Source organism: Corvus moneduloides, chromosome 5 (genome assembly GCF_009650955.1).
Source record: "Corvus moneduloides isolate bCorMon1 chromosome 5, bCorMon1.pri, whole genome shotgun sequence".
Classification (NCBI taxonomy): Eukaryota; Metazoa; Chordata; class Aves; order Passeriformes; family Corvidae; genus Corvus; species Corvus moneduloides.
This window is the reverse complement of record NC_045480.1, coordinates 73,711,120-73,839,069: the sequence shown is the minus strand read 5'-3', so window position 1 is coordinate 73,839,069 and position 127,950 is coordinate 73,711,120. Positions and strand designations below refer to the sequence as shown.

The following is a 127,950-nucleotide window of genomic DNA, read 5'->3' as shown; positions in this document are numbered from 1 at the left end:
TAAAACCACTCCTGGAACTAGTCACAGGAACTGGACTAGCACAGTCAGTAAACAGAAGGGCTCTGTCAGGCTTTTATGCTTTCACTATGGTCTCTGAAGCAACTAAAGGTCATACAATCATAGCCTCTGTGGAGCACTGCATGGCATCCAGCTCCACCTCACTAGGAATTGGTAATTCAAACCGTGTTTGGTTAAAAAAAATACTTTTCAAGATAATTAAGTTCCTGAAAGATCTGCTGAAATATGGCCAGATAGAGAACTGAAACCAAACAGAAATTCATGAGGCTCATTATAAGATTACAGCATAAGCACCTGTACTGACGTCATTCATAAAAACCCCCAAACAAATAAGACAAGACCAAGCAGGTCCTTCATCTACTGGCTGAGAGAAATTTCCAGCCATTAGGAGAAGCGTGAGGTACACACCTGGCTTTCACTTCTCTGCTTCTTTCTTGGCAGAGCTACGCTGAAAGACGGCAGGGAAGTGTGCGTGGAACCCACTGCGCCCTGGGTCCGGCTCATTCTAAAAGCTCTGCTGGCCAGGTAAGCTGTTTCCTTTACTAGAACACCTGCACTTAAAAACTCATTTTAGAAGGCTACTTAAATTCTTGGCATGCAAATGTTCACCCTCTTCAGGCATTAGTAATTCTTTCCATCAGTTCTCTCTAAAGCGAGATTTCTACATGCCTGGAGAGTGAAATAGTTTCCTTTGATACCTTCCTGGTGTGTTAAACCACCCAAAAGGCTATGGCTATGATGCCCCTACACCTCTGCTGAGAGACAGCACATTCTGTGTGTCTGACACTTCCAAAAATCAAGGTCTCAAAAACTCACTTCCTCTTTCTGGGTATAATTCAGACATGCAGCTGGCATTTTCAAGAGCTTTCACTGCTGTAGACTGGGACAGTCAAATCCCTACTTTGCACACAGGCAGACGGAAGTCCTTTTTATTGGAGCAGTTCATGCAGGAGCAAAGACAAAAAAAAAATTTTTTGTCTTTGCACAAATGTCAGTTGGTTGGTACAGTAAAAATAATTCATTAACAATTCGTGAGCACTTATTACTCTCCCTGTAGCTTGTATTAATAGTAACTGTTTCTTTAATGAATTTCTGAATTCACTTTATACTTAATCTAATTACAGGGCCAGGGACAATGTTGAGTCACCAGTCAAAGAAAAGTCCAGGAAAAATAAACCTTGGATTTCTGCAAGCATATGAAATGAGAGAAAACATTGCTGCTGAGAATGCCATCATTTCTGCTGAGAATGCCCCCTCTGCTACATTACTACAGCTGATTATTTTTCTTTCCCTGAGATGGTTGCTGATTCATTTTATTTCCTTTGCTGTCTCTCTCTCTAAACTTCTGTGTGAGATACATCACGGAGTTCAAGCTTAATCGAAGTGTTTTAGTGCTGTAAGGATGAGAATAAACAAGATGAAATTAGATAACCCTTAATGGCCTTACTTAAAGCAGAAACAGAATGGATACGATTAGCAAACACATGAATAAACACATAATAAGGAAGCATCTGTGTAGCTTTGAAGGAAGTTGTCTCTCACACACTTGTTGCAGTTGTTTGAAGGTGACAAGACGACAATGGATGTGGCAGGTGTCATAGGTAGAGTCAAATCGTCTTTCTGAAATCCTTTCACAGCCCTCACTAAACATTGGAAATAGTGAGGCTGAGAAACATGCCTTGGAAATGGATAATTAACAGGTGAATACATAGAGATGAAGGGCAGAATGAAAAGATCAACTTTTACTGATAAAGGGATGTCACCTATGGATTCTTACACCACCTTGTGTAGTGTCCTGTCTGGTTTCGCAGTCCCACAAGGGGTTTGGGAACATTGTTTGCCATGAGTTGAAGAACTCTGATGACGCTAAATGATGATGTGAAAACAAGGCTCATCTATAAAGAACTGCAGAAAGACCTTAGGAGATTCACTGATTAAGCAACAAACTACCAGGTGAAATTCCCTGTAGGAAGTAGCCTAAGTGATTGACATAGTCAAAAATTAACAAAGCTCCTATAAAAGTAAGTTATTCTAGGCTGACCATCAGTACATAGGAGAGATGCTAGGTGTACGATGCTAGATGTATGATCGGAATATCAGATCAGGGAATGAAGAGTGTTTATAAGTGACTTTAGCTAAATGGTATTTGGCTGGGTGTAAGGAAGATGCAGGCAAGCACAGGCTGATACCTAAACTGCCTCCTGTCTCATCAACAGTTCTAAGTCACTGCCAGCCTCGGGGTAAAGACTGGGAGCTCATGGCTTTCATAAGGGAGCAGCTAAAAATAGAGATGCTACATCACCTGTGTTACTTCTATTTGTTGTGCTGCGGTTTCCATTCACAGATAGGAAGATGAAGGCAGAGAGACATATATATACATATATACTAAAAGAAGTTTAGAAGTAATATTTCTGAAGAAAAGACATTATTTATTTCGATATAACAGAAAATACTTGCTCAATTTTTTCTCTCATGTTAGGTCACAGATTAGTCTGAGTTGGAAGGGACCCAGAAGAATCATTGAGTCCAACTCTTAAGTGAAAGGCCAATATGGGGATTGAACCTGTGACCTTGGTGTTATTAGCACCGTGTTCTACCTGACACCCTAATAGATCACATTTTTCATTTTACAAAAGGATTTTACAGCTTACATTTTTGTTCTGTGTTGTTTCTCCTGGGTCCAAGGGAATGCTTATATGACTAAACATTAATGTTAATGTGTCAATTCCCGTAGATTTATTGTTGATTTCTTTCTACAGTTGAAAAGATGTTTTGTCTTAGTGATTTGCTTCCCACTTTATGGCTGGCCATATGAATCTAATTTCTGAGGTAGAAAGCACTGAAGTGCAGATTCTAGCAGCAATCATCAGACTAGACATACATGGTGAGAGTGGTGGAGAACTCAAAAATGCTGTAAGTGCCCTGTGGGGTTCAATCTTGTTTGGGTTCTGAGGTTTGACCCCCAGCAGTCCCCTCACCAAACCAGCTCTGGACTCAGATCTGAATCCATGAGCTGACTGAACACATCCACTCTTCCTTCCTGCTGCTGCACCACCAGGTTTTGGTGAGCAGTAAGATTTGACCTGTCCAGCAGCTTGAAATCCATTGGGTCATCAAGTTTACATATTACAGCTTTTATGCCAAACAGATCTCACTTATAAGAGTCAGAGATGAAGGTGTGACGTGTTATGGCCACCGACTGCTTCTAATTTAATCAAAAGTTCCTGGCACAAACTTCTTAAAAATTACTATGTGCTTCCTCCTGCCATTTCCAGGTCTTATTTGCATAGTGAGAAAATGCTTCCGGCCGAGCTGATGAGAGGCAAATGCAAGTAAGCAATAAATGAAGCCTTATAGGGCAGGTAAAGCCCAGGTGCTGGTGCCCAAAAATTCTCTAGGTGGACTTAGTATCTCTTCTGTTCCAACCAGGTAGACAAATTTTATTTGTAGTATGTATATTTGTTAATATCTTCTAGTATTTTATGTTAACACTACAAGTAATAGTAATGTATCCTTTTCTAATATTACTAGATACCTTGTATTAATATTTTCAATACATTTTCATATTGAGTTGGAGCAAATGAAACATTTCATTTAATCCACAACAAATTTTTAAGTGAAAGCTACAATACAGAATTGACTTTTTTTCAAACAGAACTGAAATATATATCAAAAATAAACATGCAGTAACATACTACTGTTTTTGTAAATACATTACAAAATACACAATAAAATACATTATGAATACATAATAAATACATTAAAAGGCAAATTAACTTGAAAGCTGTACTGCTACTTTGTGATTCCAGAGGTATCCAGGAAAGTCCAGCACTTGCCGTGATCTGACTAAGGCTACATAACCGTCTATATTTAAACACTGAAGTTTGAAAAACCCCACGAGCTGACCTAAGCCTTTCTCCTTCCCTTGCAGTCACTTCCTCCTACAGCAATTCTCAAACCTAGCAGATATTTTGCTTTTTACGCATATCTTCCCCAAGCTCTGCCTCATTGCAGACTTCCACAAGTGTTTGCTCAACACTGGGCACAGCTTCCGAGCAGCGGAAGCGATTATTTCTCAGCTTCTGTATTTGTGCCTTCAGCTCCCTGCAGCTCAAGTAGAACGGCAGGTGAATGCCAAGACCTTTGTGGGAAAAAGGAGGTGGTTTCAGAAGACAGAGTCAGATTTTCCCTGGGAACAAGACTAGCTGGAGCAGAGGACACACAGGAGGTAGAAGTTGACAAACAGGCTGAACCCTCATTACAGCAAAAGCTTTACTTTCTGGGCGTCTGAGTCTTGTGTGCACAACTTCTCAAGGGAGAGGCTGGAATTTGTCTAAAACAAGACAGATGCTTAATTTGCTCAGAGTAATTTTATCAGCCCAGGAGCTGGACCATTCCTCTGGAACTGGAGCAACTCAAACCAGTAATGGACTGAAGCTCAGCTTCAGTACACCTGAATCCCCCTTACTGAGACCCTTGTGCAGGGGCATCCGTTGCTACATACAAAGACTAACGGATCCCAATCGAGATGCTAAAAGATGCCCTTTTGACTTTTGTGCTCATTAGACAAGGTGATGAGTCATGACAAATCACTAGTTTTCATCCTGCAACACGGAGAACACAAGCTATATCCTGCCTTACAACACAGGCACGGGAGGTATTTGCTTCCTTTTCAGCAGTCTTTCAGTAATCAGACTGTTGTGCAAGTGTTTTGTTCACTGCCAGCGTGGTTTTAACAGGGTTTAGCATGGAAGGCTCTGCTCACAGCAGTATCAGCTCACTCAGCGACGCGATCCTTCAAAAGAAGCAGCAATTCCATTTGCACAAGTCATCCCTGGGATGGCTGGGAGGAAAACAAGCTGCCAGAATCCCATAATGGATTTGCAGTTCCCACGACAAAGCCTGGATGAGATCCTGGGCAAAGTGTTGAAGGGATGTAAGGAGAACTTGGACAAAACACGGCATTCCCAGAAACGCAGCTTAGGAGTATCTGGCCTTTGGGCTTGATCTCATGCCTCGACCTTTTCACTCCTCAGTTGTCTCTCTTACTGCCCCTTCACACAGTCCCAATGAAACTGTAGCATCAGCAAAAAGGTAGAGGGAGAGGAGATGCTCCAGCTCTCAGAAAACATAGTGGATTTATATTCCATTACAAACATCCTGCTCTTTTAGACAGACACTCACCCTTAGTTCAGGGCCAGGGCTAATCATAGGTGGAGCAGACTCCTTGCTTCACTTCTGCCCTGGGGATTTCTGCAGATCCATTACTGCCACACGCAGGAAATAGCTGAGCCTGCTGGTCAGGAGCACAAGCGCTCACTGATTTCACTTGGGGATTTGAAGGGGAATTCTCTTTTTTTTCCCTCAGATATTAATAACATTTCAGCACACACCAAAATTATATAATAAGGGTGCAAATAGTAACTAAGAAAAGTAGGATCTCTAATCAAATGTTGATTAACCTCAGTGCATAACATATGTGGAGATGCAGAGAGAAATCAAAAGAAAAACATCAGGAAAACCTCCTTCCAAATAAACTGGTTAAAAATCCAACATCTACAATCTGACGCCAGTGAAACCACACATTAATATAACACGACATATACATCATAATACAACATAAACAATAAAACATAATCTTAAGTTCCTGGCAAAACCCTTTCCTGTTTCATACCTTCAGAGAACTAAATGTATTTTTCATTGAAGTTCTCTAAGAGACACAGCTAAGGAGCAGCACCATCAAGAGTCAGAATCGGCATCTTTTGTCAACTCAGTACTCAGTAAGAGGTAGGACAGACAAAGCTGCTGGATCTTTTCCTGGGACAGCTCACATAGTGATGGGAAACAAATGAATTTTTATCACAAATACCTTTTATCAAGTTAATGACAAGTGGTACACAGGAAACTACAATAAACTATGGGCAAACTATTCAGTTCTTACTGTAAATAAATTACAATGCTTTACACATGTTAAAGATGATTGAGTTTTTATGAAGTCTCCAGATTCAGGGAGAAGTACCTCTATCAACCCACAGATCCCAAAACCACAAAGCTTTGAATTTGAAGATGATAAGCAGCAAAAGTCACCACGTCAAAAGGATGATGTTTTTACTACACTGAAACAGAAGGCTTTCTCCTAATCACACACATTCCAGCTGGCTTTAGAAATACAATTAATTAATTAAATGTAAAAGTGAATTAATTAATTTAAGCAGAAGTTCAGCATTTGAGCCCGTCTTCCCTTGGAATTGTCTCTCTTGCAAGGTATCACGCCCAGCCACAGCAAATAAACGCTCAGCATTCATGCAACAAGTTTCTCTAACAGAAAAGTCTGTACAGTGCCATAACTCGCACTGTTGTGTCCCTTTGCTAAGACAGGGTTACTGTCACTGAAAAAGATTTCAGAAAAGACTTATTAAAAATGCCTGGACCTACCAAGGAAACAAAATCAGTTGTGTTCAGCAGGTCATGCTGTTTAGTTTACATATAAAGCTTCCTCTGTTTATCATTCATTAACACGTGTAACATGAAAAGTACAGGCATGATTTTCAGATCCATTTAGAATTCAGTGTCTGCTTCCTACAGAAAGCTCTGAATACTGCAGTCTCAATCCCTTACTAAACACAAAGAATTAGTGATGACTTTACTTTGTATCATGCCCCTTGAATAGAGGAAAAAAAAAAAACTAAAATGAAAACCCTTTACATCAAAATAGTGCTGAGGTAAAATCCTGACGCAGTAAAAAGCTTCTCAGTAATTTCAGCACTGCCTGAATTCTACTCTGGTGGCTTATATCAGGTAAGCAAAAGTCACCGTAAGTGGGAATAAGAAATGCAGTATCTCAAGTGTAGACCTGGCATGTCTGCAAAAAACAGTTAAACCCCGAAGAAAATAATCAAAAGTGATAACATAAATGTAACTGAAACCATCCTAAAGTTGTATTATTAAATAAGGATATGCTTTAGAAAAAGCACAAAATTTACAAGTCTACCAAAATAATTGGAATATGTGACTATCACAGACATATTTTAATAAGTTAATACATTGTATCATTATCCTCAGTCATCTAGGAAGAAGTTTCACAACAGTCATGTGACTCATTTTTACTGCATCTGGGAAATTCCTCTAACGCAATCTCCGTGCCAGCAAAGTAGAGAGACTGGGCACAAAAGAGTATATAAGCAGGAATCAACAATCCTCACACAGAGCAGGGATCAACAATCCTCTGGGACTGAAGCTCACAGAACTAGACCTAACAACCCAGAGAAAAACCCCTGTCCAACCATGAACGGCAAACTCGTGGCTGTCCTGGCTCTTTTCCTGATCTCAGCAGCTCTGTCTGAAGGTAAGTAAAGCTTCCCAAAATCCTCTTGGCTGTAGTTTTGCCCGGTCATCAACTGAGATGCTTGTCCATGCAGAGTAGCTTTCTATGTGTCTCACTTAGTTAGTCTCTTTTGACAGATTTTCAGCACCACTCTTCAGTCAGAAATCTACCATGTAGACCTTGAACTGAAGAGTTACTGACATCTTGTGGGAAATGTTTGAAATATGCAGCTTGGATTTGCTTTGTTCGTGTTTCATTTGAAGTGTATGTGGCTATAGACAGATACTTCTGTGGCCAGAGACTGATTATTGTTCTCAGGTGTTCTAATGTTTCTCTCCCTTCCCACACAAAGAACAGTTTATCATCTCATATTTTTTGCTTCATGACCATGCTGCCTCAAGCAAGTAATGCTCGTTGGAAAGGGAGAGCAAACAATATGAGCACAGAAACATGGACAAACCTCCAATTAAGAACAAATCTAGGGCTCTGTGTTCTGCAGAATGGCCAAGTTTTTTGATCCAGATACTAAAACAATGCAATTAACCATACAGTGCAGTCACTACAAGTAACCATAAAATATGTGGGTTCATTTTTAAAAGATTTGTTGATTTAGTTTCCAACGTACTTGGGCATCAGCTCCCCTGAAACCTAAGTAACCCTCCCTATAATGTGAGGATTTAGGCAGCTTGGACGAATGCAATGTTTTAACTGAGGATGTTGTTGCAATAGAGCAGCTGTGCTTTATGTCCAGTATATTGACCATAAGACCACTTGTCAAACACCGATCTGCCTTTTCTGCTCACAGGTAAGACCCTGGCAAGGATGGGAACTGAGCTCCGGTGCCAGTGCATAGCCACTCATTCTAAGTTCATTCCCCCGAAATCCATTCAAGATGTGAAGCTGACACAGAGCGGCCCCCACTGCAAGAATGTTGAAGTCATGTAAGTAGCTCTGCAAGAGGTTACTTCCTCTTCCACTGCTCTGCTGCCACTGCTGCGGGGCTTTTAGGCTCCACAAGTACCGCAGTCAGCATGCTGACCTCACACAGCTAGACTTGGTTCTTATTTTGCCAGGAATGGTTTTAAGTGAAACACCATGTTTTTCACCATCTTAATGACCTTACATATTTTCGAACCGATCGTTGTTTATCTGTCATGGGACATATTAAATATTTCTAGTAGTAGAATGTGAATTTCATGGACTTGTCAGCTCTTAATACACAAGGTAATGGTGTAGGTTCAATACTGCATTTATTAGGCAGGCAGTCTCAAGGAGAAAAATTAAGTTCCAGCAAGCAGATTTAGGGAAAGGATGAACCAACCTAAGCTGGTCTGAATAGCACAAGAGCACTAAAATGTTAAAATCCTTATTCTGCTCAAACACCTTTTCACCAGTGAAGGTTTCAATCATTGTGTAAGAAAGCTTTACTAATGTAAACAAATCCAAACCAAGTATTCATATGTGCTGGGAAAGATTTTTGGGAATGTGTGACTGCTTTGAGAGCAGACACAGAGACTCACACAATTGTGGATGGTTCTGGTCTCCTCAGCTGTGTAACACATACAGCAAAACAGCCAAATCTAACCTAGATAGTTGGGATGAATTTATACTGTCTGGTCTAAAAATGCAAGGTTACATTCTGTGAGTAAAACAAATCCATGTAGTAGTTTCCTGACTTTTCTTTATTCCCTGTTTTGCAGAGCAACTCTGAAGGATGGCAGAGAGGTGTGCTTGGAGCCCACCGCTCCCTGGGTACAGCTGATTGTAAAGGCAATCTTGGCCAAGTAAGTCCCATTCACACTCTATCTGGGCAGCTGAATGGCAAACCTCCCAGAAAAAGCCAGTTCGTAGGATTCCATAGTGATAGCTCCCATTCTTTCTTAATCAGATTCAAAGAACAGGGAAGCTTCCTGCTCAATTTTAGAATCAGTTTTTCTGACTGTGCTGCAGGGTCCTCATTCAAGCTGATATGTCAGTACTAAACCTCTGAGTACCAGCAACTCCGTTTGCAGGGAGAGAAACAGAGCAGTGTTTGTCTCCCTTTGAAAAATAAGCCTTTAAAAAAGTAGTCTTCCCCTTACTTAGTTGCTATTTTTGAGTTAATGAGGATCTTGCTGTGAGTACCTGCAGAAGCTCATGCTCCAGAGGTTTCCCAGCTGGACACCAGACATGCACACACTGGGATTTCAGTAGTTGCTTTCAAATCATCTTTATTCTCCCTGTGCTTCAAGATAGCACAAAGAATTGGAAAGAGACCCCTCATCCTAAGCTGTTTGTGCAATGCTAAGCAGTGATAACTGTCTTGAATCATCCTTTAAATTATCCTCTTCCCTCACTTCTTAACAGGGCTCAACAAAATTCTGACTCTCCTCTCTAAGAAACACCAGGACAGAAAAAAATCTGGGAGCTGCTTCTGCTCCTCTGTCAAGGGAAATATTGGGAAAAGCATCATTCAAGCAGTGGACCATCTTCCACATCCTGCATCAGCATTATGATGTTATTTATGGATGGTTTTATTTATTTATCTATTTATTTAATTGTGTGTATTTAAGGAAGTCTTTCGCAATGGTCAGTGTTGTCCATGGGACACGCTGGCCATGACACTGAAGGAAAAGTGGCTTGCTGGAGGAGATTGAGAACCCTTGGCAGCCACTTTAGCCAAACACATGCAGTGAGGTGCAATGCACCTGCAGGACAGTTTATTTACACTAAGCCTGATAATTTTGCTACTTCACCAGCAAACTGATGAATCCTCCTGCTCCCCTGGAGTGCACCAGTATGTTGTGTCAACAACAGCTTCCTGAACCCTGTCAGCCTGTGGCCAGACTATGAGCTGTAATGTCTAACTTGAAAAACCTAACCTACAGAATGTGTAAGACTGTATTTGGTATTTATGTATTGTGATTTCCATGGTATTTATAAATGTATTTATTTGTTGAGTAGTTTCTATGTAAGAGAGAAAACAACTATAATTTATTTAATTTCTACTGGATTTTTCATTCCTGCTATTCATTTCTGAAGAAATATTCACAATCTCATTATTCTGTGCTTGATTGTATATCTAATTAGCTACTCCATCAGCTAATGGAAAAAACTGCGTTTTACATACACAGAGTTCGATTGTGAGAGTGTAGCTGTTCCTATCAATTTATTATTAAAAGTTTTATATAAAAAATCCATTTGTTATCTGTTTGATCTTTTAACTTTTCATTTGCTTTATTTGGAAACTCTGGTTGATTTTCGCCAGCCTGATTTCTGGAACTGAAATGAAAATTTTTAAGCCCATGCTGCCATAACTCCCCCTGTTACGGTAACCTGGCACTCCTGACTACAGTAACAGACTCTTAGGGTGGGGTAAATGGCTCACTCTCCTCTCATCAGGCTGTTCCAAACCCATGGGGAATGGTGGGCTGTAGGACAAGGCTCCTTCTGTAACTACCTCGCAGATAAAAGTTTTGCCCCCATGCTTAAACACTGCTAGTGTCCACACCAGCCCCACCGTTGTAAATCTTTACTAGAAAAAAGCCAGCATTTAATCATCAAAATGGGAATTAGTGACCTTTACTTTGGGTACCCAAATAGCAAGCACTTGTCGTGGTGTAACAACTGCTTCCTGTTCTGATGCCTGAAATGCAGTGTGCTGAACACATGATGCCTGCCGCTCGCAAAAATCTTCCAAAAGGAAACAGGGAATAAGAGAGAAAGGGCATAAGTTTAAAGCCTATTGCTTTTAACTAGAGTATAACTGTTTATCTGAGGGATGCACACTTTTATCTACAATCTAGATAGTAATAAAACAGCTGAAGGATTTTTGCTGGGTAACTGCGTGATCATAAAATAAGACAGCTGTCTCTGGCTTGCTTCTCCTTGAAGACCCTTGTCAGTAAGATTGATGGTGCCTCTCCTTCACCATTGTTATTTTGGCATCAGTTTGAGGAGTTCTGCCACTTCAACTCTAAACAGTGTGCCCTGTGGCCTTCCAGCTATCTGGCCATGCAGAAGCCATGGGGGAAAACTGCACCCTTTGGAAGCATGCAGACTGTGCAGTCAGTGTCTGTGTGTGTCTGTACACGTGCACATCTGTGTAGCACAGCAGGCAGCTGGCCAGGGAGTGATTAAGGGTCAGGACATCTGCACCACAGTGAAAGGATGGACCCTGGGATTTCACTGCAGCTAACTACGTGCTCTTGTCCATCTCCTCCTTTTTCCCAATCTCATGAAAGTTTCTGCTCCCCTTGACCACTTCATTTAGCATCTAAACTGTCCTTCTACAAGACTGTCGGAAGACCACTCCCCTTTACAGCTGCCATGTGCGTTCATCACTTTCCTTTCATTTCACTACCCTCCACATAATGAAATGCAACAGAGGTGTTTACATGTCCTTTCTGTCCTCCACTATTCTCTTGGCCCCTTACTTCACCTTCCTTTCAAACCACTTTTATTTCCTTCTTTCACCAGCAGGTTCCTTTGCGGGGCAGGAGAAGTGGCAACTACCAACTGACCAAGCAATGACCTCCTGTCATTCCTTATCTTCAAACTCCACTTCTCTTGCCTGGTTGCTGGAGTTCTGCTCTCGTATGGAGAACTGCACTTTGTCTCCTCGAGTTCTCAGGGTTACTGTCCTTGTAATAATGAAAGTATATTTTTCTCTAATGTATAAACACTGTTAACTATAGAGGAAGTCATTGAAAGAAATACTGGAAAGTCCCTGAAAAAGTACTTCTAACTCTCCCTTAGAAGAACAGAGAATGCAAACATGAGTTTCTCGGCCTCAACTTCTCTGTCTGTGCTGAATATTGGTTAACATGCACATAATATTGGCTAATATAAACATCCTGTTTTTGTGTTAGGTGAAAAATACATGATCCATGCTTTACTTGCTTTTGTTTATGGACTGCTTCCTATTCTAAAATGATTGCATTTGTTATGTTCCTATCACATAACCTAGGAAAATCCCATTTTCCCCAGGAAAATTACACATAGGACTGACTTTATATTGCAGATTTTTTCAAGCATTTATTCTCGTTAATAACAAGGTATCATGAGCAACTCTACAGGAAAGGGATCCTTTGAAAATTATGCAAACTTCCATGGAAACTTTGGGGTCAGCGAATAGGCATTTTGATTCTGTGTGCGCAAGTGAAACAAGAATTTTGCCACCTATAAAAGTAAGCCTGAGATCTCTGTTGTTGAAAACTGTCATGAAAATTGACTTTTGTATTACCTGCAGTTAAATTGCTTCTAATAACAACCACTGGTGTCAGTCAGTGCAAAGACTACCTCACAATTCCTGTGGAATTCTGGAGAGGGAGATTCTGTGGAACGATCTGGAAGGTTACAGGTATAACAGGCTCACTGATACTGTTTCCTCTGCCCTTTCACGAAACAGTGTGACATCTCTGCAACCTTCTGCAGACATGTTTCAACACAGCTATGCTGAATAACTTTGCATCATTAACAAATATAATTTATTTTAACAAGCATCAACCTCTGACAGGTCCAATTACCTTATTCCATCAAAGTTCAAATTCACGAGGAGCGGGATCAGCATGTTTTTGAAAGAAACGGCTTGCACTAGGTTTCTCAGATCCCATCTCCACAGACTCAGCCAAGCACTCTAGCAGAAATGTGAGGTAAGACTGCACCACCAAAAGCGCACATTGGCAACTCCAGTATCAGTCTGTCAGTTTCTCCTATTTCTTACTAGAAGACAGGTAAACTGGGGAAAATCTAATCTTTTTATCTTTTGCAGAAAACTTTTTCATATGTAGACACCTTATAAAAATCTGTGGAAATAAGTGGTCATTAGGCAAGTGTTTGTTTCGAGAGCACATTTGGATCCAGTTAATCAACTTCCCTCCAGATGAGCCTTTAGTTCTTGAGAAGGAGAGTTAAGCGGCTTTTCTGTCTCAGCTAAATAAAAACCACCAGAATTCAAAAAAAAATTTTTACGCACTGAAGTAACATTCACACTGCACTCCGAAGATTCATGATTTATAGCTTTTTCCTTGAAATATTTTTTCAGAAAGAATAAAGCTTCATAGCCCATAAGAGAAGCAAATGAACAGAAAAAAAATCACCCTCGTAGCCTGATTCTTTTATTAAAGACATATATTACATATTTGCACAGAAATTGGACACTTCAAAAATACTGGCGAAACTTCTTTTCCTCTTCTGTTTTCAAGGCCACACTTTTGACAAGTTGGCAAGAAGGCAGCAGAATCAGAATTCAACTCTTGTGCTAAAGCCAAAATGTCAATAAAATTGCAAAAGCTTGAAATACCATTTCTGTGTGAACTGTGTCTAAAGCATCAGCAGCAAATTTCATGAACAGTGAGACAGGACATGAAAATGAGAGTATGGATTCCATGGGCTTTTTTTACTTGATGCAGAACTTCTTGAAGGAATAAGAATGTGTGAGAATGAGCCACTGTGTGGGGGCAAAGCACAGGCACAGATGAAACAATTACAGTGCAGTTAAAAGGCAAGGTTTCTAACTGAGAGCCGGTAGCTATTCACAGCCACTCAGGAGAGCACAGCCACCTGCTATAGCGGCAGATAATTAATCATCTGCAACAGAGAAGTGACTTCTGTTTTCCCCTTTGGCCAGGCTTTTGCAAAAGTAAAAAGTAAAGGAGAAGTAAGATATACTAAGCCCAAAAAAAGGACCAAAGGGCAGAACTTGAAACACCACCTGCCATCCATCGCTTTTGACAAAAAGTAGGAGCTTGTCCATGCAGGTGTCAGACCTTTGTGTGAAAGGCACTTAGTAACGCAATACAAACAGTGAAGAGCAAGTGACTTGTCAAAAAACCTGGCTCTTTGAAAGCTTTGTGTTTGACTTACCAATAACCAATAAAGGAGTGCACAGCCACCCAGCTGGTTCTTTGCTGAGCCAGACATTGCCAGCAGCAGACCAGTATTGGAGCCAATAAAAGTACGTTTGCTGACTTACCGCATCCCTGTAGTCAAAACTCTATCAGTTCCTCATTTTCTGCTTTCTTCTCTGTTCGGTACTTCACCTCTGACAGCAAAGCCCATCATTCTGTGAAAGAGAAGCAATTTACGTAAGCACTGCTCACCATGAACACAATTTCAATAAAAAGAGCCAAGGAAAACAGCCTTTGTTGTAGCTGGTCCACATTCAACACTGAAGCTTCACCCACTCCTTGTTTACACCAAGGAAAACCCAAGTGTTTTTTGCATACACAAATCTTTCACCAAAGTCATCAGGAGACTCGACTGAGGAAGAAACATGGGAAAGAGCTGTCAATCTACCTGCACACACCCGACCTATTGCCAGGCCAAATGCTACGGAGTCATTTCCGTGTTGAAAAATTCTCACAATGCTATTCCTGCTTGAAGAAAAGGATGAAGGAGAGCATGCAATGTCTTCTGATACCAAAATGACTATTTAAAAAAAGACTAAGAAGAAAATGAGTGAAAAGTACCCTGTATAGTTTGTTTGAAATGGTGTGTACCAGGAATACAAGCCAGGGCCATCTGCTGATGGAACAATACTCCCTTAGAAAAATGAGGATTTGAACAAGCTGTAAAACTTCTTAAGAAAGCAATGATTTTGTGAAATTCAAGTATCTATTCAAATGCTAATGGAAAATTTCATCTAAATTAAACCAATCTTAGCTCACAGCAAAACAGTATTTGGAGTGAAGTGAAATTATTCTTTTCAGTCAGTGTCCCGACTAATTTGATTCTATGGGGATTTTTACTGTTTAGAAGAAAGCTGAAGGTAAAAACGATGATTTTCAATTAAATCAAACTTTGCTTTTCTTCAGTAGCCTATTTCCTAGAGAATGCCTCTAGCTTGCTTACTCTCTTCCCACCTCAGTTTACTCCTGACATCAGCATTCACTAGCAATTTTAGTTTTTTAGTTTTTAAGAAATAAAAAATGTTTTTCTCATGTTTGCTGCCATAACTTTTAGCACAATGTGTTGGCATAGTCCTGTACCTTGTGCGATTTGAAGTCATGCTCTCCAGAAATTAAAAAAAAGAAGAAAAGAAAAGAAATAAATACAAGATAATGGGAAAGATAACCATTGACAGTAACCTCAGCGGTGATCACATTTAGCAAAAATGTTACCAGTGTGTTTCCTCCAAGCACTTCCTTCTCTAAACACCTCCCTATAACAAGCTGAAAGGATACCTGTCCCTCTTGCTGCTTTGTAGGCTATTTTGGATAATTCATTAACAATTAAGCAAATTCATCATTATTATTTTTCCTTCCTTTCAACAAACAGCAGCCATTTTTTGTTGCCAGGAACAAAGCATTTCATTTTACTACAGAGTCCAAGTATGCCAAAGACTGAACCTGCACATGGCACTCAAAGGGCTGTAAGAAAGTGTTCCCTGACATGGCAGCGTCAGTGTCTCCTAGGGTGTAAGTCACGTATGACTTCTTCATTTTTTCTTCATTGCAACACAACCAAAGAATGTAACAGACAGGATTAAAATCTGGGTATCATGAGAGAAGACTTCAAAGATTTTGTGAAGATTCCAATCAGTGTTCCCATCTTCTTGTGGTCAGATGTCTCGTGTCACTGTTTTCCCAACTGATGTCATCACATTAGCCAAAAGACCACAGCTATCCAAAACATACCCCCAAAAATTATTCAGCTCCACTGAGTTGGAAAATTGGAATTGCCTTAAGCCACACTGGGGGAATGTTGATTTTGAGGCCTTGGGCTGTTTTTTTATTGGGTGAATAGTTCATTTTTTAACAGACTCATATTTTCTTTACTTCCAACTATTTGCAGATGGAAGAAATTTCTATGTATTTATTTCCAAACAGCTCATTTCCAAGTTGAGTGAAATCTTTGTTATCAGGCTAAACATATAAGGATGGGAGGACTTTGTTTGCACAGCTTCTTTGAGGGGTCCTTGTGGGAAGTAAAGACTTCACCATAGTTAACAATGTCCTGACAGGGGACCTGTATTTTACTGCACATGAGCTGTTCAGCCTGAACTGAAAATATGGGTTTACGTTTTCAAACTGAAAAAAACCCCATGTTTTTAAAATCAATCTCTTGGTCATGCTCCCTGGGGAGACCCAGGTATTTCTATCCACCACTGGTAGCATACCAGTGATTCTATTTCACTTCTCCCATGTTTGGATAATACCACGGGAACAACACTTAGCTGTTAGAGGATATGCCATATCGTATCTGTGTGAGGCACTCCTAAGGCTTAAGTCCTGCTGCCAGATGTTAGAGCCAGAGTTCAGTATAGTTATACCTGAATTCATGTGCAAACCACACAACCAAGAGGTACCCCAGCAAGCGCAAAACCTGTCTGCAGGACATAAGAGCCCACAGCAAGTGATCCGCTCCGTCTGCTGAATAAAGGGATGCTCCTGAAGATTACAGAGATCCAAGGGCAAAAGCCTGCAGGCAGTTCATAAGATGAAGAGCATTTTCTGCTGCTGGGAAGGCCAAGAGGAGCTCTTTCTGCCTTTCAGAAGCTGTGATGACCACAAAGGCTTGTCAACGGAACAACTATGTGGGGGTGGAAAGCATCACACTGTTGTAATCTTTGTCCAGGATCATGCCTGCCACGAAAAAGCTTGGAGATTCTTCCCCCTCAGCAGAGGTAAGAACAAATTGCTTGAACAATTGGGTCCCAAACTCAAAATAAAGCCCCTCCTGCCCTTTTATGTTATGTGTAAAATACCAGAACTAGTGAGTCCACCACCAGCCAGTCAATTTTTGGGAATTGTATGTCCAAGAGTCCCACTAAGTTAGGTGACAGTGAAACTATAGTCCCTGCAGTCCCCTCAGTGACATCAGAAAAGGTAAGCTGGCACTTGAAACTGAAAAATGGAGAAATTATTGCCAAACACACTGATTTCAGAGCCAACCCATTCTTTCTGCCAAGGTAATGCTTCACTAATACAAACATATTCCTTTTAGCTGTCACCAGTGTGCGTGTTCACCCTCTGATTCTCAGCAGTGGGCACAGGTAAAGAACCTCTAACTCTGTGGAAGGGAAACAGAAAGACCTAAAGGCTCCTGAATGTTAAAATTAGGTGAAGATGCAGGCAGGCCGGCAGGAAAATACTGAGCATATAGATCATGATTTTAAATGTGAATCTTCACATCTCAAAAGGTATTACAGAAATAAGCACACAACAATGTGTGACATGTGCCGTGATGCAGCTGGCAAGACAGTGTTGGGATTCTCCATGACACAAGTTGAACAGGACACTTCTATCTCTTTTGTCTTCCGGTATTATTTTCAAGGGCATGTGGACTGGAAGAAGTTCAACACTTGAGAAACACACAGGGAAATTGAAGGAAACAAAACATCTGATAGATATAAAACATACTTTGCACAAAACTGTAGCTTGAAATTTGGTTACTGCCTCCAGCAAATGTTTGTACTTCATGACAGAGCTGGATCCACAGGAGGAATCATAGGTGTTAGGGAATAGCACCCCATCATAGCCAGGAAATACTGTGAAACACACTGGTATAGGTAAAAAAGGTAACATAATGAAGATGAGAGGATATCAGCAGTATATACCCTCTGACTTTAGATAGTACTAGGTAGCAGTGACTCGACATATTACAGATCAGAATATAAATCACTCGTAATCAAAACCCTGGGGAAACACGACTGCTCCTTCAGAGATTGGCCATGTTAAATGGTTTCTAGGCCATGATAAAAGTTGACCTTACACTTTTACCTGGGACACATCCTCCAAAGTAATTCGCGCGCAGTTAGAAGTCCTCACTTGTTGAAGTGAGACATCTCTTGTTTAATTGTCTTTTAGCTTTCCTGGGCCTGTTGCCAGTGACTGGCTCCCACTATAGATGCCAAGCCAAATAAATACCTGCTGTGGAAAGGCACACAGCCAAAGTCTGCAACAAAGCAGCCGAATCACTTCCTGCACGTAATGAATTAAGGACTGGATAACGTGAAGGCGATTGAGCTGTGTGGTTTATTGTCTGTAAGTACCTACTCGGGGCCTGCCTGAGCTGGGACTGCTTTCTGTGCCCCAGTAACCCCGAGACCCATGCTAGGGACACGTGAGGGGTTTCACAAAATCACAGAATCCTGGAGTATCTTCACACAGTCGCTTCTGCTAAAGAGCACAGGCAAGGTGGGTGGCTTGAATGGGACCTTCAGTGAGGCAAATACAAACACTGGGGTGAGTTCTGTACCAGCTACACTGACACCACCACTCACAATATCTAATTTAAACTTAATTCAAGATGATCTTCAAGGTCCCCTTCCAACCCAAACCATTCCATGATTCTATCAGTACCAGCTGCACTCAGTGCATGGCAAACTTATCTATAATGAAAGAGATAGGGCAGCAGGCAGGCAAGAACTCAGCTTTCTGAAGTGATGCTGTCTGTTCCCTATCTTTTCCGTACTTGCTAAAGGAATTGTGCCAAAGGTGGTGAAGGGAGACAGGGCAAAGGGTGTAATTCAAGAGAGTTCCTTCACAGCTCAGCTTTGCTGCTGCTGTCACCTGGATGGAAGAGACCCTACTCGCATTCCCACGGAAAGGAGCTAGAAGCAATCTGAAGTCTGCAGGTACAAAGCCTTGCTCAGGCAGATGGTCTTGCATGTTGAAATAGTCCCAGAGACACCCATTTCCCTTGTTCCAGGCCTGTTTGTGCAAGTACTGACTCAGAGGACCAGGCTCTGTACCATCTGCTGCATCACAGCATGTCCACAACCTCTCTGACTGCTGCCCTTCTTGGCACATGGCTCTGAGGGAGAGCTGGCCGCAGACTTTCACACATTGCTGCTCCATGTCTAAAAACAGTCTCACACTCCAGACCCCAGGAGACTTCTGGAATTTCCTCAGCGGTAACCACTGTGGAATGAGTCTGGTGGGCCAGTTCTTGTGAGCAGTCACGCAGGCATAAAGCCAAGCGCCGTCACGTAAACTGTCCTTACTCATGTGTACTGTCCAAGAACAACATATAACCTGACTGTGCATGAGTGACAATAAGTGATCTGCTCCCCACATCCATTCAGAGCTGCATTTCCCAATGATCGTTGCGATGACCTGAAGCAGATTATCTGTGCATCGTCCTACCTGCTTATTGCCTCAGTTTGCTACAGCTGGGCAAATCCTTCCTTCGTGCAAAGAACATGGCACTTCCTTGCGACAACCACATGGGGAACTCGCCGTCCAAGGCTTGTGTGGCTATAACCTAGAGGGAACAGTGATTCCACCTCCATGATCTCAAGGGATCCCAGGGAAGGTTTCTAATTAATGTCTGCCCCTAAGCTGACCGTCTTACTCTTAAGACCAAGCTAAAATCCAACCGCTTCCAAGGATGTCATTACCACGCTGCATCTGGAAAGGGGTCCAAATTAGTCAGTAGATATTTCCTGATAACGTGGGGCAATCACCATTTGCTTGTGAAATACAGTCTTCCCGCAGGGCTGATCTCCTGAGGCACTAAGCCAGCAGCTGTATGAACCAGCCGAGCTGTAGATGACAGAGGCCAAGAATGACAGTCTTAGTATCTCACCAGCTTGCTATCTACTTAATCCCTTGCTAGGACCGCTTTACGTGCTTTATCTTATCTGTTTTGGGTCCTGACTTGGTTTTGTTTTCAGACACTACAGCTAATCTAAGGCATTCAGGCAGATGGGGCAAGACACACGGCAGCCTGACCCCGGAACAATTCGATTTGCTGAACCCCACTCATGTTCACAAACATCTGTGGAAGAAAACAGATCGGCTACAAAAAAAAACCCCAAAAAACAAGACAAAGTGCAAAATCATATTTCTTTCTAAAACGCATTACAAAAGAAAGTGTGTTGCCCATAACTGAACTAAACCTATGAGTAAATAAAACTCAGAAAACCTGCATCTCGTTTTCATTAAAAGCTCACAGAAAACTGCTATTTTGGTTCTTTATAACTGAACTTCGCAAAATGCCTTGACAGGAATGAAGAAAAAGAGTGACCTATGTGTGCAGAGGAGTGGAACCGGAAGGTTTTCAGTAGCGGAGTGTAGGTAAGGAAACCTGAGGGTCTCCTAGTTGCAGGAAAAGAAGATTTGTGGTTTTCAAAAGCTAGGCGAAGAAAGGGCTGCTCAGGGGAGCAGCGCCCACTGAATAAGAGTGCGTGGTTGCACAGGGTTAGGCAGCAAGGCAAGCTCCAGAGCCCAAATTCTCCTTTGGCTCAGCACCCTGCACCCTGCAAGCTAAGGGAGAACCCCCACAAAAACCCCTCAGCTCCTTTCAGAGAATGGGGTCCCAGCAGACCCTGGGCGATTCTCGAGACGGTGCAGTGCCACGCTTCCCTCCCTCCCAGACCTGAAGGAGCCGCTGTGCCGGGAGCAGCCGCTCTTCTCTCTTTGCCCTGCAGCTTCAGTGCCACACCCGCCGGTGGAAAGGGGCCAACGGGGCACTGTCCCCCGGCTCCACTCCGGGAAATTCCCCGGCAGCTCCCGGCAGGGAATAAAAGCACGGGAGAGAAAGGGGGCCGCCTCGCCGGCTCTCGCACTCTCTCCGCCGCCAGCACCAGCCATGAACCCGCACCTTCGCCTCCTCGTCCTCCTGGCCGCCGCCGCTCTATGCCAGGGTAAGCGGCCGAGCCGGGGTTGCCCATCCATCCGCGGCCGGGCCTCGGCAGGGGTGCGCGGGGGCCCGGGGCTCGGCGGGGGCCGGGGGGTGTCGGGGGACTCCGGAGCCGAGGCTCAGAAGGCTCCTCCCGCCTGCCAGGAGCGCCGCCAGCTGGGGAGCTACGCTGCCGCTGCGTGCGGACCGTGTCCGAGGTGATCCCGCCGCGGCGCCTGGCCCGCCTGGAGTTCCTCGTGGAGGGGCCCCACTGCGCCGTGCCCGAGGTCATGTAAGTGCCCGGCCCAGGCCCCGATCCCTGCCCGCCACCCCGGCCACGGCTTCATCCCCTCCCTGTCTCGCCCGCAGAGCCACGACGAAGCAGGGACTGATGGTCTGCCTGAACCCCACCGCACCCTGGGTCAAGCTGCTGGTCACCAGGATACTCCGCAGGTACCTGCAGGGCCAGCTGCTGCCAGCGCTTGGGGCTAAATCCAGCTTTTGGCGTGGCTTAAAACCAAGAATAATGAGCCATATTCTGCTATTGATTCTTGTAGGGAAATCTGGTTAGTTACACCAAAAATGCGTCCAGAAAGTGGCTTCTTTGCTGGGGAGGAGACAACCCAGCAGGTTGTCAGGGAGAGTATCCACAGCAAATGCCTGATGAATTGCAAATCTAGCCACAGTACAGTCCACCATCACCACCAGGCATCTTTTCTGCACCTCCTATGGGATTTGTTATCTGGGGTATGCAAGAAAACTTACAGAAAAACTTCCTGGCTGGCTTTACAATTTGAATTCTGCCTATTGCAGTTCACCCAACAAGCTCTGAGGGAAGGAACATCTCGGAATGACGTGACCTGTTTGCCACAAGATACCAGGAGACAGATGCTGTGAGAAGAAAATAGCTCAACTCTCTAGTTTTGATGAGTTTGTAGATAAGATGTTCTGTGTTTCACTTCCTTTCCTCATATTTGTTATTGCCTAATACTATGTATGGATTTATTGACTGAGATAAAGTGATTGAATCCATTTGGTCAGACAGCATACTCTTTGCTGGACATCTCTCAGCAACATTCTTACAGTTTGCTCCACCTTTGTGCAAGCTCCTTCCTACCAAATACTATTTGCTAATGAGTTCTTATAAAACAGCATTAATGTCTGAAAACAAGATGGGCCCATTGTGGAGCTAGTTTTGCAAATATCTGCAGAGAGCGTGACAGGAGAGGTTTGAATGGATCATGCTGATGATCAGGGGTTATCCTTCTGTCAGGAATAACAAGAGTCCTGCCTGGCACTTAACACTTCAGTGCCCGTTCAGGATTACATGGGTATAAAACCTGGTTCAACCAAGAATGTTTTGCTGAATCTCTTTTTCCTACTCCAACTCACCAGCCTGTAATGCAGAATGCCTTGGATCCTTTTGCACAAGATACCGTCCAAAGAAATCACAAATGTTGCCCCTGAAGCCTTGCCCCTATTCAATACTTAGTAGAGTTTAATAATTTCTATGAAATTATGGGGGTTCGTGCCGTGACTGGTTTGGTTTTTAACCAGATGATGTTGGGGTTGGTTAGTTGGTTTGTTTTTAAATGAGTTTACATTAAAGTATTTGGTATTTATGCACAAGATCTAAAGGAACAGTAAATGTTCTGAAGTGACTTAGATATTTTATGTCTACTTGTATGACATACTGTCATAGCTCATCAAGAATAACTAATTTTCATTATTCTGCTTTGGAAAATTGTATGTAAAGAGGTAGATTTCTCGTGATAATGTAATGAAATAAATGATACAATAAAAGAGTTTTCCTGTTGGAAAATATACTTGGGTTTTTTTGTGACTTCTGTGTCAAACGGACCCGTGTAACTGTGTCAGTTGGGCTAGTGGGATGCAGGGAAGCAGTGACCTCTGTGTGCCCAGGGATTCCTGGATACACCTGCAGATCAGTTCTCTCTGAAGTGTCAGGGGAACTTTGTACCAAGCAAATGTATTTCTATATTCAGAGGCACATTACTTAAACCCTCTGGTCGGAGCTGCTGATGTGAGGGGAGATTAACCCCAGGATGGATGTATTGAACACCCCTGCAATCTGCAGGAATTTCTACTCTGGTTTAATTTGAAGTGGGCTGTGTTTAAAGTCAGACACATTTTCGTGGGTGGGAAAGAGTAACAGTGTTTGCTATGGTAAGAAACAGTGAAAGTTTGCAATAGTAAATTTGTTTCCAGGAAAAAAATTGTTCGGGTCCCAGGTGTAACAAGGATCCCTGACACTTCTAAAAGCCAAGAATCCCCATGTGTGGATTCTTCAGCGCACATTTCTAGTGCAAACAATCTCTTCCATCACTAGGTACATGGTACTTGTTCAGTGACACACAAATCAATCGCTGTTTGCACATGAAATCCAACAAAACCTTATCTGAAGGCACAACCACGTCCTGGCTTTGCTGACACGGGTGAGTCACGAGTGTTCTCCTGTGGCACCTGAGGAAAGCTGGCTCATCCCCAGAACATGGGACAGACAAGTGAAGGTATATGGAAACCTGTCTCCTTTACACACCCATGGTTAGAGAGCATGAAATGTTCTTCCCTTTCCTTGTCACCATTTTTTCCTGACATTTAGAGGTGACCTGAAACTGTTGCTCCCTCTCCAGAACCTTTAGAAAAGTCCTGCCTGCACTGGCCACCTCTCAACAAACTCCAGTGTGTCTGCACACATAATGGCTTTCCCCCTGGGAATGGTGTCTGTCTCAAATGACCACATTGCCCTGTTGCACCATGTCTCAGGAACAGCACGGATTTTCCAGAGAGAGCTACATCCAGCTTCACTTTATCAGAGCAGGAGATATTTGCAAAATCCTAAGGCAGATTTTTCACTTTCCCTGCCTAGTACACACCAAAGACTGTGACTAAAAGACTGACAATAACCAGATTCCTTCAAAAGCTGAAAAGTTTAACTTACATGCAGGAATAGATGCCTCTTTTATATGCTATTTTTGAAAACCATGGCTTATTAAAACTTCTACAGTTCTTCCCTTCTGTTCTATGTCATATGTTTTTCTTCAGATGCAAGTTAATTTACTAAAACAGCAATGGAAATATCTTGTGCAACTCTGGATTTTTGCCTCCCACCCCATTTCCAGCAGGAAAGTACATTGCCCAACAAAAAACGCTAGTAAAACAGGACACATCAAAAGCCTCTCAGGTTTTTGAAGTCCTCATGGGACTCAGGAATTGCTATCATTTGTTCTTTGAAATTCTCAAGATATTAAGTGTGAAGAAAGTTAATCTTCACTGTACCCTAAGAGATTCAGATAAGTGCCTGTAGGTAAGTCAAATGTACACAGTCACAGTAAGCCTATCATTGCAACTTAAAACTACATTTAACACTTGCAACTGTTTCGGGTTTTTTCATGAAACCAGAAAGAGAGTTTGGTTTCCATGTAAAGCTCCAGCTTTGAATAAATGTCATATTTTGTGCTATATTGTAATGACCTTGATGAACTGAAAATTATATATACATTTATAAAATACTTGGAGGAATGACTAGGAAATTGCTTTGTTCTCCATAGCTGCAGACCATGGAAGCAAAATGCTTTCATGGAGAAAGTAAACATGATTACTCTGCAAGGGAACTCAAAATTGATGACAGACACCCTCTAAATAACATGTCAGTCGTTTGTAAAGACCTCTCTAAGAAGATAGGAAAAGTCCTTGAAAAATATATTCCATTTAACATTAAAATAGAGGAACACCTATTTCTGCAAAAACCCAGCCAAGCACATTGCTCCATGGATCTGAGCTCACCATCCTCTTCCGCACAGAAAGAGTACACTCAGAAGCTATCACCCTCCAAGATAGCAACAATTGTTACAGAGTTTGGGGAGGTTTTGCTGCTACTATTTGATTAAAGTAGCTGAACACTTTGCAAGTGAAGGCGCTATCCTTAAAGGAGTTTCCAAAGTCAGGATAAATAAAAACCAGGTTCTTATGCCCTCTGCAGAAACGGCTTGGCACAGAAAAGAAATAGCACACAGGTTTTCTTAAATAAAGCTCCCCTACCGACTGTGGAGATTTACCTTAAGGATGAGCTTCTCCCGCCCTCAGCGCCGCCCGTCCCTCAGCACCGCCCTTCCCTCAGCATCTCCCGCCCTCAGCATCTCCCGTCCCCCGCGCACCCGGTCCCGCTACTTGTCCCGGCTCTTCCCCTCGTCGCTTGGTTGCGCCGCCGCTTCCACCTGTGGACACCGACCGACACGGCTGCGGCCACCACAGGGTTTTGCTCCTCCTTCTGCTGTTCCCGGGCTGGGCGCCGCTGAGGCGAACCCTCACCCTCCCGACGCCCCGGGCCGGCTGCAGCGCCAGCAGCGCCCCTCGCAGAGCCTCCAGGTACGCGGCGCCGATCGGGGAGTTTTCCTCCTCGCTCCTTCCTCATCATCCTTCTCATCCTGCTCGTCCCCCTCACGCTGTGGCGGGAAGCGCGCGGCGGGCAAAAAGGGCGCGAAACGCCTGAGGGGACGGTGGGCTCGGCTCCCCCGCCATCGCCCTTCGGGGCGGACCCACACCCCCGGGATGGCGGGCATGGCTTTCCCCAGGTTGTTCAGCCCTTTACAGCCACTCGCTTCCACCCTAAATGCCCTTCCACTGCTCGCTCTGAACGAAATACCCGCGCAGCCCACAGAATGCAAACCTGGGCAGCAGCCATCGGTCCCTGCCTGACAGAAAAAACACGCAAGTCAGCAAGGGAAAGGTAGAGCATTTCAAACCTCTGCTGGGCACAAACTTTCTGCTGTTTAAAAGAACAAACCCAAACAGATATGAAGAGTCAGGAACTCTGCAGCAGTGGGACATTACTGCTGCAGTGTGTCTAATTCCCCACAAAAAATGTGGTGACATTGTGAAGCTATAGAGGGGAATACCAACTGTAACACATACATGACTCTTTTGGGGTCTATATAATTTTCAAGATGCTTTGGGAAAACACACACTTTCAATAAAGAAAATGCCATGATCTTAGAGAGGCTTCTATAGACAACATCAGCAATAGAACATCTTTGCTGATCTTTTAACATGAAAAGTACATTGAAAATTGTGACCTGACATTATATAATTTCTGGGGTTTCTTTACTCATATGACTGACCTGGAGTGAAGTTACTTTCTGGGATTGTCTAAAAATGAGTGTTATCCCAAATATTCAAGTCATCTAGTCAGTAGATCTATCAAAACCAAAGCCAGCTGAAGAACGGTTTGGAAAGTGACAAGAGGATGGACGTAACAGGTATGGGGATTGCTGGGAAATTCAGTGTGGATTTGCTTTGTTTTAAATTCATAAAAACAACTTTTGCTGAATTCAGTAGCAGTGCTAATTGTATCTGCATACCCAAGTGAAATTAACACCAAATGCTGGGTTTATTTTTGATGATTTGTTATCAGAAAAAAAGGAATTTTAATTTGTGATGTTCTTTTTGTCTTTTTTTCTTTTTTTTTTTTTCCTCCTGTAATAGAATAAGATTTAATGTAAGATCCACAGGAAGATTCCCTTATCAGACAGAATTTGTAATGTGTGGTTAGACTACACACTAGAATTCTTGGCAACATTTGTAATTCTTAATGATTCTCTTAGAATAACCCAAAAGACAAGGTAAACCCAATTAAGATACGTCAATCAAGCTTAAGAGAAGCTTCCTGAGGCTGAAAATCCATTTTCTCTGCTGTTGTGCTCCTGGCAGGGAGCTCAAGCACCAACTAGACACCTCATTGTCACTCCTCACTATTACAAATTGAGCTGATCTGAGCTGCACTGGGAAATGGCAAAGTCTGAGCAGAATCTGCTTAAATTTAGAGCACATTTTATATTCCTTGCAATTCACATGGACTGCCTGGTTCGTTTGACTAACGATGAAAACCAGTGAAAAAGTCAAAATAGCACACACTTACGCAAATATATTACAGAATTTGGAGACTGTCACTATATAGAAAGAGTTGTTACTATTTCTAGTAGGAATAGTTATTGTCTACCGCTTACTTTGTAGTACATAAACTGCTATTTCAGCTAAATCAGACCTAAATTATTTCCTTGTTTCTCCGTGAAAACATGCATTTAAATGATCCAGTAATATTTGTGAAAGGCATTATAAATGTTTATCACTATTTTTACGGGTATTTATTTTATTTCATTTCTAAAATTAATACCAGAACCTTTGTTTCACATTCGATCCTCCACCAAATACTGACAAAATGTTTCTCGCCGTCCCCTCAGGCGTTTCGCGCCCTTTTTGCCCGCCGCGCGCTTCCCGCCACAGCGTGAGGGGGACGAGCAGGATGAGAAGGATGATGAGGAAGGAGCGAGGAGGAAAACTCCCCGATCGGCGCCGCGTACCTGGAGGCTCTGCGAGGGGCGCTGCTGGCGCTGCAGCCGGCCCGGGGCGTCGGGAGGGTGAGGGTTCGCCTCAGCGGCGCCCAGCCCGGGAACAGCAGAAGGAGGAGCAAAACCCTGTGGTGGCCGCAGCCATGTCGGTCGGTGTCCACAGGTGGAAGCGGCGGCGCAACCAAGCGACGAGGGGAAGAGCCGGGGCAAGTAGCGGGACCGGGTGCGCGGGGGACGGGAGATGCTGAGGGCGGGAGATGCTGAGGGAAGGGCGGTGCTGAGGGACGGGCGGACAATGGGGTGTTTTTATGTTACGGTATAATTTGATAAGAATATTATTTTAGAAAGGACAAGCCATTAAAACCCGGCACGCACACTGTCTGTGGAAGCACCTGAGCCACATTCCTTTTGGAAACACCTAACTCAACAAAAACTTAGCCAGGACCATAGCAGAACATGGAGCCTCACTAAGCTGACACATCTTTCCAAAGCTTTTCCCAACTTTATAAGGGAATTTGCCCACTGTCAGGAGGCTGTGAGGGTGCTGTTATTGTTTTGGCATGTTTTTTATATGCTATTTCAGATCTCGGCTTGTTTTCTTCTTCCACTCTGCACAGACGAATTTTTTACTATAAAATCTGCCATTGCACGTGACAGAAGGCACCATTATGCACGTTGCAAGTAATTCCATTAGACTTTCCCCTCAGAACACACGAGGGTGCAGGGAAAAACTATGAGGGACATCGATTCTTGTCTGTGGAGCTCTGCGTCTGCCCACTCCCAATTGCGAGGGGAACAGCAGCTCACGGGAGCCAAAGGCTGCAGCCGAAGCCCGGGTTTGGGGGTATCGTCTGCGTGGCTCCAGCTGTTCCGTGAGGCTCGACGTCCCTGTCACGTCGACCGGCGGCTCCGCCCGTGCCTCAGCGTCTCCCGTCCCTCAGGTCCGCCCGCCCTCACGATCTCCGGCCCTTAGCACCGCCCTGCCCAGAGCGCCGCGCGTCGCTCAGCATCTCCCGCCCCCAGCACGGCCCTTCCATCAGCTCCGCTCGTCCCTGAGCTCCGCCCGCCCCGCCGCGATCCCGCTGCCGGCAGTGGCCCCGCCTCCTCCCTTCGTCGCTTGGTTGCGGCGGCGCTTGCGTCCGTGGGGACCGACCGAAATGGCGGCGGCCGCTACAGCCTTGTTCTCTTCTGCCTCCTTCTCCCCTGCCGCGCTGCTGCGCCCGGGCTGGGCGCCCCTGAGGCGGTGGCGAGCCCTCACTCGCAGCACCAGCAGCTCCCCTCGTAGCGCGGCCAGGTACGCGGCGCCGATCGGGTCTTTTTCCTCTTCATTCTCCTCCTTCCTCCTTCTCATCCTCATCCTCGTACCCCTCATGGCGCGGCGGGTCCAAAGGGCGCGAAACGCCTGAGGGATCAGCGGGCTCGGGTCCCCCGCGATCGCCCTTCGGGGTGGATGCCCTCGGATCCCCGCTGCGTTCCGCGGTTCTTTCCGAGAAAATGGGGAAGAACCAGCGGGAGGGCGGGCGGCGAGTGGGCGGCGGCCCTGGCCTTGGTGATCCATCGGGGATTTAAGCAGTGCCCCTGAAACTGAAGTAGCCCTTGCGATGTGACCTTCCTGCCCACTCCCAGAGGGGAATCTGTGAGTACACATTTGCTTGCTCTTGGTAACTTAAAGAGCTTGTCAGTGGATTTATACAGAATTACTGTATATATTCATCATTTGGTGGCAAAGAGGGCGTGCTTTGGTGCAGTGGGGATCAGTGTGCCGACAGCAGTCATCCCCTGTGTTTAATTTATTGCACTGCCTGCACAGAGATTCTGGTGTTGGTTTTGCAGCACTGCAGCTCTGAGCTCTTGCCTGGGTGTGCATGGGAGGGTGTCTCTGAGCTCCTGCTTGTCAGCCTTTTCATTTATACATAATTGCCTTAAGTCCTGGCTGAAAGTTGACTGAAGAGATTCAGTGGATCAGCAGTGCCTATGGTGACAGCACTGTCTTTGTGATTTCAAGAAAGAAAAGATAAGTGAGCTGAACAGGATGAAATAAGCATCTGACACCTTGGTTGTTCTGTGTATCAAGAATTTATTCTGCCAGTTTTGGGAGAAATAGCGGTATTTCTTGATCAGTGCATATCCTACTTCTGTTCTGTGCTGCTAGTAACTGTTCTTTCCAGTTCTGCGAAACATACATGTTCCTGCACTAAAAATTTCCAGAGGTGTTCATGTGGTATATATGGGACATGTAAGGTCCTGTTGTGATGCTCGATATGATCTCAGGCTTTTAGTGCACAAATGGATCTAAAGTAGCAGCTCAGATCTTTGTTTCTGTCATGTCCTGCAAGTCACTGAATTCATAAACAAGAGGAATTCAGGACGTGAATTTTTTGTTGTAAATCCACTCTGGGTTCCGAGCAAGAGCATCCATGGGTGGGTGGGATAACAGTGGGACAGGGTGGTGTAGTAACACATATTAAGTCTGTCATTTAACTTGATCATGAAATCTGTCACAAATCTGTCATCAAACCTGTCATTGACCAACACCTGGTCAAGATTTTAATGTATATAAAATTTAAAATAATAATAATTCACATCTTAGTTTCAGTGTCTTGAATAGCCTGCTGCAGCATAAGCTTTCTGTACAGGCGATGCTGTATTTGTTCATGCAGTTCTTGTATGATATTTCCATCAAAGGACTTAAACAATTTAGATTCTAAACCTAAGAAGCATCAACATATTTCAGTATTTACTATTTTTGTATTTTACAGATGTGAGAAATGCTATTTACCATCTTCCTTCCCAGCAGCTATGAAATATGAGAAATATTCATACCACTGAGGCTTGGACAAAAGAATAGTGTAAATAATCCCATGTCAAATCCATTTTTAAGGAAGTTTGGGGAGGGAAGTAGGTAGATGTTCCTTAAGCCAGTAAAACCTAAGGGCATAAGAATGTTCTCATGTTTTATTCCAAAATGCAGGAGTTCATGTAAGCTTACGTGGCTGGCTATGTGTGTTGGGAAGGTGAGTTGTGGCTGGTGAGCTCCTCTTCCGTGTGCACTGATGGCACATCCCTGCTCTTCGGTAAGAGAGTGGGGAAACACTTCCCATGTAGATTTGTAGTGTGTTAATGTTTTTCAAATAACATTTTAAATGCTAGCAAATGAATCAAAACATTTGGCAGTGTTTAAAATGGTAGATTACACGCTTAAATGTGTCTTCTTGGCGAAATTTTAGACCTAAATAACGTGTATCTTTTTGTCTTTATAGTGACGAAGCAACTGTTATCTCAGGGACAAAGCTTGCTCACCAAGTTTTGAAAGAAGTTCGAAGGGATGTAGAATCATGGATATCCGCTGGGAACCAGAGGCCTCACCTCACTGTCATATTAGTAGGAGACAATCCAGCCAGTCACATCTATGTCAGGAACAAGATAAAAGCAGCTGCAGCTGTGGGTATGTCATATAAGTGATCCTTTGGGACGTGCATGATGCTCTTGTTTAAAAAGAAAAAAATAAAGCAGGAGGAATCCCCTTAGTGTCTTAAATAAATTTTGCACTAATTTCTTCCATGTATTTTCTGATGGACCTAAAGAAAAGAAGTTGCATGGATATATGAAGAAGGTAGTTTTAATGTGATTTGAATGGGAGCCATAAGTTTCATTTTGTGTCTTAAAATGTTGCTAGGAAACGCTTGTTAAGCATCAGACAGATTTTTTGGACTAAATGACTAAGCTGCACATCGCTCAATTTCCTTATTCTGACATGTCTTCTGTTGCTTGTTTTTATCAGGCATCTCTAGTGAGATCATACTGAGGCCTAAAGACATTTCACAGGAAGAGCTCTTGGATATGACGGCAAAACTCAACAAGGATTCAAGAGTTAGTGGTTTATTAGTTCAGCTACCTCTCCCAGGTAGGTGACAGCTTTGTCCCACTCCTCATATACAGTCCATGTAAGAGGAAAGAGTTTAATAGTTCTGGACTGCACGTGTACCTTAGGGACATAAACTCTTGAAAGAGGACATGCATAATGAAGGTTTACTTGAGATGTCAATTGTTTTGTTGAACCTGCAGTTCATTTTAAAGATAAAAAGAAACCCCGAGAATAATTTCGTATGTTAATCTTGCCTGTTTTAATGATCCGTCAGAATGGTGTTTCAGGGCATTTCACATAATTTATCCAGTTGAATTACCTTTATTTTTTTAGCATGTTGCACTGGTTTGCCTTGAGTTGCATACTTTCATCCCCTGTATCATGCAAAATTATGCTATGTAGGAGATGATGCTATAGACTTTCTCATAGTGATTCCAGGTTTTGCCTTAAACTTTCATTTATGTTTTCTGTTCTGGCCCTAATGTTCCAGGTGAGTTTTGTGTGAAGGTCCTAAAAGCCTTGACTAAGTTCTTGGGTTTTTTATTTCCCTTCTCGTAATTTGTTGTAAAATCTCACTGAGGTATCACTGGGGAGTAGCTGGCAAAGTGGTATTTTTGCAGTGATAAAACTTGCAAAGAAAAAAAATGAAACTGAAACTCTTTTGTATCTATAAAACAGCAAAACTGGGGCAGGTGCTGAGAGTTATGGAGGAAAAAATGTTTTGGTTGTATTTGTAATGAACAGCAGTGTTCGTGATGAGGAGGGTTTGCCCTTGGTGCTAAATGAAAGCTGCCTGAAATGGGCCATGCACTGAAATAAGTTTGTCACAAGGTGGAAGTATAACGCAAGTAAGGAGCCACATCTTGGCCATCAAGGCAGGAGCTGATGGAATGTGGTCTGTTTCCTTTGAACAAACAGCTCTACCAATAACAGAGATTAGCAGCAGCAGGTACTGTAATTAACAAAAGTTTCATTGCAGCAATGAGAACTGCAAAAGATGGAGCAGTGACAGCCTAGGGATGGAAATCATCCTGTCTGAAGCCTGGAGCAAAGGAAGCAGGCTTGTACAGTGGACTCGCAGTCCAGTGCTGCGTTCCCCAGAAACGGGAGGTCTCATGTGTCACTTGTCTTACTGGTGTGGGTGCTCAGGGAAATGGTTGGGTACCGCTTGCAGAAATGCGTTTGTTGTTTTTGAGGACGATATCAGGTCAGTACAGTCTGCTCTTGAGCTGTCTGCTTTCATCAATGCACAGTTCAGAACTTCCTTTAGTCTTGAAATGTAGTGAATTTAAACCTGGTCAGCATGAGAAAGGCAAAAAAGCCTGAAGATAGTTCTAGCTGTGTCAATTGAAACGTCTGATGCTTCTACACTGAAATGCTGAAGCCCTAAAATAATTGGTTGGAGATTCCTCTCAAGAGCTGTGACACATCTGTCACGATAACTACGTGAAGACTAATTAGCCTCCATCCAGCCTATCAGACAGGCCTGGCTGTTGCTTGCCTTAGGAAAAGCCTTAGAATAATTTAATCCATGGCAGAACTTTGTCAATATTGCAGTGTCTGTATAGTAAAGTTAAATGTGCAATTTGTCATGAACTGGAGATGTTCAGGAAGTTCTTTCCATAACAGATGTCAAATATAACTCAGATAACTGAATTTTTTTTTTTTCCTCAAAGGAACTTAATAAACTAAAGGACCGAAGGCTAAGTTAGCTCATTTTCCAAATTTTTTTTTTGTTTGCCTTGTAATGGAAAGAGACAAAGCCAAGAAGTTATGAAAACTTTATCAGTGGAGGCTGCTTATTCCAGAATTGAGGTTGTTGTGTGGGGTTTGGGGTTTTTTGCAGTAAACCACACAAGGTGTGGCTTTTGATCAACACTGGGTTAAAAATGGAATCAGAAATAGCTTTGTTGTGTTGCACTTTTGTAAGCCAGGGCAACTTAACTTTGAGGATTGTCATCTTTGTCTGAGGGGAACTTCTTTTCTGTGCACTTTTTGAGTGAATTACTTGTGATGGTTTTCTGAAGACTTTCCTGTATCTTAGTTTGAATTGCCTGGGAGATGGCCATGAAATGTTAATTTATTTGAGACAGAAGATGAAAATCCATACAGTATTTTTTCAAATCCCTTTTGTGCTGTGTTTTTATTTTCGTCAGTCTTCCCTTTTGAAAACCAGCCTTTATTTTTCATGTGCCAGCACCAGAGGCAGATGTTGTTTGTTGTGTAAATAGGAGTTTCTGTGTGTCCAAGCTGGAGCTGCTTGGCAAGTGATGCCCAGTGTAGTCCTGCAAGTTTAGCTAACACGGGAGAGGGGGATTGCAGAGAGGAACTTGGCCTGGAGAGTGGCTTGGAATGACAGCAAGGAAATTTGTACGGGTATCAGTTGATGTTTTATGAGACTGACAATAAGATAATTAAGGAATTGTTTTGTTCCTCTGAAAATAAAGAAGGCATGTGGAAGCAAACCAGGAAAATGCATTTCTTGAGGCAAACAGACTCTGCTCATTAACAGTGACTGTCTCCACAGTTTGAGTTGGGTTGATTGGTTTGTTGGTCTGGGGGTGGCTTGTCCAGGACAGTATTTTGAAAGCATCTCTGAAGGAGAAGGAAGGTGTCCGCATCCTCTTCTCAGGCCCACAGCTCACTTGTCCCCAGCTGTGCAGCTGCATTTCTTCCGAGTACTGTAAACTCTGTTCTGAAATTCTGCAAATCACTTTTGAGTGTGGAAAATATCCATGTAAAGCATGATTTTTTTTTTCCTTTTACATAATTAATTCTATTATCTGTGTGTTTCTGGGAAGCTAAAGACAGACAGTGAGGAGGAGATATTTTTCAGAGCAGTTCTGCTCATCCCAGGCACAAGGAAAAGTATGGCTGCCAAGTTTGTGTTCGATGAACAACTGACTTGCCTAAGGGTAACAAGTTCTGTTTTGCAAAAGCCATTTAATAGGTTACTCCAAATTTCTTTCTTGGTTTTTTTTTAATCCCCAAGTTGACATAAAAACAAGGTTGCTTTCAGTCTCTGTGAGGCAAGTTTCAGTTCTAAGAGACTCTTTCATCAATGTACTTAATACCTTAATTTCCACAGTCTTTTCTCATTAGGATTCAGAAGGAAATTTCCTCCCGTAAAAGAATGGAGAATTAAATTGTAAATCATAGAAGCCTGGTTTAACTCTAGGGGATTTTTAATCAGAAATCTTTTAACAGGAGATTACCATGGTTTAAGTTCTATAACGTGCATATCTTTTAATTATCCAGCTCCTTTTTATGCAATAGCACAAAAACTTACTAAATTAAAGCATCCTGTTTATGTCTCTAAAATATTTTTACTGCCAACATCTGAATTTCCTTATTGACACTCATTTTCCTTTATTTGTTTTTTTGACACCTCCTGTAGTGCTCTCTGACTTGGACACTGGGATATCTTGCCACACAGTTGCAGGATTCTGTTCAGGTTGTGGCTAGAATGGATGATGCAAAAGATGCAAAAAGCAGTCACTCTGAGATGAAAATTGTAAAGCCCCACCCCACTTGTCAGGTTTAGGGGAAGGAAGTTTGATTCACTCTTATTGGTGCATGCCAGAGACAACCAAATTCTCAGGAGGTTCAATAACAAACTGGTCATTAACCCACAGACAGTCAGTGGCTTTCTCCCCGTTCACCCTCTCTGGGGGTCAGCTTGACTTTCTCCCGGAGAAAACCTTTCAACAGGTCTGGGGTACCACAGGCCATGGGTCAGTCACTGCCATTTTGGGTAAGGACATGGGTCAGTCACTGCCATTTTGGGGCAGGCTGTGGGTTGGTCCCAGCCATTTTGGGTGTCTCAGCAGGCCGTGGGTCATTATGGGATGTGGAGCTGTTCCTGTGGAGTGTTGTTATGTGTTCCGGGTTTATGCCTGGATTTGTAACTCTGCAGAGAGAGGTCTGGCAAATACACATTTTTTCTTAATCACTGCTAATGTTTAAGCAGTGTAAGCTTAATCCCATATCATTAGTGCATTTGAAAAATATTCACTATGAATACTAAATTACGTGCAGGCCAATGCCATTTAAGGCATATTTAGTGTTTTGAGATCACCGATATCAAACAGTTTTGTGTATTCTCAGTTTTCTAATGAAGTAGGATGTGTTTTGGTCCTACTGATTAACAGTTGACTAAAACCAATGGTATTATTGGAAAAGGAAAGCTAGACCTGCAAAGTTATTTCAGCTTGAGATTTCCATGTATTTGTTTAAAACTTAGGTCATGCATCCTTTGCGGGCTTAGAAATCAGAATAATACATATAGCTGTTCTCCTGTGGTTTGTTGGGGTTCTTGAGCCACTTCATATTTAAAACTTCCAGAATGCAGAAGTGACTCTGAAGTGACTTGCTTAAACATTCTTCTTATAGTTACTGTCCTCATTCTCAGCTGAGTACTGGGCTCTCATATTTTGACAGAATCTGCTGTATTAACACTGTGACAAATGCCGTAACCTAATTTTCAGTAAACTGCTGGAAAACGTGAAATTGTAACTGCTCCCTTTAGGGGGAGTGTAGTTTGTTCAATCAAGAACAGTAATTAATTACCCTGGCTAGATCCAGGCCGTGTGTTTGTCTTTGTAATGACTCTGGTGGTGTTGATGGCACCTGACACATGAAGCGGCTGCAGTTGAGAGCTGTGTGTCTCCTAGATCACATAGATGAACGGACAGTCTGTAACGCCATCGCCCCTGAGAAGGATGTGGATGGATTCCATATCATGAATATTGGACGTCTGTGTCTTGATCAGCCTTCCATAATCCCTGCCACCGCTGCTGCTGTCTGGGAAATCATAAAACGGACAGGTAGGAGACTCCAGCTGTTCCGAAACTCTTTTTATCCTGGGAGACGAACAAAGGATTAACTCAGGTGTGAGCTAAAAGGTCTAGGTTATCAAAATGCATTGGGCTGACTGACGAACAAACAGAGTATTAATATGAATTATAAGGAGTTGCCACATAGATGGGGATCTTGTGCCATTAATTAAGTGTAGACAATAGTACTTGGTGGAACACTTGAGTAACTTTGTGAATTTTATAGTTTTGCAGGGAATTTTCTGTGCTGTTGTTGACATGATTATTTGTCAAATAGAAGATTTGAATGCGTAAGTTCTTGTGGAGAAGGGGGAGGAAACAAGAACAAAAAATGGGCGCACTTAATTCAGTATTAGAAGGGGAAAAATGCATAAGGGTTGTATAGTTGTCATTTTTTATTTAGAATGTACATGTTCTTATTGGTAGACCTAAGTGCTTACCTTTGTGGCTGGAACAGGGAAATTAAGTCCTTGCTAAGGGTGATTCAGATAACCCAAATGAGTTGTCAATTTTCTTTCTCCAAGGTGAAAGCTGAAAGTTGTTTTGTGGGTTCATCCCTCAAATTCAGCCTTGTGGGTTTTCCAGTCATGTTGATGTCAACAGTCCACAACAACAAATGATTCTGTCTTGGGGACTGAGAAGAAGGGTTTAGATGCATCAAAATAGTAGAATATAATTTTTTATTCTTTTTTTTCCCCACAAGGAATACAAACATTTGGGAAAAATGTTCTTGTAGCTGGAAGATCTAAGAATGTTGGAATGCCTATTTCAATGCTTTTACATACTGATGGAGAGCATGAAAGGCCTGGAGGTAAGTCCGGGAATGTTGTCCCAGTGTTTCCATTTGTGAAGTCCTGAAAATAAAGCTGACTAGAGGACTCAGATTAAAGAGAAAGCTTTCCACTCTTGTCAATACTTGCCACCAGAGCAAGAAAATAAATTTGCTATTTCCTGACTTATTCTCAGGAGAGCAGTTTCTGGACTTGACTCTTCCTGGTATTAAGCCATCATTTCCTCCTCCATTTGAAACAGCTACTATTTCAACACAGTCAGCACTGATCTTTGAAGGTAATACTGACAGCGAGGCCTTGAAGAGCTGCAGAGGCTCCCGTGATGTTTATACAGTGTAGCTGTCTATATGCCTTATCCTCACGCTTGTTCCATATTGATTTAATTTGTCGTGCGCACATGAGCACACACATCCACATCTATATACAAATACACACGTATACATTTATGTATGAATAAAAAAAAAAAGGTATGACATGACCCTTGTGTTCTGCTATGGCAGTGAGGTGTTGCTTATGAAAATACCCAAATGACCAACCAAGGAACTTTTCAGTGTGAGCTCTGTGATTACATGTTAGCCTGGGGGATATTTCTGCAGTGCAGTTTATATCCCCCTGGAAATGGGGTGGTGTGGTGGAAATATTTTTAAGTAATTCTAATTACAGAAGCCTACATGTGCTGATATAATTGCGCTGCAGAAATGAAAACAAATATAATGTAGATAGAATGCTGCCCTTTTGCAACTTCATTTTGATGTTAGAAACTGCCATGGTGGTGTGCACAAATGAGGTAAACATGGACATTTAATCCCAGGCCTATTTAATTGGAGCCAGTGAAATCTGTTATTAATATAATAAAACACTAAAAGCTTTATACTAATCATAGAGTTGGTTTTTCCATTCAGCCTCTGTGGGAAAGTTGCTATTTGGAACTTCTCTCAGTGCTTGAATTGTAATTACCAGTGGTGCATAGTTCTGGTCTCATCCTCATTCCCACGAAAATTAGTAGCATTTTTGCCATTTGCTGCAAATATTGGGTGACATTTATTACTGGCAGTGCAGCTGATGTTTGAAGTAGGCTTGGTACAACACAAAGTCATGTTACAAACTACTTACACATTTCCCAGCTGGAAATGAGGAGACCTAGTGACCTGTGATGCTTTCAGCAGCTTGTTGCAAAACCCACAGCAGCTGCTTGGACGGTTTTTAGCAGTAACTAAATACTGTTTGCAGCTTCCAGCTTTTGAGTTGATTGGATCCACGGCTCAGTTTTGTTGTCTTGTGTCCTGGATTTTCTTTGACTGTCTGGTAGTGCAGCTTGTTTTGGGGGCCCAGTCCATGAGTTTTTTGTGGTGCTTCGTGGTCTGCCAGTGTTCTGGTTCCTGCCATAGCAGATGACTTCCCTGTTTGCTGGCATTGCCAGTGGTTCTAAGTATGTCACATATTTGATGTAGGGACAGAAGAACGTTCAGATAGTCCCTTACTGACACTGGAGTCTAGATACAGAAGGAGTTAACTCATCAAAGTTATCTTTGCCTAATCTGAAGAAATGGATTTATTTCTTAGGTAGTTTTCTAGTTTTCCAGTCTGCTAGGTGTTGGTACCCCATATAAAGCAACTGGCAATGAGAAAACAAAAGAACATGGGTACTTCTCTGATAATGAGCTGGCATTAACTGTATATGCATGCGCTGTGTACATGATGATAAATACTAGTGTATTTGGGATGATCTGGTGGAGTTTTCCTCCCTGGCTCACAGATGGGGCTCTCCTTGAAGATCTGGTTCATCTTCTGCACTTGGGTTTAATTTCTGCTTCTGCTGTGAGCAGCAAGAGACCGGCCTGGATGGCATGTGGAAAGGAAGGCAGGCCAGGCCATGGTTTCAGCTTTTTTTTTTTTTTTAACTCAGGAGGATAGGGGCCAGAGAAGACCTACAATGAAATGCTGAAAATGAACTTTCTCAGGTTATCAGTTAAGAAAGAGTTTTTTCAGCAATTGGGCTGATTTGATTAAATACTTGATTAAATATTGAGAAATTATGCAAGGGCTGTGTGTCTGTGGTACTGTTTTTTATTTCTTTTTTGTTGAAGGTTTTGGTTGGTTTTTAAAATAGATTATGAACAGAAATTAAAAGTTGGGGACTGTCTTAATTTGTGATTTTTTAATGTAGATACACTCGTGTCCTGCAGGTGGCAATATCTGATCAGATGGAAAATCTGTGTGAACCCCTTCCATAATAAATAATGTTCTGTGCAGGTCAAGAGACTATCTCTGTTTTATAAGCTAGGGAATTGATTTGGGAGTACGATGTGAAATCTTAATTGTTAAATATATTCCTCTTCTTTCAGCAGAAGTAGCAGTGTAAAAATAGTTGTTTATTTTCTGTTTGGGCATGATCACAAATAAATGGAAAACCTCCCCTTTCTGAGGTGTCTGTAAGCTTCTGGACTGCTATTCTCAAGGTAGGGGCTTTTTTTTTTTCTTTTCCCCTTTTTTTCTCCTTTCCTTTTTGATAGTGAAAGCAATTACTTGGTTTCAGGAGCTGACTACAGACACATTCCTCACTAAAATCTTAGTGGCAAATTAGCATCTGTTTTATTACTCAGAGATAACTTTATAACTTTGGATTTTATCCACTGGTTTTTCTCAACCTTTCTGCTGAGTAATGATTGTGATTTTGGGCAAGACATACTTCTTTTACTTAAAGCAGGTGTCAAAAAACTCCTATTTTTTTCAAGCCTGTACTTTTTCTGTTTTCGTTATCTGCAAATGTCTTGATCTGCTTTTCTTTGGGGAGATCATGTGCACTGTAGAGGAAGGAGGGGTAAAAGGTGAGGGGAAAAAGCAGAGAAGTCAGAGCACAGGAAGATTGAAGATGAGATGACTGAGAGAGTTAGTGAGATGAGAGGCACAGATTAGATCAGTCAGACACATTCCAAAGGAAGCAGATGTGATGGTGATGTCTGAGAAGGCAAAAGGTTTTAGTTTAATGGCAAATAACATGGCCTAGGTGTCTGTGATGAGTGGAAGGCAGAGATGGGGATATATAACACCTGAACACTGTGCAGTACAAATAATTGCAGAGAGGGTTGGGAAGGGTCTTCTTTGAGAGCTGTTATCTTTGCTGCTTGCTTGGGCAGTCCTTCAGGGAGCACCAGGCCTGCTGTTGGATGCAGTAGGAGACTTCAGATCCTCTCCTCATGACCGTTCATGTCATGGTCTCTCCTCAGTATCTCCATCAAACAGCACAAGGGTTATTCATGTCTTACTGGGAGGGTTTATTCGTAGCTCTTGCCAAGAAATGTGGGTGTCCGCAGGAGCAGCCCCAGGTGTTTTGAGTTTGCCCAGAAGGATGTGTGTTTCTTGTGCTTCTGCTGGTGATCTTGTATTGAAGCTTTGGTCTGTGGCAAACAGCTGAGTCTTGTGGCACCCTCTACAAACTGGGCGTGATAAAGCAGACACTGAATTCCATGCTGGATTTGCTTTCTGGAGTTCCACTGAATGTAACAAAGCCGTGGAAGGGCTAATTCAGTCCACAGTATATAAATGAATTCATCCTGGGAGAATTTGTAAGAACAAATGTTTTTTTAATATGTGTGAGCAGCAAGTGTTGTGAGTGTTCTGCCTATGCTGATTTAAACATCACATCCCAAGACAAATCTGATCATATGTACTGTTGTTAATGTACCAAAGTAAGTAATTTGCGCCTGAAAGTAAATGCTGTACTTTTTATAGCATTGTACATCTGACAATTAATTGATATTCTCTTCCGTTTCAGGTGATGCTACAGTGACGATTACTCACAGATACACCCCAAAAGAGCAGCTCAAGATCCATACGCAGCTTGCTGATATAGTAATAGTTGCTGCAGGTAACTGTTGTTGTTAATACTCCAATTGCAGCATTTCAAACCTAAAAAGAGGACTTTGCAGTCTGTGTCCATGGCACTGGCTGTTTCACGTTTCACTGAATAACCCGTGCTTGTGCTTGCTGAGGGTGTTGCAGTAGGTAGGATTTCTCATTGTAGGAAGGGCAAGTGATTTGGCTCTTTGTTCTTGCCCTTCACATTTGCAGACTCATAAACTGTTTCTCGTCACATGCGACACCTTTCCCTTAGGGAGACTTCAGAGTGAACTCAAGATTGGGAACCAGTCAGTGCATAGTTTATACAGGTATAATTATGTAAATTAAAACATTCCCTGTGCCATGTAAAAATTGTGAGTCATTTAAATTTTGACAGGAAGGTTACTTTAAATCAGCTGGAGGCTGCATTCATAAAACCATGGTATCATTCCCCTGCTGTTAGAATTAAGGCCAACCTTGCCAAATTAACTGGAGGTTTTGGTAACCCATGTTACTAATGGCTGGCATTTTTTTTCTTTTACAATTATCATGTCAAGAGAGAGAGAATGGTAATTGCCTAGAGGAAGGGGACTGAAAGATCAGTGTCTGTACTCTTAAAGCAATATAAAGTGAAATACTTTGTTCGACTAATCGGTCCCAAAGAAAGAAGCAGAACTCTGCTTCTAGGCAACCTCTGTTATTTGTTTACAGGTATTACAAGTAGAAATACAAATTAATTTTAAAAAATCGAACAACCCAACTTACTATAACCTTCGTAAAATCCTGGGTCCCACTGCAGCTCAGGGATATCATTCTCTTGTACCATTTTGGAGGACTACGAGAGGATGGTGTCTGTCCTCTTTTCTGCTCCCTTTCCCCCTCTTCCTCATCCTCAAGACCCAATTCCTTACGTATTTTCCAGATGAAGACAGATAGGTACCTGTCTAAAGCTTGTCACTTCCTGTTGAGTTGAAATGCCCTTTCCTTCAGGGTTTAACTTCACTGCCTCTTTCCTATGGCAGGCCAGGACCAAGAAACAACTTATTTGTCCCACATCTAATTGTTCAACTGTGGACCTGAGCAGAATTCACCACTGTGAATAAAGATAACAATGGTGTGCTAACTGGAAATGAACCAGTAACTTCTCATCCAAGTTCACTGCTTCCAATTTAATTATCGCTTCTGATTTTTGTGCTGAGCATGGTTTGTAATTTTTTATGCTTGGAGTTAAACGGTCCAGTAGCAATTCAGCCATGTTTACGTTTCACATTTTTTTGCTTGTGTCATTTGTAACAGGAGTGTGATACAACACTCATTACACAACTTGAGATATACTTGGAATGATGAGAAAACCTCGGGCTGGATTGTGCAAACAGCACACAGTCCTGCCCCAGTGGGTGCTCTGGGGAAGGTTGTGCTTTAGATAGGTGGAATCACTCCAAGCTTCCTTTTGTTACATGAGAGCTGTGCACACTCCCCGGAAATGGGTGACCTGTTCAGTGGGTGTTGCAAAAAAGGTAACTTGTACCCTTGCCAGGTTGGAACAGCTGCTGTTACAGGCCACTGCAGAAGATGTGCAAATGGAAAAGAGCTGTTTTGTGTGTCCCTGCATGGAAGACCAATATTCCTTTTGCTGTGTAGTACTTTTACAAGAGCCATCTGCATCCTGACTCCTGACTGGTGACTTGTTGCAGTGAGTCTGTTCTGATGTGGAAAAGCACCACCTCTGAGTGCTTTTCTGTTCACTTGCATTCATGGTTTTGGTAATACTTCAAGTCAGGTGCTTCTCTTCTCTGTTACTCCTGCTTGTGAGAAGATCCGTCTCTGTGTGCTGTCTCTCATTTGCCCCCAGGTTTGGGGCACTAGTTTTCCTGCTTACTTGGACTGTAACTATCCATGCAGTTTATTCCTTCCTTCTCATTCGTTCCCAACTCCTTGCATCTTAAGTTCCAACTATGCTGCTCTTGTCCAGCCTACCCCTCCCTAAAATCCCTTTCAATACCACGCAGCTGTTGGATTTCTAGCGGAAGCGTCGTGTTTCCTGTTACACACACCTGACACTTTGTATCCCACCACAGCACTTCCCATCCTGGCCTGCTATCCCTGCCTATACAGACTTCCCGTGGAGTCTGTTCTTTTTGCCATTGGCCCAGCCCCATGGCAGAAGTGTAAGTGCAGCTTTACCAGTGATGCTTCTAGAGCCACTACAGGACAGGCAAGGCGGAGATGGAAGCAGCAGGACTCTTGAGCCAGTCAGCCTGCAGCTCCTGCTCTCTGGACTTTCCAGTCTGCCAAGAGAAAGACTCATCTGCCTGCTAGGTTTGGAGAGGGGGTAAAGACAAAAAATAATGACTGTGCCAAACGCCAGATGAACTTCTGCTTGGACTACTTGCGTTGTCCCTCGGGACATGATCTGTGGTCGTCTTGTCTAGGAAGTGCTGGTTAATCAGACCCTTTATTCAGGTGGTGTCTGGTTAGCTTTCTTAAAAATTGGCTGTTTCCATGCACCTAAAATCGGATTTGGTAGGGCCTTGTTTTTCCTTTGTTTAAAATGTGATTCATCATTTTCTACAAAAATTACCAATGAAAGGTTTTCCCATATTCTTCAGTCAGTGTGTTTTAGGAAAAGCTGCTCTAATGTTTATCCCTTCCTACTGGGTATGCAAAGTAGGCTTAAGTAAATAGATATGCTCGTTTGGTTTGGGGGTTAGTTCATTTGTTGCTGTTAAGTATTTGGCTTATTATCAAACCATTTTACAAAGGGTGTAACTGTGCAGCTTCCGTTAATATGCTTCCAGCCCTATCACACACAGATCATTTACCCCCATAAGGCTGAGGCATTATCCAATTACCAGCCAGGTTGCCATGGATTACATCAGAGGGGGATGAAAGAGATGCAGTCAGATGTTATCAAATGAGCTAGGAAAGAGTTTGAGATCTTGGCTTGCTCAACATGAGAAGCAGAGTTTCAAGCGGGTGTCTTATGGGGGAGTGAGAAATGGAGAGCAGAGAGTGTTCCTGTATTGCCTGTATCCCAATGACCAAGTGGCTGTGCTCCAGCACTGCACATGGGGCCAGAGCCTTTTATGCCAGCGCTTCCCTCCAATAAAACTGCAGCTGCAAACCATATGGATTTGGTTTCTTTTCCTTTTTGCCTTCTCCTCACCTGAGAGAAAACTGCTTTGATGGGGAGAGGGGAGTTCAGACTCTCTTTTTGGAGATACTCTAACATTCTTCTCAGAACAAAGAACTGATGGAATTGCTCAAGAAGCAAGGTGAATTGTAATTTTTAGGTTGGAAATTCCTGTTACTGAAAGTTGGAAGTTGCACAATAGGGAAGAAATTCCTGACAGGAGGCATGCAGCCATGGATACATTTCATTATCTAGACTTTATAGTGACCTTTTCGATTTTCTGGGTCCTGACTGAAGCACATATTCATGACGAATATCAAGATGCTTCATATTTAAATGTGCTGAAGAAATACAGTGCATATGAAGAAGCTGAGGTGGCTTGTTGTGGCTGTTTTAGCCTGAGTTTCATAATAGCAGAAAACTCCTGTCCCAGGACACTACAGAGATGGCCACACAAGGTGTGCAGTGCCTGGCCTGGGCCTCTCTGGTCAAGTGCAGAGGTCCCCCAAATGGTTCTAAATAGCAAGAAATGGTGTTTTTTCCTCTGTGGAAGGTCAGTATTGTGTGCTGGGATTATCATGACAGTTAAAATTGCTTATTGGTTGAGTGTCTTTCTTGTGCCAAAACCATGGCACAACTTTTGGTGGGATGTTCTTTGTGGTTTTGTTGGGTTTTTTTCTCTTTTCTGTAGTAGTAGTAGTAGTTACAAACTGGATGCAATTGAGGAATAGTTGTTTTCAGTGTGGGGTGTATCAAGAAATATTCAAGTGAAAGAATTCTGTTCTATTTTGTGCATGCATAGCTGTGCATGCGCAGCCCTTGATATCATTCAAAACTTATAACCTAAGACTACCTGGCCAGGGTAATTAAATATGTGTTGATGATTCCAGGTATCCCAAAGTTGATTACAACTGATATGGTCAAAGAAGGTGCAGCTGTGATTGACGTAGGCATCAACCATATCCATGATCCTCTTACAGGAAAAACCAAATTAGTTGGGGATGTGGACTTTGAAGGTCAGTGAAACACTCTTTATACAAACCTGTTGGATAAATATGTTGAAGCTTGTAGGATTCACTCCTGGTAAATTTTTGGACTAGGCGGTGTCTCAAATAAGACAGTATTTTCAGGAATTTTTTATAATTTATTTACTTACATAAGAACACAAAACCTATCTGCTCTTAAGAAATGATATGCTAGAGGAGAGGAAGTGTTACTTTTAATTACAGGTACCAGCAACCTGTAAGAGATAAAGATGACCTCTTATGGCAGTATGGTGCAGAAGGTGCTTGTGTCCAGTTTCTTTAGTCCTTTGAGTTCGTGAAATGTTTTAAAAGTAATCCATGAAAACAATTTCTGCACTTTCTCAAGTATATGTTCTCCTGCTGTTCGTAGCAATTATTATTAAGCCACAACTTCTCAAAGCCTCCTTTTGCACTCTTCCTTTACACTTGTCTGTGAAAATGTTAACTTGGCTTTAGAAATATCCTTTATGCTAAAGTTTAATGTGGGTTCATCTGAAACTGCTTAACAGCTTGGTCCGGGCAAGCCTAGCAGATAAAAATTGTTGTTACATATTGATCTTTTTATGTTTAATGTGTTGCAGAACAAGTTCACAATGTAACCTGATTAAATATCTCTACTCTGGAGGAGCTCCAGACTGGAATAGCAGGATTGTTGCATTTATTGGCAGAGTTGAGTGTGGGAAGCTTAGACAGCATTTACCCACATTATTAATGGTTCTCAACAGTTCCTTATTTTGATAAGTATGAAAATCACCCACAGGTTTTTTTCACAGTTATTAACATCTTGGCTGGCATAATGTCTCAAAGCTTAATTATATTCAGAATGTTTTTAGCCAGCTGTATTTGTAATTACATCACTCCCTTATTTCCCTGCTGCTTTTACTCATCGTGCCTGTTACCTGTCTGTTAAAGCCTGTGAAATTACCTGCATGAGTGTAGCTGAGCGACTGACTGTCTTGGAATGCGTTTGGAAATGTGCAACTGAATGTGTGCAACAGAGCTCCAGGAAAATAAATCTTCTGGAAGACAACTTGAAAAATTTTTCTTTTCTTATTCTGCCTGTGGTGTCACAAATAAAAGGTTCTATTTTCTGTTTTCAGAGCTGAACTAAATTTTCAGATGTTTGGTTTGCTTTAGCAGGTATGGGAGCACAAAAGCTGCTTTAGCAGGTATGGGAGCACAAAAGCTGTAACTTTGAGAAACGTGAACCTGCATCCTTCTTGTTTGTTTCTCTTCAGACACGGGACCTTGTGCCTGCAATAAAGGTGTAGATTCAGTGGCAAGGCCGTGATTCAGAGTTTCAGCAATGCGCTGTATCTGTCTCGTCATGTCTGCTGTGGGTTGTTCTAGAGATTTTACCTGGGGGGAGGGAAGATCCAAAAAAGAGGGAGGAACTTCAGCTTGGATTATGCCACTACAGTTGCAAGTAGCATTTTACTGTGCATTGCCAAAGGGAAATTGTTGTTGGTTCATTGGTATCGGTGAAAGTTTCACTAACTCTTTAACAACAACAAAAAACATCCCAGTGTGTACAGTTCTGAACACTAACAAGTAAACCACCCTTGGCAAGTATTTGATTTGGCAGTTAGGAAATGGAACAAGCCAGCATGTTTGTGTAGCAAATAATTTTATCCTTTTCCCCTGTTTCACTTGGCTGAATCTATATTTAAGCCTAAGTGAAAATGGTTTTTGCAGGTGGAGGCCAGGCACATAAATTTCTGGCATGACAGGTGGCACCTGTGTAACATCACGTAGCCCACCAATGTCTATTGTCTCTTCATCTATCTCTTTAGGAGAAAAATGTGGCTGTGAGGAGAGCAGAGGTATAACTGGGCTATCAGAATCTCAATTTCATTTACAAAAATAGATGGAAATGGCTTCCTTCACCAGGTATCTGGCTGAAAAGTTCCTGTAGTGGAAATCAAGTTTATTAGATGGGTGGAAGCTGTTTTGATTCAGTTGCTTATCTTGGCAGTACTTGGATCCCATCTTCTAATCTCTGCAGGGTAGGTGAGACAGTAAAGGTTATTTTTATCTCTTTAACAACAAAAGGATGCATTTTAATTCTTCTTTTTCATGTCTTCCATTGTTAAATTCAGTGTACACATTTGCGAAAATAATGGAATGCCTTTAAACAGTACTTGTGATTTCCCACATCCCCACATATCCTCTTTATTTTGATGCTCCAAACTGTGTCCACATCAAAAAACAGTAGTTTTTCGGTCGAGAACAGTTTACTGTGCAATTCCAAGATATCTAAAAAAACAAGACAGGAGAACACTGTGCCTGTGAAGGTCAAGTGCAAAGCACTGACATACCCAGCCTGATACTGCAGGGATATTTTAAACTGCATGTGCAGCTCTCCATGTAAAACCACCCCAGCACACGGAGGGTACCTGTTTATGTTAAGAATTTTCCAAAATCTGTGGTCCAGGGAGGGGCTGTTCTGGCTTCTGGGAGACTCAGGAGGAAGAGTGAAGTGCCGGGGAGGAGGAGAAGAAGCAGTGGCATCCCTATGTGATCCCCAGCGCCATTTTAGCTGCTTTTGGGCAGCAAGTTTCAGTGACAGAAAGGGAGATCTGTTTCCATGAACAGTGTAGTGCATGTGTGGGTGTACTTGGCACTGTTTTATAGGCTTTTGTTGCCACAGCTATAATGCCGAGGGAGGAGGAGGGCTACAAGGACCAGGAACATAAAATAAAACAACAACTTACCCAGAACATTTAGCTGAAACAGCTGTTTTGGGTGGAGCATTGTTTCCAGGAGTGACTGGTAGAGCAGGGTAGTAACACGTCAATGTAGTAGCTCACCTGTGCAAGTGGAACTGGAAATGCCTATGAACCCGAAGTTGCTTGTATTTCTTTACAATTCCTTCCATATTTTTGACAAACAGCAGTGCGGATTGTTGAGTCTTCATTAGATGCCTATGTAGAAAAGAAATCCTTTGTGTAAGATCTTTGTTAGGTGATGTAGTTGTGGTATCAGTGGAGGGCTTTACACATGAGAACTGTTCTTTTGGACTTGGCAGTGTGAAAGAGATTCTGGAAAATGGGTGCCACCATGAGCAGGGAGGGATTCCTGATGTGGTCCAAGGTGATGGGCCTATATGATGCATTTTCTCTGAATGAGATTGACCACTATAATCTTCAAATCCAATCAATTAATGGAAGTGGTGGCTCTTCATCTTTACCTTAGCAGCAGTGTGCAGGAAGCCTGAGCTCTGTGACAGCAGCTGCTTCTGATGGTGTTTGCTGCCACTCCGCGTTCATTGCAATACCTGCCTGGCTATAGGCTGCTCCTCACTAATTGAATCCTTTCCAAATTAGCTCCCTATGCAGCTTTCCCAAACAGTGGTCATGAAAACAGAACGTGGATGTTCCAGGTTCTTTTGCTATAGCTTTAGTGAGTTCGTTTCTCAGTTGATTTTGAAGATGTGGCATTCATTTTGCCATGAAGAGGAGCCCAGTCTGTGTAATCATGCCACCATATTGCTGCCCTGCAGACATTAGGGGAACCATTGCCTGTTGTTGTGCTCCAGGAGTGCAAGGAATGAATCAGAAGGCTGGTATTAGGCTGTGACAGAAGCCAGAAGGCCAGGCTGGCTGCTGGCTAACTGGTGTCAGTGAGCTGCTGCATGGCCCAGTCGAGGTTCTCCTGCACAGCAGATGGTGTTGTTCAGGGGCCTCAGTAAGTAATCTTTGATATCTTGCCTTTCTGCTGCCTCCATGCAGATTATCCCAGGGCTACGGCAGCATCCCGTTCACCCATCTGCACTAATTAGCTGAGTGCAGAGAAGCTGTCATGTGTCATTTCGTGTTGGGTTTCTCTGCTCAGGATGCCTTTGTTGCTCGGCTTTTAGAGGGAATATGCACTGTTAGAATTACAGCACTAGGCCGTAATTCCTTGGTTTTCCTTTGTATTGCAGTTAAAAATAGCTGCAGTAAGAGAAACAGGGATAGCAAAAAGAAGGAACTCTGAGAAATGGGGTAGATGCTTGCTGGTTGGTATCTCACTGTGCATAGCGAGAAGAATCCCAGAATGTGTGGAGCAGAACATGGAGTATCTAGTGTGACTGCTGAGCACATGATTTCACACTTGGGCAGTGCTGCAGGGATGCAGGGATCTGGTGTAGCTTTACAGGGAGTCGTAAAGCCGTGTGGAAACAGTGCTTAGGCAGGAATTACTCTGCATCACTTAATGCAGATGCACAAGACCCAGAACTGCCTTCAGGTTGAGACTTGCCATTGGTTTGTGTGATTAACCCTATTAGGTGTCTGATGTCCTCAGCTTTAAAGGAACCTAGGAATGAAGGGCTGTTTCCAAAGCAGTGGATCCTGTTTTTCAAGGAAACAATCTACATTTCATTTCTTCTGAAGAATCAAAGGAAGATTTCAAGGTTCTACAGAAGCTGCAAAATAGCAGCTCCTCCCCCACAGGCATCTAATTTGCATTTTCCAGATTGTCAGGAGAAGGCCTGGGAGACCAGCACCCATCTGGAGAAAGCAGGAGTAAAGCTGTGGTCAAAGTTACTTTATTCCTGAGAAGCAGAAGCAGGACCTGACGGAACTGACAGCACAACACCTCACCTGCCTACATGAGATCAGTCACACATTTGTGTGCTGTCTGGGAACTGTGCTTTGGCCTATTTCCCTTGACGAAGAAAGGAAAATCTATTGGTGTTTTTGAGGCCAAGCTATCTTCCCACTTTGGTCACTGGCATTCATCTTGGAAAATTGCACTCACCATATCCGTATTTACTCTTACCAATGGAAACTTATCAGATGGTAGTTTCCCCAGCACAGACACCTATTGTGTGTTCAAAAATCTGGATCAGCTTTTGTGCATAAGCTATCTGGGTGCTATCTGACACAAAACTTTGCTTCTGCCACACCTATCCACAGGGATTTCCATAATGGTTGAATATGGGTAGAGGAATTCCCCAATAACTTGGGAAAATAGTGCACTGTGTGCTTCCTGCTGAGTAGGGTTGCTAACACCACAGGCAATGCATGTTGTACCTGATACTCATTGGAAGGCTTTCTTGAGGAAAGGCATGGTCTGGTTGTGGGTTGTCCTCTTTGTAGGTAAGGTAGGAGTAGTTTGAGTAACACCACAAAAAGAGGTACATAACATTGCCATGGAAACAAACATATTTCAATTTAAAGTGACTACAGTATTTTCTGTGTTAATGGCTGTGTTTTCTTCAGATGTGGATATGTTTCAATCATTATGACATTAATCTGAGAATTCGTAGTAACTGTATTAAGTGTAAGCACCAATCTAAAATGGTAGGTACTTCAAAATAGTATGACTGTTAAATAGGCTAATTATTTGTGTTTGAGAACATTAAGAGTAACTGTCATATGACATCTTAATTAATTTGTTATATTTTACATGTGAAGAAAAACCGCATTGTAGCTTGATTTCCTTTCCATATATTTTAACAGTATATCTGGTGGTGCCAGTCAGCAGAGTAATTAAAACTCTCCTGGTTGTAATTACCATCTTTCCTCAATGAGGGTTGATCTTCTGTTCTTCAGTTCAGTGAGATATTCACCACTAGCTTTGCGAATGCTATTGTCAGGTCCCTGCCATGGGGGGTTTCAGACAGCATTTCATTAATTTCACTTACCCCCCCCCCCACTCTTCAAATCTAATAAATATTATTTCCCAAAAACCCCAATATCCAATTTTTCAAATTCTTTTGTAATATTCCTATTTTTTAGACCTTATTCTTGACAGTTAAGCACCACATAGGTTCAAGAGATTCAAGATGAATACACTCAAAGCAGTAGCAAGTGATCCTGTTTGTTCCAAAGCCAGGTGCCTAGTTTTCCATCCCTTAATCTCTTCTCATAGCCAGGCAGAGCCTGCTCTGTAGTGACTTCAGTGGAATTGAATGTGTTTGTGTCAGTTATGCTTGCTCAGTTGTCTCCTGTGTGTGCGCCTTTGAAAAAACAATGCTTTTGAAAGTGGGGTGTGATTTACCAAGAAGTTATTACTAAGCAAGCCAAAAAAAACCCCAAACTAACAAATGTCTCACAGTGGCACCTGAAAAAACCCCAACTCTCAGTATTAACAAGGTTAGTAAAATGCCAATTGGTCAGACCATTATTAGCAAATAACTTGCTGCAGTTTGTCCTGTGGTGAGTTCCTACAAAGTTGAACAGAATTCCTTTGCAAACGACCTGCAATTCCAGTTGATGGCATTTTGCACAGTAGATAAGAATATCAAGTCTGGCTTTATTGCTACATTATATTAATTCCTCATACAAACAGGTTAACTTAAATGCACTCAAGGTGTACACTGAATTTGAATCGTCTGACAAGGCTCATGGTTGGAGCTAATTCATCAGTAAGATTTTCCTTTGTTATACTTTGGAAAGACCTGCACCTTTGCATCCTGGTTTAATCTAGGCGCTCTAGTAACACTGATTAAAAAAATAAGAAATCTTTTCTGGAGGAACTGAGTTTTTATAGCTGAAATTGCAATGGGAATTTTACCACTAGAATTGTATTTTTCCTTGAAGACAACTCTCGTCTTTGTTGTCTATATTGTGAAACAGAAAAACAAGTCAAACAAAAATGTACTCTCTCCCTCTCCAGTTATAATTTTCTTCCTGTGATCCCAGGATGTCTTTTTAGGATGTAGGGGACAGAGGCTGACTAGGTGATGTTGCTGCTGCTGGTGTGCTGCCATGGATGGCAATAATTCCAGCAGCCTCCTGCTCTGCATGCTGCTCCTCAGGAACACAGAGTTAGGGGGTCGCCTCCTTACCTACAGAATGGCATCCCCAGCTTCCATAGCTCTCCTGGATATTGCGGGTGCAGTGTCCCAGCTGGCAGGTGGGGGTGATGCACATCCATGCTGCTCTCCTGAGCTCATCCTGACCTCATGTCACCCAGATGTTCCTGGGACAGTTGGTCAGCCAGGTCACATGGGCAAAAATTGCCCCTTACCAAAAGAATTTGTTGGGATTAACCTTCCGTCTGTCCAAGCACAGGCTGTGAGTGCCTGTGCTGCCGTGGGGAAAGGGCAGTGTGCTGCAGGTAGATCAGCTGGAGCAGGTTGTGAAACCCTGGCCCAGAACTAGCCCTGGGTAATACATTCAGATTAGGAGAAGTACCTCGCAGCCCTGGTCCTGGCCATGTTCCATCCCTGCTGTGGCTGCAGGAACGCTTCTGCCTTGGCTTGTCCGTTCCTGCCCAGTCACAGCCCTTTGTGTATATGTGGGCAGTGGAGGGGCAAAAAGATTTGGAAACATTCTTAGTCAATGCCTTTTTCTCTTTTCTCTTAGAAGTGAAGAAGAAGGCTGGCTTTATCACTCCAGTGCCGGGAGGGGTAGGACCTATGACTGTTGCAATGCTTCTGAAGAACACGCTCCTGGTCACTAAAAAGCTCATTTACTAGAGCAAACGGGTTACCTTGGAAGAAGAATCTGAGTTGTTCTATCTATTGATACACAAAACATTTATTTTTTACTACGAATATATTTATTTCTACATTGTATTTATTTTTTCATGTCAAGTACGTTAAATCTGATGGTTTATAAAATGTTCAAATACTTCGTGTTACCTCCTACTGACTTACTGTGAGCAAAATCGACTTGGAGAATGCAGCCTCCACAGGTTGGTGGTGGTGGTCAATTACGTGTTTGAGAATAAAGAATGAAGCATAAATTACAACTGTATCTATGTATTGGGGCAATTATCAAGATCTTGTAAACACTTGGGACCTGTTCAAGCAATATAAAAACTAAGACATGCTAGATATCTTTTAAATACGTGGTTTGGGTTCGGAGGTCACTAAGCACTCTGGATGTAGTTCAGAGTCCTTAGGTATTTTTTTGAACACTTAGAGCCAGCAGTGGCCAGGCAATAATGTTGGCATGAATGCAAATGTTCAGTAAATGTTTTAAAATAGTCAAATAAGCTTGAACACTGGTGAAATTCTGACCTTACACATCTGCAAGAGGTAAGCATGAATACATAGCTGGAATTGAGGCTGGGATTATTTTTTTTTTCCATGTCTGGACAAATTGTTTTGGTGCATAATACCCCCATCTTGCAAAAACTCCTCAAACCTGAGCCGTTCATCAGGCTGAATTTGACTTAAATTGAATGGAATGGAATTAAATTGAACGGAATTGAGTGGAAAGTAGTTAAAATTACTATGTACATACAATATGTATAGTGGGGCAGGAGGTGAAGAGGAGGAGAAAACCAAAACTTTATCCCTGATGAAATATTTGTGTTGGAACTTTAACCCATTTAATGATTCTCTTATTTTTTGAAATTGCATGAAGAAGGCTTTTTTTAGTTCATGTTGTAAGCCTTGGCTTCAATGGCCACTGTATTTTGCTGGTTAGAGAAGAGCATCTAGGATAAGATCAGTGTGTTTCTATTCCCAAAAGTCTGGTTCCTGGATGGATCTAGAACAATCCTATGCAATGTAAAAGTTGTAGTGGAGTTACTGCTGAGATGCCAGTTCAGCTGAGTGTGTGCAGTGTTGATATTCCCACTAAAGGCAGCCCGAGACAGTTTGGACTTCTATCTTCATGTTTTTGTCTCGGCTGGGATTACTGATTTCTTTTCATTAGGAGCCTTAGGTGTTTGCTAGTGGGCTATAGATAACTTGAAAGGGGAAGGAAAAGGATTGTGGCTACATTCTATTGCCTTTAAAGGGGAAAATGCACTTACTGTGATAAAGGAGTCAAGGCGGAACATCATTTCCGTGCTGACTGTTCTTGTGATGGACTTTCTGAGAGTTTGCTTTAGTGCAGTGTTTGCAGAAGTTTGACAGGACTATTACTAAATATATAACACCAATGGTGCAGACACTTGCTTGTCTTTTTAAATGTAAGTGGTAATACAAATTTAAGTGGTAATATAAGTGGTAGGAGGATCAAGGCACCTATGGAGACTGTACTTGGACTGATCAACCCGTGACTGAAAGATGGAATAAAACTTGTTCACTGTTACCTTGGTCTTGCTGGAGAGTGTTGGTGTGGTTTGGGGATGGCTGTGTTCTCCCTTAGTTTATTGTGTGTTCAGAGTGCAGCGCAGTGAATGAGAGACCCTGCAGGTTCAGTCATTGCTGTGACCATCTGTTTGCATTGCTGTTTGTTTTCTTTGATTTAACTCTGATCATCTCTGTGTTTTTTGGCAGAATAACCATTCATGGCACTGTGCTTGTGTCCCTTGAGCGAGCCTGCATGTGTCATGCCCTACAAGCAGGTCACTGTGCATCGCAAGCCTTTTCCCTTTATCCTGTGGTAGCTGGTTTAGCATTACAGCACAGCCAGTGAGGCCTGGACTTGGCTCCACAGCATGCTGTCTGTGGAGCTACTGCAGCCATCTGTGAGAGTGCTCTCTGCCAGAAGAACATCCAGAAGAAGCATCCAGAGGGAAGGGCCCATTAGCCAACCCAAAAAGCACGCCGGTGTGCCCGACCTGGTCAAGGTTTGTCCAAGGACAAATGCCCTGTGGCAGACAGAACACAGCCTTGCCCACTGCAGCCTTGTCCCAGGCCTACCGCACCTACTGTGTTGCCTCATGCCAAAGCCTCTTCTCGGATTCAGGCCAGATTAAATTCTCATTGTGCAGCTGGGTGTTGAAAGCAAGGCTCGTGAACCTCATCCCTGCTTGGGACTGATAGCAGAGGTTATCCAGGTAGGCATAAACACTCCTGTCTGTCCGGGGAGTGTGCAAGCTGCACTCAATCAGTGTGCAGGCATGCAGTAATTCAGGATAGCAAAGGAAGGGAAAAGCCTCCTGGAATGCAGTCCATGAGCAGGAAAACGCATAATTAAAATAATGCATAACTAGCTTGTGTTTTTCCCTTAACATGTGAAGTGGTTAGGTGTAATCCAGCAGATCACTGAGGAAAGCGCAGTGGAGAGGGAGAACTTGAGCCAACCAGAATTACTAGGGTATTTATTAGAGGACTTTTGGTTTTAAAATATAAAAATTGTGAAATGTTTTTGTTGCATAGAGCTCACAGTTGAGGAAGTGAGAGTTGTTGCTGAGGTGAAGCGTGGAGCTCTCCTTTGGTCAGTCAGGTTGTTGCTGTCTTTGTGTGTTATTGAACCGGGCTTTTCCAATTACCTGCTCTAGTCTGGGCACATCAGTACCTTTCAGAGAGACCAGTCCTACTTGTTCCAAGCTGCGTATGACCGAGGAAGCTGGACGGCAGTTGGGGCTGTGGAGAGTGGTTTAGTACAAGACGTGTGTTTGACAGGTCGGTTCTAGAGACCTGTAAACACTTGATGTAAAAAGTATCACTGTTCTCATTTTTGCATAGTCACTTCTTGGAGAGGCAGAGATGGGCTTTTCTGGTAGAAATGAAGGGATCTACTGCTATAGGAGGCAACAGTTTACCTGCTCTTTCAGTCTGTGTTTCTTCAGTGCTTGTGCCTGGCCAGCTCTGGACTTGCGCCCCGCAGCTCCAGACGGGAATCTCAGGCCTTAAGCAGGCTGGTGGGCTGACTTGCTTCCAGGGCTGTGCACAGCCAGGCTGAATGGAGAGTGATTAGCACAACCCTCAGGCATGCAGGGCCTAGGATCAAAGGCCTCCCTCTGGGAGTCACTGATGGAGAACATCATCCAATATCTTTGTGTCTGATCGCTTCCTAATCTCAGCACTAGTTGTTCTCGAAGTTCCTCTTCTGGATGGCAGGGACTGAGGGACAAGGAGGACCAGGGGGAGGAGCATTAGCAGAGCAGGTGTCTGCTCTCTGAACTCCAGCGTAGCATCCTGAGGGTGAATTTCACACCATTTTTTGTTTTGCTCGCCTTTGTTTTGCTGGTTTTTTGTTCTTCTACTCTGTCAGATTCTGGGTCTCGCTCTAAAACTGTACCTTTGCCTGCACTTTTATGCCCACAGGTAATAGGAAACCAGGGTTTCAAAAGAAAACCTGATGCCATTGCGAGATAATAGCAGTTTCCTAAATAAATGTGTGGTTGCCCCGGGGGTTAGGTTGTTACCAGATGTACCTTTTCTTGATTGGTGAGAACAGGAGATGACGCTTCCTGGCGTATAAGTGCAAGAGAAAACACAGGAGCACAGATAAGCAGAGCAAGCAAGCCACCTGGAAAGAAGACTGGAGAAGGTGTTAAGGCAGCTGCCTGCCATGGCATTTGGAATGCTAATCTATATTTTGCTGAAAGGTAGGTTTGGAAGAGGCTTTTCCATGTTGTGAGGTCCAAGGCTTTGTTAAACAGTGTTTTTCTCCTTCCAAAATAGGTGGTGGGGTGGGAAGCTTGCAGAGACATTGCGAAGCAGAACTACTTCAGCAGTTTGAAACCTGGATGAAATTTTAACTGATAGGGTATAATTTAGACTCTTTGAAAATAAGGTGCTTAAACTGGTAAATAGGTGTAAGGTCATAGTATATTACATGCATCTGTGTCATAAATTGTGCAAGATAATAGAATAGAAAACAGGATGGATTTGTATTTTGGAAATTTGCAAGCCATCCTTTGTGGTCCCACAATCATAATTATGCTGTGTCAAAAGGAAGTTTGAGGCAAGAGTGTTTTAAATGAATTGTTATTATATTGCTGCCTTCTCTGGGGGTTGTTTGAAGTGCATCTTGTATGAAGTGCTTTCTGGGTGAAATGAACCTTGAATAGATATACTGAGCTTTTCTGTTCCAGTAAGCATCTATTTGCATTACACAGCAATGGGGGCACTGAGTGAAGAGTCAGCTATTACTGCTTCATCCCTCAGCACTGACTTATGGAATAATTGGACAAAAAACAACACCGAAGGTATTGCTTTTTTGTTCTGTTTGTCTCTGTTAATCTGTCAATTAGGAAAAAAAACCCAACCAACAAACCAAAAATTCCACCAAAATCTGTGATGTTACCTGTTGTGGTGCTCTATCCCTTGGACACTGTTGGATTTGTGAGTTTTATTTGTGAGATGAGCTGATTTCTTCATGGAGCCTCTGAGTAAGAGCTGCCACCCAGCTGGGGCAGGCTCAGCAATGAGCAGCTGAAGGATCATTTAACCCAAGTTCGGTAATAGTTTGAAGAAGACATTTTAAGGCTGATGATCTGGGTTTCCGATGGCAATTTCTGTTGCTTTTATCTGGTGTTTGGTTTCTGTCTGTCCTCAGCGTGCACCTTAACGTGCAGAAGTGAGAATGAACAGGCACAACTTTGAGCGATGCCTCTCGTGACTTGTTACTCAGTAGTTCTTTTCTTTGTTGCAGTTTTGCTTTTGGCTGTCTGAGCTTTCACAGCCCTCCTCAGGGTGCTGGCTCTCTCCCTTCTTCCTTTGTCTTTTCTGATTGAAATGTGAACTCAGGCTCTTTTACCTGCCAACATCTGAGAGCAGAGCTGTGTTTATCCTGCCAGCTGCGTTCTTGATGTTACTTGAGGTGCTGGTGATGTCATTGCTTTGGGAGAGCTGTGCGATCTGGGAATGAGGTTTTGGCAAGTCAGTAAAGGAGGAGAGGAATCTAACTGCGATACTTATTAATGTCTCTGTACTTTAAAAGGCATATAAACATGCATACAAATCATCTTCTGTTAGTTCTAAGTCATCACAGGATGTCTTCCAAGCTTTTTTTAGTAGATCCATAAGCTTTTTATTTTTTTCTCACAACAAGTCCAGCTGTTTTATTTTCATTTCTGATCTCTCATAGTGGTACAGTGTTATATATGTGTTCATCCATACACCTACTATATGTGTGGGTTCCATATGTATATACACATAAAATATGTATACACACTCGTATGCATGTGAAGTCAGTGAGGTGTTGATTTTTGACCGCAGTACGTTGGCTTATCAGCGCAGCACTGTGGTCTGGTTTACTCTGTCTGTGACACGATTCTTGCAGAGCCGCGTACAGCAAACAGGAGGATAATGAAGTGGAAATATGTTGTGGCTCCTTAAGTGCCCTGTTTGTGTTGTTTCTAGAAAGCAGGAGCGATGGGTCATGTTTCAACAAAGAAGAGGCTTATTTACAGGGTCATAGCCGTGTCTACAGTAGTCTGTGTACCTTTATGGCAGCTGGAGCTGTGGTAGTCAACTGGACACCAGCCTTTTCCTTTGAGAGAGTTCCACTCAAAGGTAGAATCAAATTCACAAACATTCAAGCACACATTTACACAGGGAGTTAAAAGTATATTTTGGTGGACCTCTTAAAAAGCCACTGAAAAGTTAAAAAACAGTGTTTCCAGAGAGAAGATTGAAAAGAAAGGCTTAAAAAGACACCAGAGAAACTGACTAAATCTCTCCAGCTTCCTGGTAGCTCCTATTCCTGTGCACTGTAAGTTCATAGTAAGATTGTGTTACTGCCAGGGTTCAGTAATACTGGATTCTAAGAACGTGAATTCCTGGTTCAGTATCACTGGAGGAACTGGCAGTTTCTTGTGGATTCAAGTCCTTTGGGGACTGAGGTGCAGTTTGTGCAAAACCATTAATTTCTGCTCAGTCCCTTTGCCTGCTATTTACAAGGTCTGGTCCTATTTCCTTCTGCTATGTCACATAGGCTTTACTTGTCACCAGTGCTGAGGCCAGGGAATTTTAGGCTCAGTGATTAGCTGAGAGGACGAAGGGTCATGGAGATGAGCTAGGAGCTGGCACAGCATGGACAAATAACTTTTGGTGGTGTTGGGGCTGATGGAGAGCCTTGGTAGCAAAATGGGCAGCCAGGAGTAGGGAAGGTCTTGGTTGCACTGGGGAAAAAATGGGATCTCTTCATTGCCATCCACTGGTTCTGTGCAGCCTGTAAAGGAGGCCCTGAACCTGGGACTGAGCCCTTCCCTGCCTCCCCTTTCCGACTGCCGACTGCCTTTCCTCCCTAACGCACCATACTTGAGGACTGAGCTGTCATGGTCTTACTGACTGACTCCTTTTGTTGCCAGTCTGTCAGTTTTGGCAAGCCCAGGCTTCCAAGTACCTGTACCCTTGATTTCATGTCAGATCTTGCCAGGTGTATCTGTTTGAATGACTCAGTTGCAGGCAGCTGTCAAGTGCTTACATGGCATGTTTCTCTCTCCTCACGTGACGTGAAAGGGCACATGGACCTGTTTATTCAACAGCTTGTTTAGTATCTAGGTGGACAGTATGATAGGAATTAACATAATCCTCTGGGGCAGGCTAGGAAATCACCGTTTTTGTTTTCAAGACTCATTCTTTCAGGGATAATTTGTATTTTTGCAATGTCAAAATAATTAGCACATGGAATTTTTGTGTGTAGACTTAATATCTGATCTTACCCACAATGGACCAAGCTGTTCCTCCTGACAGCGACGAAGGAATGTGTTGGTTTGTCTCAAGTGCTTTCTAGGCAGGCTGCTGCTCCAGGCTGATCTGGGTTTCAAATGACAGCAGCACTCAGGGAAGAGGTTCCTGTACTTGCACAAAGCCAGGTTCCTGCAGATGTGGGTAGGTGGAAGTCTGCCACCTCTCGGCAGCGCTGGCGTGAGTGAGGAGAGATTTCGGGATGTTGAAATCCATCTGGTAGAAGTTGGGGTAGAGGTGGGATTTTGAGCCTCTTGGATGTGAATTTGTACCTTCCTCATGTTTATTTTCTTTATTCCCCCCGTGGAAGAGATAGAAATGAAAAACTTCACCTGTGCTATAGACACCTTCTCAGGGCCTAGCAGAAGAGGGGTGTTTTAGGCAGTGGAAAATGCTGGCTAAAGGTTCCCATTGAAGGGTTATTTTTAGTGATTTTCTAGTGCACTTTGTGCTGAAATGGTTATTAAAAACAGTTGGTGCCCAAGTGTTTGAGGAGAGTCCTGTGAAAAGTGTGGATGTGCCATTGTCTATTTTCTGAAACTCTTCTCTGCAGAGCTTAGGTAGCTGTTCTGCAGGTACTTTAGACCTAACCAGAATGGGCTTTTGCAGGTTCTCTGCATCCTGGATCTCCTTGGCACGCTGAGCCCTGCAGCTGCGCTGACCACATGCTTTTCTTCTTGCTTTCCTCATCAGAGAGAGGCATACAGTGCTCCTGTGCAGACAGCAGGGTCATCCATCTCTTGTCCCAAAATGTGCCTTGTCTTCATGAAAACTGCCCTTTCTTAACTTCTTCCAGAAGTCTGTCCCTCTAAGGCCTGGTCCTTTGCTGGCTGTGCTCTTAGACAACAAGCCTGTCTCCAGAGGTTGTCAGCAGAATTCCCAGAGCCAGCCAGAAAAGAGCCAGAGCTGGATACCAGAGCTCGTGTTTAGCCAGCACCAACTTTCTCCTTTGTATTGTGTTTCTAGGCTCCACAGTGTGAAGAAAAACTTGTGGCAAACTTTTTTTCCTTGGAAGGGTGGATAAGATGCCCTTTTCTCAGCCATTAGAAGTTCATTCTAAAGCAGGAAATGCTTCTCCCACCTCTGTAGCTTTTCCTGAGGAAGTGCAGTAAGCCAACATGTAATTTTTCAGGCAGACCTGAATTGTCACTTGTTCTCCCTAAGTCTCTTGTTAAGGTGGAACTCTGTCAGGTTACAGATTACTCTGTCAGGTTTGAGAGAGTACCATTCTCCAAGTAGTCATGCTTGATCTGAGTGTCAGTTACAGCATCGTGCCTTTTGGGTGTCCAAACCACATCATTCACAGCTGAAGTTGAGAGTTGCTCTAGCTGGAGCAGCTGTTTGCCATTGCTTGTCATCTCTGATAAACCTGCATAGAGGAGGAAGAAAAAATCCAAAAACACTTAGAAGAGCACACAGAGGAGATTCCTGCCATTAAATGGCTCAGACTGGAATTTGATTGGGAATTTAGGGGGTGTGTGCTGTTACTCCTGAAAAGTGTGTGGTGGGATCAAGGGGCCTTGAGCCTTCTGTCCGTGACAATGGTTCCATCAGTCTGCTATCTCCAGACCTTGATTCAGCACTTAGTCGGAAAGGAAGGGTTCTGCTTGGTGTACCTTTGTTGAGTCACCTTTGCTGAGCAGACCTTGTCACCTTGCTGCAAGATGTTATTTTTCTTGTGGTCATAACTGAAAGCTGTGTTGACATGCACTCTTTAGGAAATCACCTTCAGCTGTCACTGAGGCAGTCCCCTGAAATAGTAAGTCATTGCTTGGACACCCCACCCCACCAGTGATTCCTGTAACTGGGTAGAGAGACCAGTTGGAACAGATGTTTGCACTGATGGTGAAGCTTTGGAGCTTTCTCTTCACCTGCTGCACCCCTGTTCCCATGACTTCTTTATTCTCATTTTAGCCACCATGGCTGGGAATAAGGTAGCATTTTCTGCACAAGAGGTGTGCTTGCTGACCCAGATGCATAGAATTTTGCACAAGTTCAGAAGCTTGGTAGCCATGGACCATTGCTTTTACACAGCAAGATCATCCAGGCAGTCTTGGCAGCTTACAACTGTCATGGGACACTCAGCTAACATTAAACAGTGGAAAAAGGAGGGGAGGGAGCAGTCCCACCATTCATCCTCAGTCATGGCTGCAGAGCTGGCAGGCAGGAGCACTAGAAATGCAGTAGATTGTCTTGGGATCAGGAAAAGAAAACAATAATTAACGATTAAATTGAATTCCGACTGAGAAGGATACTGAGAATAATGCAGTGCTCTCCTTGTGTCCTAAACCCCTGCTGTTCCTGGGACAGTTTTGCTGATTGGATTGCAGGTTAGATAGTGCTGATGTTACCCTGTGTGAATCTCCCATAGTCATTTTTGTACACATTCCTCAAGAGCAAGTGATTTATTTACAGTTTGTGCTTCCTCAGAGCTGTGCTGGACTGTGTCAGAAGCTCGCTCTGTTTAGCGCTGACTGAATCAGCTCACAAGACACCACACAGTAAATCCACATACTGAGTGCTGCACACAATGTCTGTTCTGCTCCAGGTGTGAAGATATGTTCAAACAACGTTTTGTCCTAAACATAACATGACTTTATTCTGTTTCACAGTAGACTACACAGAGCAGCCAAAGCTCTTGAAGCTGATGCAGAGCTGCCTTGAGGAACACCACAGCTATTGTATCAACGGGCTCTGCGCCTTCCACAGTGAACTGAGGAAGCCCATATGCAAGTAAGGAATTCTTCAAAAATAATACTGGCATTGATTCTTTATGTGCTGCATGTGCAGCTTCACAGTGCCAGTCAGGTATTTGCAGGGTTAAAGTTTGGCACAGACCTTAGTGCTATGGTGCCTCTGGACTGCTAACAAGGCTGTAGTACTGTGCTAGCATAAAACTACGGAAGGGAGAGGGGAAATTAACAGCTTTGCAGGTCACTGTCATGGTGCTGTCTCAAATCACAGCTGGTGCTGGAGTAAGTAGTAGAGGAATCAATAGATGTTCACAGTGGGTACTAAGAAGGAGACAGGATCTTCCAACATATCGCTACAACTCCCTTATTCCACAGCTACACACCAATCAGGACCATGGTGTCCTTACAATTCTCTAGGATGCATACTGGGCAGCCTTGGCCTTTGGAGACATGACAGCAGCTAAAGATCAGCAGAGCACGGTGCTCTGGGTCCACACCCTGTACGATGAGGGGATGTTTAGACTGCGTTGCTGCTGTGACTGTAGTACTTGAGCTAGCTTTAAACTAGATAAACTGGGGCAACTGGTAGTCTTGGTGGAGGGAAGAGGTTCTGAGTGAGCACCAGGTTTAGCCCCTCCTTCTTTCGACTTCTTGTGATTTGTTTAAAACTGATGAAAACTAATGCGTGTTTGAAATAGAAAGCAAAACAAGTTCTGAATAATTTTTGCATGATGTGTGTTTATTTTGTAGGTGCCTTGCAGGTTATAATGGAGAGAGGTGTGAACATTTAACACTAAATTCATATGCCCATAATTCTTACGAGCGCTACATTGCTGTGGGAATTGGTGTAGGAATACTGACCAGTGGAATACTTGCCATCATCTACTGCTATGTAAGAAAGAGGTACGGGAAATCTGGAACCTTCTGATTACATTGGTCTGAATTTCAGTGGGCAGAGTTTTGAGGGCACTGGGATTGTGTTTTTGCCTGCTACTCATCTGTGGTGTGATGTTAAAGGAACTAACACTCTATACCTGTGATTTCTGATCTACCAGTGGGGCCTGTGGTGCAACCGTCTGAAGCATGGGGTTCCTTTGGGCTGCCTATGTGAGTTAGGGGATTCGATTTTGGTTCTGTGCAGGCTGCTGCGCTTTCGGATTTGGCTGATAACAATCACGTGATGATGTCCATTTTAGATGCAGGAAACTGAAATCACCCTACAAAGTGTGCGTGGGCGAGACAGCGTTGTGAAGCCCTGGTGCTGGGACACTCACCAGTTTGCCTGCAAAGGAGGGGATGTTCTGCTGGGAAGGCCCCCTGCACCATCGGACAGGTACCCCGGCCTCGCTGAGGAGACGAACTCGAGGGAACAGCAAAGGAGTGCTCAAAGGGAACTCCCGCAGGACTGACAGGCTCTGTGTGTTGTTGAAGAAAGACTTCCTCTCTTGGGTGAGGGTGGCTCATGCTCAGGTCCAAGCAGCTGAGGCCACTGGCAGGCCTCTCGGCGCTCTCTTGTGCCCGGTGTTTGCCGTGGGGAGGACTGGTTGGTTTTAGCTGTTTTCAGTCATTTCAAGCACTCGTACAGTGTTCTGCTTTGGTCTTTTGTGTGTTTTGTTTGGTTTTGTTTTCTTCTTTTTCCTCCTCTGGAGGAAAAGCACCACCTCCCTCACAGTGGAGCTGTATTCTGGACATCATGCACTGCCCAGAAACCATTTGGGTTCTGATTTTGGTGTATGCTGGCTGTGTGTGTGGATAAACAGCCCTCTCCCAACCCAGCAGTTACCTTCGGTGTGCTGGGCCAAGTGTGGGCTTCTGGTGCCATAAAGGACAAAAAAATGCTTTGGACTAAGGAAAATGGCTGGTTCTCAAAACTTTCCTTAAACTTAGGAATATAGAGAGTAGGCAATTCCTGGAAAATTAGACCATGACACCTCTGGGCATGGCATGTTCTTATTGTTTTCATGAGCAAAGCAACCAGATGCCTTTCTCAAAATGGATTATGGAGTGTGCTCGTGACAAAGAACTCTCCTCTTCCCAAACATCCTATGGCAGCTCCTCAGTTCCATGGAATTCCAGGCAGAGTATTGCATTGCTGCACTCTGATTTCTGCACAAGACTTGAATTGCTAGAGAAGTTGGAATTTTGTTATGAAACTTCAGTACAGCTTTTCTCAGGAAACAGACTTCCTCTATTCCATTCTCGTATTATGGGCACAATGTGACCACTCAAATAAGAAAGAAATTATCTTAGGGATTCAGTTCCACCCTGGACTAACAGATTCCATATAGGATGCTTGGTTCTCTTCATCTTATCTACAAAGAATTGGGAAGATACAAAGACTTGATTCAAGGAAAAAGGAAGAAAATTGGTTCTGAAGATGGTGGCACTAACTGGGACTTCTCACTGACAGCTGGAGTGTTCGCCAGTGCTGATGTGACTGGAGATGGCTCTCAAAGATTTTCATTTCAGCTGTTGCACATTGTAGACTCATCTGCTGTGCTCAGCCACCTACCAGAGAAAGGCAGTTGGTACTTTGAGATCTTGTGGGGTAATATCGGCTCCTAAATTCAGGTGCCCTGCTGAAAGCTCAGTTTCTTTGTTGTGAGTTGATTTTCACAACAAGGACGCATGTTGTTTGTTGAAAAAACTGTGTATTTGTGAGACTGCGGTGACAATGCTGAAATGTGTATGAAAGGTGGGGTTCGAAAGGGTAAAGGTGCGTGTGGCACTTGAATGGTCTGAAGTTCAGGGGGCTTCTCATGTTGGGGTCCTGGTCAGTAGCTGAGCCATCTTGGCTCTGTGATACCAATAAATAAAACAGCATGTCACACACTGCTTGGAATCCCATGTAACAGAGGGAGAAGCAGCATGTGCATACACAAAAAGGATTGCTGGTGAGGAGATGGATGGACACCAGTCCTCTCCTCTGCACATTGACACCAGCATTTTCCAGCTCTCAGCCTTTTTGTCTTCTTCATCTCCAGTCAAATCTTCAAATCTTTGCACTGTTTGCTCCTTTTCATTCTTCTGACCTTTTCTTAGGTGCCACAGATAACTTGTGCTCTTCACAGTCTTCAGGTCAGCTTTCAGGAGTGGCCCTAACATCTTGTGTGTCACACGTATGTGGTGAGAAGGCAATTAGATGTGAATTACAGTCTGCACATCCTCACAAACAAAAAACACCGTTCACCCCTCTCACATGGAAATTGAAAACGTGCATGTTATCAGGAAAACAAGGTGAGAGATCTTTCTCATTGGTCTCAGAGAAAATTTTAGAGCTGAATATCCAAAGGATGAAAAGCCTTAGAGTTTTTATCACATGAGTGAATCTCCCTCTCACCAGTGAGTTGTCTCTTCCTGCATGCACACTGCCAGTGTTGGGTTCACTTCCCAAGGACCAGCCCTTCTCCGTTGCAGAGGCTGTGTCTTGGAGCAGGCACACACCCTACACAACTGGCTCAGGGGGTACGTGCACTTGTCACAGAAGTTCTGAGGGCAGGAGTTAGAACAACTGGACTTCACCCTGCCCAAAGAAAACTGTTGGAGAGAGATGCATTCGTACTGATGTTTGTTATACCCTTTGTGTACCAGTGGCCAGGATATGCAAGTGCCTCTTCAGGGGTATTTACTCATTGCAGTGAGCCATTTTGTACCTACAGCAACATACACTGACTTCATTTTTTCAATGTTTGGTTAAACAGAAGCGAAAAGGAAGGTTTACTTACAGGCCACAGTTTAGCAGGAGACTACATAGTGAATATGGTTTTCTAGTTGGCTTTCTGGCCCAAGGCGGCTTTGGAAGTGAGAGTTTGCTAATATTTTTCTGCTAGTAGAAGAAAAGCTGGAGAGTGAAACACCAGATGAGCCTGTGCCATGCAAAATGAGACTGTGTGTCAGGGCAGAATGAGAATAAAATGGAAAGATGAAGATGGGAAGGAAGGCAGGAAGGAAGGAAAGGAAGGAGAAGGAGATGTTTGCTTTATTGTAGTTTCCATTTTCCAAGTGGTGTCAAGGCTTCCAGCATTGGGTTCCTCGCCACCTGGGTGCTGTGTGCCCGTCCTGCAGAAGCACAGCCTCAGAGGCGGCCCCAGCTGTGTGCGAGGCATCGCTGTATGACTGACTCACGGTGCAGTTTGGCTGAGGGAGTCTGCATGGCCTCTAATCGCTTCGTGGAGTCAGCCCTGCTGAGCCCTGCCTTGATAAGTGACAGATGCTGCCAGCCTGGAATGGTGTGTTGCTGCTTACAGTGCTGAATTTCCTGCAGAACTGGCCCGTCAGAGGATCAGGATCATCTTTCCTGGCTCATTTATCATGCTCAGACTCTTTCTGTAGTGGCATAATTAAGCTTCTCCTTCCCATTTCAGCTGCACGTGCCAAAACCTGTCATTTCAAGAGGAGGCCCTGTGTTTGTGTGACTTCTAGGCAGGCCTGCCTCAGCTGTGAGTGGCAGCAGCTCAGCAGGGCCAAGGCAGAGACATCAAAGACCAGGATCTGCCTTTATGAAGGACAGAGCACTTGCCCTGTGCGTGATCCTGGCTGGTGGAACCACAGTGGCTTTTCCTGCCAGCACATCTCTCAAACTGAGTTGCCCTTAAGACACTCAGCCCTGAACCTCCTTCACTGGCATCTGCAGCCGCTGTGCAGGTGTGCTGGGCTTCCACTGGAACACCTTCCCTGAATTCAACTCCCATTTTCTGCTCAGGTGCGTGGATGGCCTGCAGTTTCCCTGATCCCAGCAAGGTCTGTTTCAAACAGTGAGATGCAAGCCTGGGAAAAAGATGGCTTTAAATACACTGCCTTTGGTTTGGGAGGGAAGTGTAAGGAGCTGGATTGATGCTCTAAGTGCGCAGTGTCCCTGTCCTGCCTGCCTGCCCAGGGACACTGGTGGCTGGCTGGCAGGCAGGTAGGAGACAATTTTTCCTTGGAGATTTTCTCTTATGCCTAGTAAGCCAGAGTATATTTGGATAATGACACGTCAGGGTTTCTTCTCCATCCCACTTACAGTAAAAGTACAAATCTGATTCGTGCTGCTGCAGCCAGCACATGGCTACCTAAGTACAGCCTTGTGTACTAAGAACTAGCTGTGAAACTGGTTACTTGCTAGTGACTCTCAACTTCATGCAAAAAAAACCCAACCCAAAACCCCCCAAAAAACCCACCACAACCCACGCCCCAAAAAAAACCAAAGCGAAAAATCAAACCCGAAAAATCATATTCCTCTCGGCAAAATTTTATCGATTTGTAATTCTTTACACCCTTTATATGTTTTTTTTCATTTCTGGTCTGTGAAATACACTGTAGGTGGCAAAGCATCCCACAAGTAAAAGGCTAATTTGGCAAAATAATTGATTTAATAATTAAGTTCAGAATATCTCCTGTCACCTCTGAAGCTCACAATTCTTAATGGATTGCCTTTAGACCATCCCAAGGAAACAAGGCTTTGAGAATAATGTGCTGTGGAGAACTGAAACAAGGAAGGATTAAAGTCACGTGAAGGACAGGCATCAAACTTCAAATCTTTTTAAAAAGTAGATCAGTCTTCTGTGAGTTCTTTTAAGACATGGTGCTTGGGTAGGTCAATAGCACAGTAAGTGTTGAGAGAGGGAGAAGACGGATCAGACTTTTAAAAATGCAAGTTTGATGACAAATGGCAAGTTTCTTTTTGAATATTCATTTCAGTTCTCTCGTGTGATATAAATGCAGATTTTCTGTTTGTGTTTTAACTTTTACAGCTATTCAGAAAAGTATCATGTCAAAGTGTCAGTGTTTGAAACCAGACCATTTACACGATGCAGATAAATAATCTGAAGGCTGGATTCAGTCAGCTCTGGCCTTGTCATAGGCAGGGTCTTCACAGCCCTGCTCATTTCAGTGAATGCTGGCGCAGAACCCAGCGCTGGCTGCTCTGCAGTCTGTGTGTCACTGAGTTCCAGCGTTGCTTACTCTTACCCATCCTGAGCCTTGCTCGGAACAGGGAAACGCCTGTAGAGGTCCCTATTGTACTGCAAATCCAGGAAACCACTTGGGACTCCTCCTTTACGACCCAGTTAACAAACAAACAAACAAAAAGTGCAGGTACTCATTAAAAGCTCAGTGTAAGTAGTCATTAATTATCATGACAGCAATAAAATCTTGTACTATGACTAGACTTGGGGCTGCTCCTACTCTCGCTGAGCTGAGTGGGAGCGAGAGCAGGTTCTGTGAGCAGCAGATCTTGGTGAGCTGAAGGAGGTGTGCACGAGAGGGAACTGTTCACTGGGCTGGTTTGGGAGCACTGGTACTCCAGGCCCTTTTGGCTCTTGGCTGCACTGGTGGGAAGAGCTCACTCTGTGTGGCTGCTGGGGTTGGGAGCTGGGACACAGGCTGGTTTTGGTTCAGAGCAAGGTTTGACTTGGTATGAAGCCCATGGCCTGTGGGCAAGCAAACCTCTAAATGAGAGATTGCTCGAGTCAAATTAAAATTCTAATTTCATTTTTCATAAGTATAAACATAAAAATAGTCTCTGAGACACAGTTTCACAGACAAATTAGGGTTAAAACTGCTGTAAATGCTTATTCTCTGGAGCAGTTTGGGATGAGCTGAACTTGGTAGTTGAGGCATGTCCTGAATAGCCATTCTGGGGGAATTTCCATTTGATGGTTTGGGGGTTTTGCCCTGTTGTGGAATTGGGGCCGCCTGTGAATGGTCACCTGCCTTAGCTCTGGGCTCAGTTTTTTAATTCATAAAAAGGTCAGAGGTATCCAAAGGTGAGGTTTCGATTCCATGTCTGAGTCACTTAAATGCTAATTTTTAATCAAAACTTCTTGTTGAATTTATCTGGTGAATATTGGCAAGGAAGTCTCCTAGTATAGATTCTCTAGTGGCATTTCTTTTTAACGGGATTTTGTCCTTTAATAAGCAAAAACACAGTTTGCTGCATTTTGAATACCTGATATTCAAATGCCAGATGTGTTTCCTGGCCAGGACTGACCAAAATGCATCATGACAGCGTTGTCCTTGCCTGATGGGAGCCAGGTTGATGGAGGCAGCTTCCTAGGTGGGGTATGTCTGTGAGCCCAGAGCTGAGTGTCCCCATCTGCTGCCTCAGGCCTGAATTGCTCTTGGAAGCCCAGTTTTTGAAACACTATTGCTGTGTGCCAGTTCATCTGCTATCACCTTCAGCTTCCCAGGCCAAGGGGAGCATTACAATCCGGTTACAGGAGTGTGAGAGCATGGGCCCCGTCACTCCAAACCTGCTATGTTCTTTGCCTTTTTTTTTTTAATTGTTCAGGGTTTTTTTTTTGTTTGGGGGGCACGGGGAATGCAAGAACCCTTCCTTTCTCCTCCTTGTCCAAGGCTGTTGTGCAGAGAGGCCTGTCCACAGCTCCCTCTGGCAAGTAGCACAGCCAGGCTTGAGACACGAGAGGACAGGGCCCAGCTTTGCAAGAACGTCTGAGTAACTCGGGCAAAGCTAATTTGTTTGACATCATTTCTGTACGTAAGGCTAAGTCTGTTTGTGTCCCATTGTTCTGGCAAATCCCACGATGGACGGCATTTTATTGACTTCTGCCGGCTGTTCAACAGAGCGCAGCAGCGGATTTGGCCATGAGCACTGTTCCAGGAAGCTGCTTTAATAGATGCCAATGCCAAAATCAAAGGCTGTGGGGCAACAGCTGGGCCTCGCAGGGAACTGTGGCAGCTTCACCACGGGGAGGACCCGAGTGCTTCCCTTGAGTGCATCCCTGATCTGCCAGCCGGGCAGGCCAGCAGCCACCTCTGGGCGAGGGAAGCAGGGCGGGATGAGTCAGTGACATGGAGTGGGAGGGGGACCTTGAGTTACAGGCCGTGCCAGAACATGCAAGATTTGTCTGAGAGTTTTGTGCTTTTCCCCTTTTCAAGGCTATGGCATTGCATGTTCATGGGCGTTTCTTGGAGGGATGCTCTTCAGGAGGGGAAACTCAAGGAGAGCCCCCAGGTGGCCTTGTCTGTGTTTGGGATTTTTGGAAACGCAGCATCTCAGGTGCTGAGTTTTTGGGTACAAGTCTTTGTGGTTCTGACGTGGTACTTCGGTAGCTTAATCTGCCTTGTGTCTCAGGATGGATGAGTCCTGCAGTGCCTGCTGCTGCTGTAGCAGTGCCCTTTCAGGCCATCCAGGTTTGCTGGAGTGAACCGATGCACTGAAACACAGGCAGGACTCCCAAGGAGCTGAAAGAGAGGAAATTCTCATGCCCTTTCCCCTTGCCTTGTTAATGCTTCTCTTGACTTCTTTGGTGGCATGTTCACGATGTCTCTTGTGCAAATAGATATGAAAGTTCTCCCTCAGGCATTTCTCAGCCATCTCCTGAATTCCTTTCTCCATCACTAACGATGTTTTCCATCAAGATTACAGCAGGAAAAAAATGTTCTCTATGGGCTAGGTGCTCCCCTGTGCGTGAAAAGTGTGTTCAGGAGCCAAGAAACACTAGGAGTTTCTTCCTGATTGTTCCCAAGAAGAATGGGGAGTGACGCAGGCAAAGGGCATGACCTTACACCAACACACACACTCCAAGGCCTGCACAGAAATGTCCGTGACCTCAGCATGACAATGAGGGATTTGGGGGTGGTCTGGCCCAGTTGGGTGTCCCCTCACATTCCTCCCTGACCTTTTCCTTCTGGCCCAGAGGGGTTCCTTTCAGCCTCATCCTTCCTGGCCTACCCAAGACAGCTGTCTCCCCTTCCCACTAGGAGCAGGTGCCCTTGTGTAATTTGGGTGCCACATTCAAACTGCAGCCTGAAAGGACTTTAAAGGGGTGTTTAAGATGATGCCAAGTAAAGGTTAGTTTGATTGCTTTTTAAACCATTAAGGATTTGTGAAATGTACTGGTGGAATGATTCCACTAAAGGCTTTTCAAGACAATTAATCATAAAGTTGGGCTGTGATTTTCCCAACCAGCTCTGGCCTAACTCCAAGCCCTGCTGCAGGCTGTAGTAAAACATTTGTTGTCTTCAGTGGATACAGACTCAGGCTACTTGCACTGCCTTCAGTCCATGGATATATAGGCATTTATGGCTTTTGAGTGCAGTGGGATTCTTAAAAATTCCTATTTTTTTGTGGTGGTTTCTTGAATGAGAAGTACCGTGATACATAAGAAGAGCAAGGTGAGAGATACAAGCCAACATGTCACTCGATAACAGCAACTCAGAGATTTAAGTGTGCTTTGAATGCTACTCGAAGGTTAAAAACCCTGAGTGGAGGAGGAAGCTCAGGGGCACTTGGCCCAGTGTGTGTGTGTGTGTGTGTGTGTGGGCACAATTTGGGTAAAGCCTGTTGAAATCCTGGGCTGCCACAGGGTTCCTGGGGACTGTGCATTGTCCATAATTTCAGTGAATTGAAGTGACACTGCTTCTCTCCCCCAATACAAATAGGTCTATGTATGTGCATTGAAAGAAAACATGGCACAGATGGGAGACAAATTCCCTTTGTCTTTCAAACATTGGAATACATTTAAGACTGTGCATTGCTTCATTATTTTCACATCCTTCCTTCAGCACTTAAGCTGTGTGCTAAATTCCTATTATGCCAAATGACATTTTCTGTGATCAGTGTCCAGGTGACATGGAAAAACATGGTCAAATATTGACAGAGGTGCCCTGTATGTGTCTGATAGAAAATCTCTGACTTTAATGTGCATACCATACCTTGTGCTGATGAGGAGCCAAGACTCTGCCCTAGATATCAGGTGGTTTGGTAATGTTGAACAGCAAGTTTGTCTTTATTTCTCATAAAAATAATCTTTGTTGACTGAGAGCTTGGGTTCACGCAGATCAGTACATGTGCAGAAAGCCCTGCAGAAAACGTTCCATTATTCATTGCAGAATTCGGGGAAACCCAAACCCCAGCAATGTGGGGAGAGTCGGACCCCCTGTGCCCCTCACTGTGTCTCTCCTGAGGCCCATGCAGGGTTTGGAGTGGGGGGCTATGCCCTGGCGTAGGGGCAGGTCTGTATGCGAAAGGTGCAGATCAGGCCCTGCACAATCTTCTTATTCTGCACCAGAGATTTAGTACAGTCCTTTCCACAAGCAAATTACCCCAGGGTCTATGGTCTTGTGCAGAATGCAAAAATGATAATTGATAGTAATTACAATTAATATAAATAAGACAAAATTACAGTTCCATATGATTTAATACAAGTCACTGCCAAAGAAGTCGAAGTAAAAGGTTTCCACATATCACGTGGAGTGAGATGGTACAAAAGCAGCTTCATCTGCTTCAGGTGGCCTGTTAGTTCAGAGGCTTGAGCTTTAACATGGTTCTTGTCTCTTTGTAAAGCAACAAGCTACCTGGGTGCCAGGCAGGAGCTAAAAGCTTATTTAGCCTGTGCTAAGGGTGAGCAAGCAGCAGAGGGAAATAGCACAGATTGTTGTGCTGAGACCACCATGCACAGGGTCTGACATGTCCCAAGGGAACCAGGCCCAAGGGACGGAGTGGTCATGGCATGGGAATATAATGACCTGATGGCTTTCCACTCTTAAATCTCTCTCCGTGGTCACCTTTAAATTTCCCTTCTCCTGCAGTATGGATCAGGGCTGTAGCATCAGGAGGTAGCAGTGCTGCTCTGGCTCAGCATCCACAGAGGAAGTGATCCATGAGAAGGGCAGGAGTGGAGCACAGGGACAAAGGTATGAGTCCCTGCCTCTGCACACATTCGGTAAGTTGCAGGCCCTGTGCTTGCCTCCCTGCTGCCATCAGACAAATACCCAAATAGCTACAAGGATGCCACAGGGATGAAAGTGTTACAGACTTTGAAGGTAGGTCAGAGTTGCTGGGGTATGGTAAACCAATGCCTAGTCCCTAAGTAACAGTTTGTAGCATAAGTAGCATCTGTAGATAGAAAACCAGTCTTGCTCCCAGCGTGAACTCTGGGGAAAGCAGGCAATGTTTCAGCAGCCAGCTGAAATTATCCGGAGATTCCCCTGGCCTGTCATGCTGCCGAGAAAGTGGAGCCTTCTCTGCCTCTGCTTTTGCTTTTGCTCCTCGCCTCCTTCAGCCCTGCCATCCATAAACAACTGGGGGGAGTTTCGGGTGTTACTAATTTTAATAAAGTGGTTTTAAGAATGTTTTGCCTCTCACAGAGCTTTCATAACATATAGTAATAGAGGCTTTTGGCAGGACCAGTAAAGCAAATTGCTCCCACCCTCCCTTAGCATGCGGTAAGCTGTGTGTTCCCCAGCAGCCACGTGACTGAAAGTCTGAACACAGCGCAGCACCTGGGAAGCTGGGAATGCCCGTGTGAAACACGCAGGCTCCGTGTCCAGCACAGAAACATCAGCCTCTGCTCTCCCACACTCACTGGGCCCGTGATCTCTGCCAACTCGTGGAGTTCTCTGGAGCTGCTTATTTTGGAGATGATGAGGAATGTTCTGTCACTGGGGATGCACATCCTTGCACCATGGTTTACTCTAAGCCTTAATTTTCTTTGCTTTTGAGGGCTTGCATCAGATTTTTAGGCACTATTGAACAGAGACATTTGTGTTTATCTGCCTACCTGGTAAGGGAAAGGTAAGCAATTTTTATGCTTCAAATGTCTCTCATATCTCCCCAAGGGCATTTAGTTATCTCATTCCTTGGCTGTAGGTACAGTTGTAGTGGGTGTAAGTTACAGCTTCCTCCTACTGTATCTGCAAAGCAATCTGGAGCCCAGCTGAGTTCATAGCGCAGTATGCAGTGATCTATCTTAGAACAAGTAGGGTCGGGATTTCACACTGCTGCCTTTTTGCCCTTGTTTTAAATTAAACAAGTTCCTGATGATTTCCTTTACAGCGAACACCTGTTTCAGGTGCGGCTGTCACTGTTCGGGTGGTGCTAATGATGGGTTAGAGGGCTGTAACACAGGCCTGACATTTCCTAGGGATGACACCAGAGCAGTCTGTGTCCCTCACAGGAGCAGAGGAGAAAAAAATTGTGTCCTGTCTCGGAAGGTTTTGGGAACACCACTGAGGTTATGCTGGGAATCAGACTGAAATGACACTTGTTCCAGTTTTTTCTTGCTTGTGACATAGCATATGAGTCTTGTCCTTTTAACCAAAGTCTGGGGGAAGTAGCTGAATGCTTTGCTGACATCTGACCTGATGCTACCATGATTGTAGCCTGGTGTTACAGTTCTTCAAGGCACTTGTGTTTGGAGCTAAGGATGTCCTGTCAGACTACCTGGCATCAGCACGCTCCCAGTAGTGGGTTATTCACATGTGAATGAGCAGTGACACAACTTGGTGCTTCTACTTCTACATCAAGAGTTCTTAGTGTTGCTCTTCTGCTTGCTTCCAAGCTGGAGCTTCCCTCTGCACGAAGGCAACTCCTCCATCCCCCAGAGCTGGCTACCCAGTTAGTCAAATACAAGCCAACCAGGATAGGTGTGCCTTGCTTTTAATACAGCTTTTAGCTGAGAGGGAACTTTGAGCATCTCTCTAGCTCTGCTGGGAGGTTTTGTCCTGAGATGCACTGCCAAAACATAAGAGCTTGGCTTTATGACTTCTTTTTGAAAGCTATCTTTAGATTTACCGTGGAAAACTTGCAGATTATGGACAGGTATCTAATTATTGACCATCAAAACACCCTATTTTGCAACACTGAAGAAATTCACGAGAAAATTTAGATTTTTCTCTGTGTGTCACTGTCTTCATTCGGCTGGAATGGATCGTTTATATGAAAGAGAAAAAAGACCCTGCCTCTCAGTAATATGTAGCAACAAGCATTCATATCAGTGTAAATCCCTTACCTTCTCTGCCTGAGTGAAAACTACACAGCATAAGCCTCTGGGAAATAATGCCAACAGTAATGTATCATTCCTTTCATTTATAGTTCCCTGGCAAATGCTCTCCAAATGCGCCAACTCTACAAACAATTTGTACAAGCCATGAAGTAGAAGACTTGGTATGTACCATGAGAGGCAGTGCATGGTCAGTACGGGTTGTGCAACATTACCAGTGAAGTAGGAGAGAGAGACAGACTTGCTGCAGATGGGCATGTATCAAACTGGTGAAGTGCAGCTGAGAGGCTTCTGACAGGATATTTACAAATTACTGATATCCTCTTTATGGGAACCGTGTAAACAATCGAAGGCCGTTGCCCAAAGGCTCCAGTGTTACTCAGATCTGTGTAAAAGACAGTTCCGACACGTGCAGTGCAGTTGGCAGCTCTGATGGTGTGACATGGCAATCAAAGCTGCTCCGCTGTACTTAAATGCGCACAGCGATGCACAGCGCATTGCATAAGGTGCGTGAGACACTGGGAAAACGCTTGCAGAGAGACCTCTGGTTTAGTTTAGTTAACCTGTGCGCCCTTTAAAGTGGCTGGTTTGGAAAGATGGGTAATTAGCTTTGTATACTGTAGCTCTTCCTGGAAATCTCTCTCCTGGTTCTCAAAGGGGAATGTTACTGGAACAAACCAGGGGGAAGGGTTGAGGAGGCAGGATGGAGACAGAAGAGCAGAGCTGTGTTCTGCACAGGCTCTCAGGTCTGGCATGTTTCACCTGAGACAGGCCGTCTCCTGTGCTGGCTTAATGGGCTTCTGGCTGATGTCAGGCTGCTTGTGTGCTGGGTTTGGGCAGGGTAGCTTAATCTGGGTGTGGAGCTGGAACGTGAGTGTGTGATGCTTGAGGGGGTGACCTCGGCTGTAGGCACGCTGCAAGTCAAGGGCCAAAAGTGTCTCATCCTGAGCATCTGATGTGCAGCTTCACAAAAAAGGAGTTCTCAAGGATATCTGTTGAAAATCCTATAGAGGAACTGTTGTTGTTCAGAAGTTTAGTGAGGTTCAGAGACCGAACTTGTGTTTGGCAGCCTTGGCTAATTCATCCTTGTTCCCTAGCCCTTAATTTCCTGTACGAAGGACAAAGACCCTGGCTGCAGGAGGATCAATCAAGAACTGCCAGCCATAGCTTAGTGCTGTTGTTAATTTAATAGCATCGCTGATCTAATTGAACCCAGCCCTGGCCTTTGTCCTGTCCCACTTGATTTACACGCATGTGTTCCCAGTGTCATAAAGGAAATCTCCTGCCTCTCTTAAATAACACTAAGCTGCAGGAACAAGGACGAGAGGGTGGATATGTAGATACCACACAGAGGAGTTTTCCATGGAAGTGTTACAGTCAGCCGACTGGCTGCTGCCACCTCCCCTCCAGGACATCCAGTTGCAGATTCCTGTCCTGTCCCATCTCCTATTTGCACCTCAAACCACCAGCACGGTGGTACCCACGGATGGAGAGATGGGACAAGTTCCCTGAGGCCTGGGCCTTCACCTCCTCTTGGCCCTTGGGCGTACCCACGGCTCCTTACCGAGAGAGCAGAGAAATATGCAGGCACTGAACACCTTTTATTTTGCTTTTTAGTGTGGGAGGAATCCAGGCTTCACTCTTGAGATGGGTTGGGGTACAGCCAGCTCTGACCAGAGAACTGGAGTCTGTCTCCTTTCCTGATAGCTGACAGCAGCCTGACCTGCATAAATGGGAGGAAAAATCAGCATTGCAGGCAGGTGGTTGCCACCCATGCAGGAGCTCTCCCTGCCCTTCTCAGCCCCACAGAGGCCTACAGTCCTTCTCTGTGGCTTCCAGCCAGTACTCAGTCTGTGGCTTAGCTGGCTAATCCATTTCTTCCATGTGTGACCTGGGAACGGTGTCCACGGAGACTTGGATACCTGAGGTGATATTCAGACCACTGGTGGGAGGAGAAGGTGACTAGAAGATGATTTCACATAGTCTTGGTCATTCCCAAACCAAACCCCAGAGGTTTCCACATACCATGTGACTCATGGGCTCTCAAGAGTTGGTGGTACTGAATTCACGGGAGATCAAAGAATATGGAGTTTTATAGCAGGCTGGGCCCAGTCAGGGAAAACACCGAATGGAAATGTGTTGTTGGGTGTTGCAACCCCAAAATATTCCTGACCAGCTTCTTTCCCTTCTACCTGTAGACAGAGAGCATGATATCCAGCCTGGCTCCCAGCTGATGTGAGCTGGAGGGAGTGCCATGGATTATTTTTGCTGGAGTTGTAGGAGAGCTTCATTGGGGACCACAGTGTCCTAGTTTGAAATAAGACTGCAGCAAAGAATTGGGCACCTGTGTTTATAGACTCCCTAGGGCAGCCTGTCTCATCACCTCTGCATGACAACAGCCAGCACAATAAAGGCCTGATCCTCGCAGCCTTTTTTTTTTTTTTGGTCACTTCAGTAATAGTAATGATTAACAGTAATTATCAGAACAGTAGTGGGAGTGTCCCATAATGCTAGTGGATGGGGGAATTCCACTAAGCACATCTGCTCCAATGCTTAGTGCTGGTTACCAGGCCAAACAAATATACTGGGGACCTGTGGCTCTTTCCTAGATTTGGTTTCTGGAACATGTTCTGGCTAAGCTGGTTTCAGGTGAATTGCTGTTTACTTCATCATCCCTAATGACACATTCCTCCTGCCCAGGGTGCCCCAGCTCCCTGTGTGCATGGCTGGTGTGCAGGTGACAGTCACTGCTGTGTCGCAGCCAAAACGTGGAGTCTGCGGATGGCTGAAGTCCCAGTGGTGGAGCAGGGCCTGGAGCACAGGGCGAGTCACAGCTCAGTGCTGCTTTGGATTCAGCAGGCCAAGCACAGGCAGGGAAACAGCCCTCTAGTCAGCCTTTCCTCTGCTCCTACATGCTTGAGATATAAGAGCAAAATATTTATCAAGGGCCAAAATACACTTGCCAAAGGGATTGAAGCCAATGTAGCCAAGGCCTGTGATGGCCAAGATTCCCAGATGGAGCAGTGAAGAGTCAGGGGCTCTGCTGATGGTGTGTGTGCAGCACATATTGCTCAGGCTTTAGTGCAGGCCTTAAAGGCTGGCCCCGTGCTTCAGCAGGTCTGTGCTTCTCACTGACAGTGTCTTCCTCTTGTCTTCCCCATGCTGGCACCAGCTGTCCCGATGGGAGGAGGAGGTACAGGAGAGGGATGGAAGGTCGTGGTGGAGAGCCCACAGCCAGGAGGGACTGCTGTGCAGAAAACCTGAGAGCAGCTGGTGAGTCACACTGGTCCCCACCGCAGTGGGTTTGCTGTCATTTCATTGTCCTGAGGTGGATGTCACTCTCTGGGCAGAGCCATCGAGTGGGTGGGCTGTAGGGTTGTCCACCAGGAACGTGCTGCCATGTAGAAATTTCAGTTCTATTGGCTCCTGATCCGGGGCCTAAATGATGCACCCATGCGTGCACATGGTGACTTGTCAGAGAAGGCAATTTTCGTCTTTGCATATGTTCTGTCTCTCAGTGGTTCATCCTTGCCCCTGAAGAATGAGAAATTCTCTGGAAGAGATTAATTTATAAACTCAAAAGAAGTGCTGATGGACAGAACAGCACACAGGACTGATGGGTATGGGGCTGGTGTTCTCCCAGCTTGCTTGCGACCTACTACATGCTGTGGGGAAATCCCCTTTGCTTCAAGCTTTATCCTTCTATTATTCTGTTCTATGTAATTACTCTAAACAGTTCACCCAAAGCAAGAAGAAATAATTAATAGATACAGGGGCAGTGATATGGGGAGGACTTGGCTTGATAGCACTCTCAGCAAGGGCACAGGTTTGTCTAGCACCAAGTAAAGGGAGAAGCCATGGAAAGACTCCACAAATGAGAGAAGCTTCAACCCCTCGGAGGCTAAGAAATCACTCAGCATGGAGCACCGGGCTGTAATTAGGAAAGGGAAATCACCCAGCTGAGCATTAAGAAGTTCTTGCTGCCCGTGAGATGTGTTGAGCCATTCAGGATTTGCCCAGGGGAGAGTAATGGAAAAGTCATACAAGCCAGGAGAACGAAGTTTTAAAACTGCCCTTTAGGGAGGAGTGCAGCACGAACTGGGAGACCTGTCTCCCTTTTCAATGCTATCTTCTGAGATGGATGAGAAGTAGCTGCTTGGGGGTTTTTTCTTTCTTTTTTAAATGGCTGGTTAATGCTGACCCAAGAAGTTGGCAAAGAAATCAGTGAATTTGGGTAATTGTTCTTTATTTTAATAGCAAAACATCTGTGTTGTCCAGTAACTTTGACCTCATGCTGTGTTTACAGGAAGAGGCATAGGCCACTTTCAGCCCTGGGTGCAGAATTTGAACTCTTATAGTTTATAGGAGAGACTGGTTGTTTAAGAACACTTGACCTAATTCATCCCTCACATTCATGGCAAATTTGACCTTTAAATGGAGTAATTTGGCTCAAGGTTTTTTCTGTACTCCATTTCCTCCAGACGGTTGTGTCTACGTATTCCAGTTAAAAATACATTCCCTTCTTAGGGCATTTGTGTTCCCATCAGTCCCAAGACTAATTTATGATTTACCATTTATGATTTTCATAAAATCATGGAATCATTTAGGTTGGAAAGGCCCTCTAAGATCATTTAGTCCAACCATTCCCCCAGCACTGCGAAGCCCACCTCTGAACTGTGACCCCAACACCACACCTACGTGCCTTTTATATCCCTTCAGGAACTTAATATTAATCTTGTGTAGTTCAAATGAAAATGCCATCAAGAGTGAGGTGCATTCCAACTGACATCTGACCTTCTGAGACTATTTCTTGACCATCTCTCATGCTGTGCCATAAAAGCTTGCTGTATGTAAGTGTGCTTACACACATACTGACGTGCACTCATGCTGTTTGAAAAGTGCTGGATGATTTTCCCAAGAATTTATGAAATTGCTGCTTTTTGTTACTTTGCGCGTGCACGTAACAGTGGTGAGTGCATCAGTGCAAGACTAGGAATGATTTTCCTTCCACTTCAAAAGTACTTTCTAACAAGAAAAGATGCTGATTTTGCGAATTGGTGTTGTTTTCAACAGATGAAAGCAATGCAGATCCATCCCCACAGCAGCAACGCATAAAACCAGGTGCAAGTCCTACAGAAGGCAGCTAAAGTAAGTGCTACAGACACTTGCCATGTATGGTTTTAGTTTTGTAAAAACATATAGATAAAGTGGCAGTTTGTTGCTGTGAACACGTGTATTCTTCTACAGCAAATCTCCTCATTTTCTCCATGAGGAAAATAGACACCACAGAAAAATATACATTTAAGCTGTGTTTTTTCCTCTTTAACTCAAAAGGGGCATGTTGTTCATAGAAAGTGCTGTGTGTCATCAGTGATGGATACGCTGACAGACAAGGCTCAGTCTGTAGCCTTGCAATTAGCACTGCTGTGAATCTGCTGCTCTGTCCCAAAAGGAGAGATGAATGCTTGAGACATTGGAAGGGGCTAAAGCAAGGAGTTGAGCTGAACCTCTGTACTTTGTAAAGAGAGGATTTCTTTAAAGGTGGTTATTAAGGCGTTGCAAGGTAATAAAGCAAGCGTTTTGCGCAAGTTCTTAAGGCATTTCCTCATGTTCTCGTTACACTTCGTAAAGAAAAAAATCCTGACACGTCAAAGCATTCAGGGGGCTACTCACTGGTCGGGTGCCAAGGGGCACAAATCCATGGGTGCCTTGCCCTGGGCGTGCCGGTTCACCCCGGCTGAAATCGAGGCCAGCAGCAGAGATGTACCCATGATGCTCTGTTGCCCAACCAGTGCTGCCTCTCGCATTGCACAGACTTGTCGCTCTCACCGGGCCCTGTGGGATGCAATGAGCCTGCCTTACAATGACCCCATTGATGCAGCAAGGCCTCTTGGAAAACTGGCTCTTAAGGTGTGTGCCAGCCTTATCCCAAGAGACATCCTCCACGTGGAGGAGGGGATGGTGAAAGCCACATGCAGGGATGCCGGATGAGAAATCAGGTACTGTGAAACAAAGCACATTACAGTAAGATGAAACAAAGATGTGTCCATGATACTTGTTTTCCACATATTCAGATCTGAAAGAGGAAATTCCAATGAATTGCTCCAAATGTGTCAGCGTTACTTGGTATCTGGGTACCTGCACAAGACTATAATTAAATGTTGCCTTTCAGAGGATAAATCATGCAGGAATTTAAGGGTAAAATTAATTATAAAGTGGAAGTTCTTCGGCGATGCTGCTTTTTAAGGCATCTGTAAGCCCACACACAGAAACACGTTGCTAATCATTGCCATTCCATCCTTTACTCATTATGATCCCTGAAAGAGCAGACAATAAAATCCTTAATAAGGGGGATCAGCACAAATTAAAGAAGAAACAAAAACAGTCATGTGACAGCAAAAAAGATACAATCTGCATGACATGACTAATGCTAGAGGGGAAAAAAAGGGGGCTTAGAGAAAGATTCCAGTTACATCATGCCCCACTTGGTGTGGAGGGCATCCTTCTAAATGCTACTTTCACACAGAGATTTACTACATTTACCTTGCCAACTCTCATACCATTTAGGTAATTAATAAGTGGTGCTGACACACAGTTCTGTAGCAACATGCTGCCTTTTTTCACTTCATCATCTCCATGCCACTGTCAACCTAAGCAAATGCTTCCAAAATAAGGAGGAGTATGATTTTTAAGTACCAGATCTATTGCAGCCCCACGAATGAATGTCTTTATTACTTAGAACTGCATTCTGAACACGGAGTTGTCGTATAGGGTATTCTGCAGTATCTTCTACAGTTATCTCTCTTGTATCAATAACTGTTTATAAAATGGAGAAACTAGGGGCGCTTGAGTCATCAGCTGTTACAGTGCAGTTCAGTGTCAATACTCAGGTTCCTTTTGCTGTGAGATAGGCTTATCAGGGGCACAATAAACTGGGTATCGATGTGCCTTTATGGGAGCCATAAGGCAGGGGAAGATGATTTTTCCTTTAAAAGGAAAAGACGTAACCACCGTTGCAGAGCGGCTTGTTAAGATGAAACACGCTTCATATTTCAGGCAAATGTGTGCAGTAGGGATTTGCTGGGTGGGATCCCTCAGTCATCTGATGGTGGGATGTAAGTGCCGAATGAGGTCTTGCCTAATATAGCGACAGAGTGCATGGGCTTCAACAGGATGCTTGAAAGGAATTTTTTTAAATGTAGCTGTAACTGGTTGGCTGCTCTTTCAAGGATCTTATAACTGAAAGATCTGTTGCTTCCAGGAACTGCCTGTGCTACTGGGCCGTGATGGGGCCAAGGGCTGGAGGGGAACATGGCATATGCACCCCCTGAGCTCAAGACCATTGCGGCCAGCCCAGGTGCTGGGAGAGGTGCTGGCATTCCTGGTGCCTGTGCTGTAACTTAATTGACCATTTCTGCCCCTAGCGCCGGGGCTCCCTGGCAGCTGCACGTGTGTGCTAAGGGTCACTTCGGAAATGCTAGGAGATGAGAGATTAGGCCAGCAAGTTTCCATTTGCCCACCCTGGGGTGTTTTCCAAGCCTTGGTTTAGGCACAGATGGTGTTCATGGCAATGCAATGGTCCAATGGTCCTTTGTGTGCCAGCAGAGCCTGCCTGGGCAGCAGCTGGCTGAAGGGCCCCGTGCCATTGCACATCGCATGGATGCTTTGAGGGCAAGCAAAGGCAGTGGTCCCGAGGCTGTGCCGTAGGCATCCACAGCCCCGGGAAGTCCCGGGCGTCAGTGCCTGGGCCAGACTGCTCAGAGGGCACGGGCAATTTTACGGCCCCAGGTACTATTTTCAGTGATACTTGCTGGAATGAAGGACACCTAATGTACCCGGGCACCAGCCAACGGCCGGAGGGGCCAGAGCTGCCCCCATCTCCCGGCGAAGAGCCGGGACAGCCGGGCCGGGGTGCTGTCCCTGCCCGCCGTCGGGACATCGCCCGCGGGCAGAGCCGGGGGCGGCGGGGCAGGAAGCGCGGAGGCCGAGCCGCGCCGCTGCCCCAAGCCGGGCGGGCCGAGTGTCACCGCGGCGGGCCCCGCCTCTCCGCGGGCACATAAAAGTGCGGCCGGCCGGCCGGCCGACTCCACGCCTCTCCGCCGCTCCTGCCTCCGCCGCCTCCCTTCCTGCCGCCTCCTCTCTCCCCGGGGACCGAGGGCGATGGACGCCGGCTGCCTGCGGGCCCGCAGCCTGCTGCTCTTCCTCGGTAAGCGGCGACGTCCCCGTTCCCGCGGGCTGGGGCTGGGAGGGCATCGGGCGCTGGGTCCTGGGGCAGGGGGATTCTTTGGCTGCTGAGAAATCTGTGTCAAAGCATAAAGTTCGGATTGCCTTCAGATGAAGCAGATGTGTTTCTCTCCGAGATGAAGTCCGAGGCGGTGACAGGTGTACCCGGGTGGATTGTATGTGCTGAGGAGTGGAGCACACACCACACTCTGTTGTTACGGGAGGTTTTGTTGTTTGTGTGATGCCCAGGTGTGTCCCGTGACTGAGTGAAGGTGAACATTCTTTCCCTTCTCGCCGCCTCTGCTCCTAGCCCAGTCTGTTCTCTTTCACCTTGACCTGTCCTGTTCATAGCCCGGTCCTGCTGCTTTCGCCCAGGCCATGCTCTGGGTGAGCTCAGTGGGTGAATCCTCACGGCAGCAGAGACTTCCTTATGATAAAAAAACAGGTTGTGGCCTCGTTCTGCTTGACACTTCTCCACCTCCTCGCTGGGAGCGTGTTACTCTATTGTATGACATAAGCTACCTGAAAGCCCCAAGAGAACACGTGTATCCTTAGAGCATCAAGAGTCCTGGGGCCTGGGCGTGCTGTTGATGTAAGAACTGATCCTTGTCACACACCTCCATGGGGCGCTGGCAGTGACAGGTGGTGACTGCTGAGAGCTGGCCCTGTTAGGCAACTTGAGCTGTGTGGGCAGCAAAGTTCTGAGACCTGGCACACTCGCACCTTGCTTTAATGACAAAGCATGTTCTCACACTCATGATGTTGGACTCGAGGTCGTAGTTGACGGAGAAACTCGGTTCCCAAGACTTCTCTTTTGGGACAGATGTTTTCCTCGCCTGCCAAGCCCACTGCAGCATGAGTTTGCATATTTCATCTTAGCCAGGTATTTCCATAGCAGCTAATGGATCAGCTGCTGCACAGCATCTCACTTGTCAGGACAGCAGGCTAAACATCTTGTAGTCTGTGAGTCAGCCATGCTTTGCACAAAACTGACACTGGAAGGAACTGGTATGTCTTCATGGATCTGTATGTGAATTTCTTTGTTTCCGGGGCAGGCACAGCATCTAATAGTAAGGGATGGATTAGTCATAGCTAGGTGGCATCGTAACAAGTGCTGTGAGCACTTTATTGCCTTCCCCTCCCAGGGCAGGAGTGTAAGCAGAACTTGGTGCTTCTGGGAAGACTGTTTGTTACTGGTATTATGCCAGACTGGAAGAGGTTCCCTGCTGAATGGCTGAAGCCTTACTGAAGTGACAGTCCTTGCCAGATTCATATCCTGGCTATCGTGGGCTTGGAGACTGTGCAGCAGAAAGGCAATGGTGGGAGAGAGATGTCACTCGCTCCTGAGGAGACACAGTGCTGTGCCAGCCATGTGTGGATGTGGTAGTGATGGGGACAAGCCCAGGCCCTGCCTTTTCTGGGAGTTGCTGCAGGAGCCTTGGCACCGATCTCCTTGTGCTCACTGTAATGCCCACTCAGTGGGGAAGGCAGGCGTTGGACTTCCAGACTCACCAGACAGTTCCAAGAGCTGGTGACCTTATGTTTTCCTGTGTCAAATTCTCCTGGCTTGTCAGAAAATTGGCTCAGCATAAAGATACCTGTGTCTGACAATGGGGAAAGTGTTAGCGGCTGATGTGTCTGGCTGGAAGTAATAATGGATTTGTGCTTCTGTGGCATAGGGACTTCAGCCGCCACGCAAGTGGTGGAAGGGAGTGTGGCTGAGGCGCAGGGGCAGCATGTGAGTAAGATCACTGGTGCGTAGGTCTCCAGAGGGGTGGAAGCAGTACTGGGATGACTGGGTGCGCATAATGCACAATTACCTGCATTATCTCTGCTTAAGGGTAAGTCCTGGCACAATGCTGAAGATGATCGTGTGGGCCTGTAGCAATTTTGGAGCACCAGTCTTCCCATGACAGACTGGCGTTTCCAGGGCTGCCTTAGAGCTGCTGTGACCTGATCCTGGACATCCGTAACTGTGAGTCTGCAGTTCCAGAATTAAACGATGGTCGTAGGGATGCTCACAAAGGCTGACTTCCATGTTACCTACTTAGTTTACCCAAAGGAGGCCTTAGACAGTCGAGACATGCCCTGGATATCCAAAGGTGATAGGGATGCACCTTGATCTGTCTTTGCAGTTAGAATGGCTGAGATCCTTCAGGTGCATGTCACCTGGGCACCTCTGCTTTGGAAGTGCAATCCATGCGAAGGGTGTAGGTGCTACTGCTGTGACAGAGAGACCACAGAGATGCCAAGTGGGAGGTGGCATCATTCAGGTGAATTAGTACAGGACTGGCAATCTCGGTGCCAGACAAAGCCAACTCAAATAATAGTTGAGCTCTCAGAAACTTGACGGTTCCTCTAGTGTAAATCCTCCACAGTGTAGTCCTCAGTTTAATGTATCTCACATGTGCATCCTTCATCCTTAGCAGTCAGCCTGCCATTGGAAACTACAGCTGGCTCTCAGTGGGCAAACTGATAATTAGCCCTTGTGAGTCGTCTATGATGGAGGCTGCAGGAAGCCAAGGCAGCTGGTCGCTGTCCCTCATTTTTCATTTCATTCCTCTTGGAAGGACAAGTAAGCAGCAGTCTTATTCCTGTTCCAGTAAATGCTGTCAGTGTTAACCTTGCAGGATCTGTAACCCACGAAGCCAGATGGGATTATGTGTTCATGCAGTGGCGTAGGAATACAACGTATAACACTCACATTCCTGCAAGACACACATGAAAATCCACCATCTCATTACTGTTATCTTGTACCGTGTGTTTGCTTAATGAACTGCAAAGGAATAACAATATAACCTCTCCCAGGTGCTGTGTTTGGTATACATCATCTGATAAATATCCTGGGAAAGGCTCTCTTTTGCCAATGCTGTGTGCGGATCCCTTCTCCTCCCAATGATGTCAGAGGGCAAATATGTGCATGGGGGAAAGGGCAAAATAGACCAGTGCAGAGCAGGAAGAACTTTGCCCAAAAGCAGCAAATACTGCTGGGTGTCAGCAAATATCTGCTCCTGCACTCCAGCCTTTCCGGTCCTGAGTGCCTGCAATCAGGTGGAGGAGGCACTGGTGCATGGCTGGGATTGGGAAAGCCCTTGGGCAGTGTTGGAGGAGGAGGTTATTTTTAATTTGTCCCTCATAGATGTCTGAGTTGTGGCCTTTGACTGGAAGGCTATGTTTCCTTCTGGAGCCAAGAGGAGAGCTGACCTGCCTCTTCCGTGGATGTGGCTTGGAGTTTTCTCAAATGCGAAAACCGGGTTCTGCTAACTCTCGGACTGGGAACTTCAGCTTAAAAAGCAGCTGCTCAGGTTATGCTCAGGTCAAGGAAGTGTGCAAACTGTGACAGAAATGTGTAGGCTACACGAGATCCTCAGCTGGCTTAATCCATCTGCTTAACAAGTGGGTATCGTGGATGCCTCTGGTGTGTTTAGCCTTGACTTTTGTTGATTTCTGTCCTTACTTCTTTCTGTGACATGATGTATCCTTAGTGGGACACTGCTGTCCTGTGCCACAGGTCCTCCATGCCAAGGGAGCAGCTTAGTCCATAGAGCACTCCTGAAATGTCCCCCTAGTTCCTAGGAAGAAGAACTGATTTGGTAAATCTTTTTCCAGCATCTTTTGGGACCCCAGATCCCTGGGCTGCCACTGTCTGACAGCTGATGGCCTCTTCTTTCAAACACTTGAACTTTCTGTTTTAGCAACTCAGACTGGCCTTACAGAAGTGTCGAACTGCTCCTGCTGAGGAAATCTACAGTGAGCACAGTGCTGCTTAAAAAAATCCCACCCTGAAAGTAAACTTGCATGTCCTGCCCCATTGGAGGGAAAGGCAGGTCCTGCTGAGTCATGCTGGCAGGCACAGGAGTCTCCAGCTGGTACAGGTGCCGGCGTCATGGATCTGTTACTGTCGCTCTGGCTCTGGGGGACCTGGGCTTTGTTCTTTCTTCTAGAGCTTGGTGGAAATCTGGCTTATTAGCTTTGCAAGGAATGCAGTATAGAGGGAGGTAAAAAGGAGGAATGATGTTTTTAAAAATGCAAACACAGGAAAAAGCCCTGTCCGTCTTAGATATTCCTGCCGGTTTTGTGTGTAGCTGGAGTGAAGGATAAAGGAAGCCTGCTAATCACCCAGAAATAGATAAACTGCCGGAAATCCATAAATTACCACTCCTAGATTTAACCCTGAGATTCAATGAAACTTTCTAATAACTGGAGTTGAATTAGAGTGATCAGGAAATTATGGAGGCACACTCCCTCCATTAGCTGTGCATGACCCGACAAGTTAATAGAGGTAAACAGCCCAAAGACACAAATTACAGACTTCCGTGGAATGGGGCTGATGACTAAGCAGTTCATGAGCAGGTTAATTTGTGACCCTAGCAGGAGTGTTATCCAGGTGGATTTTGTGGCCAGCCGGGGCAGACATTCACTGTTCCTCATGGGCTAGCCATGAAGCTACAGGTACCTTTGCTGGCTTTCAAATCCTGTTTGGAAATGTTCATTTAACTAGTGGAATACCTGAAAGCTGTGCCTGTTTCCTGCTAAGTAACAGTGGCCCAGGGTCCATAAAGTGGTCAGGAACCTCTCCAAGCCCGTGGGCAAATGAGAAGGGTTTGGTATCTCATGTTAGCAGCTTTGCAAGCGGGCTTTTAACCAAAGAACTGCCAAAAGAGTGGGTGTCAGTGCAGGAACTGTCCAGCCCTTCAGCTCTCTTCAGCAGGGAGAGGGCTGAGGAAGCTCTTTGCTGGTAAAGAGCAGCTTTTGTGTTAAGACTACCTCGAGCAGTTTGTGGTCTCTGAAGACGATGATGGGGTGCTGAGCCTGGCTCAGCACTGACCTGGTGTGCTGAGTCACCAGCTGCACTGACTTGCAGATTCCTAGGAAATTCTCTTCCTGTGGGGCTGTCGTGAGTCAAGGATATCTTGATTTTGATCAGCAAAAGGACTCCTCCTGTGATGAATGCTGGATTGTCATGCCTAATTGTGGGAGCCTAGCTATTTTCCTTGCACAGGTGCCATGCCAGACCAGTCAGAAACTTAACATAATCATCAAATGGCCTAATTCCTGCCTCTCCCCCGTAATCTCTCCAAGCCTGTTCCTGCCCAGTTTCACTCAGAGTATGGGCAAGAGGTGGTCACAGACAGCAGGTTTCTGTTGAATCTCTGTTCTGCATTGTAAATTTGTATTTCAGAGATGTTTCTTTGGGCTGCTGTATATAATGTAGGCAGCACGTCACTCAGACCTATATTTTTTCAGCTTTCAACTTTGGGCCTTTCCTACCATGATGAGAAGCTTCTGTTCTTGTATTAATGAGTACAGCAGCTTAAATACTTAACTCAAAATGCATCTAGTTTTGACTATTGTTTTTATTCTCTTACAGGTTACTTATTGCAAGCAGTCCTGGGCACAACAGTGATCCCATTGTGTGGGCCTGGTGAAATGGAGAACTGCACAACAGCGCTCAGTAAGTACTGCACAGCTCATTGTAAATAACAGACCTTTGGTTCCCATCTTCCTTGGGCTGGCAGCCTCACTGAGGTGCCCTTGGGAATCATTTTTCTCTGAGCAACATTGCCCACATCCTGAGGTGCTAATGAAATATCCTTGCAGTCCAGACAGAGAACAGCCCACGTGTGGCCCAAGTCGGGATAACGAGATGCAAGCCTGAGATGAAGGACTACTGCTTCCATGGGCAGTGTGTGTACATCGTGGACTTGGATGAGCACTATTGCAGGTATGGATGGGCCCCACTCATCCTGCAGATCTCCCTGGGGTGGGCTTTGAGGTGAACTTTGATCTGGCTGCCATTGACACTTAGCTGAAACACCATTCCAGCCAAGTATTAAATACTCACAAGAAGTTGAAGAGGAGCACTGCGTCTTATAATGTTCAGCTGCATTTAAGGAAGTGTTAAGCACGTGTGCTGCCTCCAGTGATCTCTGTGAGAGTCTCAGACACCTGAAATTAGTGACCAAGCCAGCTTAGACTTGGGACATTCATTCTGATGTGCTTCCCTGTCCATCTGTATTTATAGTAGTATGAGATCCAGAACTCAGGCACAGCACCAAGGTCTCTCCTTTGATCCAACCTACCAAATAAAGACCCTCTAGTCATTTTTAAGGGTATTGTTTGTTCACCTGAACAATTTGCAACCATCTTTAGGACCGCGTGGGCGTGAGTTACATCAGGTTAAGTGTCTTGTCCCTGAGGAAACAGCAGGCCACTAGCATAGCATGCTCTTGGGCTGCTGAGGTGTAACCCCGCTGCCCTGTCTCTGATTGTGCCTCCCTCACCCTCAGGTGTGACGTGGGCTTCTCTGGAGTGCGGTGTGTGCACTCAGAGCTCGTCCGGCAGCCCCTCAGCAAGGAGTACGTGGCACTGACCGTCATCGTGGTCCTGCTCTTCCTTGCCGCCATCTCTCTCGCCAGCTACTACATCTGCAGAAGGTGAGACTCGTGTTCCTGGTGGCTCGGGAGGCTGAGCCAGCTGGAGGTGTCAGGCGTCCTCTGAGCATCCCCAGGTAGCGTGGAACACCCACTCACCAGACAGTTCGATACACAGATCTGCTCACCTGTGCTTGAAGGGTTCAGGACAAGCAGTGAGCTGACAGCGTGGCATGGCCCAGGCTGCAGGGCAGGCAGCAGCACTCCCAGGTGCCTATTCGCCCTGATACAGGGGCTCTCTAGGTTGGTTCATGTCTGGCTTAGAGGGTGTGTTAAGAGAGCAGACAAGGAATAGGAGAATTCTAGTCCTTTAAGTGGTAATGCCATTGCCCCGGGCACCAGGGACTGGAGAGCAGCTGGATTACTACTAGCTGATTTGTTGATTTGGTATGTTATTGCGGTGAGTGTGATATCATGAGCATTGCCTTATCAACTTTACCATGGGGGACAGTACTCTTCTCCATGAACAGACCCAAAGCAGCAAGAATCATTCTCCAGCCTAAAATCTAATGGTAAGCATCTGTCAGAGAGCTGAGGAGGTGGAATAACTCCAGAGGGAGAGCTCAGCTTCCCAGATCTGGTAGGTAGCTAGATGGTAACCGGCAGGATTTCTCAAAGACAAACCTAGTACCGGCAGGAAGACTTCAATGCAGATGTGGAATTTTCAGTGAAGAGTTGAGAAAGGAGACTGCATTCAAGTGATGTCAGACCTGAAAATGAGCACAGACAGAGCCCAGCTGCTAGAGATTTAAAACAGATGTGAGGAGCTAATACAGCCTTTTTTTCCTTCCTTCCTTCCCCACTCCCCATCACTCCCCAAAAGCAAGTGGCTTTCCAGAACTCACATTTCTCTCTTCTACTCCAGGTACCGAAACAAGAGGAGACAAACAAATGCCAGTGAATACAAGGAAGTTGGTGCCCTATAGGAGAAACAGTGGCTTCCTGCAGTGTTCTGTTCATCTGGATGGACTCAGTGGCTTCCCACCTATTTAAATGTTATTTTTATTAATAATATTTACAATATTTATAACCTTTTAAAAATTTCAATTGTTAGGTGATTCAGTAAGCATAGGTCAAGCATTTTATTTTCAGTGTTTTATTTTTTTATTAAATAATATTTCCTAAAGGGAACCCTACCTAAGTGGTTCGCTGGGATAGAGATATATTTTTATAAAAACTCATCTTCTTGCTCTGAAGAGAAGAATTTTATATTTATTCTTGTGAATATACTCAAAGCAATTGTACTCCTTGAAATAAAAGTTCTAGACAAAGTCAAACTGTCTGCTGATTTAAGAGAGTGGTGGTGAATGGAGTTACCTCCAGCTGGCAGCCTGTGCCTAGGGGATGTTACTCAGGACTCAGTACTGGGACCAGTCCTGTTTCATACCTTTGTTGACAAATCCTCACAAAAGGAAAGACGTTGAGAGCCTGGGGCATATCCAGAGAAGGGAGGTGGGGCAGGGTCTGGAGCACAAGTCTGATGAAGAGCAGCTGAGCGAGCTGGGGGTCTCAGTGTGGAGAAAAGAAGGATCCGGAGGGAACCTTCTGGCTCTGCACAACTCCCTGACAGGAGGGGGCAGCAGAGGCAGGGGGAGTTGGGGGATCTGCTCACAGGGAACAGGGACTAAAGAAAATGGCCTCAAGCTCTGCCGGGGAGGTTTAGATGGGATACTGGGGAAAATTTCTTCACTCTAAGAGCTGTCCAGCCCTGGCACAGGCTGTCCAGGACAGTGGTGGAGGCCTCATGCCTGGAGAGGTTTAACAGACGTGTAGATGTGGCACTTGGGGAGATGGCTTATTGATGGGCTCGGCTGTGCTGGATTAATGCTTGGACTCTATGATCTTAGAGTGAAACCCAGTGTGGCTTGACTGAGCAGTGTCTTTGAAGCCTCAGCAGTTATTTTTGGAGAGAGAAACCACAGTATCATTAATAAAGTGTATCAATGCACCTGAGTTCCAATGCATAATTTTAACTGGCACAACTGGAGGAAGTCCTAGAGCACAGCTCCTAGTGCAGCGTATCCCACATGTACTGCATGACAGCAGCATGGATCTTGGCTCATTCATACCCTCAGGAAGGTTGTGCTGGTTATGTTTTGGATTTCAGCAGGGAGGCAGAAGCACAAGTCGATGGGTCTCTGCAGCTGAACACACTAACACATGGCAGCTTGGGGTGTGAGTGTAGCTACAGCAGGACAGCTGCTTCGGAACCAGCACGAGTCCTCCCCATAGAGTTTCTGCCACAATATCCATTGCACAGCTTGGAGCAGGGCAAGGAAAGTTTTTGAGTTTGGGCATAAAGTAGATATTTTGTTGGCCTAAAATAATGATAAAATAGCCTGCTGAGTTTAGCTGCACCTCAAGCATTGGCTCCCTGTGAGCAGGAAGGATTCTTGCAGCATCTGAATCATCCCTGCTAATCCCATCCCTTCTCACACTTTCAGATGATGTGAGAAAAAGCCCAACCTGTATGTTGTTCCTGGTCATTGCCAGACATCCCGGTGGGCTGCGTTGGGCTGCCCTGTTGGGTGTTCATGGGTGTGAGACCAGTGATCCCTTGGCTTGTGCAACAGTGGGTTACCTGTAGGGCTTATGCTCTTCGTGCCGGGTCTATGCAGGTAGCCTGTGGCTACCTTCTGCCACCTTCTGAGGTAACCTAAGTGCTCATCATTGGCAGTGCTACAGGTCTGTCTTCACCCAGCCCTCAGTGCAGGTCAGTCAGTGGTTAAGGTGAGTTTGGTTGGTGCAAAGTTTTTCCTGCTCTGCCTGGACCCTCGGGTCTCCCTTCAGCATTGAACCAGAAGGGGATTGTTGGTCATTCCCAGTTAACTGGGTTAACTCTGTGTCACAGGGCCCTTATCAGCTGCTCTTCAGCTTTTCACCTCCTCTCTTCTTCTCCTGTAATCCAGTTGTGACACAGGAACCTGTTCTGCTGAGTAAGTGGTGACAGCTAATGGCAACCCCAGCCACAGCCTCGTTGTTACACAGCCTTTCCCAGTGGGAAGATCCAGCAAAAATCGATTCTTGAAGCCTCCTTCCATTCTTGCTGTGACACAGTTAGGATATGTGGTGACACATCTTTTTTCCCCTCAGGCTTCCCTGCCTGTCTGTGAACTACTCTGGCCCATCCCTGTTTATCCTCCAGAAGCTTTTCCTGGACTCACAGAGAGACTGAGCCCAGAGGCCTGGCCCCCACACACTGACCTTTTTGCTCCTCTGCTCCACTTGGCAGAAGAATCCCAAAAGGGGACCTGAGCAGCCCCTGGAGCTGCGGATGCATCTTTCTGGTGCAGCACTCAGGTCCGCGTGCCCCTTGCTGCTCTTGCAGAAGGTTACAACTGCAGTAACAGCAGCAGCCTGGGGCTTATCGTGCCTTACACTTTGGGTCAGAAACATCCATCAGGAATGTTCCACTTCCGGGCCTGTGCAGGATTTGTTTGGAGTTTTTTATGTGTCTCCACTTTTAGCTGACTCTCTTGATCTGGCTTGGGCTTTCTCCACCTATCCTGTTCCTCGTCTGACACCCAGCCCACAGCAGCCCTTCCAGCACCTGTGTTTTTCTCACTCCTGCACATGATTGAGAAACTGCAGAGCTTAGGGCCACATACCAGCCTGCCACCTCAACAGCTTGTGCCGGCTGGATGTAGATTGCCAGTCCAGCAACCACACAGCCAGGTCCTGGGGACACACCCCAAATAATTTGTCTCTGAGAGTGAACCTCCCTCATTCCTTCCATGGTTTCTGCTGGCACCACCTCTGTCCCTCTGGTGCAGTTCTTCCTCACCTGCACCACCCACTGTCAGAGTCACCTTTGGCTGCGGTGAGAGCAGCCGTGGTGTGTCTCCCAGGTGGCCCTGCCAAAGCCTTCCTGACACAATGGCTTTGCCTCCTGCATGAATGTTACAGGCTCCTGCCAGGGCAGTTCTTCCCTGCCCATGACAAACTGCTTCACAGCAGAGGGCGGGTTGGGGGTGGGGGGCAGGGACTAGAGGCTGGTGCTGGAGAAACCCACCTGATGACCTGGTCATCATACAAGTAGGTGACAGGTGGCCATCAACCTGCCCTCAGGGCCACTGGCATGTCACTGTGCAGGGTTTCTGCCTGGGACACTGTGCTGGCAGCTCTCTGGAGGACTGAGCAGCCACAGCTCCCATAGCCGCAGGGGTGCTCCGTTTGACATCTCCCTATCCTTTTCAAACCTATCCCATCCCAGATCTGCCCTCTTGGTAACTCTGCCCTGAGGTTCTTGCCCACAAGTCTTTATATTTTATCCAAAACCCATTGCAGCCTCTTGGGATTCAGGCAAAGGCCAGCAGATGCTTGTTTTCAGGCCTGAGGCTGTCTGGCCTAGAAAGCAACAGCAACAACTCCTTTCTGGTGTCTTGTGGAAGGATGGTGCTCGTGTGAAGGCTCACTGTAAACTCTCCAAAATGCTCTGGCTTTGTGCAGACATCACTGCTGTTAATGTTTCCCCTGGTCACTATATGGCTGACTTGTTTTAAGACGGCATTAGAAGAAAAACCTCTCACAGCAACTTAAGCCATCCATCACCTCAACACTTCTTGAGGGACAAACATTTTCAGTGTCTGTGGCATGCCCAGGTACCAAAGCTGGAACTGCCACTTGCACAGTGTCTGTGGCTGCCGCAGGGTTCAAAGCAACCCCCCTTTAGTGCACTCTGCAGCTGCAGCCCACAGGACAGCTGCCATGGCAGTGCAGTCATCTCCAGAGCTGACCTTCCTGTCTCCACAGGCCTGCTGCCTTCGCGTGCCTCCTTGTCTTGGGCAATTTTGGGAGCCGCGTGTCCCCCTCAGCGGGTTTCCTCAGAGTGCGTCAGCCACTGAGCTCAGGAAACCTCGGTGACTGTCCTGCTTACATCACAGAGGCGGAGGACATTTGGACAACTGGTCCTTGTCCCTGCTGAGGCAAGCCTGGGATTGCACAGCGTATCTGGCACCTCATCCCAGGGCTGCTCGTGAGAAGGGCAGGGATAGAGCTCAGGGAGGAGAGAGAGGAGCTTAAGTGGGCTGGAAAGACTCATAGGTCATGTACTCATCACATATCTGACCTGGGTCAGTAGCAGTCATCCTTTGTGTCTATGCTGAAGAAAGGATGGGTGGGTGGACCAATGAGCAGATGGAAGGAGGGAAGAAAGGGTGAATGTAAGGAAGGATGGGTGGAAGGTGTTTCATCAGTAAATGTGGAAGTTTAGTCTTGCACAAATAGACATCATTATTTTAATAAAGCTGGTGCCAAACCTAAATTATCCCAACACTCCCATGATATAATTCCATCCTATATGATTGAAAGATTTCCCAGAAAACTTGGAGACTAAGACAACTGATCAAAAAATACTGAGAAATGTCTGTGCCCTACCCTGATGGATGCCAATCTGATCCTTTTGACCCAGTCACCAGAGAGCATCAGCCTCTTGATAGGAAAATCCAGTTGGAATTTAGGAGATGAGATACAGCAGTGAACAGGCACCAGCCACAATTTGGAATCACCGTTTGTCCGTGGACATTTGTTCCCAGTGGTCCTGTGACAGTGGCTCTTTCTGGTCCAGTTTGTTGCACGGGTTGTGGATGCCCTTCATTATAACGGGAAGCTGAGGAAGTTGGAAAAGCCACACAAAGAGGAAGAGAAGCCAGTTCTGCTGCCTCTCCCAGAGCTGCTGTCATTTGTGCGGTACAGGCAGGGAAATGGAGGTTAGTTTCAGGAGAGAAAACTGGCTGATGGGAGTGGATATCCATCTGGATACACACAGCAACAGGGGGATAAGCCTTCAGGTCACTGCTGAGAGGGGGATGATGGAAACTTGACTGAGGAGTTGTAATAAGGGGACAGAAAATCAGAGAATAGAGTTTCAATGAAGGCAAGAAAGGATAGTGAGGGGTTTGACTGCAAAAAGTATACCAAAGTGAAGTCTAGAGGAAACAGGACTCAGTATCTCACAAAATCAGGGCACCTGCAACCTCCCAAACATGCGGAGCTCACTCGGAGTCAGCTCACCCAGCCCAGGTGAAAGCTCACCAGGAGGAGAGGAGCATTTAAAGGGGGAAGGGCAAATATCAGAAATCAGACTGGTAATCGGACGCAGGATTGTTTCTTCTCCCAGCATATTCACCTATTTCTTTAGCTTTCCTTTCTGCTGTGATAACTGAGTTGGGGTATTTCATTTCAGCTGCTTCATCACTGGTCAAAGCTTGCTGGTTTTTTTCTAACTCACCCAGGTTGTTTTGTTCCAATTAATTCGTATCAAGCAGAGGAGAAAAAGTCTGCCCATCAGCTGGTATACCTGGCAGGTTCGGCGTCCCTTGACATTCCTAGCGCCGCTTTCGTTCCCATCTAGTGGCCACCTGGAAGATTACACTCCCAGATCCCCAGGTCCTGGCGGGAGTGTCATCCCACGCTAGCAGGCGTGCGGCTCGGGCATCGGGACGGAGGAAAGTGGGAGCACAGCCTCCCTGCCTTGTTTACGGCAGGGCATGAGGAATTAGCTGGGAGATTTGCTGTGGAAAAGCAGCCTTTTATGCTCATCCTAAAAAAGACAGAACATTCTGAGCTTAGGAATACTGATACTTTTGTGTGCATCCAAAAAGAAGTGGAAATTATGGCTCTCAGCATTTTCTTAATGCAAAATTTGGAGCACTGCCACCCCCAACATGGATAAAACAATCATATTTTTGGCAAAATGCCCCGTTTTGGATTAGAAATGGAAGCTGGAAAGCCGGACTTCCCAAAGGGGCAGAAGCATGGCCTTAGTCAGTCCTCATCTGAAATGCAGAGCTTCTCTGGAAGGTTCTCACCTGTCCTTGGAGCGATTAATCACTAATGCAAGACTTAGTTCCCTGATATTTACAGCAAAGTTTTCCTTTCTTTGCAAACCAAAGTGAACATCAGCTGTCAGAGCTGTGCAGCCACCGAGAGTATTTTGTCAGCATCATCCCTCACCTCTGCAGGTACCCTGAGCTCAGCCTGCCTTTGGCGGAGGCTGGAAGCCATGCCAGGCTCTGTGACAGATTTTATGCACCTCACAGCCGCCCTTCCTGCAAATGCAAGAGTCACCGTGCCCTCCCAGGGTTTTGGCAATGACCTCGGCCCTGACACACTGAGCCCACTGAGCCCACCTGGGATCTCTGACTGCCGCGGCGGTGATCTGGCAGTCGTGGGTGGCAAGGAAATGCAGCCTGTGTCTCTCCTGGCATGGGATGCAGACCCGTGTCAGAGAAGGCTGTCCCATGGCCTCCCCTCTCTGCTGCTGAAGTTATGCTTTACCTGTCTGTCTCCCTTGCAGGTTTCTGCCCGTGGTACAGCATGGAGCCCCCGTTTCCAGCAGCAGCATTCAGGGACTGGGGAGAGGCTGCCTTTGCGCCCCACTTGCTGCACCAAAGGTCTGGGATGGCTGGGCGAGGGCCTGCCGGTCCGGCAGTGCCACGGAGCACAGCACCGGCGAGGTGGGTACGCGGCATCCGGCAGCCACAGCTGACAGGCACAGTCCAGTCGGGCTGAAAAACCTCAGAGAGCCAGGGACTGCGTTCGGGGGAAGGGCCGCAGGGACGAGAGCAACCACCCCCAGGGCTACGGGCACAGGCATGGTGGCTCGGTCCCTGAGGGCACACACTGGGGGGATACGGACCCTGTGTGCAGCAGTGGGGCTGGGACAGAGCCAGGTGAAAATCCCTTTGGTGGTGGCATTTTAAGTTTGAGCACAAGGCCACTTGTTGCAGGCCAAGAGGGCACCGAGCAACCTCAGCTCTCCTCCTCTCAGCTTCTTCCAAAACAAAGTGTTTTGGAAGCTACTTCCTCTGTGGCTTTATGTGTAGCGCCTAACACCTGCAAAATGAAGAATTTGGCATTCACAGGGGTCAGGATACTTGAAATGTGATTCTTGAATTTTCACTGTATGGCCAGTTCAGAATTTTCATACAGTCTTACGCATTTTTTTCAGCTCAGTTCCTTTTAAGTGTTTTTTTATTTTATTTGCCACCACTCTACTAATGGGAGTGAAAGATGGCTGCAATGCTTAGTGGCCTATTTCACGTGTGTTAAGATGAAATGTCTTTAAATCCTAAAATAATTTAACTGTAGTCAAACACCATTGAATTTTCTCCCTCTTTTTACACAGAAACATGTTAGTCCCAGGCAACTTGAGCTCTCAGTCCTGCACTTGCCACCTCCAGGTTTCTCCCGCCCTGTTGAAGCAGACCTCTGCTCCTGCTGAAACGTCCTGGGTGAAGCCTACAAGGAGAGGAACCGTGCAGACACTGGTGTACTGGGGATGTTGAGAGACATTTTAGGTGTGCTGGGACCTCTTGTCAGCAAAGCACAGCTTTGGGAGTGTAATATCTGAGTGCACCTCAAAGCAGAGACTGGGCTTTGCTCCAGAGGGGCGGCATGTGCCTCCCTGCAGTCGGGCTTGGGCAGACCCAAACATGCCAGGATGACATCGTGGCGTGCCAGTGTACACTGGGTCCTGTCCAAGGCCTTCAGGAATAGGGTTTTTCCTACATGAAGGCAAACCTACCTACAGGAGGAAATGAGCCTGTGCCTGGGGAACCTCCTTCGAAGCATGAGCGTGCAGTCTTTATGCAAATGAGCCCTTACTCATGCGGTGTCTCAGCAGCCCTGTCCTGGGAACCTGCTGGCCCCACGCTGCCGGGACACACCTGACACACAGGCAAGGGGGGCACCAGGTGAAACATGGGGAAGGGAGGGCACCGGCTGACACGAGGGGAAGGGGGGACACCAGGTGCTCTACCTGCCCAGGCTCCGCTGACAGATGGAAGCAGCTCACAAAGCTTTCACTGACCCTGGCTTCAGCACGCTGCCATGAATGCTCCAGCTACCAGGACTGACTGATTCCAGCGGCACCTTTCTAATTTGCCAAATTTCATGCCCCTTTGCTGGCACCCCGGCGCAGTTCAAGGCAGCCAGCGTCACGAGGGCACAGCGCCGGTAGCCAAAAGCAGGCAGCACCAGCAAACAATGGGATTTCCAAGGGAGCATAACAAACATGCCTGTGAAATGGAGTGTTCTCCTGAGCTTCTTTGCTTGCTCATGGCCTGTGAAAAAAATCAAAATCCAGAGTGATGTATGTAATCACTGTTGTGCGTAGGAAGCTTTGCCTGGGCTTTGTTCTAGGGAAAAAACTTAACAATGGCAAAGGTGAGAGAAAAGGAGTTGCTAATTGCTGTAGGCTTCTCCTGTGATTCATTTTTTCTTCACATACCAAATGACTTCGAATAGGTAAAGAAAATTCACCACCTGATGCACCGATGGGAAGGCACTAGGAAGATCTCAAAGCAAAAAAGCTAAGACTTAAGCTGCACTTCCAGGGGACAATTGACAATTCCCCAACAATCCTCACATGTCCTTTATTTCTCTGCTACTCGGGACACAACTGGAAATAATGTGCAAGGTAGGGGGGAAATATCACAGTCTCTGTCACATGCTCCCAGTCCTCATGTGAGGCTGCATTCCCCCAAGCCGGGCAGTGCTGTACAATTTGCTCACAGGGTCTCTGCTGTCAAATGAGCTGTAATAGACATCTCCCAGGTGACATCACACCCCAGCCCCCAAGGTGAGGAAAGGGATATAACAAACTAAGTCAGAATCCCTATTGCAGCTTCCATCACCACCACCATGCTTTAGGACAGCCAGATTTCCATGGCCAAGACCCTTAAAAGTAACCCCTGATTGTTGCCACTCCATCTATGCCACCATATAGTAGCATTTTGTTTTGGGGAGGCTTTTATTAATTTGAAGATTTCTGCTCTGGCTTCTTCAGCTCAGTCTCTAAGACACTAGAGCAAAAACTCCTCTATTTTCCCAAGTATAGACATCATTTTTCCACCAGCCATCCTGCCCACATAACTGTACCTGGTCTCCAAATCAGTGCATCCTGGGATTGAGCTGGGTGGTCTCCAAACTCAATCAGCAGTACTCCCACAGCTTCTGCTACCTTGAGCACGCTTCACATTCTAACATTTTTTTTTCTCTTCTCTTTAGAATGAAGACTTTTTGAGCACTTGCAGAATGATCCAGTAGCTCCATACACCTTTGGGAGGTGATGAGCTGAGTGCTCTCCTCTGCCAGGCACTGCTCTGAGCTGCGATACTGGAGACATTAGAGAGATGATCTGATGATTTTGCTCATGTAACAGTGGTATGGTAAGCTGAATATGTAAAATAATGTGCACTGCAGGTAAAGCATTATCATTCTGAAGGTAAAGGGCTACAGTAATGTTGCCAGGTAAATGAGTGTCAGTCAGGCTTTGGCTACAACAGCTGAGCCTTTGTGTCCTTAGAGATTCCCGTCTAAAGCACCTTCCCCTTTCCGTCCAGTGGGGTCAGCAGGGTGGGTTTGCACTGGGGAACCATTGAGGAGCCTGGCTTGGGGTGCACGTGGGGAGAGCCACGAGCCTGCCCTCTTCAGAGAGTCCTGGGAGAAGTTCCTGCAAATTGCCCCAGGAAAATGGAAGAAAGGGCAGCAATTTTCAGTGCTCTGCAGCACGGCAGGATGCGGTATTTTAGAGAAGGTTGTTGGCTGAGGGGCAGTTCCCCATTCTAGTGTAAATCCAGTATTGCTTCACCCAGGTCCTGGCTTCAGGCCCTTAAAATTATTGCTGGGGTCAGAATGTGCCCCTGAGCATTTGCAGATCGAGCCATTGCACAAAAATGAGCGGCTGAGTGCTGGAGTATGTGCTTGGTCAAAGGAGAGATGTTCAGTGCATGCTGTGTAAAACAGAGCAGTTGGAGCCCAGGACAGTGTGCTAACAGCAGGCAACTTCCCAAAAATCTTCCTAACAGGTGGCAGGATGGCTGTCCTGGGCAGGCTTGCAGGACATTACCCATCCCTGAAGCAAAACCAAGCCCTGGCATGTCCTGCTGAACTCTGCCTAGTGCCAATGAGAGGCAGTGACTGGAGCCATGACATGGCACAGGGTATTTTGCAAATGATCAGGCTGCGTTCCCCATTGCCCGCCATTCAGGAAAGCCTGTGGAAAACAAGTGGAAAACCCCACTGCTGGGATTTGGTAGCATCACACTCCTTAGCACTGCTGCATGTTTCATCATATTGAGCAGGGATGCTCGGCATCCCTGGAGTTGATGTTGTCTGAGAAAGTACCCCTTAGATTTTCAAGAGGGACTGTCTTTTCATTTGTATTGGTGTAAGTGAGAGAAAATTCCACAAAATCTTGTCATCACAGGGCCAGCAGATTGTGTTCTTTTTGGTTTGCCTCCTTAGACATGCTCCAAAAGACATGCTCAATAGCGGAGTGACAGAAAACACAGAGCACTGGGCAGACTTTCCTGGAGGAACAGAACATTAATTATTCCCTTTCTGGACAAGTTTTGGTCATGTGATCCCTGCTTCAGTTAAGTCTCCAGGATAGGACTGGAACACAGGGAGAATATCAGCATCTTAGGAAAAGGGTTCTTTGCTGAGGGCTTTCTCGGCAGGGAGGCACAGCCACCTCAATGCCTGCATGTCTCAGAGGCCAACAAACCCTACCAATATCAAGAAAGGCAATATCCAGGTCTTTTCCTTCCTTCCTCCCCAACACCCTGGCTACACACTTGCAGCAGTCTTGATTTACATCAGCAGGAACCAGAGTCACACATGCCTCACTTCAAAGCTCCCTCCCTGCCTGTGAGTGAGCTGCTGATAGCAGCAGATAGTGGTGTCTGCAGCTCACAAGTGAAGTGAAAGTCTGGTGAGCTGCCCAGACAGACACCACTCCGGTTTGAGTCATTACTCTTTTCCACCTGTTCTCAGCTGGATGGATGAGAAAGGATAATTCATGTTCAAACACCAGGTCAGCTGTGCCCGCCCTTGCAAAATAAACATTTGATGTCATTGAAGAAAATTAATGGGATGGTATTTCTGATACTTCCTTTCCCTTCACGCATTTCTCGGGGGGTTTATCAAAAGTAAAGAGAGTGAATAATAAGATCTCAGTAGGCACTCAGACTCTCCTGGAAGAAACAATGTCCAAGTGTGCTCCGCCAAGGCCCGGCAGCTGTCAGCATGAGTGGCACTTCTCCTCCACAAGTCCATGCCTATGCTCCAGATCACCACGGCATGGCTGGGAAGAGATGAACGCGTGCTGGCCACCCCCTATTCCACAAAAGACAGCCATCAGAGGGGCAAAGAGATGTCACCAGTGTCACCTGCGCTGGGTGCTGCCACGTGCTGTCTGAGCACAGGTTGTGCTGAAGGTTTTCAAAATGATGGTTGAGGCCCAGGGAGGACTAGCCGGGCTCCTGAACAAACTCATCTTGTCTCATTTCACTGCCAGCCTATGAAAAACCAGGTTTGGCTCAGGGCAGGTGCCAAGAGAAGGCTCTGGCTGTGCCCAAGCATGCAGCCCCCTGCACAGGTTCCCTGCTCATCTCTAAGCTGCACCCATTTGGGCTCGCCAGCCTTTGGGGCACCTCCCTGTTCCCTGGGACCAGCTTCATGGAACAGCCAGAGCAAGGGCTCGCCGAGTAGCAGCTCCAGCCGGGGTGTCCTGCCAGAAAACCCCAGGTGCTGCCGGGAGCGAGCGGTGGCTCAGTAGGTGGCACTCTGCATCCACAGGGAACCAGCACCTTCCCAAAGGTGAGCCCTGCCCTTGAAGCCCCAGAAACCTGCCCGCAGGCCTCGCTGCAGTGGGGCAGCACAGGGGGGTGAGCCTTGCAGCCCCCCTCAAGGCTTCTCCTCCTTGCACCACACCTGGGTACATCCTCTGGAACATCATCCTGGAGACAGAGTCCAAATGTCCTTCCAGCCCTGGAGGAGGGCAACGGCCAGGTTTAATGCCTTTTCCTTCACAGCACAAAGAAGAGCTGGGGTTTGTGGGAAATCCCACCCAGAATGTCCTGAAACATGTGGCCTCTGGAGAGTGTTCTCTCCAAGAAACAGCCAAGCAGGGCTTGGCCAGCATGCTGCCATTTGGGAAGAACTCCCCTGATGTCCCACCAGAACCTCTCTGTGCATAACTGGGTACCCATCACCATCTTGCTGCACATTCTGGACTCGGAGGAGTTGTGCTGGTCGATGCCAAGCTGCCCCTTCTTCTTCAAGGTCACAGGAGTAGCAGGAGGAAGTTGATGAAGTGACAAATTCAAAGCATGCCAAGCCAAAATCCTCGCTGCTGGCAGTCAGGGAGATGGAGCTATCAGCTGGAGACTGGAGAAGAGAGGGAACACGGTGAGTCAGCCACTGGATATGCCGTGTTTGGTCTCTAAACAGTGCAGGTAACACGGGCAATTGCACTTGGGGCATTCAACCTTTCCCCCGCTGAGCCTCTTCCAGTTGCTCAGCAGTTTGCCAAGCGCAGCAAATGGTGCTGGAATGTTCAGTGCTCAGTATATTCCTCAAACTGGACTTAAAAAAATTAAAATGTTTCCAGTTAATCTCTGATTAAAAAAAAAAAAAAAAAAAGAGAAATATTTCAATTTCTTCATGAGGGAAGCTGTGGTGCCTGCCTGAGCAAGCCAGCCTTGAGCACAGCAGGAGGGAGGAAGAGAGGGACAGAGGGAGGATTCCTGGCTGACAAACCTCACTTTGGCCATTCTCAAACCACCAACCCCATGTTTCAGCAGAAGAGACCCCAAGCCCCAAAGCCTCTGCCTTTGGAAAAATTCCCCTCACATGCAAATATCTCTGTGAACTGCAGGCCCTGAGACTGACGGAGGTCTTGCGGGAAGGGTAAGTCCCAGTCTGAGGGGGAAAGGAGGAGCCCTGTGAAGCCTCTGGCTGTCCCCCAAACAGCCCAGGAGCTGCTTGTTGACTGCCTGCGGAGCTCTCTGACTGGGGGTTGCACTGATGAGCAGGATTTGCCTTTTCTCTGCTGTACCTCTGAGGACAGGCAACAAAGGGGAAACACAACATAAACCCCAGCAGTAAAGCTATCAGCTCATGCCAGACACTTTCAATTGCACCATGCACAAAAGGCCTCTCAAAGGTTTGCTGGAGCTGTCTGTGTCAGGTTAACATCTGAGTGATTCAGCATCTTCTTTTCCAGACTTCTTGGGCATTGCCTCTTGGGATTGGCATGACCTGGCAAGGACACACTGGGAGCCACATACCGTGTGTGCCTGTGGAAGAAGGGAGAAGGTTCAGTGACTGAATGAGTTGGATCCCTGCCACATCGAGCAAAGGCTCAGTCAGCTTCCTGAGCTGTGAGTAACATTCTGTCCTCTCTCAGTTAGAAGGTCCAGATCCACCTTTCACAACGCAGCATTGCCACCCACTGCCCTCCTACCCTGCTGTACCGTGGGACCGGAGCAAGGGGGTACCAGTCCCGTCATCCTCGACCCCCTGGGCTTCTCTGGGTTCCCATGCTAGACCAGCACATTACAACCTGCTGTCCCAGCTTTTCTTCCCTCAAAACAACAGTTTCCTCTACAACTACCTGAAAGGAGGTTGTAGTGATGTGGAGCACCCGGTCGCTTCTGCGTGCAGTGAGAGTACTAGAGGAAATGGCCTTAAGATCAGACAAGGGAGATTCAGATTAGATATTAGAAAAATGTTTTCACTGTTTGGGTGCTCAGGCACTGGAATAGGTTGCCCAGAGAGGTGGTGGACTCGGCATCCCTGGAGGTGTTCAAGAAGCATCTGGATCTGGCGCTGGGTGATGGGGTTTAGTGGTTTAGGGGTTACAATTGGGTTGATGGTTGGACTTGGTGATCTTACAGGTCTCTTCCACCCTTGGTGATTCTGTGATGCTACAGCAGGTCTGCTTCCTGCTTCTTCACGCAACGGCCTGGAGAGGTGGCCTTCGGGAGGTGCCCTCCGGGGAGCTCTGCCGGGGCAGCTGAGAGTCGCAGTGCCCCCGAGGAGCACATTTGTCCCTGCTCGGTGGGTGCCACGGCTTACTCAGCCCTTACTCATGCGCCGCTCAGAGAGACGCAACCACCGAGGCGAGGGGGGGAGGGGGGAGTGTGCTGACGGCCGGGTTTATCGCTGGAAAACATTCCTCGGGGAGACGCAGGGAGAGCAAGGAGCAAGGAGCCAGCCGACAGACAGGTGTGCCTGCAATAACCCGGCGCGTCCCCGACGCCGTGACCCGCGCGGCATCCAGGCTGCCCAGGGAAGCCGTGGGTGCCCGATCCCTGGAGGCGTTCAAAGCCAGGATGGACGGGGCTTGGAGCAACCCGGTCTAGTAGAAGGTGTCCTTGCCCACGGCACGGGGTGTAATGAGGTGGTATTCAAAGTCCCTTCCAGCAAAAAAAGTTGTGAGATTCCGTGATTCTGTGATTCTGGGTCTCTGTCATTCTAGGATTCCAGGATTCTACGATTCCGCCCCGCTCCGCCCCATCCCGCTGACGCCGCTCCACGTCCGCGCCCCCAGCTCCAGCCGCCCATAAAGTGGGCGGCGGCGGCAGGCGGTTCCTCATGGAGCGCTGCGCGCCGCCGGCACCTGTTGTGATACGGCGACTCCTTGCCCCGTTCCCTCAGTGTCTCTGTCGCCCCCCGCCCCAGGACGGACGATGCGGGCCGCGGTGCTGATGGCCGCGCTGGCCGTGCTGGCAGGTGCGTGCGGGAACGGGGCGGGGGAGCCCGGGACTCGGGGGAGCCCGGGACTCGGGGGAGATCGGGACTCGGGGGAGCCCGGGACTCGGGGGAGCCCGGGACTCGGGGGAGCCCGGGACTCGGGGGAGATCGGGACTCGGGGGAGATCGGGACTCGGGGGAGCCCGGGACTCGGGGGAGCTCCGGACTCGGGGGAGCTCCGGACTCGGGGGAGATCGGAACTCGGGGGAGATCGGGACTCGGGGGAGCTCGGGACTCGGGGGAGCCCGCGCTCGCGCCGGAGGGGAGCTCGCGGCTCGCCCCTCGGGGGGCGCGCGCCTGAGGGCAGCCCGCGCGCGGCGACGGCCGTTGGCGGGAAAGCGCTGAGGCGAGTGAGGGACCCCGCGGCGCCGCGCTCGGTGGCGGCACCTCTGCCCCCTGCTCACGGCGCCCTTTCGCCCCCTCACAGCCAACTGTGCGGCCGCCGGGTCCTCGCCCAACGCGACGGAGCCGCAGCGGCACGGGGAGCGGGAGCCCGGGAGCCGCGAGGGAGAGCCCGTGCCGGGTCCTGACTACGAGGAGGATGAGGAGGAGTACGAGGAGGCGCCGCCCGTCCACCAGTACATCGTGGACGACTTGATCCGAGGTGAGTCGGCGGCGCTGGGGCTGGGATCTCGCAACTTGCGAGCCCCAACTTACGCCTTTTCTCTCTCGTAATCGCTGCTATGCTTAGCTGGTGGAGTACGGAGCGAAAACATGCTTGTGCTTGAAGCTGCTGCTTTAGAAATAGCTGTCAGGGGTGGAAACCTAGCGTGAATGTGCCCAGGGCGTGTGGAGGCTGCAGGTTAGCTGGTAGCTTGCTGTGTGTGGCTTTATCTCCTGATAAACCTGACAGGAGGGCTGTGGTCAGGTAGCGACCACCTGCTTAGTGTAGAAGCATCAGTGGAGTTTATAGGTGCTGTTTGGCCCTAAAGGTTTGTTTTACATCACGTTGTTTGTCTTGCTCCAAGAATTTTCTGGGTATTTTCCGATGGTGGCTTATTTGGGTTGGAGTCCACTGAAATTCCCTGGGAAAGCAGACACTTAAATCCCTTAAGTGGCCGCAGGAAAGTTTGTTAAGCATCGTTAGGGCAATGCTTCACTGTCAATAGCTGTTGTGTGTATTTATTGTAATTTGCCCACTTGCTGAGCTGTGAGGAGATCTGAGCAGTCCGCCTGACAGTGGGAACGGGAGTATTTTGTTGGTTTGGGGCTAAGTGCAGTTGCAGTACAAGCCAGGTATCTACAAGTGATTTGAAGCCCAGTAGGTGTGAGTAGGCTGCTTCTGTTGCCTCCAGATCTGACTGTTGATTTTTCCTGCAGAAACACCCTGAGACTTGAATGTGACTAAAGGACCTCTTAAATGAACGTTCTGCGTGGTCACTTGAGGGAATTTGTGGAGTTTTGCTTAAGTTCTCCATTAAGATCTCCAGGGGAAGCGCGCCTGTCAGTGTTACCGAGCAGTTCAGCCTGTAAAACTACTGGCTTGGTGACTTAAGTGTTGTCTTAACTGCACAGAAACCAGACTTGTTACCTAAGGTGGTTGGTTTGTAGACCAGCTCTTCTGCTTGGCATAAGGTTTATCTGTGGATAAACCTTGAAGCTGTTATGATTCAGCTGCGGATGGCTTTCCTGGCCATGCAGCCTGCAGACAGGGACACAGAGATCAAGCTGACAAGCTGAGCCTGGGAGAGGGAGGAAGGGAAGCAGCCTCACTTATGAAAGCGCGAACCTAGAGATCAAGTCAGACGGGACGGAACGGGGGCCTTTGACTGTCAGGAGCGAGCTCACACTTCCAGGCACAGGAAACCTTGCTGCAGGAACTGTGCACCTCGTTTACATATTAATATAGCTCATACCATTTTAATCAGACTTCTGGTTGCTGAAGGCATTTTTGCTTTTAAGTAACTTCAAGCCAGGCTTGTTGCTCTAGAAGTTAAAATGATCATCTGTCTAGACAACAGTGAACTACACCTTGTTTCTTTGTATGGGCTCTCAGCACCAGAAATACAGGGTTAGGAAGTAGTTAGATCCAGTTGTGCCCTATTGTTGTGATTGCCTGCATGCATAGAGCTCTGGGTAAAATATTAATCATCCAAAAATGATTTTCATTAGCTCTTCAGAGCACAAGAGCGAAATTGAAGCTTGTTGTAAATGGCTGTGCTGTTTCTCAGAGCCTGTTTAAATCCCCCTGGGTAACTGTTACTCCTGAGCAGCGGTGTTGCACTGCGAGGGCTGGTGTTACTGCTAGCAGTGCAGGGGGTGGGTTCTTCCAAAAAGCTTTCTTTGCCAGGTTGGTCCAAACTAGCGCTGTTGAGCTTTGATTGCTGCGTGAGACAGCTCTGGAGCTTCTGACCCTTAGTCAGTGGCTGGTTTGTTCTCCTCAGCGAAAGGAGCATGATTGGCCTTGCTTAAATCCTAGTGCTACTAAGTCACCAGGATTTTAAACCACATTCTTCTAGAGGTTTGTCTTAATTGAGATAATGAGGGGCAGCAGTAAGCGGCAGAATAAATAGCCTGACACTCGCAGGTTCTTCCCTTTGCTCCTTCCCTGCGCTCAGCATCTCTCATGAAGTAGGGGAACTGGAAAGGAACTCTCTCCTGCCGAAGACAGCACTGCAGGTTGTTTAGGAGAAACAGGTATGCCAACCGGGATAGCAAGCTGCTTTGCCTCGGCAAGTGCCCAGGACTATCTAGCGAGTTACAGCGCCTTTCATCACTGATGCAAATGGAGAGTTTAGAGCCGTGGAGCTATTAGCCTTGTATCTGAGTCCATGTAAAACTAGAGGATGGCTTGGCTCAGCATGAACTCCCTGCTCTTTACAGGCCCTTGCTTGAAGCTGTGCTGTTGCACTCAAGCATCTTATGCTGTGAAATGCTGCAGTCCTTCATCTCTGCTGCTCTTCATCTTGGGTGGCTCTTGGCTCATCTGCTCCTACTGCCTCTGGTCTGCATAGCACAGGGCGTAAGGATAGCAGGGTTGTGCTTTAATGAGCTGCTGAGCTTGCTGCCTTTGTGCTGGGTGTGAGATGCCCAGCAGCATTCTCACTTGCATCCTGTGCTTCCTGGTCACAGATTCTCCTGCAGCGTTGGTCCTCCTTGCTGTCACCAAATTCTTTAATTCCATTTTCTCAGAATCGTGCTTTCTAGCACTTTTATACCAAGTCATCGTGTCCTTTTTTCAGTGGAACCTGTGGTTAAACCCAAGCCAGCAAAAAGGGGGGGAGAGAAGAATGCTGGCAAATCAAGAAGGAAGAAAAACAAAGGGAAAAACAAGAAGAAAGGGACTCCCTGTGAAATGGAATACAAAAACTTTTGCATCCATGGAGAATGCATATACCTAGAACATCTCCAGATGGTGACCTGCAAGTAAGTTACTTATACCTTGTGAGCTAGGTGTGATTGCCATGAGCCAGTGGCATATGAGGGCTCAGAGGAAAAATCAGTGTCAACGTGGCATAGATCCATCTCCTGCCGTATTTTGACTGAGAATCTTTCTGCCATGTAAATTAAGTGATGATGGAATCTGAGATGCATAACAAGCCACTGAACTCATCAGTTGGTCATAAACTCAAACCAAAAGAATGAAAAGGCGTGTCTTTCTGGAACATCACACCCAAACTAATCTCGACTTGTTGAAATGCTGACCAGCCTTGTGCTAGAGCAGTGACTGCATTTCATGAACACGCTCTGAAGTGAGCATCTCGAGATTCATGGGAAACTCGGAAGATGTCTAAGTCAGGTCTGAATATGTGTGGGTGTCCTTGGCTCCAGACAGCACAAGAGCTGATAAGAACTTGTGTTAATATTTACTTGCAGGTGTCATCAGGATTTTTTTGGTGAGCGCTGTGGTGAACAGTTCATGAAGACTCAAAGGAAGAATGATGTGGCAGACTACTCAAAGACTGTGTTGGTAGTGGTAGCTGTCCTGCTCTCAAGCGTCAGCTTCATTACTGTACTTATCATTGTGATAGTGCAGTAAGTATTATCCTCTTTGGTGTCTGTCTTCCCTAAGTGTGAGTGGGGCTTGTGCCCTCTAACCCCAGAATGTGTATGGCTCATCTGAACTACCTTTGTGAAAAGCATCCAGAAAGGATGAGCTCTTATCCTAGCTTGGATATGTCTGGAGGGTAGAAGCAAGGTCTGTGGCCCTTATATTATAAACCGAGAACATTTCTGCTCTTGCTACAACCAGGATAGTTAGAGTGCTGCAGAACATCAGCAGGAAGCCCAGGCGGAGCATTAATGCTGACACAGCAGTGCCTTCCCTAATCCTTGTGGAGAAACCTGCAAGCAGCAATGTGACAGCCTCATGCATGGCTATTATCCAACAGCTGCATACACAGGTGGAGGGTAGGAAATGGTGTTCCGAGAGTCCATTTATTAATGGATGTTGCTGGGCTTAAATACTTACACTTGGAGGGAAAGCAAATGGGGAGACAAATGCTAGTGGTCCCAAATTCTGCTTGTTGTTAATGTGGAGGGAGCACTATTTCAGCTGTACCAGCTGGTGCAGTTCAGTGTGGTGGGTCATCAGAATCTGGAGTTCTGTTGTGAATAAATTCAAAGAGCTTTTCTGGATGTGTGTTTCAAACCATATAACAAGCTGAGTATTGGAACAGTCCTCCAGTTCTGCCACTGCAGCTCCAGCACTGTAGGGCTTGGGATCTTGTAGAAACTCTAAGGTTTGGTCTAATTTTAGATCTTGATGAAGCACATCATCTGAATTGGGTACGTGCTGTACCCTTTCCTGCAATTCAGGAAACAAGGTGCATGTTTGTCATTTCACTGTTACTTCATATTTAACTGTGGACTTGAAGAATGCGGGGATGAGCACTTGTTGTCTGAACACTGCCTCATTCCTTGCTGTCAGGAGTCTGTAGTGCTCTAAGACCAAATGATTATTGGTGGTTTCTGAATTGCATTTGCTTCATGTTCTGAACCCTCACAAGCTGGGAGCATGCTGGGAGCATGATGTACCCTCATCCAGAGAAGCTGCTTGGAATAGTCACTAGAAAACACTGGAGAAATTGGGGCGAAAATCAGTAAGGGGCTTCCTTATTATGTATTCAAGGGACAGGGACTAGACTTGAAGCCTGCAGGGCTCTGCTGTGGAGAGGAGAAAGACAGTGTAGTTTCTGCAGCTATAAGCTAAAGCCAGTAGGAAATCTGTCACCCAGAAAATCTCCTGGTGCTTTGCTCAGTCCCAGCAATAACCTCTCTTCATCTTGCTCCCTAATCCATCTTAAGTCAAGAAGCCTTATCCCTGTGAGGCACAAGTGTTGACATCTAGTTCAGGGGTTCCTTGATTTTATCAGCAGATAACTGCTTGATGCTGAATGCTTAAAAACTGTCTTGCTTGATATTCCCTGGTGCCAAGGAGTTGCTTGAGGATTCAAAGAGCACCAGTCTAAATGCTGCAGAGGATGTGGAGGCTGGTGACAACAGGATGTACATCAGGGTTCAAAACTATCTCTAACATGCAGTAATTCCACAGGGTCAGGAAAAAGTGTCCTCAGTATGAAGAGAAAGAAGAAAGGAAAAAACTCCGACAAGAAAACAGAAATGGCCATGTTGGTGTGTAAATGGGGAGAAAGCAGGTATGAATGCTGACTTCAAACACCTTTCCGTCCATCCAGGCTGTATGGGAATTGCATGCTTGTTTTGCGAAGCTGGTGCTTGCTTTTAACGCTCCAAGTGTCTTGAAACACATAGGTTGCATGTGAGCAGCTGGCTTGGTTTTCTAGTTTCTCAAAATCACCTGAGTTGTACAAGTTATTCAACAGCTCTGTTAAATTTCTGGCTGTATTAAAGACCAAGTGAAGGTGGGCAGCTCTACTGAGATAAGTGGAGATAAGAAGAAAAAGTCCTGAATATCTGAGCAGAAGCAGATGTAGTGCAGGAAACAGTGGTAGACATCAATCATGGAAGATGGTGCCACAGCATCATCACCTCTTAGAAGAACAGTACTGAGCATTTTCCTATCTTTCCTGCAAGGAGAGTTTCAGGAAGTTTCTGGTGCTCAGAAGCTGTAGACCAAAAGAAAGCTGCGAATTCTGTGAGCACCACAGGTAGCCGCTCAGTCAAGTTTGATACCGTCGTAGCAACTGAGGCCCAAAGCTGCTTGGCCTATGTGGATTGCTTATGGGAGTGATCTAGTGGATTTTAGTGAGCAGGCAAGTTGGTCTCTTCTGAGGCCAAGTGTACCTAACAGCAGACTCAAGGACCATTACTGACTACAAGCTGAGGAGGAAGCCATAAAAGATAGTCCTGAAAAGTTCTGGCAGAACTGTGAAGTTTTGCTTTGCCACATGTCAGCTATAGACATTTTCCAGCTTTGTCCAGTGACAATTAGAGGGTTTTGCTCAAAGCTTACTTGAAGCTGAAGAGTATCTGGCAGAGTGTCCTCAGGTGTGTGCACATCCTTAACCTACCTGCCTTGCATGTAGGTTTGCCATGGTGCTAGCACAGGGTGCTTGTGTCTTGGATCGTGATTAATGTGCCTGATCTGCCTGTTACAGAACAATTCTGAAGTGGCCATTGCCAAGCTGCAGGGTACCTCTGGCTTCCTGACACATCCACCTGGACACTGTGGGCTGGAGCTGTTGCCACTAAGCCCTGATTCATCAAGACAGAGGCTGCTGCAAGGAGATGTCAACAGGCCACTTGCTGCTGAATCACTTGCTGGGGAGACCAGTTATCACTGCATCTTGGCACAACAATGTGGAAGGAGCTGGCTCTGTGGGGGACAGGACCTGCTGTCAAGACCTGCTAGAGACTACTGCTACTGAGCCTTCTCTGTCTGTGCTGGAGCTCCAGTCTCTGCTGTTGTGTGGATGGGCTTTGTTCTCTTAGCAAGTCTCCTTTGGCAGCTCTAACTCTAAAGGGGAGAACCTGTTGCCGCTTTCAGGAATGGATGGAGGGGATGAAATTCCCTTCCTTCCCTCTACCAAAGTGAAAAAGGGAAGAGGTTGGGATGGCTTCTCTCCCTAGACCTCAGTGGATGAAAAACCTAGTTCTGTTGTCACTATGCTCCCTGTCCATATTGGCTTCCAAGAGCTTCATCTCTAGTTGTGACTTTGAGGGTGTTGATGACAGATCTTTGTCAGCCACACCTGGGTTCTGTTACTGTGTGTGTGGAAGTAATCTCTCCGAGTTTTGTAGGACTTGTGGTGTGAGTGGAGCTATCCATTTGCGTGTGTGCTAGCCCAAGTTAAAATTAGTCTCCTCAGGATGCTGAGACAGTAGGTGCAAGACCTGAAGCTTTGTATCTGAAGGAAAAGATCCATGCTCCAACTGACTGATAAGCCTGGACCCATTTGTTCTAAACACAAAGCTACTTCTGTTAAACAGATACTTGTTGCTGCTTTAAGCAGTGCTGAAATATAAAACACTTCACATCCGATCCCATCAGTTGAACTTGACTAAGAACTTGTTCCTTTGAAGAATTAAATTCAGGCACTGATGCTTTGCAAGCAGTGGTCTCTTGTGCTCTACCTTCAGGTGTGAAGAACTCATCTTACCTCAGTCTTTGCTGACCCAAGTGTCCTTGGTTTCTTAACTGTCCATGCAGTCTTGAGCACGGAGTATTATTTGAGTTCAGTTTCTTCTTGGAAGAGTGATTGTGTTCTGTATAAACAGAGCAGAGTTCTTCTGGTAGCAGAGAAACACCAGTAATTGTCAAGTTGTACCTGTAAATGTGTAAATATTTATTACTGTATTTAATATTTAATGTTTCCATAACAAACTTATTTATTTTGTAATTAAACTTTTTACATAACCTAATCATGGTAAGATTTTTTTTCTTGCTCTCAGGAGTACATGTAAACACTTGAAATTAGAGCTTGGTTTCTCCTCAAAGTAGGAATTTGAGCACTTGGGAGCACAAAGTGCTGCTGTGAAGAACTGCAGCCATGTGTCAAGCATGGGCTTGGTGCTCTCACAAGACTGCAAGCTGTTTGTAAACAAAATGTACAAATGCAAGTACCTGTTTGGGTAGGAAATCCATTTCATTCAGCTACAAGGGATCTTCTAGTTACTGAATTAGGGAGAGGCGAAGTCAGCCATCTCTTTGGAAGCGAAACTTCAAACTGAGGTTTGAGGAAATGTGTAGCCCTTTGCACTTGAGTCAAGAGCTGGAATATTGAATGGCAAGAGCCTTTCATCTCTGTGCAGTCGGAGAGAATTTGGACAGCAGTTTGAAACCTGGTCTTAAATAAATGAGGACAAGCAGCATAGCCTCAGGCCAGTTACTCCCTAAGCAGGGAGGGAGCCTTGGCCTCCACTGTCTGCTTGGAATTTCTTTTCTTCCATGGTATTTATTAGTCCAGCTATGCGCTAATATCCCCTCTAAGCGCTTCTAGCAGTGAGCTGGGGTCTAAGTTCAGAGTTGCCTAAAAAAAAAAAAAAAAAGAGTTTCAAGGAGGTGAGTTTGGCTTTATATGGTTAAAAGGAAGGGGATGGAGAGCATTGTTTTCAGGCCCTTTTCTCATAAGCATCTTCAAGAGCTGCTGATGGCTGGGGCTTAGCTTGAAGCAGAGCTGAAAAAACCCCCCAGCAATTGGTTTCAATTGGGATCCAGGTTGTGTATCCAGTGTAGGTCTAGAGCTTAGTTCTGCTTGGAGTTGCTGAGATGCCTTGGCCTCCTGAGTTGGCCAAGGAGTTCCCAGGCTCTGAGAGCAGCCTGTATGGTATGTAGCTGAGGTACAGGTAAAGTATTGCAACATCTCTTGGGAAGATTGCAATACTTCATTCCAGGGAACTTGCTTCATTACCAAAGTAAACAGCACTTCTCCAAGTGGCTTTTCCACAGACATTTGCTATTAGAGCTCTGGCAAGAAAAGCTGTTTCTGTCAGTGCTGCCAAGATTTTTTTGCTTTGGAGTAAACAAGCTTGATTTCAGTGGTAACCAAGCCATGGCCTAGTGAGACTGGGGATGGATTGTAAGTCCCTTTTAAAAGCCATTAGACTCTTTTCCAGAAACTTTTTTCTCTCTAGTCTGCATTTTGGGGGAAGTACCAAGTTTTTTAGTTATTAGGCTAAACCAGCAGTGGCGGAGGAAACAGAGCTGTTCTCCCTCTTCCCAGCCTCTAAGCCTGACAGGAGTGAAGCTACCAGTGTAAGCTGTAGTTTCCATCTGTTGTGTACTTTTGATACTCTGATTACTGAGTGGACTGGAATGTATTTTCCAAAAATAATCAGTTAGGAACTGGAGAGGCAACAGTGGAGGACAGACTTCATAGAAGACTTGTTCCTCTCTAAGGATTTAGGTTACAGCCAAGTTTTCGGAGAGGTTGTCCGGCCAGCAACTCTACTGCAGAGCTCTTCTTTGTGCTTTGCTCTTGGTCAGTCACATCCAGCACTGCTGTAGCTTTTGCTAGCAGAGCTTTGCTGTGCCTAAGAGATGACGCTGTCTCATGCAGGGCAGGGAACTGCCCGTGTTCCCTGTGGTGGCTTGTTGAGCACTTGGAACTGTTTTCTGTGTTTGAGAAATTTAGTGCAGGGAATTGAGGGCAAATTTCCCTGTCTATGAAGGGCATAGGTAATTATAAATCCAGAACTGATGTACGTAAGAAAGTAAAAATTCCCTTCATTATGCTTTCATCAATTATAAGTTCTAGCAAGCAGTAATGTGTTTTTCCTACTTGAGTTATGGCCCTGGCTAATAACAGCCTGCTCCCAGCTTCTGAACAGAAGTGTGATCCATTTCATTCAGCTACAAGGGATCTTCTAGTTACTGAATTAGGGAGAGGCGAAGTCAGCCATCTCTTTGGAAGCGAAACTTCAAACTGAGGTTTGAGGAAATGTGTAGCCCTTTGCACTTGAGTCAAGAGCTACCGTACAGACCTACAGTGTCCAGCGAGTTGTTTGCTTAAAAGAACCCACAACAGATGGGTGGAACTGAGTGTCTGGAAGTCTCTTGCTGTCCAAGGATGCTGTGCTTGTGTCACAAGAAAATCTGATTTGCTGCAGGGCAAGGGCAAAGATAATTTTTATTGTTGATCCTGCACAGCCACGTCTGCTCTTCAGGATGTTCATCATTTGGCTTTTGACCTAATGCCCTCATCATGGAGTTACCTTGGTTTCACTGAGCATGCCTGGATTTCTGGTCCCACGTTTTATTAATAAGTTATGCCTCCAGATTTTTCTTGACCTTCCATTGACAATGTTACTTTGAGAGGAGTCCATCTGTGTCCTTGTCACCTGTAGCTGCTTCAGCTAAGACTTGAGGGAGGAGCCTCATGTTCTTGCACAATTTTCTGCACACAGGGCTGATTTGGCAAGGTATTTTTGATATCCCGATCAGTATCCAGGGATAATGTGATGGTCATGCCTTCTTGCACAATTCCTTCCTCGTTCCTGGACGTTTTGTTCTCTGTGACTATTGTAGAAAGAACGATAGCTCATTGTGGTGTTATCTATTGTGCACTTATGGAGCTTTGGAGTGTTTTACACTGTCTGTGATGGGGAGCTTCCCGTCTGCTTCTGGACTTGGCTTCCCTCCTCCTGCCCACCTCCTAGTATGCCCCTTTTCCCTCAGAGCAGTAGCAGATGTTATTCTGAGTTTAAGAAGTTTTCCTTGGTAAGTCCTGATGTCCATGGACATCTGTAAAGGTGTTTGTACTGTCAGTAACCCCAGATAGCTATGCAGCAGTTTGTTTCACCCGCATTTGAGTTGTTTGATGCCGTTTCCAGTAACTGGTATAAAGGTTTGAGTCCTTAAAAGACTTTGGGTGTTTTTTACAACAATATACTTAGCTAGCCTCTAAGAGCTACTGATTCTTCAGTAAACTCCCTGAGCAAGCATGTCTGAAAGCAAGGCTGTGAACTGGGACAGATGCTTGCCTGTCTTTGGAGAGGGTTTCTTGATGCGCTAACACTGTGTCCCACTTCAGAGAACAAACCTACGCTCACCTGGCTCTTGAGGCATTCTCTTGGATAGGAAGCCATGGCTTCGTGTCCTTGGTGACTGCTGAATGCAGTGAGTGAGCATGTGCAAGGAGCAAGGGCTGCTCTTTGTTGTCACTGTTGGACTCTGTTCACATGAGATAGATCAGTGAACAGAAAGGTCAGACAGTCCTTAATAAGCAAACGTAGCCTCCTTCTCATTTTGTGAATAAAGATGTGCGTACCTATCATTCCTCTGCTGGTTACACCTTTCATGAGCCAGTAATCCTTGTTTGCTGCAGCTCTGGCTTTGTCTATTGCTCGGGAGTCGCTCGGCTGAGACAGCTATGCCTGTGAGTGTCAGAGGGAAACAGCTGTTGTTTGCTTTCTGTAGGCCCACAGCCAAGGAAGCAGGATTTGTGCATTCTTCAACCAAAGAAGACCTGTGAGGTAGCACATTCCAAGTCCAAAGCAGAGAAATGCTTTCAAAACACATTTTCCTAGTAAGGACAGTAGTGGGGTTTTTCGAGAAAGAACAAGTTTTCATTTATAGGCTTTTTTGTGTCATAAAGATACATCTTTTTGCATATGGTTCAGAAAAATAGCCAATTCTCAGCTCAGCATTTTTTCGCGGAAGTATTGCAGTCTGTTCTCTTTGCATCTTGGGACAAAAAGCAAAGCTAAATTGTCTGGGAGTCTGATCTAATCCATCATTTCCAATATGTCTTAACCTAGATGTCATACCCTCGTTCCCACACCATGCACCCTAAGTCAGGTGACACTGTCATTGCTTCTAACTGCCTTTGGGTTCCTGCCTTTTGATGCTTTCTTCCAGACCTTGGAAAATCATGTCCTTCTTTGGGTGTGATTTTCCTTACACTGCTGCAATGCTTTTGTATTTGGGCATCAGACGGCAGTCAGAGGCTGGATTGGTTCATGGGTGGTGCTGGAAACCTGCTACTCTTCCAGAGGACAAAAAAGTGCTGCTTTTAATGTTGTAGCATTAGTTACATTCTTTTTGCTTAGGAAAGGAGATATTTTCAGCACTGCAGGTAACCAGTTTTAAAAAAAGTGGAAGCAGAAATGTTTAAAGTTTAGAAGTTTAAAGTGAGAAACATATTTTAAAATGTCTCTATGAGAGCGCCCACAGCTCCTGACAGTGCAGGGTCATAGCACCTCAGCAAAATCTCAGACCGGCCGATGTCTTGTCAGGTCTCCCTTCTTCTCCTTGCATTGTTGGTGACTGAACAAGGGCTGAGCCTGGTAGCTGTCCCACGTTTTACCCGCACTACTGCCCTTCTCTTGCATTGTTTGCCCTCACGTTTCTAAGTAGTGTGATTTATGTTCAGAAATTGTTAAAAGTGCACACAGCAAATGCAGGTAAAGAGTTTCAAATGAAATTTCCAAGTGTAATTTGGGTAGGTACAGAGTTAGTGTGGCTCCCATTGATACCTGTCTGCATTGCTTTCAGACCGTATCTGGCTCCTTGCAGTTAAAAGGCCCTTCCCTGCCTTATGCCTTGGGATGATTGCTGTTGGGGATGAAAGGCAGACACCTCCTGGGTGGAGCAGAGCAGAGCAAAACCAAACCAGGGCTTAGGGAAACAAACGTTCTGTCAGGTCTCGGTCCCCCTCATTTATGATGAAAGCTCTTCAAATACATGCACAGTGGTGATGTGTGTTAATCCTGTGAGATGTTCTAGGCAAGCACTGTAGCATGTTGCCTGAAAAAGACAGCAGCAGTTGGGATTTCAGCTGGAAGGAGGAGTGAGGTGGAAGGATAGAGTAGCAGGGTCGAGCAAATGGACCAGAATAAGGACAGGATTTGAACCACTTCTCTCATTCCATGGGCATAGCAAGGAACACTAAGGCATACTGAGGTGTATTAAGTAATGACCCCTGTGCTGTCTAAGTGCACATCATAGTGTCAGTGCATACCAGTTCCAGGGCCTTTCATAGGCTCAGCAGGAAGCACCTCTTCCCTTTCTGCTTGGGGGGAGAGACTTGAGGGAAAACTGATGCAGTGATGCATGCTGGGATGGGGATAAAACCAGAAACCATTCACAGACCGTTGGGAAGCTTGCATTAGCAGCAGTAAGAAGAAAAGGATACCCTTAGCATGGCTGCACACTTATTTTTCTTGGTCACATTTACAGTCTTACAAGGTTATGAGACATCACATAGAAAAGATATGGTGCCATTAGCTATGTAGCCATGCCTTTAAAAGATAAATTAAGATTTGAAAGAAGACATGAGGTCCACAGACAAAAAATGCTCATCAGTTTTTCAAACCTCTAATTAGGTGCACAGAAACTGCTGTTGCAGGTGCAAGCTTGGTGACCGTACCTGCAAAAAGATAGCCACTGGAATTTTGTGTTTGGGGAGGTCTTTCTGCAGATGTGAGGGGATTTCTGCTTATAGTGGAAGATATGCAATGACAATGTTTGGTCCTTGGCTTTCTATTAAAAAAAAAAAAGGGAAAGAAGAACATTAGCACTTCTCCTCTGTTCTATGTCCATCCCAGCAATGCAGACTGGAATTGAACTGGTTTTTCTGTGGGCTGACATGATTTACATAAGGAATCACTTACTGCAGTGCTAATGAGCAAGCAGTGCAAGACTCAACAATGTGTGTCTGTTAGCAGAACTATCACAGGAAAAGTTGGTACAGGGTTTTGACAGTGATGGTGGGATGCTTGGTCATCATCAGCCCTGTTTCACCTGGGTCCTAGGAACATCACCTTGAGTTTTGTCATGGATTTAGTGGGAGCTCAAGGAAAACACCATGTTCAGAAGATTCCGTCTTTTTGCTGGGGTCTGAAAATTCTGTTTTAAGACACGATTAAAGCATTTCATAATTCTTTTTGTTGACATAATCTTGGCTTGGGCTAAAAGGACCTTTCATTGAGAAGACATCCATAGGTAACAGAGGCCTTGCCAGTGCATCGGGAATATAGTTTGAACACGTGACTTGAATTCACATCTTTCTCTCTGCTAAAGCCCTGTTTCTGGTTTTACCTGGTTCTGAGCGTACTTAAGCAATGTTCACTGTCACGCTATTTGATCTTCATGATGTGTTTCAGTCCCTGCTCTGGTGCAGAGCACGTCACATAACGCTGTTACACGCTGAATCCTGAGTGGGAGTAGGGTGAGTGTTGCCACTGAAATAACTCTGTGCTTTTCCGTCTCACACCAATGTTGCACAAGAGTCTCTAAATGAATCCCACTCAGACATCCCAAGTGATTGCACTACAGTTCAACACTGTGATTCAACATCCATGGCCTTGCTGGTGCTGGGGAGATGCTCCACAGAATGGTAAACTCACAGCAAAACAAAGCAGCTTGTGTTTTCTTGGGAGGAGCCAATTAATAACAACATTATCTTCATCAAGTGTTCCCACCTTTAATGAAGGCCTAAAGCCTTTTGTCCCCTTGCTCAAATTTCATCACCACCATCCCCTGGGCTCAGTGTGCAAGCCAGTCTGGAGGGAGCTCTTTGGAAAGCAGCCAGCTGGTCTGCCAGGAGATTGGATCCAGTTGCATCAGCATGGGAGCAGGAATGCTCCCAGGGCTGGCGGGACCTGTCCTAACTGGTTTTCCAAAGCTCCTCCCACAAGAGCTCCTGCAAGGACATCCACTTACCTCACCAAAACCTGGGTGATCCAACGATCCTGAAAGTGGAGCAGCTGTTACCTGGCAAAAGCAGAGAAGGGATTAACCCTTCTCTGGGCTCCAAAGTTGGGGACAGAGTAAAGTGATAAGTGAAACAGCATGAAAGTGCTATCAAGCTGCACTATCTTAACTGTAGTACTATCACAGACTAACATCTATCAAAACAATGATGAGCCAGGCCCTTGTTCAGTGGAAGATGAAATCAGTTGGTCTGTGCTGATTAACAGCTGATTGCTGCAGATAATTTTATGGAAAGCACTCCAGCCTTTCAGAAGGGCTGTCTCGGACCAACTGCTTTGTGCAGGGTTATCAGTGCTCGTGACTTTGCTGTGAACCTTTCTGTCAGCCATGGTGCTTCAGGGAGGAAACAGTTGTAGCTTTTGGTCTTTTATATGAACAGTGTTTAGGCGTGAAGCCCCGTGGGAGCCTAAAGTTTTGGGTTTTTCACTTGTACACGTGCACATCAGATCTGAGTATCTACAGTTGCCTGGTACTGTGAGGCACTCCCTTCAGGGCCCAGTCCCTGGACATGCTTAATTACACAAAGGACTGGCTTCTGGCATGGAGGCACGGCCTGGGAACCTAAAGTTTCACGTGCTTCTTTGGAGCAAGGACATTTATGGCCCCTAGGACCTGTAGGGATGGAGGGATGGAGTTCAGTGTATGACCTAAATGTTACTATAAAGACTTCAGAAAAGAGCAAGACTTAACTTTATTTCCTCTCCTACTTTTGAGTTACCATCATGATTTGGGAGGTCTGTCTGCCAGCTAGAGCATGGCTTAAGCTGGGAGCCAGAGACCATGAGTGAGAAGTCAGCAGCAGCAGCAGCAGCAAAGTTTCCATCTCTCATCCGGGCAGCACGGGAGCAGGATATGGTCTGACATTCCAGCCCAGCTGATCTCGTGTGCTCTGAAGGAAGTAGGACAGGCAGCAGACAAACCCTCAGGCCTGTTTGTGAAATATTCCTGTACAGTAACTCCCAAAGTGAAGTGCAGGGAGACTCACAGTTACCAGGCGAGAGGGGAGCAGGAAGCAGGGCTTGGGGGGAGGCTGTTAACTACAGCCACAACCTATGCAAAAAGAAGCTTGACAATTCCTTCTTCACCCCCCTACCTTGCTAATGACTGCTGGAATAGCTTTCTCCAATGCAAAGCATCTGGGATGACTTTGTAGCACAGAGAACAGTGATTAAACAGATGGTATCACCCACGAGCGTGGCTGAGCGCGGCTTGTACATGTCTTGGGGAGAAACAGGATATGCCACACAAGAGAGTACTTTGCATCGGGTTGCTGTGCCCACACACCTTCTGCATGACCTGGCGTGGCATGCCTGCCTGGCCTCCCAGAGTGCACTCACTTGCAGCCCACACAGTGCTGTGCTCACGTGGCTCACTGCAGCACAGAGGCCTGGCTGGTGTGATTGGGGCTACCGAGCACTGGGCTACTGGGCACGAAAGAGCCACTGGAGGTGTTTTTTTGTGCGCTGCTCTGCTGGGAGGGTTTCATCCTGCTTGGAGTGTAGCCTCCCGGTACCTCTTGTTCTTTCTTGTTGTGTCTCTCTGTGGGAACTGTGTGTGTGAATAGCTGTTCCCCCCAAAACACGTGCCCTTCTAAGCTGTGTTTCCTCAGGAACCCCAACCTTCTGCTTTCCCTTCCCTAGGAAGCTGAGATTGGTGATAGTTCACACCGTTAATCATCCTTTTCTCAGCACCCCAGTCAGATCTATGAAACGTACTGTGCCTTCTCAGAGAATCAGCACAGGTAAGTGGGGAATTCATCCCTGGCACAGACAAAGACCTGGCAATTGCAGGATATCCCATGAGCCTCAGGTTTGCACATTTCAAACTGCTGTGATTCATTTGTGGCCATTGAGAGTCCTGTTAGTGTAACAGCACTGCTCTGATGTCCTGGCCCAACTGCAGTGGGATGATGATGCCTCTCCAGGACCTCTTTACAGTCTCCTTCAGGATGGCACTCTCTAAGCTGTTCCTGGCTTTTTATCCAACACAGTGTGCTCTTGGCTGTTGTGGTGAGGGGAAGCTTGGCTGGAGGTTCCGGCAAGGTGCAGGCAGGTCTTGCAGTGTCTGAGGTGTTACTTCTCCCTGTGGAGCCTCCCTCGAAGAGGTTGAGCAACCAAGACCTCACCACACTGCAACAGGAGCGCTATGTGACCTCCTTTCAAAGCTGTAGGAAACCAGCAGCAGGGCAATGACCATTGCCTCATGCTTCTTTCAGCCCTCACGGCTCCTCTGGTGCTCATGGAATTTACAACTTCCAGTGGATAAACCAGCACTCCTCTCTAAGCAATATTAGGCTGATCAACTATTGAGCCTTAAAGGTTTTTCCAACAGAATCAGAAAATACTAGGAGTACAGGAGTTAGTCTGGAGATTTCATCCCACTCTTCACAGCCTCCCAGAAAGGTTTCTATCCTCCTTTGGCCAGGCAGGAACCAAATTCTCCATTAGTGACATGCCTTCGATACAGAAGTGTTTCTTCTCCGCCTCCCAGCTGATGAGGTGTGAGCTGCAGTGTACAAAGGAGGCACTGAGCCAGGCTTGGAAAGCCGACCTCCCTGTTCATATTGTCTTCCTGACACAATCCCACACCTGCCTCCCAGTGCTGCTGCAACCAAAGTGTGGCTGCCTGCACTCACTGCTGAGTCTGAGCCATATTACTTAGAAAAGCCCAGCTGTCAGAGTTTAGCCCCCAGAAGAGAGAGCCCAGGTGAAGGTCTCAGTCAAGTCTGGCCTTTCTCAGAGGTGTCTCCTGCAGCCCTGTAGGATTTTTGGTGAGTCACTGTAAAACGGGAGGTAAAGAGAATTTGCTCTGAGAAATGCCATGCAGTCATCTATTCCTAGCCTACCGCTGTGGGTTTGCTGCTTTCTGTGCTACCAGGACAATGTGTAGAGGCTCTGCAACTGGTTCTCACCCATCCACTATTTCAGGATCTAGGTGTATCTACTTAGTAGCAAAAATTTATATAGGTTAATTCCCACACTCCCAATGAATGAATCATTAAGGGAACAAAGAAAGGTGCCTCCTTTAAAGTATCACTGCCACCTGCATTATGAACATACGCCCAGGTTTACCTGTACGTATTTAACCCCTTATCAGAGCCAGTAAGTGACAGTCAGCTCTGGCACTGGCTGCACCTCTGACATGGATGGCAGGAGGAAACACATTCTTGCACTTGCAAGTGATGTGCAAAACTCAAAAGAAAGCTGAAAAAAACCCCCAAACCCGCATGTAGGGGGGTTAAGTACAAAGCTACACCTGGCCAGAGGTATGTCCCACCTCCTACACCCTTTCCAGACACGTTGAGGAGGAGTGATACCCTGCAGAAATGCTTGGCGTCTGGTGAGACTGAGCTGGAAAAGTGTCCCTCTCACTAGGAAAGCCTGAAAGCCTCCTTGCTAGTAACTGATGAGCGCTTGGAGGGGAGTAGCTGACGGTCCAAGGTAAAGGATGCAGTAGCTTCCCAGTAGAGCAAATTGTTTCCTCCTGGATGCAAGTAAGAACAGCATCCTGTTCAACTGAGAGCTGCATTTTGGCTTGAGCTGCAAGGGGGAGGAAGGGGACAGCTCCATCTCCTTTGTGTTTTTCCCACTTGCTTGGGTTGTTAGTGTACAGTCTGAAAGAGGTGTGCCCCAAGGATGCAAAAGGAGATAAGCCACTGAACTGTATTAGCACATGAAAGAAAAAACGGTGGGAGCTTCCAAAGGATGGCAAGGGTTCAAAACTTGCTCACAGAAGCACATAGTTGTGGATGATTACTGCAGCACACTCCTCCAGCCGGAGGCGTGGCAACATAGCATGAGATGAGAACGGAGCACAAAGTGAGTAATGCCGGTGCCATTCTTAGTAAGGAATCCTATTTTTAGTACGGATTGGCTTGGAATATAAGTGGCTTTAAAATCAAAGAACCAGTGAAAGGAGAACTCCAGTAAAGGCGCTGACTGCAAAGATCAAAGTACAGCTTCCTTCTGAAGATGACCCTGAGACACACGATGGCAGACACTGAGTAGTGTAGGCCCTTTGGTCCAGTGCTCTGTACTGGTGCTGTCCCATTCCCCTTCCTTTCAGGCACCATTAGAGGCAGGATCCTGGGCTTTTCTTTTGGACCCTGCACTCTGCTTCCAAGGGGCTCCAGCACTCAAATGGGAGCCATGTAACTAAAGCAGTGTCTCACAGTGACTCAGAAATGGATAGTTTGGCTGATGGTTTGTATATGTGTTGCAGACATGGCTGTGATTTCTGAAGACCTAATGCCCTGACTCACCTGTAGGACCTCTAGAAATCCTGGGCAAATATCCAGAGGCCTCAAATTCTGTGTGGACACCATTTTCCAGCAGAAGAGGAGGAACAAACTGTGGAAACCCTGGGAATCAGTGGGACCTACTGTATCCTGCACTAGCCACTCTGACTGTCACTTTGCTTCAGTTAACCTAGAGGTGACTTTTCCTCTTCTAGTTTTTCATAGTCCTTTAGTGTAAATAACAAAAAAAAAAATCTCTCCATTGTCATATTGGAGCATGTCTGAAATCCAGGGCACCTTTCAGAATGGCCTTTGCTGCAAGAGCAGCTGTTTGGACGTCGAAGGTAGAGGGATCTCAGAGGAGGTTGAGTACCGCTCTCCAAAGTCTGTGGTGGAGAGGGAAGGGCTTGGGGTCTTCTTGTTTGGTTTTTCCTTTGCTGTACAATATTAGCGGTACCATTTGGGTTTTCTCTCCTTTTCTAATTTCGGGATATGGCACAAAATTAGGAAGTTTAGTCTGATGTGGCAGCCACAAGCCCTGTAGGAGCACAGGCGGTGTGCTGTGCCGCTCAGGGTTAGCAGCAAGGACCCCAAGTGACCTTCCTGCTGTCAGCACACGCAGCTGCAGGAGACAGCGAAGTTCACGTGAGAAGGTTCAGGAATGTGAAACAAAGGGTGTGATCGGAAGGCTTTTGTGTTTGTTTTAGAGGGAAAGAAAAACAGTTTAATACTTGGGTTGTTTTTCTTTGAATCTCACATGGGGAGACTGCAGGGGAAGTTCTGCCCTAGGATCAGCAGTGAGGGTTATTGGTAAAGTACCTGGCTGCTGGTCTGACCGTGATTACAGGTGAGAGGATTTTTGAGGACCATACTGCTTTTCTTTCATCTGATCGCAGTGGCTGTCTAGCACATCTGTGAAGTTAGTCCAGAAAAAATGAATGTTGCAGTAAGGTCTAATTTCAGTCTTTTCAATGCAAAAATCTTGTACTTGTTTTTAAAATGGTCATTCAGCTTTAAAATTTTCTTATTTTTCATTTCTTGTAAAATGAAAAAAAAAATCACTCACAGAAAGACAGTTACTTGTTCTGAATAAAAGACGACATTTTGTTTGACCTGGAGTTTTGTGTTTGGGAGTGTTTTCACTTGACTAAGGTGACAAGAGAATATGCACTGTGAGGTGAGAGTTCTCCAGGCTGCCGGGTGGGGACAGGGCACCAAGTATGCGTGTGCAGGTACCTGCCTGCTCATTCTCTCTGCTCTGCACATTATTGAAGATATCTTTGTTTACAGTAAGGTGACTGAGGTGCGTGGCTTTGTCCTTGCTGCTTACCCACCCAAACACACCTCAAAGTACAACGCAAGTGACTATAAATAGTTTGAGATCCTTTAAGGCAAAATACAGGTGCAGCACAACCACATTGTTTGGTCCAAGTTTCACGGATGACAGCAGAAGTCCTGCTGAAATCTCTGGTTGGTTTTCCAAAGCCAGGAGCACACCCTGAAGTCACTAACTGTGGTGTTTCCCCATTGGTCTCCACAGGGCAGAGCTGGACCCATGCTGAGGACTTCTGAAAATGCTGGTCTGCAGTTGTGGATCTGGTCCCGTCACCTCCTGTGAACTCACTGATGTCTCACCACTGTAAGAGATAGCACGATCTGGCTGCTCTGCTCACCTCCAGTGTAAGTGCTTAACAGATACCCCTTGGGAACTACGTGTACAGCATAACTGCTGAAGAGGCCAGTGTTCTTACTGACAAATTCTGTCAACATTTCATGAAGTTCTTGTTCTCTGTTGGGGAGGCAGGAAAGTACACGTAGATAGCTGCACTCACATTTGGGTTTACCTGGGCACTTTGCAGCCTGCTGAGTCCTGATGTTTGTTTGTTCTTTGTTTCCCCTGTGACTGTGTCTGTGTGCAAATCCCTGGGGTTTTTAAGATGTACTCCAGGAATGTGGTGAGTGAGAGGAGCAAGCCTAGCTGGGAGGACAGAAGAAGTTTGTAATGGGTTCTTGGTTTCAGCAGGAGACAGTGAAGAACTGCCATGAGTCTGAGTGTGGAGGAAATATGTCAAGATTCTGAGCCAGGGCTGGGTGCCACTGAAAAGCAGGGAAAGCAGAAGTAGAGTTGGTACGGTCTTGGTGAAGCCACCTAACAAGTACATCTGAGGTGGAGCAATAACAAGCAGTGTAAGGCCAGCCCACAGAAAAGGAGTAAGGTAGTGGAGAGGTGGAAACTGCAGAGATGGGCAGAGTTAGGAATGATGCCTCTGCCTGCCAGTGCAAGGCTGCTCTTGCGCCGCCCAGAAATTGGGCTTTTGTGCTAGCTTAAACTTGGGAAATGGAAGGAGAAGGTGTTTTGTGTGCAAGCAAGCTCCACCTGTACATGCCAAAGCGTTCAGTTTATGCTGAACTAACCTGAATGTGTCAGTGTTGCTGAGGTGCTGCCTGACCTTCCTCTGCTCTAAGGGCTGAGCTATGCAGCCAGGCTGTGTTTTACAGTGCTGCAGCCAGACAGCTCTGAGTGGTCTGAATGTCCTGCAAGAAGGAGATCAAAGGCTGTGTGTCAGCCCAGCTATAGGTTGAAATAAGGCCTCGGTCCTGGTCAAGCAAAACCATTTGGTTGGGCTCAAACAATATTCTGAGAACATTAGCATATTGTGAGGCAGTGAAGGAGTTGTTTGACTTCCTTTCTTCTCTCCCTCCCTTGTCTGTTTGCAAAAGAAGGTCTTACTCAGAAGAAAGGAATGAGGAAAGTGCAAGACATGATCTCCTGATATAAATGGCAGGGCCCATCCTATAGAAAGACTGATGCTTTTCCATCTGGGAGGTTGTGTGGGTCTTGGAAGAATGAGTTAATAATTGTGGCTGGGCTAGGCAAAGAATGAGCTGTGAAACCCCCAGCCCCTTTCCACGTGAACGGGAAGAACCCAAAACTTTCCCTAAGTTGTTGAAAAGTGTTGTTAAGTGACAGGCCATTCAAAATGAGGGTGATGGAGCAGGCAGACCGTGGAATCCTGTTTTAATGCAGGTCTGTGTACAGGAATTTGGCCTCCCTGGGACCTACCTGAGCTGTACAGGTACACATCGCTGAAGTTACAGACAAGTAACGTGCGGTTTTTGTTGCTGTTTTACTTCCTCAAGCCCAGTAGATTCTGCATTGGCCAAGGACTCTGCAGTTGTCCAGGTTTTGGATTATTTTCTCTTTGTGAATCTGAAATCTGTCTGTAAGGGAATTGCATGCAGTAGCACCTCTGTATCTCAGGATGCTTACGTGCTCTTTCCCACACGTGTCTGCAGACATGACTTGTCTGTGTCACAGGCTGAACCTGGGGATGGACAGGCCCTGTGGGCCCCATAACAGCATGGACACTTTACTGCCCTGTCGTGGTTCTGCTCTCCTGCCAAGATGATGGGCCTTGCTCACAGAGAGAGAGTAGGGAGGTGAATGGGGACTGGCTGGCCTCACCTCTTCAGAACAGCACCCAGGAGCCATGCAGAGCTGTTGCTAGCTCCAGTGAACAAAGTCAGGAACAGATCTCTTGGTTCCTTTATCCTGTCTTTACAGAGATATTTCAGGCATGCATGATATAATAACAGTGTGCTGCAGCCCAAAGGTGTGGTGGAAAATCTGGTTAAGCATGCTGGCTGAGCTGCTCCGTGGATCCTCGGCTGGGACATGCCGTAAAGCACAGCTCAGCACTGTTAGCACAGGAAAGACAAGAGCTGCTCCTCTCTCACTTCAGCCTGAAGAAACTGCATTTTTCCATTTTGATTTTTTCCATCAGCACTTGCATCACTATGAAAGTGCTTGCCTGCGTGTTTGTATTTCTAGCTGTTAGGTGCTATCTCATATTTTTACTATGATCATCTCTTGAAGGCCCATTTATACAGACCCACTTGTCTCCTTCAGACGCAGCTTTTGGAGGCAAATTGTTCTCTGAGCTGCACTGCCTCTCTAGGCTCAGACTGCTGCGTCTCACTTACCCCAACCTGACACACTTGAGTGCAAGTCAAGTCAATATTAAGCCAGGTTTTCCCACAGCAGTGCATTGCTTTATGAGGATTGCTTGCTTCCTTGTTATCCTCTCTGACCCAAGGCACCTGACCACAGCAGTCGTAAGGTCCCCAAAACCACATGTTCTCATGCGGTACCTTGCAGACGGATTGGCAGGGCACAGTTGGAAACGTTGCCCTTCGAGGTGTATTAGTGATGATGGAGTTCAAAGAGGGGAACGAGGACTTGCTATGTTATTCAATTAAAGCAAAGTCCAGCAGGGAAATCCAGTGGCTCAGTTTGCTCTGTTGGGTAAAAGTTCATAAAGGGAAAAAACCTCTTTTCTTTTCCCAAGCTCATCAGTTTGTGATTTTCTTGGAAGAATGGAACCTTGTGAGTCTGCAGAAACTGCATTTGCAATGACAGCTGCAAAATCTTAAGGATTTTACATTTATGACCACTAAGAATTTTTGAACAAAGGAGAATAAGGGAAACAGAGAGAAGTCGAATGTTACAGCCC

At 45.8% G+C, this 127,950-nt stretch overlaps 6 protein-coding genes and 1 long non-coding RNA gene across 11 annotated transcripts in view; all 7 read left to right on the top strand.

Moving 5' to 3' along the window:
• Nucleotides 1–2,741, top strand: part of LOC116444774 (interleukin-8-like) — a 4,219-nt gene extending 1,478 nt beyond the window's left edge. The window contains exons 3-4 of the mRNA XM_032110459.1: nt 460–543; nt 1,143–2,741. Of these exons, the coding sequence (XP_031966350.1) occupies nt 460–543; nt 1,143–1,218 (160 nt within the window). The 3' untranslated portion in view covers nt 1,219–2,741. The remainder of the gene's footprint in view (nt 1–459; nt 544–1,142) is intronic.
• Nucleotides 2,742–7,130: 4,389 nt separating this feature from the next.
• On the top strand, nt 7,131–10,380 carry LOC116444756 (interleukin-8). Its single transcript, XM_032110432.1, has 4 exons — nt 7,131–7,363; nt 8,148–8,283; nt 9,043–9,126; nt 9,689–10,380. Exons 1-4 carry the CDS (start codon nt 7,303–7,305, stop codon nt 9,717–9,719), a joined length of 312 nt encoding a protein of 103 aa, XP_031966323.1. The 5' UTR covers nt 7,131–7,302; the 3' UTR covers nt 9,720–10,380.
• Nucleotides 10,381–20,667: 10,287 nt separating this feature from the next.
• Nucleotides 20,668–22,716, top strand: LOC116444264 (growth-regulated alpha protein-like). Its single transcript, XM_032109514.1, has 4 exons — nt 20,668–20,915; nt 21,056–21,182; nt 21,260–21,343; nt 21,704–22,716. Exons 1-4 carry the CDS (start codon nt 20,861–20,863, stop codon nt 21,720–21,722), a joined length of 285 nt encoding a protein of 94 aa, XP_031965405.1. The 5' UTR covers nt 20,668–20,860; the 3' UTR covers nt 21,723–22,716.
• A 5,609-nt stretch (nt 22,717–28,325) lies between these two features.
• Nucleotides 28,326–72,773, top strand: LOC116443730 (probable bifunctional methylenetetrahydrofolate dehydrogenase/cyclohydrolase 2). 5 transcript variants are annotated; one of them, XM_032108146.1, is made up of 10 exons: nt 28,336–28,552; nt 30,519–30,703; nt 31,040–31,162; nt 35,797–35,949; nt 36,662–36,769; nt 40,525–40,617; nt 44,613–44,738; nt 61,617–61,737; nt 62,448–62,600; nt 62,894–72,773. In XM_032108146.1, the coding sequence occupies exons 1-10, from the start codon at nt 28,416–28,418 to the stop codon at nt 62,946–62,948; spliced, it is 1,254 nt and encodes a 417-aa protein (XP_031964037.1). In that variant the 5' UTR covers nt 28,336–28,415; the 3' UTR covers nt 62,949–72,773. The 5 variants fall into 5 exon arrangements, with proteins under 5 accessions (XP_031964035.1, XP_031964034.1, XP_031964036.1 ...); XM_032108142.1 differs by lacking the exon at nt 44,613–44,738; XM_032108144.1 differs by lacking the exons at nt 61,617–61,737; nt 62,448–62,600; nt 62,894–72,773 and adding an exon at nt 45,329–45,777 and having other exon boundaries at nt 28,326–28,552.
• A 9,718-nt stretch (nt 72,774–82,491) lies between these two features.
• EREG (epiregulin) lies at nt 82,492–90,356 on the top strand. The gene is made up of 5 exons (XM_032108147.1): nt 82,492–82,628; nt 88,017–88,100; nt 88,247–88,370; nt 88,936–89,082; nt 89,945–90,356. Exons 1-5 carry the CDS (start codon nt 82,583–82,585, stop codon nt 90,003–90,005), a joined length of 462 nt encoding a protein of 153 aa, XP_031964038.1. The 5' UTR covers nt 82,492–82,582; the 3' UTR covers nt 90,006–90,356.
• A 14,096-nt stretch (nt 90,357–104,452) lies between these two features.
• On the top strand, nt 104,453–110,218 carry AREG (amphiregulin). Its single transcript, XM_032109892.1, has 5 exons — nt 104,453–104,604; nt 105,052–105,228; nt 107,807–107,990; nt 108,441–108,599; nt 110,119–110,218. The coding sequence occupies exons 1-5, from the start codon at nt 104,562–104,564 to the stop codon at nt 110,204–110,206; spliced, it is 651 nt and encodes a 216-aa protein (XP_031965783.1). The 5' UTR covers nt 104,453–104,561; the 3' UTR covers nt 110,207–110,218.
• Nucleotides 110,219–123,362: 13,144 nt separating this feature from the next.
• LOC116444345 overlaps nt 123,363–127,950 on the top strand; it is a 22,635-nt gene continuing 18,047 nt past the window's right edge. The window contains exons 1-2 of the long non-coding RNA XR_004240282.1: nt 123,363–123,632; nt 124,977–125,116. This is a non-coding gene — a long non-coding RNA (uncharacterized LOC116444345). The remainder of the gene's footprint in view (nt 123,633–124,976; nt 125,117–127,950) is intronic.

Coding starts and splice junctions, on each gene's coding strand:
- AREG (XM_032109892.1), top strand. CDS start 104,562: ATGCGGGCCGCGGTGCTGATGGCCGCGCTGGCCGTGCTGGCAG. Junction 105,229..107,806: donor CGTGGACGACTTGATCCGAG/GTGAGTCGGCGG, acceptor TCCTTTTTTCAG/TGGAACCTGTGGTTAAACCC. Junction 108,600..110,118: donor CTTATCATTGTGATAGTGCA/GTAAGTATTATC, acceptor GTAATTCCACAG/GGTCAGGAAAAAGTGTCCTC.
- EREG (XM_032108147.1), top strand. CDS start 82,583: ATGGACGCCGGCTGCCTGCGGGCCCGCAGCCTGCTGCTCTTCCTCG. Junction 82,629..88,016: donor CAGCCTGCTGCTCTTCCTCG/GTAAGCGGCGAC, acceptor ATTCTCTTACAG/GTTACTTATTGCAAGCAGTC. Junction 88,101..88,246: donor GAACTGCACAACAGCGCTCA/GTAAGTACTGCA, acceptor ATATCCTTGCAG/TCCAGACAGAGAACAGCCCA.
- LOC116444756 (XM_032110432.1), top strand. CDS start 7,303: ATGAACGGCAAACTCGTGGCTGTCCTGGCTCTTTTCCTGATCTCAGCA. Junction 7,364..8,147: donor CTCAGCAGCTCTGTCTGAAG/GTAAGTAAAGCT, acceptor TTCTGCTCACAG/GTAAGACCCTGGCAAGGATG. Junction 8,284..9,042: donor TGCAAGAATGTTGAAGTCAT/GTAAGTAGCTCT, acceptor CCTGTTTTGCAG/AGCAACTCTGAAGGATGGCA.
- LOC116444264 (XM_032109514.1), top strand. CDS start 20,861: ATGAACCCGCACCTTCGCCTCCTCGTCCTCCTGGCCGCCGCCGCTCTA. Junction 20,916..21,055: donor CGCCGCCGCTCTATGCCAGG/GTAAGCGGCCGA, acceptor CCCGCCTGCCAG/GAGCGCCGCCAGCTGGGGAG. Junction 21,183..21,259: donor TGCGCCGTGCCCGAGGTCAT/GTAAGTGCCCGG, acceptor TCTCGCCCGCAG/AGCCACGACGAAGCAGGGAC.
- LOC116443730 (XM_032108146.1), top strand. CDS start 28,416: ATGGCGGCGGCCGCTACAGCCTTGTTCTCTTCTGCCTCCTTCTCCCCT. Junction 28,553..30,518: donor TCCCCTCGTAGCGCGGCCAG/GTACGCGGCGCC, acceptor TTGTCTTTATAG/TGACGAAGCAACTGTTATCT. Junction 62,601..62,893: donor TACTGCTATGTAAGAAAGAG/GTACGGGAAATC, acceptor TGTCCATTTTAG/ATGCAGGAAACTGAAATCAC.